This window comes from Panthera leo, chromosome A1, assembly GCF_018350215.1.
Source record: "Panthera leo isolate Ple1 chromosome A1, P.leo_Ple1_pat1.1, whole genome shotgun sequence".
Taxonomy (NCBI): Eukaryota; Metazoa; Chordata; class Mammalia; order Carnivora; family Felidae; genus Panthera; species Panthera leo.
This window is the reverse complement of record NC_056679.1, coordinates 164,102,599-164,246,777: the sequence shown is the minus strand read 5'-3', so window position 1 is coordinate 164,246,777 and position 144,179 is coordinate 164,102,599. Positions and strand designations below refer to the sequence as shown.

General features: G+C 35.7%; 1 long non-coding RNA gene and 2 pseudogenes across 2 annotated transcripts; 2 read left to right on the top strand and 1 right to left on the bottom strand.

The window, feature by feature from the left end:
• Positions 1–23,569: 23,569 nt before the first annotated feature.
• LOC122201160 lies at positions 23,570–27,465 on the bottom strand. 2 transcript variants are annotated; one of them, XR_006194107.1, is made up of 4 exons: positions 27,433–27,465; positions 24,448–24,639; positions 24,007–24,142; positions 23,570–23,650 (listed from the first exon to the last, which is right to left on the bottom strand). It is a non-coding gene; the product is annotated as an uncharacterized LOC122201160 (long non-coding RNA). The 2 variants fall into 2 exon arrangements; XR_006194108.1 differs by lacking the exon at positions 27,433–27,465 and adding an exon at positions 24,953–25,047.
• A 4,647-nt stretch (positions 27,466–32,112) lies between these two features.
• LOC122230312 lies at positions 32,113–45,092 on the top strand (annotated as a pseudogene).
• A 6,745-nt stretch (positions 45,093–51,837) lies between these two features.
• LOC122230305 lies at positions 51,838–118,444 on the top strand (annotated as a pseudogene).
• Positions 118,445–144,179: the final 25,735 nt, after the last annotated feature.

Sequence of the window (144,179 nt, the reverse complement as noted above, 5' to 3'; positions counted from 1 at the left end):
TTGTTTCAATGGGAATATTTTATTCCTCAATTTTTAAAAGTGAAAAAATGCAAAAATACAGCATGTAAAACTCATCTATGTTATTAGAAGTCAGGATACTACTTACCATCATGATGAACTTGTGACTAGAAGAGAACAAGAGTAGGCATCAGCAAAGTTGGAAATTTTCTTTACTTGACAAGTGAAAAGAGTGAGAATAAGTGAATAAGAAATACACACACAAACACAAGACCTCCCTATTTTGATGAAAAGAAGTCAGTTTCTTCAAACCATGCTCCTTAGTCTCACATCAGAACCAGCTAAAATGAGATTGCAAATCTCACTTTCTCTCTCTAATATATGACCCACCTGTGTAGATGAGTGTGTATAAAGACACTTTGGTATTATGTATACATGGTAGGAGCACATTTATTAGTAATTTTAGCACAATGGCAAATTGTAAATCTTCTCTGAACTCAACTCTTTCAGATACTGCTTTTAACACATAGGTTTTAAGAATAATTAGCTAGAAATACTTTTGCTATAAAGTGTTTTTTCAATTATTTTCTTTTACAGATCGTCTTAGAGTCACAAAAATCTTTACGTATTCTTCTTGCCTCAGATGAACTATTGTTTAAAACAAGACTTAAATAGAAATGTAATTCAGTCGCTTCTACTAAAGATGTTCTTAAAAAATTCCTAGGGATTAAAAAAAGCAGTTTCACACATTTTTGCCCAATTTCCCTATAGAGCATTTATGCATGATTTGGACTCTATTTGGTGCACCTATGCTAACAGCAGGAATTCTTAATATAGGTATACGTTTAGCAGCCACATTGTGAACAGCATGAATAGAGGAATAAACATGACCTCAAATCAAAAGATCAGCACAATACCCCTAGCACCAAAAGGCAGGGAGGAAGCCTTTGGCTCTGGTTTCCATGAACAGAATTCAGCAAGATTTCAGTTAATTAATTGCAGCCAAGTCTGTGCTAAGAGCAAACCCATGGGATAAAAAGGTACCAGACTATAAGGAGAAGCAAAAACTTAGGACTCAATCCACCCTACACTACTCCATATCATTTGAATGAGCAGCCTAAGCTCAGTGCTTTCAATTAAAATAATATTTCTCACAAAACTTTTTATATTATTAAAGACTTCAAAGTGCCAAAAATATATTTTAACTAAAAACCTTATTATTTTCTTCTAATTCCCTTTTCCATGTATGATTTATTTTCCAAACACAGATTTCAACAACTTAGAAAGTACTATGTTTGGAGGAAGATTCAAGGGTAGCTTTTCTCTTTCCTAAAAGGGAAAATCTAGAAATACATTAGTCACTGGTGTCAATCCATGACAGTTCAAATCGCCAAAGGTATTTGATAAACTTTAATCACTGTCACAACTGTAAAGGTTACTGAGCAGCTCCAACACAAATCAATTACAATTGTGTTACACAAATCTGAAAATGTGTGTTTGTGTGTGTGTGTGTGTGTGTGTGTGTGTGCACACGCCCTTGACAGTTAAATCTTCGGGTATATCAGTATTAAGTTCACCTACGCATAAAAATAACAACAGTAAAAACAATAACACCAACAAAAAAGGACAAACAAGATTAACATTTATTCTCATTCAGTAATAGATTTAGGCAGCCCAGAGCTGTTTTGCTCTGCCATCTTTAGTGTGCTGCCTCATTTCACAATATGGCTGCTTCTGCTCTGGTCATCATGTCCACATCCCAGGAATAAAAAAGAGACCAAGAATGGAAACCTCACTCCATTTGAGGATATTTCCTGAAAATTGCAAACAACACTTAATTCTCAGTGTTCAAAATTTATTCATAAGGCCACAACTATTTCAAGGGGAAATCCAGTTTTTGAGTGGGCAGCAAGGTAGTCAGCTAAAATTGGGGTTCTTATTAATAAGAAGAGCAGAAGAATTGACATCTGGAATGGATAGAATTTTTTCTCACTTTAAAAACATTAAAAACAGATTACTGGCCTCCTAGGGGAAAAAAAAACCCTACTAGATGATTCAGTCTAATTAAAATGAAAACAGGTCTATTATTCACCATAATGTAAACAAAAGCTAACTAAACTTTCAATTTTAAACTGAATATTCCACTGACATTCATAAATATAAGTAAAAAAATTTCTATATATCAGAGAACATCGAAAACTTAAAAAAAACTGTATAATTATATTTTATTGACTGGGAGAAGGAGAGGGGGCTGATTAATTTCTTTTAAAAGAGAAAAAATAACTTAGAAATAATTTCATCCCACTCCTAAATCAGAATTAATGCTCTCAGTTGGGAGTTACGCTGTCATATTTGAGAACCACTGATTTGAACATACTATTTCTGGAAATGATTTCTTTTAGTAATTACTAACAGTTTATGAAAAGATCTGCAATTCTATTTTTCCAAGTGTTCAAGTAATCTTAACTCATCAAAATGCTAAAATCTTTTATATCAAAGTTGTCTAAGACTTATTCATATAAATGGCCTGCCTGTTCCCTGACAGCTGGAACCTCTTAGTGCAGACCTGTAGCCTCAGCCCCACCCCAAGTGCTGGGACTCATCTGGTCTCTGAGCAGGAATCCATAGCTCATGGTCCATCTTGCAGATCCACTCTAACCTAGCAACCAGGTTTTCGGAGCAGAGCCTCTGCACTCTGCCCGATGCCAGGCTTTCCTTGTACGAGACTCTTAAAAACCCATTCCACAGCACACTGGACAGTCCCTGTCAAAGACTGTGAATGAATCCACCATTAATAGGAATCCATACCTCATCATTTAGCTCTTCATGCTGTTTTTGAACACCTATCAATGGATTTCGTAAACCAACACTGAAGTCGACTGCAAGTCGGGCATGTTGCCAGCCATTGGCAATAAAAAAGATCAAAAGCACAGTCGCCTGCCCTCTGGTGGGAGGGACAGCTGAAATTGTGAAAATGATATTCCTTATACACAGTTAGATCTGGTCTCCTAGAATGTTATTCCATTGTTTTTAAGTCTGAACTCTGTAGTCACATGGAATAGATTCCCATTCAGACTTCCACAAATCCACCCTTCAATGTGGAATATTTCAAATAGGAGTCCATTCCTGTCAGTCTCCCGAAACTTCACTGCAACTTGCACATCCTACAAATAACCTTCCTTCAAAATCATACACACACTCATTTCTTTCTCTTCTCCAAGCTCTTAAAACCGTGTTACTGTAATTCTTAAGTCAAATGAGTTTGTTTCTTCACTTTCTGTGAGATAAATCCCAGTTTGAAAATATCCTTCTTAGAATATAGCATTTAGAGGGGTGCCTGGGTGGCTCAGTCAGTTAAGCATCCGTATTCAACCCAGGTCATGATCTCACAGTTCTTGAGTTTGAGCCCTCGTGGGGCTTTGTGCTGACAGCTCAGAGCCTAGATCCTGCTTCAGATTCTGTGTCTCCCTAACTCTCTGCCCCTCCCCTGGCCACACTCCCCCCCGCCTCAAAAATAAATAAACATTTAAAAAAATTAAAAAAAAACAAGAGTATAGCATTTAGAAATGAATACAAGAAAATGCCCCAGTGTGTCTTAACTCTACTTAACAGAACTTAGTTATTTCATTTAGAATACCATGTCACAATTCTTGCCCCCCCCCAAAAAAAAAAGCTGAAAATGAGTTTAAAGAACTTCTCAGATCACTTTTGAACTGAACTAATAGATGATCTTAAGTTCTGGAAGCTCTGGTTTTCTTACTGTTGGTGCATCCCTTTAGTTGGTGCCATTTGTGAGGCAGTCTGGCAAAATAGTTACAGTTGCGTCAGAACTGGGTCCACGTACCATTCCCCACTTGCTCACTACATGAATTTGGAAAATTACTTTAAGATATTGAACCTCAGTTATTGTAAAACCATGAAAATAAGGGTCCTTACTCCTTAAGGTTTTTGAAGGTGATATCTGCCAATATGTATAAAGCACACTGTTACAGAGTAAGAACTTGACATATGTGAAAGACCAGAATTAACAGTTATTTTTTTAGTTATGAATGATTCACATATAACTTAGGAATCATTAATCAAACACAGACTTTAAGTAACCTAGGATAGTCCTGTCATTCAATTCAAGAACCCTTCACTAATCACTCCATATATGTTATGTTTTATATCAGGTGCTGGTCATCTAAAAATGAATTAAGCTATCTTAAACCTCAAGAAGCCCAATGTTGAATGAAAAACCAGAGATGTATAGAAACAGTTATTCCACAATTGCACAGATAGAGCTTGCTAGGACAGCACTCCTGCCATCTCACTGCATCTCATTCCATTCTAGAATATAATGCTTTCCCAGCATGCAATGAAAATTCAATAAATGTTGGTTGATGTTCCGTACTCAAGATTTCAGAAAAGTAATAATGCTGGCCTTGTTCACACAATACTTTGGTCTGGGGCTTTATAAATTAAGTCCTTTCATCTTGGAGTAGATTTACATACACTGCCATTTCCTAATTCTTGGGACTTAAGGGATGGTGAAAAGGCACCACTACCATCTCCAAGAAGAAACTTCTGGAAAGTTGATGACATGAGGTTCAATACATATTTACAAAATATTATACAAACTTTTAAAAGTGTCTAGGGTAAAAAAATGATTTGGAAGACATACCCCAAAACATTAAAAATATCTATGTAACAGTGAAATCATGAGAGATTTTATTGATATCCTTATACTTCTAAATTTTTAAATAGTTCTCAATGAGTGTGCATATTAAAAGAAATACATGAAAAACTCTAGTAGGAGAAAGGAAACAGGTGAGTGATGGGAGTGCAGGAATACAGACAATGGGAGATCAAGAAGCAGAATGGGGATCCTAGGTATATAAAGGTTGTAAGCTAAAGAATAAAGGCAACAGCAGAAAGGATTAGAATGACAATAAAAATATAGATTTACTGCTCTGATAGTATCTAGTTCTTTTTACATTTTGGGCAGGCCATATCTCCAGTTTTCTTACTGAGTAGGTCCATTGGCCATTGGAATGACTGAAACATAATGATTTTGCCTATCTGCCCAAAACTTAGGTAAAAATATGAAATTGAATCTTGTTGCAACTTAAAAAAAAATGTGTGAATTGTTATTAAACACACTAGTCTTAGTAAATGTGTCACAGCAGGATAAAAACAAAATCAATGAACTGTAAATGCACAGCCTTGACTTATTAACAAAGTAATGCATTTTCTAAATGTAAGACTTTTGCTTTTAAATATAAGGTTCAAGATAGGGGTGGCTGGTTGGCTCATTTGTTTAAGCAACTGATTCTTTTTTGGCTAAGGTAATGATCTCACTGTTCCTGAGTTCCAGCCCCGCATTGACTTCTTTCTGTCTCTCCCCTGCTTGTGGTCTCTCTCTCTCAAAATAAATAATAAATAAACTTTAAAAAATCAGGATAAATATTTGTGAAATTAATGAACCAAAATAATCTCTTTATATTTCTGTTGTTGCCTTAAATATTTCTCTCAAACAATTCACTGGTTAGGTAGGTAGGTAGGTAGGTAGGTAGACAGGTAGATAGATATTGGCAAAACTATAACACTTTAATTAAAAATATTATTTGATTTCCCCTGATGGATGCAATATCTCTTCCTCTGAATTCCCTAAATATGAAATCAATATCTTAATCATGTAACTTCCACATTCTCTTTTGTAGTATATTTACTTAGACATTTTATTATACTTCCTCAACTATTCTGTAAGTTTATTGTTTGTGTCCTATTCATTTTATATCCCTTAAGAGCAATCTTAAATTATTTTTAAGACTGGAATTATATAAATATAATAAATAAAAGTGTTCCTCAAAGTTCTGAGAATATTTTGTGGACTGAATCAACATTTATTACTTTAATAAATAAAAGTATTTTTGCATTTTTAAAAATGATTGTGGACACCGCCCAACTGGATTTCAAAACTACTTCTCATATGAGTGACTGTCAATCTATTATCTGTTCTCAATCTTTGCTTATGAATTCTATGCTTAGTTTTCCCATGCAATTGGTTTCTGTCATCATCCCTCTGTACATTCAGAATGGAGTGGGGAGCCTTCCTGGACAGAGTCTCCCCATTTTGAACATTCACCACCATGCTGGTAAATTCTATAGTGAAGACTATCTCTTCTTAGATTTTGTTGAGTTTTAGTTTTCTTTTTAATAATGATATAGTCAATCCATCAAAATAATGTTATACCAAATCCGATCTCATCTATATTTTTTCTTCCTAAAGTAGAAAACTCTCAAGTTGCTTAGTGAAGTGCTAAATGCTTTATATTGACAGACTACCGCTGTTCAGCAATCTATATTTACAGCCTGCCAAAACGAAAGCCATAGTTGGATCTTCTTTGTTGTTCGCAGTATTTTAAATTACAAATGATGTTGATTTTAATCTTCTTTGCTCTATTCACTCACAAAGCTCGATGCTGCACAAATCAGCTCTCAGATTCAGTATAAAATACTTTTTATTGGGTTTAGCACTTGCATAGCACTTACACCTTCAAAATACTTTGTAAACATTAACTAGTCAATCCTCACCAAGAAAGAAATAAGAAAAATATCTTGATGTACTAAGAGGTGTATGTAAAACAGGTCTTAAAAAAAGAGATGTCCTATAGATTGAATTTGAAGGCAAGATATTTAGTTAGCTGTTTATTTTCAGCCAATAGAGTATATTTCAGGAAGTAATTGTCAGTTCTTCACTTTCCATTGTGAAAGAATGTGTAATTTGTGAACAGAATGTGAATAGAGCACACAATTTCAATTTTAGTGATCATATGAATTACATAAGTATTAATATTATTAATGACCATTAGAATTTTCCACCACATGAGGAAGTCTTAACATACTGAATGGTGCTTTGCACACTATATAAAGCAAATGTTTTGTGCTAAGTCGATAAGACTCAACTAGTCTCGGAGTACTGACATGTATAAGTTACTGCTTTTCCTGCCTGTCCTATAAGTTGCAGCAGCTTCACTTGGTACAGATGCGGGTAAGATTAACTTGGTCCAAACATAAATGAGTCCCCAAGTTCACATTAAATATATGAAATTATATAGCACAGCAGGAGCCAAACTAACATATTATTAAAGAGTACACTATAAATTTTGTTCCTGGTTTTCTAAGTAAAATATGGCTTCTGCCTTCATTGGCTCTACTTTTCTCCCATTATTCTCTTAAGATTCTCTCATTTTAACCTGTGCTTTTAAAGGGAAACATTTGTATATTCCTCTTGGAAAAAGATACACTTATTGTAATCATGAAGAAAACTCAGTGAAGAGCCTAAGATATTATTAATGTTATATGTTGTATTGGATATTATTTTTTTATCCATGCCATAATTCAAAGGAAAACATTTGCCACCAATGTTTTTTTATAGATGCAGAAACTGAAAAAAGAAAGAAAAAGAACATATCAGAAAGAAACTACAAGGCCAGGAGTGATAGATAATTTGATATCCAATTAAGACATGGCCATAGCTCAGAAACTGAAACTTGTACTTGAAGAAATATATGTTACAAAAGGCCTGCACTATATTTTCAACAAGTAAATAATCAAATGCAACATGCTAGAGTTACAATTAAAAGCTGTATGCTTAAAAGTTTAGATTTCAACCAGGAAACGGACTGATTTATGAAATCATATTTCCAAATTCTTTGAGGATTCTTCATCAAGGACACACAAGTTAGGAACTAAAACTTGAAATGAACTACTAAGTATTCCAATTTAAAAGCTGTAGATAAAACCAAAATGATCTCACCATCTTCAAGCTCCTTTCTTTTGCGTAAGAATCATAAGATATACTTCAGATAAATTGATGGAAATATTATGCACATCCATCAGAGTTTATTGACATATCTAGGACAATCTTTAAAAATGCAAAACAAACCTCTTAACCATACAATAAGCAACAGAATTTTTACATTGGATTTTATATTGAATTAAAACTTTCAATATTATTAGCAACATTTTAATCTTGTTCAGATATCGCTGCAAAACACCGATTTCAAAGGTAGGGTCTTTGATCATTCACACATTCAGGAGACTGATGTTTCAACTATTAAAAAGTTGATCCAATAAACATTAATATTGAACTTCAAGAGAACAACATTGGATTTCTGGAAACTAATGTGTTTCTATGAATTCATTATATGACCTCTAAAGGCAAATATTTTAAAACCCCTTTAAACAATATTTTAATATTTCATGTCCACATCAATTCCTTTTCCCCAGAAGGTCATTCCTTATCAGATGTCAGCTCCTTACCATGTATTCAAGAAAGAGGTTAAATGGACCAGGTAATAAACCTGGAAATAAGAAGAAAGTAAGTGACCACATGGGATGTGGTTCCCGTGTCCCTAAAAAGTAAACGGGTAAGATTTTCTTCCCCTGTTCTCAAGGGCCTGAAATTTGACAATTTGTGATTTCTGGATTGATATTTAATTAAGTAAATATTCTTGGAAAGAACAATACTTTAAACTGTAAAATCCTAAAGCCACCAGAAAACATTATTTTTACTTGACAAATTCTTCTAGAGTCAGCCCAGTAGTTATTTAGGCTACAGATAAAAAGCGACCACTAACAAAGGCTGTTTACTCAAAGCCTGGCCATGTTTCATATAACTGGAGGTAGTTATGGCAATTTCTATTTTATAGCTTGCACATCTACTTTGATGAGAGATTGACACTGACATAATAAAATGTGAAACAGCAGGAAAATATTATAAGCCAAAGAGGTAGCCTATTTTAACAACTCACTGTCAGGAAAATTTTCCTCACATCAAACCTAAATCTCTCCATCAAGAGCTAAGTACATTTAAGGACATTCTCAGTTGTTCTACGGTTTGGCTGATTTCCTCTTTTTCTTTTGGTTAGGACTTTATATTTTCACAGTGCTTTTCCACCACATTTACTAGTTTTTCCTCACAAATATGCCTGAAGTTTAATACTTTTTTCCACTCTTTTACAGATCCTGATAATGAAGCACAGAGAGATTCAGAGGCATGTTCAAGGTTACCCAGCAAATTAAAAACCCAGCAGGGGATGGGCTACAGAGCACCTGAGTTTCCAGAGTGCTGCTTAACCAACTGATCCATGGGGACTCTCACTGCACAATGAGTTAAGAAAGAGGAAGAAACTTAAGCTGGAAAATAAAATGATGAAAAAAATTGCAGCTTCTTTTTCCAAAGATAGATATAAATACCACATGATGTAATGCTTGCCATCAAACTTTTAGGTAAATTTACAGACTGAGAAATCTACTCCTATCTGTCTTCATACTTTCTCACCCATTTACATCAGGACATAAAACATTAGGAAGTAGGCTCTTTATCTGATGGCTGAGATGAGCACATTCCATTGCCTCATCTCAAAGAGCCATAAACATGGAAATTTCCAGAGGAATGTCTGAGCTCCTCTGCTCAACTTCTCCTTCCCACATTGTCCTTCCCAATTGGCCTTTATGATGGAACTTGGAGAAAGAGGGAAAATATTAAAGACTTGGAATTTGAGTGTTGATGATTGGGACAATGAATTTGGAGATCAAGAGCTCTTGAACTTACACCTAAACACTAATTTGGAATGGAAGCTTACAGTCACTGGGGTGTGAAGTATGACGAGGTAGTAAAACAGCAAAATTCTCAGTTACTCCCACAAAAAGATGTACTGATACTTAAGAAATATAGTCTGACATACTTCAGAAATCCAAAGCTCCCTCAGTCAATAAGCATTCTTTGAATGCCGTTAATGTGTCAAGATATGAGCTAAGTAATGGAAAAAGCCATGAGAAAGTACTATTTGGGAACAATTACCTAATTCTGTCTGGGGTGATAGAATGACACTCCAGGGTCCAGAGTGACAGAAGAAATTATATTTCAAGATGAGACTTGAAAGATAAGAGTTAGCCAGATTGAAGAGTTCAAGAAGAACTTCAAGGTATGGGAAGCAACACATATAAAGAAACTAAGGCGGGAAAGGGCATGAGATGCTGGAGGAACTGAAAAAAGTCAATAAAGTTGCAGAAGGAGACAAAGAGGTATTAGGTAAAGTTTGAGATGTAGGCAGAGACCAGATCATACTAGGCTTTGTACTTAAAAGTGAGTATTTCCCCCCACTATATTCCTGATGCCACAAGAAGACACAATATGTTTTAAGAGGTAAATAATATATTATGATTCCATTTGCATTTTTAGATAATTCAGGCTTCTGCATGAATTTACCTGTTATCCGTGTTCTTTCCATGTCAACTTGCAAGTATTTTAGCTCTTATTGTACACAAATCCTCTCTCATGAAGAAGATGTGGCTGTTGGAAGAGTCAAGTAATTGAATGATGTCAACTTCCTTGAGTTTCTATAAGTTACCATAAATTTAGCCTCCAACTAAAATAAGCTAACTGGTATTCTCATGAAACTCAAAGTTATGCAATCATCAGCTAAGCTGAATGAAAATAAATTAGACATGGAAGTAAGACAGTCCATTTTAAAATGGCTACCCTCATAATAGGAGATTAAAATCTACATAATAAACCAGAGAGAAAATTCAGAAATATGAAGCATAATTAGTATGCAATTGATAGTCAAACCCATTAAAATGCTAAGACTAAGAAGATGCTACTGTAAATAATTTGTCATCAAAATTATACATTATTTTATCCATTTCTCCTTAGCCATATCATAGTAATCACATGTAAGTAGAATTAAATATTTAATTACAAGTAACTAATAACTTCTTCAGGCCAGCATAAGCAAGAGGTTTTTGTTACTTTGTTTTGTTTTTAATTTTAGTTTCACTTAATTTTTCTACCTTTTAAATTAATACCAAATATGTCAAGCCCAACGACCATGTTGCTAAGGAATCTACTTTAGTCCCAAGGAAAGAAGGCCTTGTTCCTTAACAGGTAAGCCTTCATCTGCTAAATCTAATTTAACAAAAACAACAAAATCTATTTAATAATCTCTATTCCACTCAGTGACAGAAGCATAGTTCCAATCAATCTAGACTTCGTCCTAACTATACTCAGGGTTTTGTTAGGTTTAAGGGGCTTACATTCTGCCAGGGTTGGCAAAGAACCATCTATGCAAGGACTTCACTGTACATAGCACAGGTATACAAATATCAAAACCTATAGGGAAAATTAAACCATCCCTTTTCCCAACTACACAGTCTCTTCAGATACCCCTCTTCACTAATATGTTAATATAAGTTGGCCAGAGGCAAATGAGTTCATTCTGTTATTTGGGAACTTCACGGGAGTGCATGAAACTACTTTGCTCCATCTTTAGTTCTCTGACTAGACATACCTCCTAGCCACTGCCTCTCTAAGTTCTGATGCTATCTGAGCTTTTTACAGAAAGGGAAGGGGAGGTCATATATGCCCTCAAATTCTCCTGAAACATCAGTGCTCTACTCAGGCCCATTCCTGGCAAGTACTGGCTCCGAATGCTTCTTCTTTATGGATCCGTCATCTATGTATCTACCTATTCACTCAATCTTTTGTGAAACACATTATTTCTCTTCCAATTATGCTTTCTTCTTGGAGTGTAGGATGTAAAAATGAACAATTATTCTTGGCTATTAATCTGAATCGGCAATTTGAATATCAGAACTCAAGAGTTAATGGGCTTTATTTGCTCTGCTTTCTATGGTCTCATCTCTTCTTGAATCAAAGACACTAAATGCTTAGCTGTCTGAATGCAAAAAAATTCATTAGGACAAAGAAATAAAAAAAAAAATAGATAGCCATTCAAAAAGCATATACCATCACATCATTATTCTCCTCATCATCCCATATGGGTTTTATGCTTCCCCCATTAAGAAACATATAATTTATTAACTATTCAATTTGATTAGTCCTTTTATTGTCTTTATGGTTTCTAGCTTTGGAGTTTTTCATGAGATCAAACTTTGGTTTACAGAAAACAGTATGAAGTGGATTGGGGAATACTAAACTACATTAGATAATCAGTCTTTATCTCAATCCTTAAACATTATGGAATAAAATGCAACACACCCAATAAAGGCCATACTAAGTGGATAGAGAATGTGCAGGTTTTTATAAATTGCAATCTCTTATATATTATATCATAATTTGAGTTTCTGGAAGGAAGACATCCTCAATCTTAATCATCTAAGAGGCAATATCATCTGAGAAGGGATAGGAAACATTTAATAGTTTGGAGAAAATGAAAAAAAAAGATATATTAAAACACCACCTTTTTGTTCCCATCAACAATGACTTCAAAATCATTCTAAATATCTACTCCTTCAATTTAATGTAAATGTCCTATTTTTCTCAGTATTCAGTACGTAATAAAAGTTATATGTTATTTTTCCTTAGCCAGTGTTGCTCTCCCAACTCTCATAAAATATGTCAGAGTTTTTCCTTTGTATTGACATTGTTGTCCTGTACACCAGTCATGTGGAGTGTCATTCCAGTTGTACTTTTCTAACATTTGGGAAAGTAGAGGGCAGTGACAGGAGAGCTGGATCCCAGAGCCCTGAACAAGCAGGGGTTTTCACCTACATCTGCAACACTATCTGAACTGAGGACCTGACTCATCACTTGCTACTTCAGGATGGAGCCTTTCTTTATTATACTGATAAACATGCAAAGCATGAGAACAGACAGAGCAGACCTTGGATGACAAGCCTATCCCTGCAAATAACAGCAGCAACAACAACAACACAATAGGTTTATAAGTTCAAGGTGTACTTGGCTTTCCAATGGGTATCATTTATCTACTAATCAATCACTAATCCTTAATAAATGCAGGGAAATTGGGATGGCCTTAGCATACATTCTCTTTCACAAGACATGATTAGCAAAACGCATCAGGCAACTGTGGTTTTGACGTGGAAGCACTCAAATTACATTGAAGTATATGGAAATGACAATCTATTTTTGATGAGATATGTATCTTCATCAGATTGATAAAAAAGATTAATATTTTTTTAATCTAAGCCATATAAAAATCTATCCATATTATGTAAGAATACATTTAAATTTCATCCCAAATCTTTGTTCTGTTCATTTTACAGGTTACCATATTTTTCATAAGTTTTATTTAAAAGAACCGAAAAATCAACTTTCTCTTCTCTCTCTCTCTCTTTTTTTTTTTTTCCTTTTTAGGATCTAAGACATCAAAACCTTACCCAAAGGTGTTATTCTTATCAAAGACCAGTAAACAAACCCATCCTTACAGCTGCAAGAAGGGATCTGGCTGGCCCTCAAAGATTGCTTTAAAGCACCTGAGTGAGTAGAGGGTATTCTCTAAGTGTCAAATATAAGGGAAGATTATTTTGAAAGGTTTTAAGGTAAAAATAACTTTTTAGAAACACTAGAATTATGTTGGCACAACTTTTAGCTTTGGAAAAAATCATTGCAATACACTTGTGATACAACTTAAACCAGTATTTTTCAATGTATTTAATATTTAATTTCATTTTTCATCATTAGAAATCAACAGTTCTTTCTAGAGCAAAAATATACTATCTGACACTACCTTTTTTTCCCTCACCTTATGGCATACACCCACATGTGTAAGGTTATTTAAACAAATGCTTACACCAAAATGTGCAGAGTTAGCCTGTAATGAAAACAGTGAAAATATATTTTCAAGAGATTTTAAAATTCCAGGCTAGCCTCAATTTATTCAGTAAAATGTCAAAAAGAGAAAAACTTCAAATCCTTCCATTTGCTCATTCTTTTTCACACATACAGAAAAAGGAAATAAAGTTACTCTAAACCTAATACATATGCAATGCTTGTTTCCTGATGCTGATGGTCAGCCATAACCAGGGACCCAGTTATGTTACTTAATGTGCTACATATCTGGTAATGCTGCCATGTTGTCAATGAGCTTTAGGACTGACAGTAATTTTCTTTTCAGGTTCAGTCTTATGATGCTTTCCTATAGGAATAGGTTCTATCACAGGAGCAAATTATTCAAATCTAATTTAACAGACTCAATAATTCTCCTCAGTTTTATCTTGGGCATTCTGTATTCCTTTCCCTATACCTAGTGGCTATGTAACAATTCAATTACCAAGGTTCTTCATCCAGAAAGTGCAGTTGATTTCCGGTAATTCTTATTCTGTTTGATTTCTTTTTTTCTCCTAGTTTAACACATGCCAGTTGGTGTTGACTGAGTTAAAAATCTTGAAATAAGCCTGGCACTGTGTCAGTATGTAGGCTAAGAAATGAAAAAAGATTTAATAAAATACACACTAGAAATGGAAAATAAGATTAGTGGTGACATTTCTTGTCATGAGGGCATTTTTCGTCTGTGCACACAAAATAAAACAAGCTCAATGTAACTGAAGAAAAGAGGGGAGAGAGAGATGATATAAATTGAGAGATGAAAAGGTAGAGGGTGAGTGTAAAGAAGCATGTTGAGAGCACAAAGAGTCAGCTGGCAAGAAACAGCAGCTCCAAGAACCTCAGAAGGTAAAACTCCAATTAGCAGATCAAGTGCATAAAAAGCAAGTTTCCTAATGAAAGAGCAAGAGCATAAGCAACTTCAAGGAAGATTAAAAGTACAGTAAGGTGATGAAAGTATGGAAGCCCTTAGGGATTATTAGGAGTTTTAGGGAATTACAATAATGAGAAAATTGTAAGGGAAAAGTCCTTATATATTCTTTCATGAAAGAAAACCATCAGTCAGAATCTTGTCTGCATGGATATTAGAATCAGATTCTTGTTCTTCAAGAACAGGGTGTCTTCTGGTCAGATTTAGGGTCATTTTACTGCATTTCTCTAAATAATCCTCTCAGATAAAATATGCAAGTATATATATTTACACCTATACATACATGTAAAAAGTTGAACTCAAAACTCAAAGAGTCCTTGAAAATAGACTTCATGCTGGAACTTCATGAAACTTAGTAGTAAACTGAAATAGTCTAAGAAATTTGTTAATAAATTCACATAAATTTTATAGGTATATTAGTTATGTCTGCAAATAATTCAGTAGTTATCAGCAATTATCTGGTTAAAATATCCAATACAAGAAGTAAATTTAGATGAATCAGAGAGATATATATTTGGAGAGGAAGCCTGAGCAAACTCAATTTATCAGTATTGATTAAATGAATTAGACAGTGAGTTTCTACCTAATATTTGAAAAGTGCCTACAGGTCTTTGAAAAGATTCCCTTTAGGAATCTGAAATTTAGGTAAGAGAAATACATATAATTAACGTTTTTGGAACTTGTCTACCCTATTTTGTGTTCTTGTACTCCATAAGGAGTCTTGATAGACTTCTTGAGAAAGAGCACTGTACACTTAGATATATACTCATAAAAAAATAAAACTAACAGCTATTCAGCCCTTACTATGAGAAAGGGGTCTTTAATGTCCATATTTTGCAGATGATAGAACACAGGGCTGGGAACCCACCTCACTCTTCTATCTTCTTTATGTTTAGATTTCCACTGGATTTATGTCAAGTACTTCTACATGTCAATAAGAAAAAAACTCATTAGAAAAACAGTCAAAACATAAGGATAGACAATACCCAGGAAAAATATAAAGTTGAAAAGCTGATCAGCACTATCAGTAATCAAGGAAGTGGAAATTAAGATAATAATGTAATAATTACTAGAAAATACTTTTAATAGATTGTATCTGGTTTGGCACTGGCAGAGACAAATGACCACTTATATGTTGTTGATAGAGAAAGGCACTGTGGCAAGATGTATCAAACTCAAAAGTGAGAATGATGGTGAACCATTTATTCTTTTTCTAGGAACATATGTTAGAAACAGGTACTTGTGTACACAGACAGATGAAAGAAAATTCACCAGAGTACAGTTTATTAATAGCAAAAATATGAACAAATTGCTCAGTCATGAGGGAATTATAAATAAAATTATATCATATTGCTACTATCGAAAACTCTGAGGTAATTAAAAAGAACAAGATAAATCATATGAAAAGAACTCCAAGACATATTTTAAATGAAGGGGAAAAAAATCAAGTATTAATATATAGATAAGGAAATTGCATTGTTACGTCGCAGAAGGAAATAGAATTTGCTGCTGTGAGCTTAAAAGTAGGCTTGTCTGTTTTAATTCTATATACTTCTGGGTTTCAGAATAACTTACAAAGTGTTTCTGTATTACTCATGTAATTAAAAAGTAATACAAATATAAAATTCTTCATGGGTCCTATATTTCTCTCAAGGAGTTATGGGACTCAAGTATACATCAAAAATTGTGTGAATTTTTATACCTATTTTGTATTTATGTTTTAAAAAGTTTTAATAAAATTAAAAATTCTCCAAAAATATAATAAACCCCTCTATATAGGTAAGAACAGCACATTTGGAATCAAAAAATTTTGCACTTACTTTTTATATAAACTTCTATAAAAATACCTTAAAATCTGAACTTCAGGTTTCCCTATGCAAAATCCTATCTTTCCTGTTTGACTTCTCATCTCCATAATCGCATCTACCTAACTCAACTTTTGGAGCTACTGCAAAATACAAAGGAATTCTATAAAATTCACTTTGCAAACAACACAGCATTTTGTATACTGATTGGGCAGGTGTACATACTTAGTTAAGCTAAGACCACTGGGGAAAAATATATAACAACCAACATTTTTTTGTTGTTGCTTTTAATGTAACTCACTATGCAGCTATACTAGAGTTCATAAACAAAACTCAAGATTCAGCTACTTATACTTAATCTTTTACCTCTAAAAATATTATCATCAAAAAATAGTTATAAACTGAAAAGAAAGCCATCAGAATTATTTCAGAAGTCAATACTGAAGTTTCATTGCATGCCTATAGTTGAAAAAGGCTTTGTAAGACTAAAAGAAGACCATTCAAATGTTTTTACTCTCAAAACACACAAGGTTGATTAGTAGCTTGTTATAATTATTGTACGAATGTTCAGAGACAGGGTAATTAGAAGAAATAGAAACTGTATTTCTGTGTCATTTTAGAAAAATTCAATTAAAATCATTCCCAAAACTGAACAAATGTTTAAATTTAAAACTGCTTAGGTTAAAAAAATTTATGTCAAATAATTAAGATAGAGGACAGACAGAGATATGATAGATACATACATGCAACCAAAGAAATGCACTATAAAGATGGATGCTCATAATTACATTAAATTAAACAATAAAAAACAGATTTGTTTCTCCAACATTTACCCAGATTTTTTTTTACAGAAAATAACTTCACTAATAAGCAACTTAGTGGCTTGAAAGTTAACATGCACAAATACTTCGGATGGTAGAACATGAAATGTTTACTTTAGAAAGTGACAGTTAGCTCATGAAAGAGAAAGAGAAAAGGAAGACACAGTAAGAAAATGATTTAGATTGAAGGTTATAGCAGCTGTGCAAATAAAGAAAATGGTGCAATCAACAGTTCACATCCTCCTGATGGATCATTGAAAAAGCTCTATGTAAATAATTTTGACGTTCAAGCTCCTGTAGAAAATAATACAGTAAAAAAATGCAAGCAAGAAGCTATAAAGTATGAAGAATCTTGCAGTCACTTTTCCTCCAGCAGACACAGGCCACTGATCAGCTGATTTATGTATTGAAAAAAATAACTCTCAGGATTAATGATTTTTTTTAAATGACAAAGAACTACGACCTTTGGTGGAAAACTTAGTAAAGGTGGTATAGACAATATGTTCTGTTGGATCATGGGTAATATGCAAATGACAACATGATGGCTCAGACTTTAGCCTGGATGCTAACTCAAGTCTCCAAATGGAGAAATTTCTCTCACCTCAAGATTTTTTAATAAAATAAAGTAACAAAAGTTAATGGCCTGCCAGATGTTCACCACAGGGAGTTTGCTTCACGGAAATTGAAGAAGGAACTTAATTTTGAATTTATGGGAACATTGCCCCGTTTTTCCTTGTTTGTCCCACATTGCTTTTCAGCTTTGTTGACCAATGCCAGAAGCGCCACAATGGGACTCTTTCAGTGCTATTCATCTGCATTAGAACAAGATGTGTTTGTCTTTCCCTTTAGTTTTTTTTTTTCCTTGCCAAGGTACAGCTAGAAGTAGTAATAACATTATCCTGAAACTGACAATTGCTCTGACAATTTGTGATCAGCTCAACAGAAAGTGAATCAAATGAATCAATCAAAGTATCTTAAAGCACAGTCAGTTACTCAAGCTATAGCATTCTGTGACACAAGGCACTTTATTTTTCAGCTTTTAGATTTAGAGCATTGTATGTGTATTGTTCACTTCTCAAGCATTTTTGAAAAGGAAATGAAATTGAAACGTTGTACTTGGGTGGTCTCCAAGAGTATGTAAAGATAATATTGGAGGAATCAACCTAAGTAGTCTTAGGTTGGGGCCCTATGTGTGGTTGCCATTGGAGAGAGTTGAAGTAAGAACAAGGAGGGGAAGGAAAGGAGGGGAGTTGAGAATGAAGGAATAAAAGTAATCGGCTATTCCTTCAATTATAGAACCATATTTATTAATTATTTAATGTGTGTTTTTGACATCTATCTATATGTAGAATTCTGCACAAAAGCTAGATTCAGTCTCTACTCTTTTTTTCAGCGGCTCCCAATCTTTGAAGTACAAATAGATGCCTTAAGAACTTGTTAGAATTGTGGACTCCCTGACCCCACCTATAGAGAACTTACATTTTAGAAGGTACTTAAGAAGTCGGAAGACTTCTTAAGATGGTGCATGAACTAATACTTGCAAAATGCTCCTTTAGAGTCTTATGAGAAAAATAATAAAATCTATAATTTTACCTAAAAAACCACTGTGGGTGGCTCTTTTACCTGATATCAACAAAAAATAAACTAAATTTTTAAACTGAATATTATAATAAGTATATTATGACTAGCTCAAAGAGAAAATAGAAAATAAATACTTGTTGAATGTACAAGTGAAAGCATAAATGTGCAAACAGATTTACCCAACATGTGTTCTCTGGATACTCAAATTTTCTAACCTGGAATAAGAACCCGACTTAAAACTGATTAGCCTTTGGGGCCCTGGGGTGGTTCAGTCAGTTGAACGCCCGGCTGTTGGTTTCAGCTGACAGTTCAGAGCCTGCTTCGGATTCGCTCTCATTCCCTCTCTCTCTGCCTCTTCTCCACTCGCACTCTCTCTCTCTTTCTCTCTCAAAATGAATAAATAAACTTAAAAAAAACTAATTAGCCTTCCTCACAATGTACAATTTAAATCCAGTTGTTGTGTTACCTTAAAGCACAGTAAGCAAAAGAAATGCATCAGTGGATGGTATATACAAAGTGGCTTATGTGTCTCCATTGGAAGATATTAGTCTAATGCATTCACCCTTGTTCACTGGTGGTGAAAGCAACAAAATGCTCAGTATCCATCACTGAAATAATACAAATATATTTTTTTTATATATAGAAAATATATAACTTTTTTATATATAGAAAATATATAACTTACCTAATTTTTACTTCTTAAGGGCAGTTTTTCCCAAACTTCAATCATTTGTAGAATATCTTCATAATTCTGCCATATCCTTGTAAGACGTGTCAATGTATCATGAAAAGGAACATAGGGGCACCTGGGGGGCTCAGTCAGTTAAGCATCTGACTTAGGCTCAATTCAATATCTCATGGTTTGTGAGTTCAAGCCCCACATCAGGCTCTGTATTGACAGCTCAGAGCATGGAGCCTGCTTTGGATTCTATGTCTCCCTCTCTCTCTGCCCCTCCCTGGCTTGAGTTCTCTCTCTCTCTCTCTCTCTCTCTCTCTCTCTCTCTCTCCCTCTCTCTCTCTCTCCCTCTCCTTCTCTCTCTCTCTCCCAAAAATAAAATAAACATTAAAAAAAAGAAACAGAATGGAGATATTTGCTATAGATGCTACCTATTTTATTTCACACTTATTCCAGTTATCTCATGAAATCTCTGGTTTATCTTGCTAGCTGTTATTTCCCTACCCCAAATTTAAATTTAAAATCTCAGTTATTAAAGTTAAAAAGTGTTTGGTTTACCTAAAATTAGCTTATGTTCTGGTAGTGGTTGATTCACTGCATTTTGAGATTCCATGCTCAGACAGTCCCAATCTAAGAAGTACGCAGTTCCTCAAATAATCTCACGCTCACCTATGAATGAAGGACTAAGTTTTTCCACGTACAGGAAATTCTCAAAATGTTTAAAATACTTAAACTTTAAAGAGCCAAGTATTTACTATCTCTTCCCAATGGTCTCTGACAAGGAGAATATGTTAAGTGGTGACATTAAATGACTTTGTTTCCAACAGGCCCTTCTTCTCCCCTACCCCGAAACACTTCCAAAATTAAGCCTGTGTTGAAGGAGAAAAACCCAGGCAATCCCTAGCATCACTCTCTATGTTATAGAGGGGAAAAAATTAAAAAGATATGATTCAATTTACCAAGGTAACTCAGACTACAATGAGATGGCCATTATTCCTAAATTATCAACATAATCATCTCCATCTATATGTTTGCCTAAGGAGAACTGTCCTTAGCGTGATGGGTCATATTTTCTAATTTGGTTAAGTCTACTTTGTATGTAATTTATTTTATTGTGTTAAGTTTTACATAAGTTATTTTTATTTTATGCCTGATTTGGGGGATTAGAAGAAAATAGATCATTGCTAAAGTGCCATTAACTATAAAAGAAGGTTATGTATGTTGCTATTTTTTATCACAGGGGAGAAACTCAGGGGTCAGAAAGAAAGGATTGCCCTCAACCTTCAAAACTTTCTGAAATTTATCTTGATACTGAAAATATACTTGCATCTATAGGCATTTGAGCATTTGAGAAAAGTTTAAAACAGCAGCATTTTTGCTCCAAATTCATTTATATTTAATTTCAAAATAATAAATTAGGTTCATTGAGAAAACTAAATAATATATTATCAGCACTTTGCCCATACGGTGAATTAGGAAATGAATGCCTAACTGACCATGATCTCTTTGAAACTTTTGCTATTTTTTTATATTCACTCACAATGGAAATTTAATCTCATAAGTGATCTACCCCTTCTACTTGTCTTTCCAGAGGTAACAACTGTTCTGCTTTGTCCACAGTATACCATGAAATAGAGGGATAAAACTTACACATTACTTGTGTGATTAAAACTCAATATAAATAACTTTATCAAGTTAACAAAGTATTTGGTTTTCAGCCAAGATGGAAATACACTAATAAAGTTTGTGATGAAGAGTATTTTAATTTTAGGTTTAGAATGATTTTACATTAACCTCTCTACTTAATGTATACTAACATCCATATCCACTCCCAGAACAAGTAGTCCAGAAGGCCACAGTTTCCTTGGAGGAACAAAAGCAAAAAAATTATTAAATCAAAAATATAATGTAGAGTTGCATGGCGTAATGAAAGAAAGGGCACAAAGTAGACATGGCAGTGAAGAGAAAAATAACTGTCCAACATATGAGATGCCCTAGGAAGGTCACTATATTGAATACATATCTTTTCTTATGATTACCATATAATGCTAATAGCAAGTATAAATTCATACAAGCAACCATATGACAGGCTATACTAAGTATTTTACACACAATATTTTAGTTCATCTCTGTAAATGCACAATATAGTAATACTCTCATATTACAGGCAGTAATACTCTCATATTGTGTAAATGCACAATACAGTAATACTCTCATATTATAAAAGCTAACATTTACAGAAATTAAGTAAATACCAGAGCCTCCCAGCTAGTTAGTAATGCAATCAGAACTTAAACTAGATTTGTCTGATTGTAACACTTGGAACTCTTGGCCACTAAGCTCACATCACTTTGTGAGCAAGTCCTCCAGAAACTGTGAGCAGAGTATAAAGCTGACTGTTCCAAACCTTATATCCCTTTGAAATTTTGAGCTTTATCACTTAAATTCCTGTGAATTCTGCCTGTACACAAAAACAACAATAGTAAATGTTTATGTTAATGCTAAAGCTTTGGAACCCGTCCCAAAAAATTAGAGTAATATTTTCATACTTTCCATAGATATAATGACATGTATCCTCTGGTTTTATGTACCACTATGATACCGCTGCAGTTTGAGACTGTCAGCTAAATGATGTATGAAAATTACAAAAATACATATTATTAAAGAAAATAAAAATTTAAAGACAAGAAACTTTAAAAAGAGGAAAACTTAGGTGAAATATATTTGAAATCATGAATGAAGTTAGTAAAGTGCCTTACCAATTATGGCATTACCAATCATGTTTTTGTTTTTCTATAGAATAGTAATACATGAATAAAATTTTTAAATGGTACACATGCATTTCCACACAGATTAGTCCCAATCCCCTTAAGCAAAAGAGTCTACTGGAATTATTACTCCCCCAGTTTTCTGAACCACTTCAATGAGTCTGGGGGATGCTGCAGGTATAAGGAATCTATTTAACCCCATCCTTTTAATATGTGGATAGAAGAGTAGAAATACATGTCCTTCAGGATCTTGGTAATTTTTGAACATGTGAAGCAGTTACACAAGCACCTGGCTGAAACTTGCTAAAAATGCAAAGGAGAACGTAAGCGTGAGATACATCAACTTTCAAGTCAGTAAGGGGTGGTTTGAAAACTTTACAATGTAATGCACATTGCATAATATAAAAATTCTAAGAGAATCTGCCCTAGCACATTACACCACTTCAGCGGTAATTCTTGAACAACCAACAGCGATCTCAGAGAAAAGTCACCTATGTGTGTATATGTGTGTTTACATGTGTATGTGTGTTTGCTTAACTAGTGTTCTGGTTTTGGTGAGATAGATTTTTTTTTTTTGTTAATTTATTTTGAGAGAGAGAGGGAGAGAGAAAGTATGAGCAGGGGAGGAGCAGAGAGAGCAGGAGAGGGAGAGAGAATCTCAAGCAAGCTCTGCACTGTCAGCATGGAGCCTGAGGTGGAGGTCAAACACACAAACTGAATCGAAACCAAGAGTCGGACACCTAACCAACTGAGCCACCCAGGCGCCCCAATAGATAAATTTAAAACAGATTTCTAACTCAATGATCTAGTTTATTTTGGAAGTTGATTTTTTCCAGAATTTTTATTAAAGTTTAATTTTTAAAACCACATTAAATGAAATTTTTCTGTATTCTCTTGGTCTAGTCAACTATAGTTTTGCCACACGCTATGCTTCTTAGTAGTGTAATAACTATGGCTGGCAATGGATCACTGTACAAAAAATAAATGGCAGGATGACACAGCATGCTTAGTAGATGTGGAACACAGATTTGGACCCAAGATTTTTAGGATGTAATCAATTATATGATTCACAGCATCCAGGAGATAATAATAAACCACGGACAGTCAGGACATTCTTTCCCTTCCATACTTGATTTCTCATCCAGTCTCAAAGTGTCTGGAGTCATCACTGACGTCTCCCTACTTCAGGTCACATATTTAATAATCAAGTCCTGTAGTTCCACTGTCATGGATCTCTCAGATCAATTTCTTCCTTTCTACTCTCATTGCCACCACCATATTTCAGACCTGCATTACCACAATCTGTTCTGTCACAATACAGGCTTCACGCTAATCAATCCTGAAAATGCCATCAGGTTAATCTTCATAAAACGTAATTCTGGACATGTCACTCACCTGTTCAGATAGTCACAACAGCTCCCCGATGCCTAGAGAGTAAAATCCATACTTCTTAGCTCAGAATTCAAAGGGCCTCCTGTATTAAGATTATTGGTGGATGTTTAGTTCCTTCTTAGGTGATAGGACCATTTTTTACTTTTGCGCGTATAAAGTAACAGGCACAGAAATTTACACATAGAAGCCTGTATTCATGCTTATAGGGTCTATCATGGCTCATATATCTACCTTTCTTAACTCTAACATTTCATTATCATAGGATTAAGTTTTCTTATTTTTTAATTTCCTCTGGACTATAATATTCATTACATCAGAAAGTTTCCAACCATAGCTTTTCAGAATTAAGTATCAGAGACAGTTTCTCAAAAGTAGCTATCACTATTTACTCTATATCGCTGATATGAGACATAGAAGAAAAGATATTCCTTTACTTACCTGTAGACCATAAAGCCTGTGGGATCAGAGATTGACTCTAATCTTGAGTCTTCTTCAATCCATCTTTACTTCTTTCTCCAGTTTCTCAGGAATCTTGTATAAATCTGACAAATGTGTTTGCTAATTTCTGAATGCCCTGTCACAGAACAATTAGGTAAAAGAAAAAAAAAAAGGGTCAAATGATGTTTTTAAAGGCCATGTTTGAACTAACTGTGTTCTTTTGCTCTGAGTTAGACTATAGGGCTGCATTAACAGTCCACTTATTCAGGAGTTGTTTATCAATGCTGCCTCTCTCTGCACAGAGAATGATTACAGGTGAATCTCCACATGGGTAATTTAGATGGGAGCTCACTTATCAGACCACTTCTGTTCAATTCAGAACTAAAAATACTTTTGGGGCTCCATAAATGTTAAATAGCACAAAGAATAGTAATAACTAACCTCTTGTTAGTACATATGTTCCTGAGTACACATTCTTAATTTTTTTCCAATTATCATTCAAGAACATTTCAGTTCCCTTTATTCAAGACTGTTATTCAGGCTCTTCTGGAAATGTTTTATTCAGGTTGCACATCTCTCCTCCACAATTTTGATTTAGAATTCAGCTCTCTGATAATGAGCTGAAATTGGGGTCTGAAGGAGAAAAACACCATTTTCTTAAATAATGCTACAGGCATACGTTGTCTTAATCTGGAAAAAAAATGAAACCCTGAAATATTTTTCTGAACTGTTAAAATGCTTGAGTTTTGAAAACAGAGAAGAAAAGCAAATTACAATACAATTCAACTATGTTTTTTAAATATCCATGATCACATCTGCAACATTACAGCATAATGATATGAGTAACATCAAAAACTGGCCTGAGAGCATTTTAGTGGTGTTCTCCAGGCAAACGTGCAATCTGACTAGACATGCATTGTGGGTATAAGTAAAAAACAGAAAATACCTTCTTTTGTGGTGGTGACAGTTGCTGTTATTGTTGTTGCTATTGATAATAAAGAAAAAGGCCTGCTCTCAGTAGGACAGCTGTGATCAACCCTTTCCCTGGACTGTAGTATATTCTCTGGTTCATACCTGAGGACAGTTGGGGCAACCTCTTAAGCACTGTAATGAGATCTGAGCAAAGATGCTTTCACAATGAATCAGCCCTGTTTATTCCGAGCTCAGAGAATTGGGGCAACTCATCGTGAGACCTCCCTGTGTTTCACTGTAGAACAGGCTGTTTTGCTTTGACTCTTTCATAAACCCAAGTCTAACACATATCTACTTGGCCATTCTTGAAATAAAAACAGCTAGTCCTGGAGCATCTGATTACTGTAAGTTCAGAGAGCTTTGAGGTTCCAGCTGAGGCAACAGGGAGCTCACAGCTGAATGACTGCTGGCTAATGGAGAAGTCAAAGGACACGGTGGGCACAGGAGCAAAGTCAAACGAGTGTCTCGGTGGGGAAATGTACCAACCCTACAATGACTTGCCCAGGAAATAAGGATACATCTGGAGCCACCTTCCTTTTAAATGACCACCATGACAAGAGCTGTTAAGTATTAAACAGGTGTGTGCTGTTCGTGATTGCATTTGGATCTCCCAACTTAGTGGTGTCAGTAGAACTAATGACTGAGACAGATAAAGTGGCATACTTCCTGCATGGATTAAGATTCTGTGTGAAAGCCAAAATAAAGTGCTGCACACCTGCCACATTTGAGGAAACATAGTCATAATTCCTAAGATGCTTATCTAAACTTTCTGGTCTTAAATTCTCAAATGGATCAGCTCAAAAAGATTTCAGATATTTGGAAGTTAGAGAAAATCACAAAAACTCTTCAGGCATATATCAGTTCCAAATCTCTCATGCAGGAGAGCTTCAAAATTACATTTGCTCTTATTCCTGCATTTGTGATCTGATAAGAGCACTGACATATATTAATTGCTGCAAAATGAAACAAAACAATGACCAAGAATGAATAAAGCATTGGTTTAAAAATATCCCTCATTCCAATGCTCAGTACTTGAATTTGTTACATTTGAGAATATATACATAAACTGTTATGTGGCTGGTGAAATAAAAACTTGCCAAATATTTTGAAATTTCCCTTTAGAATGTTAAGCTACCTTGTAAACATGATCTTTTCCACTTTTTCCTTCTATAAGCATATGACTGTATTTCAGCTTTTTCTGACATCTTCTCAGTAATTCAAAAAAATCATCTATTCAAGATGTTTTGCTAGGCATTATACAGTATAAAATTATAAAAAAGACATTAGTCCATATCATCTAAAAATGTATTTTATGAATGAGAATTACATGCTTTGAAAACACAAATATAATATATAAAGTGCTAAATGGCATAAGAGAGATACAAAATGATTGGAGGAGTGAAAAAATATTTAAATTAAAATTTCTATTTTGTTGGGTGCCTGGGTGGCTCAGTCGGTTAAGTGTCCAACTTTGGCTCAGGTCATAATTTCACCATTCGTGGGTGCGAGCCCCCCCATGGGGCTCTGTGCTGACAGCTCAGAGCCTGGAGCCTGCTTCGAATTCTGTCTCCCTCTATCTCTTCCCCTCCCTCACTTACACTCTGTCTCTGTCTCTCTCTCTATGTCTCTCAAAAATAAAAAAAAGTATATATATATATATATATATATATATATATATATATATGTATGTATATATATATATTTTTTTTTTAAATAAAAGACTTTATTAAGATACATCTTGGAGAAATAAAAGAATTTCAACAGAAATAAAAGTTAATGGCTTTTCAGAAAAAAGAGAATATTTTAAGCCACATTAAAATGGACATAATAGAATGAAGTCACCTTTGTGGATGGGTTAGGGGCTCAGATTGCCTGGAACAAAGGGTACATAAAGAGAAAGTAGTTGATTAAAATGCAAAGGACAATGGGAGTAAGATCACAGAAACCTTCAGCCATATTAATGAGTATGAAATGTGTTTCCATAAGCTGTGGAGAATTATTAACATGAACTTTTGACTAATTCATTTTATTATTTTATTTGGCAAGTAATACATAACAATGTGACATTAGAAAAAATAAATAATATTACATGATATCTCACCACGGTTAACCTTTTAGTGTACACTGTTTTCAAATATTTGCAAACATGAGACCATACTAAGCATCATGTTAAGTTACCTGCTTTTTAAATTATATATGTATATATATTTAATGCATAATGAAAGTCTTTGCAGAACACATTTCTTTTCATGTCTTTCTTTTAAATAACTGCATAAAAGTGTATTTATTGAATGTATCCTAATTTATATAACCATTTCTATATTTTTATACATTTACATTGCTTTTTATAATCATTACAAACAAGTATAACAAAAATAAATATTTATTGAGTACCTACCATGTGCCAGACACTATTCTAGATAATTTTCATAAAACGGAATAAAATAGAGGCACCTGGGTGGCTTAGTCAGTTAAGCGTCTGACTTGGGCTCAGGTCATGATCTCACAGCTCTTGAGTTCAAGCCCCACGTTGGGCTCTGTGCTGACAGCTCGAAGCCTGGAGCCTGCTTCAGATTCTGTGTCTCCCTCTTTCTCTGCCCCTTCCCCACTTCTTCTCTGTCTCTCTCTCTTTCTCTCTGTCTCTCTCTCTCTCTCTCAAAAATAAACACCTAAAAGAACAAAAAACAGAATAAAATAGACTAATGTGCTCCCATGTAACATAACATTTTGTATTTACAATAACATCTCTGTACATGCATCTTTAGCATTAATTCACTTATATTTTTATAAATTTTTTAATGTTTATTTATTTTTGAGAGAGAGAGACAAAGTGCGAGTGGGGGAAGGGCAGAGAGAGAGAGGGAGACAGAATCTGAAGCAGGTTCCAGGCTCTGAGCTACCAACACAGAGTCTGATGTGGGGCTTGAACTTGTCAACTGCGAGATCATGACCTGAGCTGAAGTCGGACACTCAATTGACTGAGCCGCCCAGGCACCCCAATTCACTTGTATTTTTACAATAATAAATGCTGGATGCAAACTTTCAATGCCAATAGAATTGAATATTTTTAAGAATATCTATATTCTTAAATACAAGCCACAAGCTTGTATTAGAGTATATTTCTGCCTATACCACTGATAAAGTACAGTATTACCAAGATTTTTGTTCTTTGTCCAAAAGGATGCAAATTAAATATCATTTTTATAAGGTATCTTCTTATGTTGCTAGTGATTTTCAATATTTTCAGTTTTGCTGTTACTGGTTATTCTTCTGCATGAATGAAGTGTTTATTTAGCCCTTTAACATAAAAATTTTCATTTTTTCATTTTTATGTCCTCTTTGTGACATTTCATTATAAATTAAGAACTTTGCTAAGTATATATTTATAATATTTATTAATTATATATTTTTCAAATATTTCCTCAAATATATATATGTGACATATGAGAGAAAACTAAATATTTTTTTTTAACTTTTTGTGATAAATTTTACTAGAGAGATTTATGATGACTTTGGCTTTTGGTGTTATGTTTTTAAATGACTTACTAATGTCAATACTTATACAATTTATCTATATTTTGCTCTAGCTCTGTAAAACACTTCTTACACATAAGTCATCAACGAATTTATGCTGTGTGATACAGGAGTCAAATTTGCTTTCCTGAGAGGTGAGCCTCCTATCTCCATACCATTGATCAACTAATCCATCATCTACCTCAATGATTTTTCACAAATAGTAAGTTCTCTATAAAAGCATTCTTTCTCTAAGATATAGGGTGTAAAAACTTTAAAAATAGCTCATTAAGACCATTTTCCCCTTATACATTCCCAATACTTCAGTAAATCCTGTCTAGGATTAAAGCAGTAGCTACCAATTCCTTACTGATATAAGAGAATTTTGAAGTTTCTGAAGCCACCTACTAATCTATCCATAAAAGCTGATGATTCTAGGGGAGGCTGGATGGCTCAGGTCATGATGTCACAGTTTGTGGGTTCAAGCCCTGCATCGGGCTCTGTGCCAACAGCTCAGAGCCTGGAGCCTGCTTTGGATGCTGTCTCCCTCTCTCTCTGTCCCTCCCCCACTCACACTCTGTCTCCGTCTATCAAAAATGAATAAACGTTAAAAAAAATTTTTTTTTAAAGGCTGATGATTCCAAAAGCCATTATGTGGTCTTTTTTTATTTCTAAACATCTTCCTTTCTAATATCCATAAGTTATTTCATTTTCTAGTATGAATACATGGCCCAAATATTTTAATGAACTCTAACTAGAAAAAAGACACTGTAGCTGCTTATCAGTAAGATTTCTGGCTGTAGTTTAAAATTCATGCTATCTGGGTAAACACTAGAACCTAACAAGCACCTCCATTTAGCCCTTAAGAAGAGGGGTCTAGTACAGCTAAGTCATGTTCTTGAAGGAGCCATTAACAATAGTACCCTTAGATCTCACGTTAATGGAAAGTAAAAGAATTCCCAAATGAGGAATGGAACTATTAAAACCAGACTCCGGGAAAATGGAGGCACATTAATTGGTTAGCCATTTTCTTTTTTTGTAACATCCAAATGATAAGGTCTTCTTTTTCCCCTCCCCTCCCAAAAGTTTATGTATAAAGACTTTCAAGTTGTATTTAAAATGTAGCTGATATAGATAGGGGTGTCTGGGTGACTCAGTTAGTTGAGCATCCAACTTCAGCTTAGATCATGATTTCACAGTTCATGAGTTCAAGCCCCACATCCAGCTTGCTGCTGTCAGAGCCCCTGCTTGGTATCCTCTGTCCTGTATCTCTGTCTCTCTCTCTTTCTCTCTCTCTCAAAAATAAATAAAATAAAAATAAATAAAATGTAGCTGACTTAGGAAAAGCTCAAATGTCTGTGCTTAAAAGACTGAATCTAGTTCAGAAGCTAAATTGCTGCAAAGGAACATATCAGAGTTACCTGGGAACTTTCCAAACTAAATACACCCCATACACATGCACCTCGTATAATGAAGAACTTCCTATGCCTCCCATTTGCCATTAAAACCACTACAAAGTAAGCCATTGCTTCTAATGGAAGTGGATCAAATTTCTGGGGTGTGCTGAGAATCATTTCCATATTAACTAAGAGACTAGGAAACACCTTTACATTAACTAAGAGTGTATCATGCAATCATTCAATAAATATTTTTTTGAGCAACTACTGCCTGCTTAATACCTAGCAGGAATAAAATAGTGTGAAAAAAAAATAGGCATATGATTAAATAAAACAGCAAGGTCAACATGGAGAGACCTATGATTGGTGTAAAACAGAGTATTATGGGACTATGCAGAAAGAATACCAATCCATTCTTGGCCAATCAGGGAAAGATGTCCAGTGGAATTGGTATCTATGTTGAAACCTAAATGATGAAATAAGTCAGGCAAAAAGCAGAAGAAAGTCTCTGAAGATGCAACAGCCTATGTTAATGTCCAGAAGTGAGAGATTACATCATGTTTGAAGACATAAAAAGATATCCAGAATGACCAGAGTGTAGAATTCAAGTCGAAGAAAGGGAGAGGAGATTGAGAGAGGTACAGAGAGAAATGAGGCTAGAGAAGCAATAGGGCGATCATGAAGCACCCACTAAGCCATGTAAATGTGTTTGAATTCTACCAAAAGAGCTCAGAAGAACAACGTGAATATTTTAAGCAGAAGAGCAGCCTAATCTTTTCCTTTGGGAAGAAAACACTGACTGCAAAGTGCAAAACATCTAAGAGGAGGGCAAGTCTAAGTCATGGAAACAAGTTAATATGCAAAGGTGTTTTCTGTTCACTTCTGAATAAAAGTTCAAATAAGTATTAAACCACCAGAACTCTCTGACTAACCATTGATTACTCTGTGAATTATCTAGTTAAAGCACAGCGTGTCTTAATTGTTATACTTAATAATGCACTGTTTATAATTTAAGTTGTTTACTATATGAGGTTTAACACTCAGAGAATTGATTAAATTGGGTAACTCCTCTCTTGGATGGAAGCAATAACCTTCAATGGAATGCTAACTACCTCTGAGAATTATGTTTAACTCAGACTTTCTTTGCCATAGGCAGAAGTAATTGATTTTAGGCTGGGTGAACTGGTTCTTAATACATATGCCCACAGGGAGAATGTCATTTTAATAAGATGCTTCTATAAGCCACATCCTACTTAAAACAGACGGTTTTCCCTTTGTCTTCATAAGCAGAAACTGAAGGAGTCCTGTTTGCCCTTAAGTTCATAGTGAACAACTGTGAAGTAATGTAACACTGAGTCGGCAGTCTGCAAAGTCTCTCTTTGCCAACTCAGCTATCTATGTCTGGTTTGGTTTTTAGCTGAAGCTTTCCTAGGAAAATACATCTATGTGTAACATTCTTGAAAACCACTAATTAGTATACCTAAATCTGCTTGTATTGGCTCTGCCGCAGTTGTCTTGATTTCCCAATCTACTGTTTCGTCCTGCTCCCACCATGCCACAACTAAATAAACAACTGTATCTCAAGAGATCAAGGCGAAAAATGGAGAGTCTTCAAAAAATATGAAATCATTGATTCATAAAAGCAGTCAAATTTTGATGTTGATGCACAGATTTTACCTCCTGGAGTATAAGCACTAAGGGTTGTTCAGGGCTATTAACTGAGTTGTAGGGAAAACTGGTTGCATGTCTCCAATTCATGTTTACATATCATCTGTTACATTTTTTAATTTCAATAAATGTTTGCCAGTTCACATAATACATTATGTCATATATTATATATGACATTAAATTTATCTATACATACATCAATGTTCATATATTTAGACCTAAATTATCTATATAGCAATGTTAATACTATCAATCAAATTTACTGCCCATTGTTCTTACTATGTAGCATCTAGTTTACAAAATCCCACATGTAGCCTACTTTTAGGCATTTACAAAATAAAACATTTATTTAAAAAAAACCAATTTCTTTAATCTTTTCAAATTATGGTTGGTATTATAGTTCTTTAACAATAATTTTCACAAACTATTAATCGCAAACTGCTGGTGGTAACCTGGCTTATTTTACATAATACACGAATGGACTTTTAAAAATATTTTATTAGTTATGCATTTATTCTAACATCAGTTGGAATAATAGAGCTAGAACACAAACACTATGGACAGTAAGGTGCTGCGCTATAAGGACTTGACTGCCAACCCCAAGGACACAACCATCCTGGACCTGGAATAGCCTGTCCTCATCATAATCTACAAGCCCCACTGTTCCTATTACCTCCTGGAACACATGGAACTGCTCAGAAGCCAAGAGCTCACTGTCACCCATATCCACATCTCTCCACCATCCCCAGAGGTGTGGGTGGAGAGCCAGACCCCTAGAATCATCTCCCAGGCTTCAGCCACAAGAATCACTGTGATCTCCCTACCCCAGACAGGCTTGGCCCATTTCCATCATCATCCTACTCAGATTCCAACACGTACAAGCAGCCACCCACCCACAAGCAGAGAAAATCCACGAAGGCAGCCCTCAGAGCAAGCCTTTCATTGAGGACCTCATCATCGAGTCATCCAAGCTCCTTGCAGCCCTGCCCCCAACTCCAATGCCCACCAAGACTGAACTGATTATTAGTCAATGCCCTCTGTTGCTGTTCACTGTGGAGAATTAAAGAAACAGAGGCATCACAGAAAGAGGCAGAGGAAGATGATAACTCCAGAGAAGAGATGAAGGCTCCCAGGGATGAACAGAGACAGGAACTCAATAAAGTGACTTTAAAAAAAAAAATCAATGTTTATATTTAAGAAAGAGAGAGACAGATTGTGAGTGGGTGAAGGGCAGAGAGAAAGGGAGACACAGAATTCAAAGCAGGCTCCAGGCTCTGAGCTGTCAGCACAGACCCCAACACAGGGCTCGAACCCAAGAATCATGAGATCGTGACCTGAGCTGAAGTCTCATGCTTAACCGACTGAGCCACCCAGTGCCCCAGTAAGGTGACTTTCTAACTTGAGAAGATAATCTTGAAGGAAGAGATGAAAAAATCATCGCCTACATGAGGAAAACCCAGTCCCTACTCAACCAGACACCATTTGAATCCTCACTGCACCCTGGTACTTCTAAGTGTTTTCTCCCTAACATGGCAAGGCCACCGTGAGCCAACTACAGCCCACAAACTTCAGCCCATGGAAAGTGAGACTGGAAGGCCAAGCCCACAAATCTGTCACTATGAAATGCTGATAGCAATTAATAAGAGGTGAATCAAGTTTCACCCTGTAGGTGTGGATCAGATGAAGTTTGAGAGGTGTCTGTCAAGAGAGGATTTATCAAAAAGTCCTCTCTCTTTTGATTGCCCCATCATGACTCACCATGGCTGACACTCACTAGTGCTGCTTCAAGTCTCTGGAGTTGGGGTCACTGACCCCAAGGCATCCTCATCCCATGGTGAGCAGGGGAATGATCATCTCTTAGGGGATCAGGGAGGTTGGGGCAAAGGAGGATTTGGCTCCACTGCCCAAGTGAAGGGGCAGCCAAGACCTCTGCAGCCCCTAGAGTTGTGAGACATTGACTTTCATCCCCATAACAACAAGTAGGGGTATTCTTTCTCATCCCTGGTATTCACTGCACAAGGTAAACCCAGTCTGGACTCTAGCAGACACAAAGTTGATATTTGTGCCCTCTCTCTGCCTGCACCCCATAAGAAGATTCCCAGAAGAGACTGAGAAAAAATAAACATGGTGCTTCGTGGTCAGACCTCTCAGGTGTGTTGAGTAATGGGTGGATAGAACCCTCAGCCCTGGTAGGAGGAGGGTGAGTGTGGGAAGCAGCCAGGCAGACAAGTGCCCGAGTACTTCTCACCTCACCTTTTACAGCTTGCCCTGTGCCTGGGCCTCCTGTTTCTCTGACTCTAGCTGGAGCAGGCTCCAGCTCAGGGAGAGCTCTAGCAGGGAGGCTGTCCTGCCCTCTAGTTCACCCTGTCTTTTACCTGCCACCCCCAAGCATCAAAGCCCCTTGCTCCAGTGCTATAACTTTCTCAGAAGCCTTGACTTATCTTGGAGATGTCACTTATACAAAACCCCAGCCTCTAGGGCCTGTGCCTCTAGGCACAGTCAACTAGAACTCTACATTCTAACACCAGCCCAAGTCCTGGAAAGAACCCAGGATTTCAGAGTCCTTTGGACAGGATCAAGAGAACAGCTACAAGCACATGTCTCAGTATCTTGGCTACCACGTCCCACTCATACCCATGCATCCTCCAGCATACTCTCTAAAGAATACAATTTGGGGGAGCACTGGCCCCTGCTCTCCTCACCTAACTCTCTGCCCTACCTAAATCACACTATCATTTTTTCTTCTCCACAAATATATATGTGTATATAATTTTACATTATTCTACATATATATACATACATATTCTACACACACACACACACACACACACACACACACACACACACACACAGTAAAACCTTGGTTTGCAAGCATAATTCATTCTGGAAACATGCTTGTAATCCAAAGCACTCATATATCAAAGTGAATTTCAACAACCATTGGCTCAAATGTGATCATGTGACATTCGGCATTACATGCTCCTCACATTGCAAGACATCACTCATTTATCAATTTAAAATTTATTAGAAATGTTTGCTAGTCTTGCGGAACACTGGCAGAGCAAATTACTTGCAGTCCAAGGTTTTACTGTTGTTGTTGTTGTTGTTGTTGTTGTTGTTGTTGTTGTTTTCCATAGATATAGGTATATCTGGGTCTGGGTTTTGTTCCTGCCCAGACCCTGACATCCTGTTTCACCATGTGTATGATAATGCTGGGAAGGGGGACTGTGCTTGGAATAAAGGTTGCAGTGGGTCCCATCCCACCCCAAAAATACATATATATACTACGTGAGCGTTTTATTATTGTCAAAAGTTAAGTAAAACAAAACTCAGTGTATAAAAAGTGGATTTGAAATGTGTGCATGTGTGTGTGTGTGTGTGTGTGTGCGTGTAGAGAGAGAGTGAGAGAGAGAGAGAATCCAATTACAAATGATACCCAGACAAGGAAAAATTATGAAGGTAGTTTTTTTTCCTGCCTTCAGACTTGAACTAAAACATCAACTCTTCCTAGGTCTTGACTCTGCTGGCCTTTGGACTAGAACTACACCACCAGCTATCCCAGGTTTCTAGCTTGCTGAATCACCCTAGGACTTGCCAGTCTCTTAGGACTTGCCGGCCTCCATAATCATGTGGGCCCATTCCTCGCTTCCTTATAATAAATCATTTGATAGCTAGATAGTGATAGAGACATATAGATATAGATACAGATGAAGATATACAAACTAAATGTTGGGAAAATTTTTTATTGTACTGATGTCATTACATGCATACCCACACACACATTCTGTTTCTCTGCAGTACACTGAGTAATATACGGTTACATCAGAAGATTGAAGATAACATGCCCATCCTAACATGAGGACCAGGAGATCAGCTCATGTTTCATATGGTATCCCAGTAATGGAAACAACGTGAAAAGAACAGTTATCTCCCAGAATGACATGATGACTTTGATAACACCTGCACATATTTATAAAATGCATTCTTGAAAAAAAAATATTATTTTGGGGTGGCCAAAAGTGAAGTCCATCTCATTAATTTGCAATTGTATTTTATATTTTCTCCTCACCAATGACTTACTTCCATGTGCTTCTAATCGTGGAAGTGCACTTTAATAGAGCTATAGAATATAGTGTTAAAGAGATGACACATTTACCATTGTGCAGTAACAGAAAATCAATGGCCACTAGTCATAGAGGCTTTTTCAATTTCTATCACACATGGTATGCAGCTCTTGCTTCGGTGGATAATCCAATTGTAAACAGTGACTCACTGTTAACAACTCTAGGAAATAGGATTAGCAATTTCTAATTTCAAAGTAAACCTATTTCATTTTTGTCCTGCAAATAAAAACAATGTTTTCAGAGATTAAGCTTTTCAGCTTTTAGAGCTCCCCAGAAACAAAAATGCTGGAAACGAAATTTTATTGTACTAATGCCATTAATGGAAACCAATGAGTATATGTTCCTAATAGCTTTTTAACAGTATGGTACTCCTCCTCCTCCTACTACTACTAGATTGAATTTCAATGAGGGGAAACTTAAAACTTGAATGGAAAGAAAACTTAATTGTACCTCTGGAAACTAAAAATTTTAGACGTATCCTATCATTGTAATCAGGAGAAGAACTGAAAGTCCATATATGATTACAAAAATTTGTTTCCACATCAAAAGTTTGGTTGGTTTTGAAACACAGTTAAATTGGATCAATGATCTTGTAATTTCTGTGAAATATTTATGGTACCATTCTAAAGCCTATTTTTCCTACTTTATCTGTGAATTCCTTTAGTAAAACATTGCCTTTATAGAAAACTATACCTCCAGAGTTACAGACTCTTCTCAACTCTTAGTCCAAAGAACAGAAGATGTCTTTTGTCCTGCTTTTAGAACACAAAAGTGTCACTGTGTTAAGCCATTGGGTCTCTGTCCATAATACTCCTGTCTGGCTTTTTTAAAAATGCCTATGTTTGAACCCAATATACAGAGATTTCTCTAATTGGTCCAGCCTAGAAACTGCTAATCTATGTTTTTTAAGCTCTCCAGATATTTATAGTATACAGCCATAGTGGGAAACATTGGCCTAGATTAAACAATGAAGGTTTACTCAGAAAGAAGCCCGAGGCTATGTAACTGGGATTTAGAACCACAATATTTATTGTTCAAGTTTGTAGCAAGAAAACTGTACTGAATCCAAAGGGCAAATAAGATCAATCAAAAGACAGAATAAAGTTAGTGGACAGGAAAGTCAATATTGCAAACTGAAGGAGTTTTGTGGAACAGTTTTATGACTAGTGACCATTGGCAGAAAGCAGATTCAGGAGTTAACTTGAATAAGCCATTCCAGGCTGAAAAAACTAAGAATAAATATCTCCCTAGCTCCTTCTGTGGGAAACTTGACTACGTGTCCAAACAAGAAATTATATTATCTGGACATGGGAAGTTACCTTTTTTTTTTCCCATTGAACTCATTAATAGTCAACAAACTTGTTCACATCATTCTGATATGAGTACATACTATCTAACATGAAATTAGAGAAAGTTTGTGTCATTTATAAGTTTATGGCACAGAGCAGATAAGAATCAGAGCCCCAGGTCCATGACTGGCCAGTCCCACTCACCTTTAAAATCCCACTCACCTTACAAATTTGTAAAGTACTTTTATGAACTCATTGGATTTGGAAGCCACTAGAATTAATTCATGTATTAATCATTTATTTTGTATTAGCTATATCTTATAGGCACTATGCAAGATGTTAGGCAGTCAGGAAAAGATATAGCCCCTGTCCTCAAAGATCTTACATTCTCATAAACTAAATAGAAAGTTATCCAACTATCAAAACTACTATATAATTAGTGATATGCTAGCAGGTAAGAACAAGGTGTGAGAAGGACAGCACAAAAGAATTCAATAGGTATGGTTGGGAGTGGACTGCTAAGGCCTATCAAAATGCTTTTGAGAGATTATATTTCTAGTGATTCCTGAAGCAAAGAAAGGAAGCATTAAGTGACTATAGTGCAAAGCCACAGAAAATTCAAAGATCATGCATTAAGGAATGGTCCAAAAAGGGGCTGCATGTAAAGAGTGACATAGGAAAGATAGAATAAGACATGGGTTTTTCTTAATACCCAAGACTGTTTAAATTATATCTTAAGAGTAATAAAGAACATTTGAAGATTTCACACAAGAGTGTGAACAATCAGATATTTAAGAATTAAAAGAAGCTAAATGAGAGACAGAAACATTAGTTATAAGACTATTGAAATAATACAGTTGATACTTAGCTAAACAAAGCTACGATGGCTAAGATAGAGTCTGAATATAGAGCGGACAAAGTTCATTGAAGAGGCAGTTAGAAATTGATGAGGTTTAGTGAAACAGTAGGAATGAGGAAAGCTGGAATAATATAAAATCACTCCCAACCAATTTTTAGCTTATGAAATCAAGTGAAACTGAAGTGCCATTTATTAAAGGGGATAAAATGAAACAATTGATTTAGGACAGAGGAATTATAAGTTCAGTCCTACACAGTTGAATTTGAGGTGCCACTGGGCAGTTAACGGGAGCAATCTTAGAACAGTTGGAGATATGCTATGATGCATAAGAGCAAGTTTGTGTTTGAGTCAGGTATTGTGAGTCATCAATTCGTATCTCCTTGTTATAGCCCTGGGTCTTCTCAGGAACATGATTCCAAGCTTTGCCTTCCTGATGCAGAAGAGACCACAGAACCAGTTGATGGTAATAATGAGGTGATGGAAAAGGTGGTAAAATCTGCACCTTTGTCATCCAGTATATTTTTTGAGAAGACAGTGGGCTTCAGATGAAGCCATGGAAAACAAAGAAATAGAGAGTACAGTGAGGATACAGGTCCAAAAAGTAAGATAAGAAACAGAATTCAAAAACTAAAAAAAAAAAAAAAAAAAAAAAAAAAAAAAAAAAAAAAAAAGAGGCCAAGAGAGAAATGCAATTTAATGTGAAGAAAATGAAATAGTCAACTATACTATCAAATACTACTCAGAAATTAATTATATACGAACCATAGGGGTACCTTGGTTGCCCAGTCAGTTAAGAATTTGATTCGATTTCAGCTCAGGTCATGATCTCAAGGTTCAACAGTTCGAGCCTTGCATTGGGTTCTGCACTGACAGTGTGGAGCCTGCTTGGGATTCCTCTCTTTCTCCTTCTCTTTCTGCCACTCCCCTGCTCTCTAAATACATAAATACATAAACTTAAAAAACAGAACCATAAATTACTCAATCTTACAATTAGAGGTTTGGGGCAATATTGGCAAAAGCAGTTTCAGTAATTTCCAAGAATGGGATTCTAAACACAGTGAGTTACATGTACATGGCATGAACAGGAGGTGAGAGATAGTCTTTGAATAAACTTGACTGTTAATGGACAGAATTGTATGGTGTGATGCCTAGTAAAATATATAAGATTGAAGTGAGTTCTGGGTTTATTAACAGTTTTAGGTTGGAGAGATGGAAATTTGTTGAAAGGAGTGGCATAGAAGTCTTCCAGTTATGAGATTCAGCCATGATATTTGATGGACTGAAGTCCCTAAGGAAATGGGAATGATGGGATCCATAGCAAAGTATGAGGGATTTTTTTTTAACAGAAAGAATGATCGCTTCCTGTGAGAAGAGAAGGAAAAGGCAGAGTGGATACAGTTAGGTTGAGAAATGAGAAAAATCCTCCTAGTTTAGTCTGTTTTCTCTATGAATTCTAACGCACAGTCAACTTCTGTGAGTCAAAGGATAGGAGTAGGGAATCTGAGAAGAGTTATGGGAGTCTAGAATAATAATGCATACAAGAGAGACTGATGAAAAGCTTAAAGGATTTCGAGGAAGATTTAAGTACCTGCCTGAAGCTAGAAACTATAAATCTGTTCTCTCCCTTCCTTCCATAGTTATATGATTCCCTTTAGCAGTGGCCGTTTGCCTGAACGTAGTCAGAGATAATCCAGGTTGACGACTAGGCTTCAAAGTACAGGTATTGAGAAAGACACGGAAACAAAGCTGTTGAGGTTATTGGAGAGAGGGAGATGAAAACGTGGTTCACAGTTTCAAGATTAAATGCAGAAGAAAACGAAGCTAAGATAGAGAACCAGAACATCGAAAAATCAAGGATCGAACAGTTTCTTTGAAGTTAATGTACAGGTAGAGTGAAAAAAAGGAGTTGAAATTTGGAAAAGAATAGTCAGTAAGTAGACAGTTGCAGCTTACTATCGCATAATACAGCAATTATTTTATTTTGTACCATTATCTTCCACAATCATCCCTGGCACACAATAAATGTTTGTGGAATTAAACTTATTCTGAGATTGATAGAAAAAATATTTCCTTAATTGAGAGATAAACCACATAGTACTCTACACTATAAAATACTTCTCTCACACAGGCAGAGCATAAAGGTCTTATATTCAGGCTAGTAAACCACTCAAAAGCAATACCGAGCACTAAGCTTCCAATTTCAAACTAAAATTCAGAGGATCTGATTCAAATACCATGTTTTGGCCAGTATGATTTAATTTTAAAACTAGATGAGTCATCCTGTCCATGAGGTATTTTAAGCATAGATTGCATTGCATGAAGAGACACCCTACCTAAAGCCTAAAACTGAGGAAACATAGCAAATTATACACAATCTTTGTGGTTGACTTTTTTCCCCACAGAAAAGTAGATTAGTTACCAGAATTTGACTTCACTCAGCTGAAGAAATTGATCCTAGAGATGCATATGTTGACAATCACTTGTAATAATATCACTTTTCTCATTTTCGAGGAAAAAAAGTCCTTAGAGATCACTTAATCCAAGTACTTCATTGTGCAGCATGAAGACGAAGTCCTAAAAAAGGTTAAACAATGTTTCCAAGGTCATACAGAAATTAGGCGGCTGCACTGTAACAGGACCAAACTCTTCCACCGCAGTGAAAATCACTGGAATATTTAAGAAGCTCTCTAGCTTATTTATATAAGTATGTATATCAGGGAAATTGAGTGAAACGGGCATGATTTCAATAGAAGCGATTGCTTTCCATCTACCTCTTACGAGAGCACTGTGGGCTAAAATCTTGCTCATGCATTCTCTTTTGTTGCAAATGAGCAAAAGAAAGGTTCAAATAGGTGATAACCACCCCCAGCACACACACACACACACACACACACACACAGAGGAACAGACAAGAATAATAGGAAGAAGATCTATGAAAACATAATTCACAAACTGAAGTTTCTCTCCCCAGGTAATTAGAAATAGGCTATATTTGCCTATCTCTTTTTTTGTAATCCCTGATGTGTTTGACTAAAATGATAATTAGCTATATTTTCCACTTTGGTTGAGACATATTGTATATCATGTATAGTGTGGTTCTGGTCTCAAGAGGGAAATGGATCATCAGGAGAGTATTTTTCAAAGTCTCCTCTCTGTAAAGATTTACTGAGTTGTCTCTAATGTACACTGACAGCTTCTGCATTAAAATTAGAGGAAAGTAGACATCGATATTGTCAAGCTAAAAAAAAAAAAAACCTCTCCCCTTTCATTTTCATTCTACTAAAATAAATCAGGTCCATATCTTTTAATATTTTATTAGAATTGTTCATTTCTGAAGGTCAAGAGCAAAATGACTTTTCAAAGTTTAAAAAAGATTAAAAAAAGGTGGCAGTTAATTGATAGTCTCCAGACACCAACAACAGTCTGGACCAGAAGCTGAAAATCTGTATTAATTTCCTTGCTCAAAGTTACTAGTGTTACTTAACAACGTAACTGAACTTTGGTGCGCCCTATATGAATTTGTTTAAAGTAACAGAAACCCATCCTAGATAACTTAAATAAAAAGAAAGTGATTAGAAGAATATCAGGGCATTACCAAGTAGGTGGAATTGTGGACACCCAGGTTTCAAATCAGAGCAAGAACCCAGACGAGAACTACTTTTCCGGAAGGAAAAGAAAACAACAACAACAACAACAACAAAACTGATGGAATGAGTTCTAGCTATTTATTTTGCCCTGTTTGATTCTACTCAAGATTTATAACCCTAAAACAGAGACTCTATTTGCCTAAACTTGGGGTTCACAGGTACAGCCTTGATTACACAGGAGTATTGAGATGGGGAGGACCTGCCGGCTTCAGTAAGCCAATATGGCTAACTCCCCATGCTACATACAATGGGAGAGAGAGTTTTTCAAAAGAAAATCAGGGTATTGCTAAGAAATGGAAATTCATGCTGGGCAGTCAGCATTTTAAAGAATATCCACTTCAAGCCAAAAATCTTAGTGTTGATTTTGAAGGAAATAATAATAATAATAATAATAATAATAATAATAATAATAACAGCAGCTACACTTAATGCAAATATTCCTGTTAACATATATTACAATGTATATGCTATACAAAGTCCCCAAAATCAAAGCAGCAGAGAGTACACTGGAAATCTGGGACATGTGCCCTTCTCAAGTGATAGTGTTTATAAAAATCTTTTGCTTACCAGCAGCAGTCTGAATTCCTGAAGTGGCCAATAATTTATTTTTCCTTTCTAGAGCCACAGATCAGGCTTCACATTTATAGGTCTGGTAAGTCACTATAAGTCTAACATGGAGGTAGCAGTTAGTCCAGCCCAAAGGAAAAGAAGTAGAATCACTTCAGAAATGACTTAATCTATGCTTCAAACTAGCATATCCATCCTGAAAATCATTCCTGACTACATGAGCACCTGAGAGATATTTGCATTGGAGAGTTCTGATCTGACAACCGCAGACATTAACCCTTAATAACATGTAATGCTGCAGTAATTTCACCTATTTGCAATTCATAAGCACGATCTGTTTGGAGCAAAAATAAACTACCAAAAGCAGATTCAAATGGTTTCAGTTTAAGGTGATGACTAATAAAATAACGCTTAACGCTGGGCAGAACTCTAAATCCCACCTCAGTGGTTCTGATAACTTTTCTATTTCCTGAATTAATAATTAATATAGGAACCTCTTCTATAATACGAACGTTTTCTTTTGTGTGTATCGTGTGCTGCTCGAGAAATACATTCTTAGATGAGATAGTGAAAATCAATGAACAAGTTGGAATAATTCCAAAAATTTTGAAATAATTTCATGAACCAAAATGGTATTTTAGCACAATTTTAAAGGATGTTACATAGAGTTATAAGACATATGTCTTAGAAGGTAATCGAGAAACATTTTAGTCTAAATGCTTTATTTTGTGAAATTTCCAATGCCCTAATAGCACATGCTGCATAATTAAAATCAAAGACAAGTCACTCAATACAGAACACAGGATTGAGTATGGAAAAATATCCAACATGCTCCTGAATATAAGCAATATATGGTTCAAAAAAATGATATGAAAGCTGATACATTGTCTACCTCTGACATTTACCTTTGTGGTCAGAAAAAAAATTGTCATAACTCATGCCCTTTTTCCCAGAGTCACTAATTTTCAAATTTCTAATGGAAAACATACTACTGTGTATTGCGTCTCAAATAACTTATTGACAGTCTTCTTCTTCCTTCTTCAGTATTACCAAAGGCATTCATGGAGAGCAAACAAGCATCTCAGAACTGGAATATATCAAATAACTTCCCAAAGAAATATGGCAATACATTCTCACAAATTGGGAGTGCAGAGAGGAAGAGAGGTTTTCATAAAATATTATCTTAAAAATAGAGCAAATCTATTTATATAGAGCAAATCATATGTTTAATGTATTTTGTGAGCAAAACATGCACACACAGAGGATCAGACTTTTAGAATTAGATAAAACTGTACAGATAAATTAGACTGCTGTTTCATAATTGCAGTAAGGTTATTTTGATAGGGTGATATTAATTTTTAAGGGCATATTATTTATGCATCAACATAAGTATAATTAGAACTCCAAATGCCATATTTCCCTGATAGTTGCATTAAGAAGAAGCTAAAGGTTTGTTGTTTGGTTAGGGTTTGGTTTTGGTTCTTTTTTTTTTTTTTTTTTTCAAAAGGCTATTTTAGAATGTTAACAATTTTGAGATATAGGTAAAGGTAAATGTGTATTCACTATACAACTCTCAGAATTTTTCTATGTACTAGAAGACTATTATAATATTAGTTATTTCACGCCTCTGGGCACTTTGCATACAATTGAGCTTCTCTATCTTCTCTACCTATCTGATTCCAATCATCTTTAAGCTCAAATATCATTTTCTCAGTCAGGTGACCTGTCCACACAGAGTTAGAGACCCACCCAACTGCAAGTGCGCTATATGTTGTCCCCAGAAAATGATATTTGTTGTATTCTTTAACACCTAATTTGTTGTCAACGCCATCTCTTACACTTCCAAGGGACATGCAGACATGCAATAAAATCACATGGAGAAAAATTTTAAGGTACTGATATAATTCTGCACTCAGACTTGGTGAGGAATAAGCAACCGCATTTTTTTTAAAAGTTCTCAGTTGAGTCTAATGTTCATCTATTGTCAAGAGTAACTGCACTCGCCTGTAAACTCTTCAATGTTAAAGAGCTTTTATTACTCATTTACTTACAGCTTATTGATTCAAGTACAGCACATGGTGGGCACAGAGCCCATATCTCAACGTTTAGGGATTCATATAATATAGTAGTAAATAGCAAATCAGTAATGATGATGCAGATAGCAATATGTGGAGAAGTATAGACTGAGCTGGAAGCAAGCCTGCATAGACCTGACCTTTAAACGAAGCTTAGCTGAAAAGACAAGAAGAGTAGGAGGATCATTAGTTCTGGCAGCACAAACTGCTTCTTGTATTTAGGCATAAATCTGTAATATTAAAGAAAAAATATTTCCTGCCATGGGAATCAGAGCTCCTGGTTAAGTGGTCCCTGTAAGAGTGAAAGCTTCTATGCTCCGGTCTCTGGCCACCACTCAGCCCACTGTGAATGCAGAGGACCTCCTGAAAGTGAAGAAATTCTCAGAGGACTTTGGACAGGAGAGTTAAAAATTTCTTCACTCGGTGATGGTGAAGGTGGGAGGAATTGATTGGGGTAAAAAAAATCCATGGCACCCCCCACGTCAGCAGCCAGACAGGGCCCCGGGGCTCATCTTCACATCACTCTGGCGTCCCCTCTGCTGTCTGGCCACCAGCCGGGGAGTGGGAAGGAAGGGCCTCCGGGGCCGCAGAGACAGAAGCACATTCGGCACTGGGTGGAATACTGGTTCTTCCTACTTCTTCCTACTGGTTCTCCTCCTCTTCTGGATGCTCATCAATTCCTTGTCCTGCCCTCCATGTTTTGTTTTGTTTTTTGAACTCTTCTTTGTTCCCCTAAATTAATGCTGCTTGGATTTTTGTCTTCTTTATAAAAAAGTTAAAATCTCCCAGAAGCGTCAAGGAGTAGGAGCAGCCCACACTGTGGGGTTGGTGCAGACCATCAGAATGGCTTGCCAGCTCCCTCCGCCCTTTCCTTCTAACCTAAGTTTTACTCCTTGTGCACACAATGGCGAATGCCCTGGGTCTGTGCACACGATGGCGAATGCCCTGGTCTGCCAGCCCAAGTCCTGCCTGTAAAGGCTGAGAGTAAAGCCAAGCCATTCCCAACCCCTACGTCAGCATCCTGGGCCCTGTGTCCTCCCTGCAGGAGGAGAGGATGGTTTTTGTGAGCACAAAGCTATGTAGATCAGAATGAGTGAGGGCAGTCAGGTAGGGTTTCACTGCTGCCTTCTCTTCCCTCTGAATGTGAGAACGAACCCAGCCACTGCCCCTGGCACCCCGCCCTGGAAATGGGCTAATAAATCCTTTTCCCCCTTGAAAAAAAAAAAAAAAGAGTGAAAGCTTCTAACACTCCAAAAAACTGTAAACTTTCTATTAATAAAGAACTTAGTTGCATTCAGATATTTTCAGGAGGTTATGAGAATATGTTCATGCAATTTTATTACAGATCATTTTTTTTTTCTTTCCTAAATATAATCTATTGTCAGGTTAGCTAACATACAGTGTGCACAGTGCGCTCTTGGCTTCAGGAGTAGATTCCCGTGATTCATCGTGTACATACAATACCCAGTGCTCATCCCAACAAGTGCCCTCCTCAGTGTCCATCACCCCCTCCTCCCTCCCATCAACCCTCAGTTTGTTCTCATCATCAGGGAAATATAAATCAGGTCATTTTTTTTAATGAAGTCCCATGTCTCTTTCTTCAGTAAAACCATATAATTCTGTCTTTAAAATAGTTTCCATTTTGAGTTGCCATGCTCAAAGTGAGCATTCTGAATACTATAAAGAGATGCCTTATTTCACATAATTTCACATAATTCAGATAAATATATCAGGCATGCAGGAAGCACTTGGTTTACTGAGGAATGAGTCACTATCTGCGCTAAAATATAAGTGTCCTTGTATCAAGGAAAGGCCATTCCTGATGAATGAAGCATGACTGAGGGCCTCACCATCACCGCCTCCTGCAGAACTTTTCCCTCCCTTTCAACCCCCATTATGCATACATAAAACTATTGTTTCTCTCCTAATATTCCCTTCTTTTTCTGGGTAAGTAATTGTGAGATTTTTATTAGATAATAAAATCCTAAGTGTTCTGAGTTAATTTCAATATATAATACTAATAACATTAATTCATTGGTGAAAAATTAGCACTGTAAAGGCATTGATATTGTTATAATATCTCTGTATCCTCAGTTTCTCAAACAATATCTGGTGGACAACAGGCACATGACAAACATTTGTTAAGTAAATCAATGAATTAGTGATACTACACCCACTCTTTCATACAGTACATAGAATGAGGTAAAGCAAATGTAAGTTAGTGTTCCTGTGTTATAAAATACATTTCTTTTTACACTCAAAAACCTAGACTTAAGAAAATCCAGAGTAGCATATCTTCAGGCTCAAAAATTTACAGTCAACCACAGTGTTAAGATTTGGGACTATTAGTCGACACTCTTCCTCTCCTTGTAAAGCCTGAATTCAAGAGCTCTTGAAAATCACCCAGAGTAGATTGAAAGAGGATGCAGAGGGGTGTGAAGTTTCTATCCAGTCAGCCATAATAAAGAAAATCACAATACCATCCAGAAAGGGAAATAGTACATTTTAGCAGGTAGAAGAAAACGCATTCTCTTATACTATTGATAGGTGTATAAAATTTGGGATCCAGTTTCCTATCATCAAAGACCCAGAAACCTGAAAATGTGTTTCCAAATTATTCATAACATAAAAAAAAAAACCTAGTGATGGATATCATAGAACCTCAAATCTGGTGCTTTTTAAATTTTTTGCCAGGTACAAAATCATTAGCAGAGAAATATACCGTGACTAGCATGTCATACAGAGGTCTCCATGCCTTTAATGTTGCTATTAATAGCTAGGGAAATTCAGAGCTTCTTACTTATTCTCTCATTGTTTGCACCTGATGTCAACTTAGTCAGAATGATTTGTTTAAAATATGTAATTCAGAAGGCATCTCAAGAAGTAATGTGGAATGTATAAACCTGGCCTGCCTAATTTCAAGTGAAATACAAGAGAGAAATGCATATTAATGTAAAATGACTATAAATCAAAAGCTATTTCATTTTCTAGGGTAGTATAAAAGCCAAACCTGTTTGAAACCATAATTCAGCTGTCATAATCTCTTAGATATACCACTGACCTTCCTTGGAAGTTTCTGTCACATAGAAGTGAATGGATCAGGAGGAGCAACATTAAATCACATGGCATTACGGAGAGCCAGGCACTTGAAAGTAATTTAGCTCACTTGAGCAAGTCCTTTAACCACAAGTCACACTTTCCTAGATAGAGATTCCTTTTGCTGTACATGCACATACACTGACATAAAACACATTCACTGTGTAGACTATACAAAGAGATTCATTGTGTATTCCATGTCTGTGCTTACGGATTTTTTTTCCATCAATATTGAACTCGGGTGCTCCTGTGTTTTCAAGAAACAGCTACAAGATTTTGTGTTGTAACTCCTGAAGCCACTTGTCTGATTAACTTAAGGATGTAGATTTTCTCTGGGTATTTTACATTTATTATTAATAAACAGCCAGTATCTAACATGATTACTTGGCTGCCTACCTCTCCAAAATGAATCATTCTATTAAAACTGTGACTTTCAACGTTAAGCCTGAGGTAGGAAACGGGTTTGAATTTAGAATCATGCTATTCACCAATGCCAAGGATTGTTGTTAGGGATTTTAAAAAAACTTTTGGGGAGGAGGGTTTAAGAAAAATCTGCCTTTGGAACTTATGGGGGCTTTTAAACTGGAAGAAAATGGATGATGTTTATTTGACTCCATGTGCAATTGTTACTAGATTTTCATTGGAGTGCTGCTGTTTTTTCCATGGACAATGATTATTTTACCATTACCTCTTCCCCCAAAGATAGAAGATTAACAAGATTATTCTTGTTAATTTAAAAGCTTTTTAACAATTTCAGAATTTCTTTTTTTTTTAATGATTATATAATTTTGAGAGAGAGAAAAAGAGACAGAGCATGAATGAAGGAGGTTACAGAGAGAGATAGAGAGGGAGACACAGAATCCGAAGTAGGCTCCAGGCTCTGGGCTATCAGCACAGAGCCTGACACAGGGCTCGAACTCACAATGAGAGCAATGAGATCATAACTTGAGCTGAAGTTGGATGCTGAACTGACTGAGCCACCCAGGTGCCCCCACAATTTCAGAAGTTCTTGTGATTGTGGATGAAAGAGGGTAAGGTGTGGAATACAGACAGACCTCTGCTCAGAGCTTCAAGCAACTATCTCAGAACTGTACTACAAATGGGTTGATCCATGTTTCACCCTCAAACCTTTCACTTAATGAATATCTGATGATCTCCAAGAGTTTGTTGTTTTGTTTTGTTTCATTTTTTGTCTTTTTTTTTGAGATAAGGAGAAAACTATTCATTTCACAGTTGAGGAATAATTGATTCCCAAAGACTTGCTCTATCCACAAGGAAAAAAACACTTTAAGAATCATTTCTGTTATCTAATACAAAGACTAAGAATATAAAGTCCTTGGTTCCATTTAAAACTCTACTGATAAACTTTTGGGTAAATTACTCTGTACCTAAAATTTGTATTTAAAGACTTCCAAACTAGGGCATTAAAAGCTAAAAATGAATATCCTGCATATAGCAAACACTGAGCTTTAAAAAAATGTATTAAAGCATGATTTCAAATTACTTGTGTAATTAATAAATGATCAGTAAATACTTGTTTAGCTGCATTTTTGTGGATGCGGGAGGCTTTGAAATATAATGAATAGTATTTTTAAAAAATAATGCATAGTCCCTGACTTCACAAATTTTACAATTTATATGGCAAAGCCAAGTTTTCAGTGGTTTCATTCTTACTTCCAGAATCATTTATAGATTGACTGCAAACAATTTTATAACAACCTATAGCCAGCCATCCCTTATACTTGGTGAACACAAACTTACCACAAGGGGCTGGATGACTTCTAAGGAATCTCAGCATAACTTGGCATAATTTCTTGAGAAAGATGATATTAGGCAGATAGTTCCCTTTTTCACATCTCTATCCCTCAAACTCTTTTAAGCTCTTACATAGAAACTGTATTGGTTAACTAAAAGCTATAAGAAAACTATTACTCTAATTGTAATATAAAACCTGGAAATATTTCTTATCACTAAAGTCAGTCAATGTATCCCCCAACTCATGAATCTATCTTGAGTCTCCTGAGACCACTGTGGTGTACCTTATTGCCAGGAATGAAAATAACACACTAGTGATGCCTGGACCCCATCAGTTCCTCAGCCACATTACATTTCCAGCTATGTTTATAAGCATCAACACTTTTTCATCTGAGGACTCCTTTCATATTTACTGTAAAAACAAAGCATATATATATATATATATATATATATATATATATATATACATATATACATATATATACACATATATATGTATATATGTGTATAAAATCATTCCCAAAGCAACTACTACAAAGAGACACCATTAAATTCTACCTTCTAGAACTCATTCATGAAATTTGGCTCTGTATCTGACTAGTGGGTAGAATTTTGAATTCCCTATTATTACAATTGGTGGCAAATTAGAAACTAACTCCACCTAAAAAGAGGGGGGGGAAGCAAATATCTGTCTGATGTCTTAAACTTTTTCTCCTGAGAAAAATCATTTAGGTGTGGGTCATTTAAAAAATGTAAAAAGGAATAATTAGAAAGAAAATGGGAGGTGTTAGTAAAATACTTAGGTGAATATAACATTTTCCAAGAGCATTTTTTTCCCAAGAGCATTTATATAAGACTGGAAGGAGTGCCAGATAAGTAGCCTTTGTTTTTGGCAACTTCTTCATTATCAATCACCAAATCTTATAAAGTCCCTATGTATCTAAGTAACCTAAGCCATGAGATAGAACATGATACATAAGATATAATAGGAAATATAAGAATTTGTACATCTCAATGAAGGGATTATATTCCCTGTGAAGAAGAGACTGATAGAGTGTGGGAAAGGTGCCTTCACAGAGGAGTCTTACGGTCTTGATGAAGAAAGGAAATTTCTATCAGGTTTAACAGTAGCTGCAAAGAAGAATGCTACTTGATTGGATATTCTCTTTAACCAAAAGCTGAACCACAGGACAGACATCTCATTCACTCTCATTATTTCAAAGGCCATCTATATTTTGAGGTTCAAAGTTCTATTTTTACACCAATTCATCATCTGAGCTTCATAAAATATCTAATAAGGTCTACTAGACATCCCCAAAAGAATATCAAAAGGCGACTCACACACAGAGGCTCTAAAGACTGAACGTTATTTATTTTACTATTGACCCATTCTTACTCATTTAGGCAGTCAATCAGTCACCCAACCATTTATCCAATATTTATTCAGTAGCCACGATGTGTTTGGCATTGTTCTAGAAGTCAGGGATACAACAGAGAACAAAACTCTCACAAATACTTTCTCGCAAGGAGTTTACATGGTAGTGGCAATGTAAAAAGTCAGAAAAAATAAAATATAACACGTATTTTTAAGTTCTAAAAACAAATAGAGCAGGAAATGGGAGGGATTTGTAGATAAGGGAGCTGCCTCATAGAATGTGATCCTCCTTCTGTGTTTTATTATGTCAGAGAATGTCACTAACACACATTCAACTGCCAATCCAAAGACAAAGGTTGATTCGTGAAGTTAGTAATTATGCTATGTCCATAATAACCCTCCAATTCATTCAATTATTTTCTTTCCAGTGCTATCACATGAGGTCAACCTGACATTGTCTCTTACCAAAATAATTACAACAGATCTCTATAAGGTCTCCCTAGCTGTTGTACAGCTACAATCCATTTTTCAAATCGTAGCCAGAGAGCTATTACTAACGTATAATCTTTACAGCCGCTTGGTTTCCACATTGATAAAATCCAAAAGAGCTTTTCCCGTCTTGCCCCTTCTCCATCACCATCCCTTTCTATTTCACATTGTACTCTCAAGCCATGGATTGAATTACTGAATCCTTTGACTCCTTCATACTTTTCACTTGTTTCTACATGTGCCATTTCCTTTCTCTGGAAAGGAATATTTCTTTCTCTCCCTTCTTCGGCCTCTCCCTCCCTCTTTTATTTTCAACCAGATAGATTCAACTAACTTCTCAGTTTAGACATCACCTTTTGCAGGAAGTTACCACTGAGACCCCCCTGGAACCAATTCTTAGGACCTCCCATAGCACACTGTGCATATACATATCAGAAACCTTACAACATTATATTGAAAACCAATCACTTATGTGGCAGTATGACACTGTGAATGTAACTTGTATTTTCTTCTCCCTCTCTTCTGTTCAAATAGGGAATTGGTGCTGTAAATGTTGCCTTATGGAGAGGTGCATCAGAAAAAATAGTCCATAAATCTTTCTGCTTCCAAAGGATGGAGAGGATTTTTAGACATAGGCAAAATGACGAGGTTTACAACATGAAAGAAAGCCAATTTCCTTGCTTTTAGAAAGAATGTATGAGAACAGCAGTCTGTGGGTCCAGGAGCAATGGGAACCTGGGCTTGACTCCCAGAGCTGAGACCAGTGGGGAGAATGACTGTGTGGTGCATCAGTGCAGATGGACCCAACAGCAGTTTATAAGAAAAGATGTCCCAGCCTCCAAAGTCACATGTGAGAAGTAGATTGCCACTAGACATGAAGCAGCTGTGTGAACCAGGGTGGGTACCACAGTGATATTCTGGAGCACTGGGGACTGATTCCATACCTTTGCAGCATGTGAGAGTTCATGTTCTTGGCATAATTGAGGGGGAGAGATCCTCAAAAAAATGAAGGTAAGTATAGGAGACATGCTTAGCTCCCAGTTAATATCTATCTGCTCTTCCACCTTATTAAGAACCACCGGGGCGCCTGGGTGGCTTGGTCGGTTGAGTGTCTGACTTCGGCTCAGGTCATGATCTCACAGTCCGTGAGTTCAAGCCCCGCGTCGGGCTCTGTGCTGACAGCTCAGAGCCTGGAGCCTGTTTCAGATTCTGTGTCTCCCTCTCTCTCTGCCTCTCCCCTGTTCATGCTCTGTCTCTCTCTGTCTCAAAAATAAATAAACGTTAAAAAAAAAAATTAAAAAAAAAAAAAAAGAACCACCAATTTTCTTCAGAGTATCAATATACCTAACAGTAACAACAACAACAACAAAAAAAACAAACAAACTGTGATTTCCAGCCTTCCTCATAACTAAGAGTGGTAAATAAGATGTAAGCCTAAGGCCTTACAGGAACATCCTGGAAAGCGCTGGAAAATGTGCCAACTTAGTTGACATACATACTTTGCCCTTGGCTATTCCTCAAATTCATGCCTTAAAGTTAAATCATGACATTGAAGACTGTCTTTGTCACTGTATTATCCCCAACTAAGTGCATATTGCATAGTAATCATTCAAAGAGCTAAGACAAAGAAAAGTGTAACTTTTCTTTCAAAGAAACTATCATTCAAAGAGCTAAGACAAAGAAAAGTGTTATTTTCTGTAGATGTAAATGATCATTACATTTGAGCTCTGGATTTCCCAAAGCACCCAAAATAAAAAGGTAGCATTTAGGTCACATGTTCCTAAAGAGCGAGGACCTACCTATTACCTGTATTAGGTACATTGGGTACACAGAGCCTGATGTCATTTTTTAAATTACCTCTAAAGCATTAAAAAACAATAAGTGAGAATTTTGAAAAAGTATTCTGAATCATCTTTTATTCTAATAGCATGGGGACTTTCCCTTAGCTCTCAGTGTAATGAGCCCCTAAAATTGTCTGCCCATGCCAGTATAAACCAGGACAGGTTAGTTTATGCAAGAGTAGTAACCAGCCTTTAAGTCTCACGGATTTATCACTAAAAAAAAAAAAAAAAAAAAAAAAAAAAAAAAAAAAAAACCTTTTTCCTAGTTCATGCCAGGTCTACAGCCAGCCCAGGTGGTCTTCCAGAGCTGCTCTTCCTCCTAAGGTTGGCTCAGTATCCCAGGCTGCTTTAATCTTTGGCACATTCATGTCAACACATGCCTCCATGGTCACAATGGCAGGAAAACAGAGTTCTGAAAAATATCGTATCAACCATCAAATGTTCTGACAGACAGTGACACATAGATATCGCTGCTACCACAATGCATTCTAGAACTAGTCACATAGGTCTGCTTAGTCATAGGGATGTGAAGAAAGATACTCCTCCTATGTTTCCAAAAGAAGAGAAATGAACATTAATGATCATGCCAAATCTCCACCATACATAAGCAGTTTTTAGAAGAAACATTCTCATATCCCTAAAGACAAAGGTCCTGAAACATTTTGGATTTAAAATCTCTCTATACTTTAAAAACATATGGAGGGTGCTAAGGGGTTTTGTGGATGTTTATTTTATCTACAAGTATTTATCATATCTGAAATTAAAGCTAAGAAATTTAAAAAATATTTACTAATTTATTTTAGGAGAATAGTAACATATCCATCATACACTAACATAAATAATATTTTTAGTAAAAATAACTGGATTTCTAAATGAAATAAAAAAAATAGAGGAGTGGCACTCTATTATATTTTTTGGAAATCTCTTTAGTATCTCTCCTAAATAGAAGACATCTATATTCAAAAATCTGCATTCAATCTGTTGTGATATCACACTTTATGTAGCCTCTGGAAAAATTTTATTGTGTATCCATGGGAGAATAAAAGTGGTAAAGGCAAATAACACCTTAGTATTACTATGAAGATAGTTTTGACTTCACAGAACAGTGAAAGGGTCTCACAACACCGCTAGACACCTTAAGAAATGCTGTCTTAAGATGGCTAATGTCATTGCTCAATGACATTGCAAACTATACAAAGGTAAAATGCTTGCTGCCTCTAATGTCTTCTATTTTGCTTTACTTTTGCTCTGAAAACTTTTATTGGGTCAACTCATTGTGCTCTGATTGAAAAGTATTCAGTGCCTCAATCAGGGGATAAACTTGCCTGCTGGTTTTCCCAGAAACGATCTGTGAAGGATGTCTCCATTATCTTAAATAATAGTACTGTTTTCTTCTTCTGGTGTGCCTTTTCAACTTTCTCAGTGAATCCATCTGTCATTTTCTGATCAGCAGCTGAATAGGCACATTTGCTTTCACATCCTCTTAAATCCACTTTCTTTATCCATCAGGACCCTAAATCTTATAATATGAGGGTCGTTATCCTTAGCACACTCTTTCCTTCTACCTGTGGGGCTTATTATCTTACTCTTTCTTGAAGAGCCCTTTGGTTGAAATCCCTTTATCAATAGGACTCATGGATTGTCTAAAATGGTACGAAGATACTCCTTTCCATTTGCCTTCTAATTAAAATATTCAAATAAACAGTCACTGAATAGCTACCACATATAAAAGACTCCTAGTACATATAGAAGATTTCTGCATTTATTCAAATAAAAAAACTATAGATTCTTAATAGTGATTTAAAAGTTACCAAAACAAACAATATGTTGGAGTAGAAAATAAGACATAAAATATTAGAGGACAAAAATATAAATGTTTTGGGTCCCTTCCCCTTTTTTGAATCTCAGTTTGCATATCTGTAAAACAGGACTAAGAGAGAAGTTTCAGAGGTCTGAGAATTGTTTGTTCAGTCAGTCAGGCCGGACAGTATATACCCCCGCCTTATTCTCCCTCGGCTTCCAGAAAGCTGAAGGGTTGTGGGTGTCCTGGGGCCAATTACTTGGTGCTAGTGGGACAAAGTGGGACCACCCCTCAGATACAGGTTTCTGACCCAGGACTTCAGTGTCACCTCTCCTTTCCCTCAACCCCCATAGAACATTCTTGGAACCCCTGGGACAGCGCTGGGAGGGCACACACAGAAACCCACCAAGAGTGGGGATCCTGGCTCAGGTATAGGGAGGGTATCGGGAGATGGCATTCTTCTATCCGGAGTGAAACTCAAGAGGCTAGAGATGCAGGGCCACCCCCTTTCACACTCTCTGCTGGTGGTTGTTCTCTGCCATTTTGCCCCTGCTCAGAGATCCCCTGGCCTCTTTGTCTCTGCACCCATCTTTGTCATTGTCTTTGGGGCCCAACCCCCTGATGTCCTGTCTGATGTCAGCAGGGAGTCAGTAGCAGGCCTGCATCTTGGGCCACTGAGCTGCACCAAGGGAGATGTTCTTGGCGTGGAGTCTATGCTGTCACGAAGTGACTAACACTGTAGGTCAGGATGCTACCCTGCAAATGCCCACACTGCCAGGAAGCCCTCCAAGTAGAAGATGTCCTACAAGTTGAAGTGCCTCAGTGTTCAGCAACTTCCCCTCCCACAGTAGGAACTACATATCTGGAGATCTGAACTCAAATCCCAATCTGCCACTCCTGGGCCTGTGGTCTTGCACAAGCCCCTTAACTCTCTAAGCCACAGAACATGCTATAATACTCGGCATATAGTAAGTGCTCAACACATGTTACTTCAGTTTTATTAGTATTATTATTACTATTTTTATATTTCCACTTATTAACTGTATGACCTTCATCAAATAACTGTTCTAAGCCCCATTTTCCTCAGAATGAAGATAATTGCACCTGTTCTCCCAGTAAAGATGTGAGAATTAAACAGCAAGGCAATCCATAATGGTTAGCTCCTTTTACTTCCATTCCTACTTAGCAGCCATGTGGCTTCCACATGTTACCTTGCTTTCCTGGGCCTCAGTTTCCTCATCGGCAAAATTGGGAAATAGTATCTACTTTCTTGGGGAGCCTGGTTGGCTCAGTTGGTTAAGTGTCTGACTTTGGCCCAGGTCATGATCCACACTTTGTGGGTTTGAACCCTACATCAGGCTCTGTGCTAACATCTAAGAGCTCAGAGCCTAGAGCCTGCTTCAGATTCTATGTCTGCCTCTCTCTTTCTGCCCCTCCCCTGCTTGCATTCTGTCTGCCTCCCAAAAATAAATGAATATTTTTTAAAAATAGTATCTACTTTCCTAGAACTGTGAGCATTCAGTGAGATTATTTTTGACATATAGAACCTATCGAACATGTTACCTTATTAGTATTATTATTCCTGTTGGTATTATAAGCCCTCCTTACCAGCTGTGTGACCCTGAACAAGTTCCTTAGGCTCTCTGAGTCTCAGCTTCCTCATGGGGTAAGATGGGAAAAATCAATCGTTCTACTAGTTTTGCTGTGAAGAAGAAGCATCTACATCAGTACTTTGTTCTCACCAGCTCTGTTTCCTGGCTCTGTGATGCAGGCAAGTCCCTTCCCCTCTATTTACCTCAGTCTTCTCAACTGCCCTGTGAATCTAGCAATCTCCACCTTATCCAAAGTTGTGGGATAAGGAGGAAATACTCCCACAAGCCTGATTAGGAATGGTATGGATGATGTTGGGGCCTTGGTAACTCCTAGGGCTCACCAGGGAGGAGGAATTTGCATCTGTCTGTGTAGAGCTTCAGAAGGCTTGTACAATAATCCTGGACTGGCTGCCCCACCCAGAAATCCTGCAGCAGCAACACAAACTGCTTCATAGGGCGGGGGCAGGGGCAGAGTGGCAGCAGCTTACTCTGCAACTGTGGGGACATCAATCCCAGAGAGCAACCCACACTCAACCTCACCTAAAAGACTCAGAACTCACTGGAAGGAAATATATGACCCAGTTCTCCTCTAAAAACCCTTCTATGGCCTACCCAGGGAACATCCAGTGCTCTTGGACCACATGGAAGGATAGGATGGGAACTCAAGCAGCTGGACTTTAAATCATGCTCCTTCATTGATCAGCTCTATGAAGGAACAGGTTTTTGTCTTGGCTTTACTATCGATTAATTATTCCTTTAGACTTCATTCACCTCAACTAAAAGAAGAATATGTTACCTTTTACACTCATTGACCTCTATCATTCTATGATACAAGTGAGGGTTTGATTAAGCCACCTATGTATTAGCAAATCTCTTGATGTATGTTCTTTTTCATCATTTGTATTACATACCCTGTGGAAATACTACAAATATTAATGTTTATTTCACTGTCAATTATCACCTGAAATTCAGAACAAATTCTAGACCAACAGGATTACATGGGTCCCTGAGAGAAAGAGCAAAGTGACCAAGGCATCCAACAAAACAAAAACAAAAACAACAACAACAAAAGCTAATTACTTTTACTCCTTACAAGTGGTAGAATTGTTGGTTAGAAACTTCCTCTGGAACTTTCTGATGTAATCTGAAACCAGCCCCCATACATGGAGGATAGAGAGACTGATGAGGCAGATGACTCCAGATTGGTAGATGGCAGGTTTAATAATCAAGGGAACAGACATAAGAGGCTTGTCTTGGGCAGCCTCAAAACAGGTAGATTACACTCACCAGCCAACTCTTAGAAGTTTATATAGAGGCCCTAACTGGGTTTAGTCTCATACTCAGTCAAGATAGCCTCAACACATTACTATCTCAAGTCTAAATATCCTTAGAGTAGCTTCTGGGAACACAGAAAGCAAACAGAACACACATTACAAGGACAGGGGAGGGGGTGGGGAGCCTCCATTTGCTCAGATCCAGCTCATGGGTCAACCGCCAGTTATATCTTCTTGATGACCTCCTCCAACAGAAGTAAATTGAATAGTTACATTGTTAGTAAAATGTTTAAAATATTAATAACCACATAAGATATGATTGATACCTGAGAATCTAAGGTTCTCTCATTACTCTCTCCAAATACCATGAGAGAGAGTTGCACATGACGGAGGAAAAGCTTGAATTTTAAAATGCATGAATGTTGAGTCTCTTATCTCAAATTCTGAGTTTCATCCAAACTAGTTCTATTACTGAATTATTAAAAAATTCAGTTGAAGGGAAGGAAAAATTTTGACAATGGAAACCTTAAAATCTAAGATTCAGCTTGTATCCCTAGTTTTACTACCAAAGAGTCTAAGAGAACCCCTTTAGCATTAGAGGTAAGGAAAACAAACATGAAAGAAACTAATCAAATAATTCAGTAGATCATGGTCTTTGGAATCAGAGACACAAATTTGACTCACACTTCTGTCACTCATAAGTCAAGTTATTATATAGACAATAACTACTCATGTTATTCAACCTTGCTAAGCATCAGTATCCTCAACTGCTCGGAATTGTCCTCATCTGTATGAGTGAAATGACAAAGTGCTTGTACCTAGCATACTGTAGGAATCCAAAGTAATTGCTGGACAACATCTTTCTCTTGACCAAATTATAAGATTTGGATCTGAGGTCTAAATTACATGAATAGGAAATTTAAAAATACCCAAACTTTCTGGAACATATACTTTGGCATATTCATTTTCAGGTGATTCACTGTAATCACTATAGAGCAACCTGTATCATTCAAATAAGGAGACTTTTTTTTTAGTTGATTTATTTTGAGGGTGGGGGGCGGTGGCAGAGAGAGGAGAAGAGAGAGAATCCCAAGATGTGCTGACAGCGCAAAGCCTGATGCTGGGCTTGATCTCCCTGTGAGATCATGACCTGAGCCAAAATCAAGAGTTAAACGCTTGGGGCACCTGGGTGGCTCAGTCGGTTAAGCATCTGACTTCGGCTAAGGTCATGATCTCGCTGTCCAGGAGTTCAAGCCCTGTATCGGGCTCTGTGCTGACAACTCAGAGCCTGGAGCCTGTTTCAGATTCTGTCTCCTTCTCTCTCTCTGCCCCTACCCTGCTCATTCTCTGTCTCTGAGAAATGAATAAACCTTTAAAAAAATTAAGAAGAGTTAGATGCTTAACTAAGCCCATCACCTGCCCCAAATAAAGGGGCATCTAAGAAGAGAATCAAAGCCCTGACTTTCACTTTGCTTACTGAACTGGTTTGACATAAAGGAAAGGGGACCTTGAAACACTTTTTTTTTTTTTTTGAGAGAGAGAGAGAGAGAGAGAGAGAGAGAGAGAGTGTGTGCACGCAGAAGGCAGAGGGAGAGAGACTCCTCACCCACCACCAAGCCTGATGCAGAGCTTCATCTCATGACTCTAAGATCATGACCTGAGCCAAAATCAGGAGTAGGATACTTAACCAGTCGAGCTTCCCAGGTGCCCTGAAACACTCTTTTATTATAGTATTAATCACAAGATTTAGAAATATGATTCCTAAAGGATACAGTTAATATAAACTGAATATAATTTTTAATCAGCTTTACAAATTAAGTTCTTGAGAAAAAAAGTCATAGCTAAATGCCTGCAATATTAATACCAATAGTGGTAGTAGTAGTAGTAGTAATAATAATAAGAAGAAGAATTTGCCTATCATGTCATTTACTATTTCAACAAAATAGTACTTTTCTATCTTAATTTCATGTTGGAGAAGCAAAGTGTACTGCTAATAACAACACAAGACTGGGTTAGGCATGCAAATTAGAATCCAGTGCCTTTTGAGTCCTTTTGAAAGGTAAAATGAATAAAGACTGACAGCTTTTATCAAAATGATTGAAAATGATTTATGAAGGATTGAAGAAAAAAAGTACAATGATCTGCTTAATACAATGGCTCATATGGTCAGAGAGGGTAAGCATGGATAAGGCAGATGTGACCAGAACGCATGTCTTTAACTGGGTTGCCAAAATGCATAAGGTGTATTTTTACATTAGAAACAACCTCATATATGAATGGAAAATAAATCCAGAGGAATGAACTCAGTATGTAGTTCAAGAAATAAATCTAACCTTTCAAATATGTGAAAACTTGAAGAAATCTGCACATGAAGAATGATAGGAAGTTCTCAAATAAAAAATAAAATAGATTTGAATATTCCCCCATTCCTAAGTAAATGGAATAATCAATAAATCTTTACCAACCACCTGATAACAAACACACAGTTACAATAAAAATCCCCACTGTGATAATTCCCCTGAGTAAATATTTGTGTAATCAAAACTCTAACATATTTCTAAGTCTACATTTATAGATATAGAAATTATTCTGGTAATATCTCTATCCAGTATGCTATATAATTTATACGCTATTTTCAAGCTGTCACATACTTGTCTCTAGGCACTTCCATATTTACATTTATGGGAGTAGAAATTGTTTTGTTAATATCTGTATCTGGTAAATATTACTATGTCATTTTCCAGTCTTACATATATCCTACAAATGAGGCAATGCCCAGGAAAGCTTTACTGAACATATTACATTTTGCCCATGAAGGTGGCCCATCCCCCCCCCAAAAAAAGTCATTTGGGGCGTGGTGACAAGGTGTGATTGTGTTCCTTGTTTGACTTAAATCAAATCATTTCTGACACAGTTCAAATCCTTTAGGAACCTATCTATGGCCAATTCAAACAAATAAACACTTGAATAAGAAAAGTAGAATGAAGTCCTGCTGTCATACATTTCACTTAATAGTTGTTTTCCTGATGTATCCGAGAGGAGTATTTGAAAGGACAGTATGTATTTTCCTGTGATGTCAAAATGTCAATTCAAAATCCATCTGTTTTAGCAGAAAAATAATACTTTGTCATAAATGCGAGCTAACAGCCAGTTCTCTACCTGGAACCCAGAGGAGATTGAGAAAATCCTCTATTGTCCTAGCACAATGTTAGTTATTATTTATAAGGCCTTATAGAAAAAAACAGTTGCCTGACATTCATATAGTTTTCTTAGGAGAAATGTTCCCTTTCCTCAGCAGTGTTTAAAACACACCCAGGCAGCCAGGGATATGGTTATTTACCTTGATACTGAATTATTTTTCTAAAGCTTGTCATTTTAAAGAAGAGATGCTAAATATTGATAAGGTTTGGTTAGTTCCACAGCTTCGACACCAAGAAGCCTAGCGAAAACCAGGGAAAAAATAAAATGTTTCTCCCACTGTGCTGTAAATACATTTCATTCAAACCTGGTGTGAATGCCCTTCAAGTCTCAAGTCCTTAGAATTTTAAGACTGAGAGCATATCAAAGCTAAGATTGCCAAATTAGTACCAATTTAGTGCAATTTAAAATTGTGTGATTTTGTATAAGAGAATACAAGCTGAGACTCTTATTTGTCTAGTGATATGTATGGTTGTCTCAGTGGTCTTTACTGCTTCACTATTGATGGTATAGCAAACATATTTCCAAAATATCATGTAGCTTTCTGTCTAACATGGGGAAAAAATACCTATAGAGGCCAATTGTTGGTTTGATGGGAGTTCATCTTTCAAAAAACAACCCACAAAATTTAAGAAGGTAGCCAAGGAGACCAACTTGCTGTTGATAAATAAAAGTGTGATATTCTAGCCATAACACCTTATATGAGATGCAAAACAGGTATAACCTATGATTCTTTTAAGAGCGTGTTTTGCCAATAAGCATAAACATAATATACACAAAAAAGGATGGGACAGTATAAGGTGGGGTAATGATTTCTTAAGCTAGATGATATTCTTAAATTTATTTTGAGTATCTTGAAGGATTGGAGAAAATTTTGCTCCCCTTCTCTTCCCAAGTTACAATAAAACACCTTTGGTTATAGTTCAGCATATCTGGAAAATTCAGACTCATCACTCTTTACATCTTCATGTAAAATGAGAGTATTGGATCATACCATTCACTCATTCACTTGCTCACTCCTTGAATATTAATGAGTTCCATGCCAGGCCTGTGCTATATACTGGGATGTCAGCAAAAGATAGGCATGGTCTCTGAACCACTCGAGTCTACATCCTGTAAGGGAAGTCCTACGTTATCCATGACAAAACAAAAACCTATTTCAGTTACGATAACTTCTATAAAGGAGCAACACAAAGTGATATGGAAGCCATTAACAAAGAAACGACCTGTGGTTGGAGGGGGGAAATCTTCTAAGCAGAGAGAATTATATCTGAAAAGGCCTGAAGTGGGAAAGTTCAGGTCAAGTTTAAAAAGCCAAAAAGAATGTGTGGTTGGAACAAGGAGAGTGATGGGGCCAACAGAACAAGATGGGGCTATGGAGCTGGCAAGGAGCAAGATCTCATGGGTCTCTCAGGCTTCATAAAGGATGTGGGGCTTTATGCAGAAAACAAGGAAAAGTGTTCAAAGACTGTAAGAAGAGAGATGACATGACTTGATTATCCCTGAAGCTGATTTCTACTCTGAATTTCAATGGGAATATATTTGTTTCTACTAATTAAAATTGAAATAAGTAGGGCTGGCATTATTATTATCATTGTGTTACTATAGATGTTATGAATTGACATAGGCACAGAACTCAAGCTAATAAATTGTAACTTAATTATTATATTGTTAAACTTAATTTAACTCATTTAGCCTTGATTCCTCAATTCCCAGTGATTAGATGATAACTCAGTCTTTGCAATTCAAGTTAAGCAGAATCACTTCTACTCTAAACTTTGATCTCTGTTACTACCACTCAGCCAAGTGCAGTCATTCCTTAGGATTCTTTCTCCACTCCCATCCATTCTGACTTTCCTTTCTTCATTTTCTTGAGGTAATCTAAGTTCTCAAAGGACATTTGTATTGTTGGGCATCTGGCCCGGTACTCTTCACTGTGTTGTGTATAAGTCATTCCATCTAGTCTCCTTCATAAGATGATTATTTTCTTTTTTTTTTTAATTTTTTTTCAATGTTTATTTATTTTTGAGAGACAGAGAGAGACAGAGCATGAGCAGGGGAGGGGCAGAGAGAGAGGGAGACACAGAATCTGAAGCAGGCTCCAGGCTCTGAGCCGTCAGCACAGAGCCAGACACGGGGCTCGAACTCATGGACTGTGAGATCATGACCTGACCTGAAGTCGGACACTTAACCAACTGAGCCACCCAGGTGCCCCAGATGCTGATTATTTTCTACTGATGGTCTCCATCCTACCTTTTCAATTCCCTCCCCAAACCTAATGAAGTACAATCTGCATTTTAACAAAATAGGTCCCCGTGCTGTGTCTATACAAAGTTTGAGAAACCCCAGGTCTGAAGTATTTTTCTGTTGAGTTATTTTCAAAAAAAAAAGAAAAAGAATGGAACATTTTATTAAAGATGAAGATGCAACCAATGTAGCAATTAAGAGCTCCTTTCTGAAAATAAAAGGTAACTTTACGGTTATTTGCATAGCATTCAAGGCTGATGTATGTAGTTACCTAACAAGGTACACTAATGTTGCTAATGAGCCAAGCACAATATATGAGTGAGTCCAAACTGTCCATTCTTAATCTATTCTTTCCATGCTGACATGAATTATATCAAGTCCACTGGCAAAACAGACTTTAGAGTTTCACTTGGTAGATTACTCATTAGTACTCACTCTATCTATTCTAAGCTATCTTGCCGTAGCCCGAAATAAATTTGGGATCTTTACATATTTTTCTGAGGGAATTCCCCCAACGTTTTGTGTGTGTGTGTGTGTGTGTGTGTGTGTGTGTGTGTGTGTATGTGTGCGTGTGCGCGGTGTGTGAGCGGTGTAGTTGCAAAGCTAACTAAAAACTGAATAGTGTCAACTGATACGAAAACAACATCAAATAAATGTTGTTTTCAAGTCTTTTTATTTTTTAAAGTTTATTTACTTATTTTGAGGGGGTGCAGTGAGGGGGAAGAGAAAGAGAATCCCAAGCAGGCTCCGCACTGACAGGGCAGAGCCTGATGTGAGGCTTGAACTCACAAACTGCAAGATCATGACCCGAGCTGAAATAAAGAGCTGGACACTTAACCAACTAAGACACTCAGGTGTCCCTTGTTTTCAAGTCTTTTAAAAATTTCATTAGAACAGCTCGCACATTAAATAAAGTCATATTGATGAATATGTCATATTTGAACATAGTCATAGTTTCAGTTGCTCCAACAAAATTCTGAAACCATGTGTGGCATGTTTTTCAGTAGTCATTATAAAATCTTACTGTGATCATTTCTCATCATGAATACTCCCTTATGCACCAATGTAAGACCATGTCTCCATTACTAAAGTGAAAGTTGGAGTTAAGCAATTATTCAGTAATTTCTAGTGCCAGGTAAGGCCTTGGCCCTCCTGGATGCTTACAAATGTTTATTGATGAAAACTGTATTATAAAGCCACCCCTATTTGCTATGAATTACCTACATTGCCTTTTTAGAATTGTGAGTGTTCTCTAAATAACTCCATGCTCCACTTGTATTCTTCAACCTTGGCATGTATGTCTATCTTGAATAAGTTCTTCCAAAATGCCCTGGAATACCAAATTTTGAAGACTTAGCCATTCCTCTTTCAGCCTTCTAATTTTGCCTATTGAAATGATAGAATATTGATGAATTGTGAAGACTGAACCCCAAAATTCATTCTAAATTATTCTCAGGCAGAAGGAATGACTCATTCCAGACCATCTGTAATCTCTTTGCTCTTCTGGCCCACAGCACATAATGGTGAGGCAGCTGGTTGGGCTGGAAATAAAATAGATGGCACTTCTACCACCATCACCACCCCTTTCATGAAGTTTACTGATCTAGAAAGAATTACAGCAATAATAATCTACTGGCTATTTATGGTTTAGTGTGTTTCAAGTCGTGTGCTAGGTACTTTTCATTTGTTATCTCACTTAATCTTAAAAACATCCTATGAGGCAGGTGCTATTATCATCACTATTCACCTTTTACAAGTGAAGAAACTAGTAAGCATTATAAATAGGATTCAAGTCCAAGTTGTCCTGTTCCAAAGACCTCCTCTCCTGTAAGATTTTCATTACCATGATGTTCACCTAATATAGTTGCCTGACTTAAGCCATCCCATCCAAAGGAGAATACCACTGTTCAGGTGAATATAATTAACTTTTATATTCTTAAAATAGAAACCTACAAACACATATATACTCACAAATACAGGCTTGAAATAGAGCTGTTTCTGGGTCATAAGTGAACACATGAAGTGACACACACCTGGTACAAACCTATAAAATGTAAATGAAATGACCATCACTATGCTATTTCTACTAAGTAATACCCAGTCTCACAGACATCAACACAAATAGCCAAATGTACATAAGAATGAGAATTTGTATTTTCTAAATACGGCATACATGTGCATTCCAATTTGCACATATAAATGAACCTACATATATGGACCTCCACTGGCAAGAAGCACAAAGGACCACTTTTACTTAAGAAAATCCTGAGAACCTACTGAATTCAGAAGTCCACTTCAGGAATTTGTTCATTTCATGTGCATGGACATCATTACAGGCTGAAAGCTTATTAAGTATAATCAAGAAGGTCCTTTTGGAATTATCTTCCTTAGCCTACTTCCAAGGGAAATCATTTGTAGGTTTCTTCAGGGCAATGGTTATCAACCAAGTGCTCAGGCTCATTTTCAAATGTTCCAAACCAAATTTACTGTAATAATGATAACTGCTCTTTCAGTATCCTGATCTTTTTAACTGCTATACATCTTTTCATCTATTTCCATTTCCCTTAGGTAGAGTGCAGACTAAGAAATCATCAGACCCATTTTTCAATACTATACATCATCAGAAACAATTTTGATAATCATATTATTAGTGTGCATAACCCCATCCTTCAAAACTCTACTAAAAGAGTCACCTAAATGTCCTGCTCTTGTTCAGATACTCTATTTATATCTACAAATGTCAAAAATTCTAAATGAAGTGTATGAGCCTTGATTGATAAAGAGATATGGTTCTCTTTCCTAGCCAAGTAAAAAATAGTTAATAAAATCCTAGCACCTGCCTAAAATTGATTTTTAAATTCTTCAAAATTGTTCTTTAGTTAATTCAGGTGACACACATTTCTATCCCAGTTCAGGAATAGTTTTTTAATGCATGATTATTTGGGAGAGAATATTAGATTTATTACCTTTGCTAATGAACACTTAGATAAAAGAGGTATTCTCAAGATAAGTATTCTCATGACATGAACTCTGATTACCATATATTAATTTTCATTTCAAGTCTGAATTATATAAAGAGTGAACCCAGTGGCTTTTACATATAGAAAATGGGACCTCTCCAAAGTACACTCTGCTATAATTCTCAAGTGTCCCCTGTCACATTTGTAATGTTGCATATCAGTAGTACCAGAATTCATCATCATGAAGCACTTCCAAAAGTTTAAAGAAGCAGTGGATAAACCTTAAAGACACAGAGTTTAACCTCACACTTTAAAATAATGTGTTAGCTCTGTTTCAGAGGGACTGAGGGGACTGACTTCAAGAATGGCCAGTGAATTGGTTGAGATGCCCCTTCCCCTATGCTCTACACCCAAGAGAGTCCCTTACTTATGTGCTCCTTTTTCACAGCAGCATTTATCACGGAGTCACTAAGAAAATGCAACTCCTTAGTAACAGCAAGGTGCATCTGCATCTCCACACTTGATCTTAGCCAAAAGGCCGAGAAGCGATTGCATCTCCAATATTTGAGACAATGCTGCAACTTTTCAGGACCAAACAGTGCCACCAGGGCCACGGAACTCACATTCCCTGCAGGATATGCCCTTGTCCTGGGGAATCTTAGGCTGATGAATATATCATGAAACCAATGTAACTAGAATTTTAAGAAAACAATGACTTTATCTTCTCCCTGGAATTGAGCAAGGGAAAAAATTAATGGCCTCATGAAATCTAAGAACTAGAAGTGACTTATGAGGCCAGTATCACCCGGATACCAAAACCAGATAAAAACACCACAAAAAGGAGAAGTACAGGTCAATATCTCTCATGAATATAAAAAATCCTCAACAAAATATCAGCAAACTGAATGCAACAATATATTTTTAAAAAAATCATACACCACAATCAAGTGGAATTTACAGGATGCAAGGGCAGTTTAACATTCACAAAACAATCAACATGATACGTCACATCAATAAAAGAAAGGATAAAAACCACATAATCGTTTCAATAGATGTAGAAAAAAAGCATTTGACAAAGTATAGCATCCATTCATGATAAAAACCCTCCGTAAAGTAGGTGTAGAGGGAACATACCTCAACATAATAAAAGCCTTATATCAATATATAAGCCATAGCCGACATTATACTGAATGGTGAAAAACTGAGAACTTTTACCCTAAGGTCAGGAACAAGACAAGGATGTCCACTCTCACCACTTTTATTCAACATAGTACAAGAATTCCTAGCCACAGCATTTAGACAACATAAGTAAATAAAAGGCATTCAAATTAGTAAGGAAGAAGTAAAACTTTCACTACTTGCAGATGATATGATACTATAAATAGAAAACCCTGAGGACTCCACCAAAAAACTAGTACACTGATAAATGAATTCAGTAAAGTCATAGGATAAAAAAATCAATGTATAAAAATCTGTGGCATCCCTATACACTAATAATGAAGCAGCAGAAAGTGAAAGTAAGAAAACGATCCCATTTACAATTGCACCAAAGAGAATAAAATATCTAGGAATAAACTTAACCAAAGAAGTGAAAGACCTGCATTCTGAAAACTACAAAACACTGATGAATAAAATTCAAGACGGCACAAAGAAATGGAAAGATATTCCATGCTCGTGGATTGGAAGAATATTGTTAAAATGTCTATACTATCCAAAGCAATCTACACATTTAATGCAATTCCTGTCAAAATACTGCCAGCATTTTTCACAGAAGTAGAACAAACAATCCTAAAATTTGTATGAAACTACAAAAGACCCAAAATAGTCAAAGCAATCTTGAAAAAGAAAAACAAAACTGGAGGTATCACAATTCCACAATTCAAGTTATATTACAAGGTGGTAGTAATTAAAACAATATGGTAATGGCATAAAAATAAACAGATAGATCAATGGAATAGAAGAGAAAACCCAGAAATAAAACCACAATTATATGGTCAATTAATCTTTAATAAAGGAGAAATGAATACACAATACAAAAAAGTCTCTTCGACAATAGTGTTGAAAAACAGTACAGCCAAATGCAAATGAATGAAACTGGACCACTTTCTTTTACCATACACAAAAAATAAACTCAAAATGGATTAAAGACCTGAATGTGAGACCTGAAACCATAAAAATCCTAGAAGAGAGCACAGGTAGTCATCTCTGATGTCGGCTCTAGCAACAGTTTGCTAGATATGTCTCCTGAGGCAAGAGAAATAAAAGCAAAAATAGAATATTTTGACAACATCAAAATAAAAAGCTTTTGCACAGTGAAGGGAACCATCAACAGAACTAAAAGGCAACCATGTAATGGGAGAAGACATTTGAAAATGACATATCTGATAAAGGGTTAGTATCCAAAATATACAAAGAACTGATACAACTTAACACCCAAAAAACAAATAATCCATTTAAAAATGGCAGAACCATGAACAGACATTTCTGCAAAGAAGACATACACATGGCCAACAGATACATGCAAAGATGCTCAACATCACTCATCATGAGGGAAATGCAAATCAAAACTACAATACCAGGTATTTACCCAAAAAATGCAAAAATGCTAATTCAAAGAGACACATGCATCCTTACGTTTATTGCAGCATTATTCACAATAGCCAAACTATGGAAGCAGTTCAAATATCCATCCACAGATAAGTGGATAAAGAAGAGTAGTATATATATATATATATATATATATATATATACATATATATATATGTATATATATATATATATATATATATATATATATATATATATATAATGGAATATTATTCAGCCATAAAAAAGAATAAAATCTTGCCATTTGCAACAACATGGAAAGAGCTAGAGAGTATAATGCTGTTAAGTCAGAGAAAGACAAATATGATATGATTTCACTCACATGTGAAATTTAAGAAACAAAACAAATGAGCAAAGGAAAAAGACAGAGAGAGAGAGACAATCCAAGAAACAGATGCTTAACTATAGAGAACAAACTGATGGTTACCAGAGGGGAGTTGGGTGGGAGGATGGGAGAAATAGGAGATGAGAATTAAAGAGTACACTTACCATGACGAAAAATAAAATGCTAAAAAAAAGCGTTTTGAACAGTCTCTTGAACCATCATATATTGTGATATGTCAGGATATTTTAGTGTCCTAGTAGACATAGGAAATATCAATTTATGGTACAACATTTGCTAAAACAGAAAAAGGGATCATCTACATGATTAATTACCCTGTTTATACTTCCAATATTTTTTATTATGTGTATTTATTAAAAGCATTTCTTCAAATAGCTACTCGTTTTAGTGAAAAATAAACTTAGCATTAAACATTTTAACTCTTCAATTGTAACAACAGCATGCAATCAGAAAAATTCACGAAGTCTAGAGCACAGTGAATTACCACAAAGGAAACATACCAATGTAAGCAATACTTAATTAAGAAAGAGTATCCTACAAGTTCCTCACTTCATGTTCCCTCCCAGTAACTACCTCCTCCCTTCTCTCCAAAGGTAATTAGTTCTAAAATATGTCTATAAATGCTTTATAATCCTACCTTCAAAAGATAGATCCCAATTCTCTTCCCCTTGATGTGAACTAAAGTAAATGACTTGATTCTAACAAATGGAATAGACTTGAATTGGCAGTGTGTGCTTTGGGAAATAGATTATAGAAGGCATCATGCTTCCTCCTTACAAGGACTCTTAAATCACTCACTCAGGAGGAAGCCAACTGCCATGTCATTTGAACACTTAAACAGTGCAACAGAGAGTCCCATATGGGGAAGAATGAAGGGACTGTTAGTAAAGTCAATAAGGAACAAAGGTATCTTAACAAATGCATGTGACTGAGCCATTTTTTAAGTTTATTTATTTTGATAGAGAGACAGATATATAGAGAGATAGTGCGAGCAGGGGTGGGGCAGAAAGAAAGGAAGAGAGAATCCCAAGCAGGCTCCACACACTCAGCACAGAGCATGAAGTGGGGCTCGATCTCATGAACCATGAGATCATGACCTGAGCCGAGATCAAGAGTCTGACGCTTAACCTGAGACACCCAGATGCCCCATGAGTGAGCCATTTTGGGGTGTGTAGACCAGTACCAGTCAAGTATTCAGATTACCAAAACTCTGGCATTTAGACTGACACTTCATGAGAGTTCTTAAGCCAAAACCACCCAAACTGCTCCAGAATTCTTGACTCACATCCAGTATGAGATAATAAATGTTTATTATTGTTTTAAGGCTCTAAGTTTTAAGGTATTTTGTTTTGCAGCAATACAAAAAATTAACCACTCTCTTTACTACTAATACCATAGTTTAGCTTAGCATGTTTTTAATCTTCTAGTAGTAGAATCATTATTATTTATTATTCTGTATTCAGTTTATTTCACTCAACATTATGTTTGTTAAATTCATTCATATTGTCATGTGTAGCTATGATTCATTTCTTTTCATTGTTGTATAATGTTCCAATGTATGAATGTACCACAATTTCTTTATCCTTTCTAGTAATGATGTTTGGTCTGTATTTAATTTTTTACTTCTATAAGTAATATTTCTATAAACATTATTGAACATGTCTTTTGCTGCATGAGCAAGCATATTTTTATTAAATGTATACCTAAAACTAAAATGCCAGGTCATACAATTTGCAAATAGTCAAATTTAGTCCTCTGTAACAATATATTTCCAAAGTGGTTGGAGAAATTTACACTTCCATTAACTGTAAATGAGAATTTCTATTGCTATATATCCTTGACAACAATTGGTATAATCAGGGATAACATTTCATTACTTTTTCTAACTTAAAACTGATCTAATAAAGACATATGCAGACTGTAAGGAGATATATGCAACTCAGATATCTGACAAAGGAATTGTATCATGAGCATATAAAGAATTCCTTTAGATCAGTGTAGGAATATAAATGAAAACAACTCAATTTTTTAAATGGGCAAAAGACTTAAAAAGGCATTTTAAAAAAGAGCGTATCAAATAACCAGAGACAATATGGAAAAATGCTCAACATCAATAATATCAGGAGGGGAATGCAAATTCAAATCACAATGATACACCTACCTATAAATACACAGCCACCAGATATGCTAAAATTCAAAAGACTGATAAGACCACACTTTGGCAAGAATGTGGAAAAACTAGAATTCTTACACATTGTCAGTGAGTGTGAGGTGGTACAACTTTGAAAAATTGATTATCAATCTATTTGAAGGTAAAACACATACTTACCTTAGGTATTCTATACCTATATGTTTACAATATAGAAATAAAAACATGTCCATGAGAAATATATATTCATATTATCTTTCATTGCAGATTTATTTATAATTGTCCAAAACTTAAAAAAAAAAATAATTCCAAATTTACATTGCAAGAGAGATGATAAATAAATTGTGGCTTATTTATTTAGTGAAATATTACTCAAACATCAAAATGGCCATATGACAAATATTAAGAATCTACTATGTGTTACATATTGGGATATAAATATAAAAAGCAGTTTCAACAAGTTTTGCATATTTCATCTTGAAGGATTTAGAACTTCAGAAATATTTTATTTCCATTCTTCCAAAGCCACACTACTCTAACCTCTTAAATGAGAAACAAAAATAATACAAATTCATCAAACAGAAAACAATAGTTTATGTCTTTTAATAAATTTGGAGGGTTGCCTGGGTGGCTCAATCAGTTAAACGTCTAGCTTCAGCTTAGGTCATGATCTCGTGGTCCATGGATTCAAGCCCTGCATCCAGCTCCATGCTGACAGCTCGGAGCCTGGAGCCTGCTTCAGATTCTGTGTCTCCCTCTCTCTCTGCACCACTCCCACTCATGCTCTGTCTCTCCCTCCCTTTTTCTCCCTCTCTCAAAAATAAATAAATATTAAAAAAAACATCTGTCATCATTCCAAAGAGTAAGTGTTCCCAAAACAAGAAGAGAAATATTACATAAACCTTTTTTTTTAAATAATGTATTTATTTGTTTACATAATAATTTAATCTTTCTGGATTTAAAGAAATAATGTCATGTTTTAAACACACTTTGGAATCTATGTAATTAATGGTGTCCATGCAAGTTTTTATTCTAATGACAGGTTGAAAGGATCCCCAAATCTGGTTTGCCTACAGTTATCATTTCTGATATTTTAATAAATAGGACCCAATAAGGTACTAGCAAATTATAACATAAAAAATACATGGTATATAATAAAGCCTTCTTATGATGCTTTCCCACACATATATTCCTGTTTCAAAGGCACAAGACAAGTCCAACAGACTCCAGTCATGTTTAACATCTTAGCAAACAGGAAAGGCAAAATAGCTTAAGTCCAAAATGCATTAGCCCACTACTTGTTACATAAAAACACAGATATCCAGAAAAAAATAATAAATTAGCATGACTGTGAACTCTAGGACTTCAAGACACATGATTTGGGCAGACTCTATCTCTGCTCTGTAAATATTACTTCACCAAAACAAGAACAAGGATCCATATTTAACAGAATAGATAATTAATTAATCATTACAAGTAATCTCCTTAATACATAATTTCTTGTTTTCATCTACTCATTAATGGTTCCTATGCACCAGTAAAACTGCTAAAGGCAAGCCCTTCACACACACACACACACACACACACACACACACACACACACACGAAAAGAAAAGACAAGACAAGCAAGAAGGAATGAATAGCAGAACCCAGAATGGGTAACAATCCTTTTAGTTAAATACTCACAGAAAATGAGCTTATTACTTTTGAGGAACTGCCAGAAAGATAGAAGACTGGAACAGAAATTACAAGTGAGGAAACAATGAAGGCAGTAAGATATCAAAGGGGCAGATTATGAAGGATTTTTTTGGAATTTATTCTCAGTGTGATGGGAGGCCATTAGTGTTTCTGACAAAATTTGACTAATGCTTTTAAAATATAACTCTGTTTATAGTGAGTAGAGTAGAAGAAAGAAGTGGGAGTTGGAGCCTCAAGTTAAGTAGGATGTTATTATAGAAATGAGGTGCTGGTAGCTTTATGAGAGGAAGAGTAGTGGAGGGAGGAGAAGACAGGAGACATAATGAATATTGAGCCAAACAAATTTGAAGTGGGAGGAAAAGCAAGCACTCAAGGATGACTTCAAAATGTTTATGCCCAGCAACTGGGTGAAATTTTACTGGTAGGAAAGAGTAGAAGTGAAAACAGTGGACAGGGAATGGAAATCAAGAGTGTGATTTAAGACATGCTACGTTGTAAGGGCCTATTAGACATCCAAGTAGAGGTGTTGCGTACACAAACTCAACAAACTGCACAAATAAAAATGGAGCTAAGAGGAATGTCCCAAACTGGAAATTACACACACACACACACACACACACACACACACACACACACATATATATGTATATATATATATATATATATATATATATATATATATATATGTATACACACACACATATACATACATATGTATATATACATCCAGAGAGAGAAAGAAGGGGAGGGAACTGGTCTAATTGGTGATTATACATTATGTAAAATAACATATATAATAGAGTCACTGCTGTCTGATTAAATTCAAAGACCCAGGACAATGGAGGATCGACTAGAAATTGAGTATAGCGTGCAGATTCCTTTTAGTGAATCATATCTCCTCCATTTGGGGCCAGGCATTTGGGGTAGTATTGAACCCTAACTGAAATTCCTTGGCTTAAGCAAATCAGAAAGAAATTCCATCTGCTTGGCTAAACACTGATTTCAGGTTTGGGTCAAGTCTAATTTGGGCTGTGAGAAAATATGAGCTTCTAGGAAAACGTTTTTCCTGATCTCCCATGAAAGCTATCAGAAAAGAGGTGGTCTTTAGAGGAAATCCTGAGTTAAGATGAAGCTGTCCTTGTAGAAGGTAAAGTACACAAGTGGAAAGAAACTAACTACTTGGGGCACTCTCTGATCAACTATCAGTTGAAGCCAGCCTATCTCTGAACTTCTAATTTAAGAAAACCAATAAGCATCTTAACTCAGGCAAATGTTTTGGCTGTTTCTATTGATTTTAATAAGCATCTGAGACCAAAAATGGAAGTAAAGGTAAAAAGGAAGCACTGAAGGGAGGGAGAAAAGGACAGAAAAAATTCTTTAGTCTGAGAAGTACAAAAGAAAAATGAACCAGAGAAATTTATTCGTTCACTCCCTAAAAGGAGCTTTTACAGCGATTTTCTTGCAAAATCTACAAATATTACCAGATTTAGAGTAAGATTGAACCGTCAGAGATTTGGTCCTCTCAGGTGGTTAAGATACCTGCCAAAAAGGACCTTACTCCTCTCTGTTTTACAAACTGAAATTGACACCAGAGAAAGCTGGATGCTGGATCAATGTTACATTACCCTACTGCTATCAGGTACCACACTGTTAGAAAGAGAATACTCTTGCTCCTGAAAATTTGCGTCCTCAAGGCACTCTGAAAAGAGTCATCAAGGAACCCTGATGCTTCTGAGAACCCCATAGCCCACTTGAGGGAAGATTTGTCACCACAGTGTTCTTAAATCTCAATGGATAAGATCGGGATTTTATGGTGTATGTGTGGGGTGGGGGCGGTGCTTAGGGCATTGTACTCAGCTGTTACTTTGAAGAGATCAATAACAATACCATTTAAAGTATTTTTAAAACCCAGTTTCACCCAAAACATAACAACTGACATTTTCTATTGCCTGAATTTTCAAGAAATACTCTGAACAAAATGAAACCACTTCAATTAGCATGGCATTAATTCTGCTTTGCAGGAACAGGGAAGGGGATGCAGGGCTCTTTTCCCCTTGGTTCTCTATGCTATTCACCTGGACTTGGCCTGAGTGCTTGGCAGATGCAAGGGGAGTAATTGAGGATTATGTTTATCCTTTCTGTTGACATCTGGAAAAAACCCCAGGCAAAAGTCAGCAGCCGTTAATTCAAATAAGTATAGTTCCTTTGACAATGCAATTGAACATCTTTCTTTTTTAAAGATGTAAAGCCTCTTTCTAATCCATCATGTTTTTACCACATCTAAGCTTTGCCACATAACTTACATGTTGGGAAGCTGTTCAAATAACAATGTAAGTACTTCCTGCATTTCTAATAAAGATGTAGTCATAAAAGAATAATATGTTTCAACAGCCCAATTTTGGTAGCTTCATACATACCAGAAACACCTGCCAACTACCTCTACAGACACCTTGCTTCCTAACATTGTATAGTTTAAATATTCATATGAATTATTCATGAAGTATTCCTAATTGATATTTGTTATTCAGATGAACTGCAAAGCTATGGATCTTCCCATCCTTAAATAGCATGTAGTCTGGCTTATATGAGATTAGAAACAAATTTAAATATTTTATTTATTCATTCATTCATTCATTCATTTATTGTTATTTAGTTTGTTAGTTTTGGCAAGCAATGTTCACTTGTGTTTGTGACTGGCAACTTACAATTTCTGTCTCCTAAAAAGGTGAAAAAGATGCTAGCCACCAAGACTGTCATAACATATTCAAAGTGCTTTTGACAAAGTTCTTGTATCTCAGCTGCCGGCTGTGTCAAAGAGCAGAGTATTCCGAAGAGAGAGAGAATATAAAATATAGATGAAATAATTACCACAGTAGCTACTTAATTGCATTTGAGTAGTTACACTCTGCTAGGACTATTCAAAACACTATTTTAAGTCATTATTCCTTTGTCTTAAGTGTTTAAACTCCAGTCATTTTTAATGAAAATATCCTGTTTTTAATCTTCTAATGGGAGGGGTAGTCAAACACAAACCACTTCTATGGTACCGACAGCATTTGCAAAACTTGCTCATATGCCTTCATTGCAATGTTTTAATGTAGGGCAAATGGCTGCAAGCTCTCAGCATGCTTGAGAAATCTCTGGTGACATAATTAAACATGCCATGACCAAGATTTCTTGAGAAACTCCAGACTGGTAAACCCAGTCCCACCAAAAAATATTAACTAGAGCACCATCACTAAATCCCAAATAACAACTGAGAAAAGCTATCCACGGCTCCCAGGAGCTTCACAGCTCAGTGTAAATGTTCACTCATCGTATATTACATACATGTATATATATTTTAAGTCATCTTGAAATGTTCCTAACTAGATATGCTGGCAAGTAACTTAATCAACCAGTTTTCTCTTCATTGTCATTTTGGCACAGGTGGTGTCTTTCTGTTTTAAAGTAGATTTTTTTAAAAGGCGTCAACACCCAGTAGTCTATCAGTGGTACTCTATCGTACCACATCAAAGACATTTTTTCCATAAACAGAGAGGAAAATGCCTTGGAGGTAAAAAAAAAAAAAAAAAAAAAAAAAAGAGCACCATCCTAGAATCATGGTTTGACACTGATTCTGTTAAATGTATAAAATTGCCGAAGTTTAGAGTTAGGAGTCCTCGGATACCTAAAGGGGTCCTCATTAACCTGAATGATGAGACAGACACAGTAACAACCGATGTCATTTACCTATTTGCCATGTTCTCATCATTACTGAAGGCACTGCATCCTGAGGTGGAATAAAGGAAAACAAAATAAATCTGAATTTCAAGTGAAGAAAAATAATAAAACCTTATGATAGTAAGGCTTCAGTCATAAAGTTCACATGAACAAAACTAAATGCCTGATATTAATTTAAAAGCAAATTCATATTAGAAAAAGAAGAGTAAATTTTAGGGTACACATTGTAGTAATGAAAGTTATTTCTTCAGAAGAGTTATTATGAAAAAATGTACCTGAAAGACTTTGATCCTGAAGCACTATGGAGAATTTGGCAAATTAGCTTCACTTATTGTGTCTTATTCCTTCAAAAATGTTGATGTTATGTTTTATGTTATATTTAAAATATCATGATATCTATTTTTAAAACAAAATGATATATCTTTGTTTTCTCTATTCCATGAAGGTTATTATTTTCCTAAAGGATTTGAACAACATAGCTACAGGTTTTGATTTAGATTTGACACATTTAGAGGATGTTATATTTAATTCCTAGAGGGAAGTGCCATGTGATGAACAGGACTAGAAAGCTGAAACCTTAAACTCTGGTGCTGGCAAGGCCTAGACTGATAATGCATTTTCCTTTAGAAGTTTCCTCTGTCTCAAGTAAAATCCAAATAACGATTTTGATTTTAATTCACTGTTTTTTTAATGGGAAAATACTCTTAAGGGCTAAGTATATTACACATACACATGCGCACAAATGTGGCAAATAATGAGTCTATATTTAGAACTACTTTCCAAATCACCCATTCCCAATCACAAAAAAATATTTTGAAATGGCTTAAATTCAACATATAAAAAATACAACATATAAAAAACCAGATGCAGTAATTTTTAACAATTTAACTCTGAAATCAGACTGCTTAAATGCAAATCCCATCTCTGGGATTTTTTATTATTATATGGTGACCTTGGACAAATTACTTAACTTTTCTGCACTTTCATTTCCATATATGAAAATAATCTATCTCCCTCATAATGTGTTTTGATGACAATTGTTATAATGTATGTGAAAATACTAGAACAATTCCCAGCTTGTATGAAAAACTAGGTAGAAATTTTAGCATGATTATCATTGCACTAATGTAAACAGAACAACGTAGTTTATACCACTAGAATAAAAACTTAAGCAATCAGGCAATCAAAATGAAAAATGAAAATTTAAACAGCAAAAGAAGTAAGATTTTATGCTTGTCTTTACCTAAAAAAAAAAAACAGAATGTAAACTTCTGTTTATTATTTTCATTATTCTAATATCTTCTATAAATGCCCTTAAGTCCATCAAATTATACCATTTCATGCTTTCCCTACTGTTTTACTTCAATCAAGCTCCCTCCTTCTGAAAAATTTAAAACAAAATCAAGTGCTAAGAAGCTTAGTCATTATTATCTAAATGGTTTTTTTGTTAATGTTGATGTATTTATTCTGAGAGAGAGACAGAGAGCATGAGCGAAGGAGGGGCTCTGTGCTGACAGGTCAGAGCCCGGAACCTGCTTCAGATTCTCTGCCTCCCTCTTTCTGCCCTTCCCCTCTTTGTGCCTCTGTCTCTCTCTTTCTCTCTCTCGAAAATAAACATTAAAAAAAAATCTAACCCCAGAAAAAGCACATTTGGACATTTGAAACTTTACTTCAACAGAGTGTCTTTCAGAGTTTTGCCTTATATTCTAATGACAGTGTTACACATGTGCTTACTGGTTTATTAGGACTTCTCTGGGAAGCCCTTCTCAGTGTGCTTATGAATTCTGTTTGATTATTATTATTTTGGACCAGAGCCTACATCTGCAAGGATGGAAAGATAAGACCAACTTTTTTTTCCTAAATAAGGTTAAAAAAACTTTTTTAAAGAGATTTCTCCGGCATCTTAGCATTTAGTTTAAATTCAAATTAGATTTTTATGTTAACATATATATTGGAATTAGAATGTTTAGTTATTTGTCTGGATAACTTTAAAAATAAGAAATTTATTGGGGCGCCTGGGTGGCTTGGTCGGTTAAGCGTCCGACTTCGGCTCAGGTCATGATCTCACGGTCCTTGAGTTCGAGCCCCGCGTCGGGCTCTGTGCTGACAGCTCAGAGCCTGGAGCCTGTTTCAGATTCTGTGTCTCCCTCTCTCTCTGCCCCTCCCCTGTTCATGCTCTGTCTCTCTCTGTCTCAAAAATAAATAAATGTTAAAAAAAATTTTTTTTAATAAAAAAAAAATAAGAAATTTATTGACCCATTTCTTAAATACTTCCTTAGTTATAAATATTGTGTTTATTTTTTTCTTTTGGAATAAATATGTTTACCACATCTAAATAGAGAACAGCTGTTTATTTTTCCTAATTTTTTAAATTTATATTCATCACCATGTCTATTTTCACTAATTACTTAGTACCAAGAAAATATATACCCATATCTTTCTACTCCCAGTTAATCTGCTCCAAAGGAATGTATCATGTGTTGAAGGTCCACCTGGTGATGAGGGGACCAAATTTCCCTAAAAAACTCAATGCCTGATGTACAACGATATGACCTCTACAATATAAACTATCAAGGGATACCAAACGCAAATACACTGAAATCATAAGCAGAAGCCTGACTTTATTGGCAAAACATTCTTTTTAATTATACTAGCTATCTCCTACTTTATGATAAAATTCAGTGTCAACATCATCTTCCAATCCAAATTCATAATAATAAATACCCCAAAACTTGGATTAATATCCTGCCTTTCATTTGAGTAGCTCAGAAAACTTTTACATTTACAACTCTTTCCTCTCTTTATAAATTTTAATCTGGAGAAATTATGTTCCTCAATGACAATGCAGGAAATAGGTTACTCTTAACAAACTTAAGAGGTGTTAAGGTAGAGATGCCTGGGTGGCTCAGTCAGTTAAGCAATCTGGCTCTTGATTTCAGCTCAGGTCATGACCTCACAGTTCATGGAATCGAGCCCCACACTGCTGTCAGCACAGAGACTGCTTGGAATTCTCTCTCTCTCTGTCTCTCTCTTTCTCCCTCTGCCCCTATTCTGCTCATGAGCTCTCTCTCTCTCTCTCTTAAAATTCATACCATACATAAACATTAAACAAACCTAAATGTATGTTATATCCTTTATTGTGTTTGTCATAGTTTTTAATCCATTTACCTTAAACTAGTCAGATATAAAAAAACTTGTTACAAAAATATATATTTCCATGATACCATGGAAATAAAAGCATCTTCCCACATAAAAAGTTGGACAAGAATGTTCATAGCAGCATTATTCATAATAGTAAAAAAAACTAGAAACTACCCAAACATCTGACAACTGAAGAATGAATAAACAAAATGCGTCATATCGATATAAAAAGGAATGATGTACTGATACATGCTTAAAAAATGGGTGAACACTGAAAATATTTTGCTAGGTGAAAGAAGCTGGTAACAAAAGGCCATTTATCATAAGATTCTATTTATATGAAATGTCCAAAATAAGCAAATCAATAGATAATAGTGGTGGCCCAGGGATGGCCTTGAAATGAAGGTTACTGGTAAATGGGGATCATTGTTAATAGGTATGGTGTTTCTTTTTGTAAAATGTTCTAAAACTGAATGTGGGGATGGTCGCCTAAATCTGTGACTATACTAAAATTATCAAATTATATCATTTAAATTGGTGAATTGTACGATGTATGGATTATTTCTTAACAAAACTGTTTTTAAGATGTAACAGCGAACTTTAGCAGTACTTCTGCTATATTTTCCGCCTGTCCTCCCTCCTTTGGGAGGCCATTCTTTCAATATGAAGCTTTCTAAACAAATATTTGCAGTTAGTGATCCTCTTGCCCTCTCCCCCTTAGGGATGACTCAAAGGGATGAAGGGACTTGCTCATGATTACACAGCTAGGTGGCAATAACCAGAACAAAAATATTCCCTCCCCTCATCAGGCTTTAGCCAATACCAGGAAGGTTTCTTGTTTGCTTCTTATGAAACGGATTTGTACCTACTGTAAGTACCTCTGACAATACTTTTGTTATGATGATCTTCTCTTTAAAATATGTATTACTTATGTTTTAAATACTTTGTCTCAAGATAGAAAGTAACTATCTTCCTCCTTGGTCCTTTTCTTTTAGAATGGAATAGTCTCACTCTCTATGTGGTAGTTAAGTCCTACACGTTCCAAACCTGACCATTTAAAAAAAAAATTAGACAACTTTTAAAATTTTAATATCTTTATAACAACTGAAGGATGACTAGAAATTATTTAATGAACATATGTAACATTTTTTATTTCCTTCTTGGCTTACATAGGAGTAGTCCTTCTGATCACTGGTGCTTAAAAACATGTTTCTAGGTATCGATTTGAAAGTAATAATTCATGTCATCTTGAGTAAAGCGATGGTTGGCATGGTATGGTGTTTGGTATTTAGATCATTGAAAACAATTCCTCCAAGGTCATCCTCTTGACTTCATAATCAAAATTCCAAAACATAACACTTATATGGGAATTCATAGATCCCTCATTGGTGATATCCTGATGAATTGCCCATTGAAAGATGGGACCTGTTCTCTGCCCCTAAGAAACTCTAAGTTTTCACTTTCCTCTTTAATTCTTCTGGGAAGACCTCTCTCTGTGTCTATTCCATCCCTTTGTTTTAATCATCTTATTTCCCTTCCACCCATTTCCTGAACAATCTCCCTTGGCAGACTTGCTCTCCATGTGAATAATCATGTTAGCTTTTACTTAGAGAGTGTCACAATTTTGTCTCTGAAGTATTGAGGACTAACTGTATCCCACATTTAGAAATAAAATAACTGAGCCATAAGATCATTATCAAAGTTATCATGATTAGTTAACATCAAGTATAAACATAGAACCCAGTTCTTATTTGTGGACCTCCAAATTTCATTGATTAATATACACTTAAAAAAACAGGCTCAGATTTCATGAAATCAGACAGAAACACTGAAAAGCACCTGAAGAGACAACTACAGTTTTTGAAATCTATTATAATATCATATACTATGTACAATATTTTTTCTGTTAAGCCTACCCATAATTAGGGTGCACATATTTTATTTTATTTTATTTTGAATTTTATTGTCAAATTGGTTTCCATACAACACCCAGTGCTCATCCCAAAAGGTGCCCTCCTCAATACCCATCACCCACCCTCCCCTCCCTCCCACCCCCCATCAACCCTGTTTGTTCTCAGTTTTTAACAGTCTCTTATGCTTTGGTTCTCTCCCACTCTAACCTCTTTTTTTTTTTTTTCTTCCCCTCCCCCATGGGTTTCTGTTAAGTTTCTCAGGATCCACATAAGAGTGAAACCATATGGTATCTGTCTTTCTCTGTATGGCTTATTTCACTTAGCATCACACTCTCCAGTTCCATCCACGTTGCTACAAAAGGCCATATTTCATTCTTTCTCATTGCCACGTAGTATTCCATTCTGTATATAAACCACAATTTCTTTATCCATTCATCAGTTGATGGACATTTAGGCTCTTTCCATAATTTGGCTATTGTTGAGAGTGCTGCTATAAAAATTGGGGTACAAGTAGGGTGCACATATTTTAAATATTTATTGAAGGCTGTCCACTAACCGAGGTATATTTTGCAAAATCATCTCAGGTAGAAGACATGTCTTCTTCCTCTGACACAGTAGTATGTTATCTATAATGGCGCCTAGCAATTTTCTGCCTCATATTCAGATCCACATCTGAATCTCCTTTTTCCAACAAATGATAATAAGAATTCATTTTCACCCAGTAAAGCTCAGTATTTGTTGCAGGAGGATATGTTCCTAGCCTCTTTATAGCCTATGGAGTTGTTGCAGAGCTGTGAAGTAGGTTTCAAAGTTGTCATTAGTTTTGGAGCTATGAGCACTTGAGTTATTTTCCCTCTTAACTAAACTGTATAAGAATAATTGTTATTGTCAGAATTAGGGGAGAAACACTCCCTGCAGTCTTTAGATGAAACCCAATTACTACAGAGGGTATATTTTAAAAATGCATAAATTACCACATGCTACCGTTTTTCAATGCTTTCCATATCAAACTTGTCCTTTGGAGACCACATTGAACAAAATGGATCCATGCATTTCTCTTGAATGACAGACAGCAAGCATCACAAGTGAAAGGTGAACAAACTGTCTGATAGGAGCTCCACTAATTTAAATGAAATCTAGATCCCTGAAAAACTCAGAAATCCATGAGAAAAAATAACTTTGTCAACATAATACTAGCCTTTCCTTAAAGACATATTTTTGCTTTAAGAACTCCATAGACATTTCATACCAAATAGTTCCATTGAAAATGTGTGAGAGATGAGACTATGTAAGGGCCTGACTACCAGCATAGAAAGAGCAAATACATATTTCAAGCAAATAAATTAACAAAGCTCATTTTTCATAATTTTTAATTTTCTTAATTTTTTCACAGAAATACATTTAAAGATATTTAAGTGAAGGATTATTAGCTATTATTAGCTGTTCTAATTCTTACAAACATTTGGCTAAAGTAGAGCAAGGATGTATTACATTGATTAATAGAATGACCTCTGATATCAAACCTACATTTTAATTCATGCCCTCCTACCTATCAGTTGTGAGACAGCAGGCAAGGTGGGCAACCTCTCTCTGTTATAGTTTTCTCATGTGAAAAACAGAATAATTAACTGTACCCACCTAATATGGTTATGTGACTTAAAGGAGATAGAGCTTCTAAAGGGTTTAGTAAAATACTGGTACACACTTAAAAGTGCTAGATATCTTTATTATAGAAATATCATACAAGAACATAGATAACTAAAGTTTTTAAGTTTTCCTTATTTCAATTTCCTTTTGAAGTTTCTTTTTTTTTTCCTTTTGAAGTTTCAAAACAAAAATATATTATTTACAAAAGTAATCTCAAGAACCCTTAGTAATTTAGAAAATAAGCTCATTGTAAAAACACATTTAAGTTTTCATTTTTAGGAAACATGACTCAAATAAGATCAAAAGTTTTAATGTTATCATAGGAAAGGGGGCTATTTCCATAACCTTGGGCAAAGAACAATTTCCTATATCAAAGGACATTATCTTCATCTATTTTACTCTATTAAATAGGTTGGTGGAGGGAGGCAGAAGTAAGGGGTCCTTAAGAAAGGAAAGGGACACTCTCCCAGCTAGCCAGATTAACATATGAAACCCTTGTAGTTGGTTTGGTCACCAAAGTGAAGCTATATTGTCCATCCATCTGAACTAACTTTGGATGTACTCATAGAACTTGTATTTTAACCAACAGAAGATTCAGAGGGTTATCAACCACTGGAAGGCAGGCAATTGCTTTGCCAAGTTGTCAAAATAAAGTTGAAAAATAAAACTCTAGTCTTCTGGAGTTGAAGGTAGAAGGGAAAATGGAGACTGCCAAGAATCTAACCCTTCAGGGAAACTATGAGGTCCAAAGCAGAAATGCAGGCATGGAGGAAACACAGAATTTGGGTAAAAACTGGGTCTTGGAAGGCGCACCTGGGTGGCTCAGTTGGTTAAACGTCTGACTCTTGGTTTCAGCTCAGGTCTTGAGATCATGATTTCATGAGTTTGAGCCCCGCATCAGCTCTGTGCTGTCGGCATGGAGCCTGCTTGGGATTCTCTTTCTCTCTCTCTCTCTCTCTCTCTCTCTGCCCCTTCCCCACTCACACTGTCTCCGTCTCTCTCAAAATAAATAAATAAACTTTAAAAGAATTAAAAAAAAAATGCATCTTGGGATAATATCCTATAAGGTCATTCGACAATAAGTCTCAAAAATTGGACCTTCTTAAATTCCTCCTGCCTAAACTAAGGAATAGTTTGAAGATAGCAACCAAGCTACTCCTAGAGGCAGGAAGCTAAATGGCTCCAATTTGAGAAGACAGACTTCAATGTCTGATGACTCTCATCCTAGAAGGGAGAGTCTTTCACAGAATACAGAGCAATGGAAAGGATACTAGCAGCATCTAGTGGCCTACCTATGTAAGTGTCCCCATACTAGGTCCTAGGGTTGAAAAAGTGAGATCCTAAATAAACATGGTGAACTCCTGATGGACTTTAATGGACTTCTCATTTCTGGGAGAATAACAGTGGAAATAAGGGAAACTGTCTGGACTACCATGTTCAAAGCATTGTGGGGGGAACCTAAAGAAGCGTAAGATATCCAAATAGCTTAGTTTAAATGTATTCTTCCTGCACCATTCCCAGTTAAACCAAAATCAGTAAAATACCACTGAATATATAGACCTTTTCATATTTTTGATCAATCAACATATAGAGCATTAAAGTAATTAAGAATTAGTTTCAAGAGAACACATGACATATTTCCTGCCCACAAGGTAGATAAGGTTATAGAGACTGCTTAGACTCTACTTCGACATCTATATCTGGAATTTTTAACCATCTTCTTGCAGGAGACTTCTATATTGTAACATTAAATGGAAAGACAATTTTCTACTACTTCCTATTTATCGACCTGTCTAAATCATTTACCCTATGTCTGATCAAAATATAGTTTATTCTAAATATATCTGAGGAGCTGTTGAAATAAATCATTTGGAAGAATTATCTATTGAGGAGACAACTCTATTTACAATTTTGCCAAATATCTGTGCATTATAGGCCATCAGTGTATTTTTTTAAAGGAATGCACATTTAACAAAATTGTCAAAATCATCTTAAAGAGATGGAAGCAGCTTTCTAGAAAAATAAGTGTCTGATAACCAAAAAAAAAAAAAATCAATTAACTAAGCTCCTCTTTAAAGGTAGAAAAGAAATGGACATTACCTGAATTCTCATTCACGTGACTGCTTTTCAAATATTAAGGAGTTAGCTAAATCTTGCCTGTAACTGCTATATTAGAATTTAGCTTTGATAACTAAAGATCATCCCTTTTTTGAATGCAGCACAGTTTCAAGTTTCTCTTTAAAGCCTTTTAAAAGGCAGTTCTTTTTATTCACAGCTCACTTCTCTTCTTTTTCTAATTAGTAGCTTGAATGCAATTTTCCTTTTTTTTTTTTTTTTTTTTAAATTGAGCAGGCTGTGTAGCTAAATGGTGTTTTTAACATCCCTGCACTGGGGACAGATTCAAAACGAAGGCAGAAGACAATAGAGATTGACTACATACTTCATGGACACAAATCAAGGGAAATGCTGGTAATTACAGGAATTCGGCAACACTTTGTCTCTTGGCATCTGTACTTGGAAAAACAATGAAATAATCATGGACAAATATGATGTGAAATGTGTTTATGGAGCAGCATGTTTTATTAACACTGAGCACTGCAGAGAGATAAGCACCACTTGCTAATTTTAAAATTTCTATGAACTGTGGCAATTAAGCCTAATAATTATTTAAAGACTATAATAAAGATGAGTCCATTTTGTACTGCATTTTAAAGAAAAAAATAAGTACACTGCTAAAGTTCAGTTTAAATGATGTACCACCTGTACAATATTGTACTTTTCCTACCTCATATGATTTGAAACTGGAAACATCTCTTGACACATTAGTCACAAACTTAAGGATTTCCTCAGTTCACATTTTGCCTCTGCTAATTTGGGGGGTTTTGTTGTTGTCGTGAAAACTATTTGTTGGCTGTCTTTTGTGCTTTAGATGTTAAATTTATAGAGTGTTGCTGAAAACCATGGTGGCCATCAAGAAAGAGTAGGTCTACTCGAACAAAGCACTGAATATATTAACTGTTTCTTCCAGAATAGTCATTTTTCCCACTACAGATTCTTTCTAAATAACAACAAAAAAAGCTGCTGATTGTTTTTAGTCCTTTGCTGGAAAACTAGGGAGGCTTGTTAGATCCTTAGGCAGAATGCAACTTCTCCCACTGAATTAGCTCAGTGATAACAGATTCAGACTGGGTATCAAACCATTGGAACTTGCATTGACTAGTGAAAACAGAAACACTGAATTATTGGACATTAATACAGATTTATGTTATGGAAAAATCTATTATATTTTAGCTTGATTTCCTACCAGGGAGACAAGACATTTCTATTAATTAGTATATCCTCTATTTTCTCTCCTCCATACTCTTGTGCTATCTTTTGCAATTCATTGTCATTTCCTGAGTAATTTTATTTTTTCCCTGAGTAATTTTAAGAGATAAACTTGCATATTTTACTTTGTAGCATGAGAATAAAACACAATGAATAGCTAGTCTCTGAGTATAAACCAGGGAACACCAAGCTTCATTCATCTCTGTTCTTTCCTAACAGAGCAAGTTTATTATGGCATTTACACTGAAAAAATATTCATTGTATTTGGTATAGAAAAGAGATGTTGCCAGTATTTATTTCTGAGCCAGAGTTCTGTCAGCAGGAATAGAGTATGATTGCCTCCCCCGCCATAACAAAAAATTCGGATGGGTTGATTTGCAACACTCAGTACATTGCTTGTGTTCTTCCTGCATCCTCAGCAAGATTATTCCAAAACATTGGTACACATTCCACACTTGCAAAGAGGCAATTTCTCATTAGAACTGTAACTTGATAGAGAACCATATTACAAAGGATTATGAAAAAGTAGATTGTGCCAGTAGCATATTTTCAGTGCCTCTCTTTTTTTATTTGCATCCACATAGTTGAAGAGGAACAGAGCTGGCCTTGAGCAAAAAGAAGTTGGAAATCTAAGCCAGCTTCCTTCTGAGGTCTCTAATCCTCCTGAGTTGTGAATTCCCACCCCCCCAGCTTCCAAGACCTTACCCCACTCCACCCCCCACACACAGACACATGTACCTCAAACTTCCTCTCCTGTTTGTTTCAGGTCAAAGACTTAAAGCAACTTTTGACTTTCAGAACAAATGATTTTAAGTCAAAGAGCTGACTTTCCATGAGATATCTGCATTTTCTGAATTTTTGTTTGTGAGATAGAAAAACTATCCCCACTTAGAAAGAAAGATAAAAGGTATTGTTCAGGGGCAAAAGGTAAGGCTGGGGGGTAGAACAAGATAGATTTTATGGAAGAAAGTCAGTCAAATGTTTTTGTTTTGCCAAAATTGTACCAGCCACCTCTCATAACCAGTTCCGAAGGCAAGCTTGATTCAGTGCATCACAGGAATGGAAGGAAAATGTATATAGAAATAATCAACCTGAGAAGGTCCCACACTTATTCTCAGGGTCCACAACCCTGATGCAGCCCTTTCCATCTAAAAAAGAAAAGAAAAAGAAGTAAGGAATGGGGTCAGGGAGGGAAGAAGGGAGACAGGGAGGGAGAGAGGCAGGAAGGGGAAAAGACATTTCGTACTAGGGATAATTGGGCGTAAGGAAGCAATATGCAAGCATTATCTGTTACTTCTGATCCCAGGGGACCAGAACTCCCCACATCTTACTCAGAACATGGGTTCTAAAGTCTGTTTATATGGCAAAAATCATGTAGAATCAACCATCAACAATTTTGCTTGATAATATCTTTTCAGTAAGTTCAGCACTGCCCCAGGGTCATTTTTCCCCCTTCAGACTTAGAAGCAGACCACTGTCTCTTAGTTAAGTACTAGAGGAAGTATGGGAGGTATGTTGTGTGAACAATAAATATTTTCTTGGCTCCTTCTCAGTGTTGTGACATGCCTGCGCTGTGAGAGGCATGCAGCCACAGGACCTGACAGAAGTGGAATCTCATCTCACGTCATGCTGTGCTCAACACCACTGGCAGATGGAGTGGCCGGCACAATCATTTGGATTTAGAGCCATGCAGTCCGGAAGCTGCCCTGCTAAGAACAGGTTTATCAGCACCAAACTAGCACGATTGAACTATTACCCCAACAGGAGTATCCATAGGTTCTTGACCCAGAGACTTGACTTTAAGTTGATTCTAAACCTCAGTCCTCTAAAACTGTTACTTCTGGGAAAGGATCCCCTGGTTATAACCCTTAAAGAATCTCTGAGATGAAAAGCAGGGAATAAACGAGACTGGCAGGAAGAGATGAGCGTGAAGAAAGCATTGGCGTTGGGTTTTAGCTAACGCATTGAAGACAAATGCATGGGGGCCTGGGGTATGGCGATGGTCAAATGTAGGACATTTTCTTTTAAAATGTGTTCGTTCACATCTCCGTGTGGAATATATGTAATTAAACAGCAGGTGGTATTAGGAGGAACTGTGAATATTACCACAGTCTTGAGACACTGGTGAAATGATAAAAAAAGAAACCACAAATTTGATTCCAGCGTGAAGAGAAATAGTAGTTATAGAAATTCACATAAATTTCATAGTGTTGTGATTTTTTGCTGTGCAGAATAAAAAGTATTACACTTATTACAAATTACACTACATTACTGTTACTTCGCTTAACTTCCTGCGTTCTTGCATACTTAATATGTGCTATTCTGTGTGCTCAGCTCACTATTATTTTTAGTCCAAATAATTTGAAATGTAATTTGTTTTGCTTTCCATGAAAAAATATTATTTGAGAAGAATGTAGATTTATATTTCATCATTTCTCAAAGTATTATATGAATGCCTTACCAAATAACTACAAGAAGCCTCTTTAAATAGTAAGTACTGGGGCGCCTGGGTGGCTCAGTCGGTTGAATGTCTGACCTCGGCTCAGGTCATGATCTCACCGCTCTGACTTCGGCTCAGGTCATGATCTCACAGCTCGTGAGTTTGAGCCCCGCGTGGAGCTCTGTGCTGACAGCTCAGACAGAGCCTGGAGCCTGCTTCCGATTCTGTGTCTCCCTCTCTCTCTGCCCCTAACCACTCACATTCTATCTGTCTCTCTTTAAATGTTTAAATAAAAACATTTTTAAAAATTTAAAATAAATAAATAGTAAGTACTTATGCCAAACTGAATTTTCTTTTTATAAGAAAATAGAAACACATGTACATAAGAATTATGGTTCAGAGATTGCCATTTTATAGCATGTAATGTAACAAATTAGTGTAGATATCATTTGGAGTACTACTACCATACCCTCCAATTGCCATTAGCTTATGATGGAGGTTTCACATTTACACTGTTGTTCAATGCAGATATTCCAGAAAGCTGTTTTCCTCCATGTAGTGATTCAGGGACCCAGGACCTATCTATCTGGTAGGACTTCTATCCCCTCAGCCTGCCTAGTCTTCTGCACCCTGCTGATAAAACATGAAAGAAGATGGAAAGGGCATATCTGTTTTCTAAAGGGCCTGCCTCAGAAGTGACACACATTACTTCCACCACTATTCCACTGCATTTTGCTGTACTACTAACAACTAAGGATTTGCTGCCATCATCATTTCTCCCAGGTCTCTTAGTTTTACAAGTTATTCTTTTGTCCCATTTCCAATCAGGAAATTAAGAAAACAAGCAATGAGGTTGGAGCAGAAGAGTGAGTAAAAGGCAAATGGAGGTCACTTCTTAAATCCAGGAATTAAATTACTGGAGATCTAACATCAGTACAATTGTGAAACAGAGGGTAAGTTAGGAGCCACTCATCTTAATTCCACTGGCATCTCTGCCCTTGTTGGGTGAACTGAGAAAAATAATTCTACTCTCTGGGCCTGTGTTTTTGCAGTTATAAAATAAGGGAGTTGCACTAAGGAAAACCTCATAAAGCCGTAATCTGAGATTAAATTACCACATAATTAATTAATATAATTAATAACCTACACAGCTTTTCCACAGGTACATGTATGGCTTTATTTATTATTCTTAAACTATTAAAAGAATCAAAGACTTCATTAGCAGCAGTACTAAGGCCACCACACCTGTTATTACTACAATTAGAATTAAGCTGACCCTTTATTGAGTGCTTACTACATTCCATACATTCTGCTAAATGAAATGAATTTATATATCAAGCTCAACCAGCCAGACATTGCACAAATGAAGACAAAACCTATGCCAACTCTCCTCAAAACTCCTCATGGCTGTATTACACTAGATTCACTGACCACTGTAGGGAACCCCTGGACGAGATGAACTATCGGTAGGCAGTTCTATCGCATCTGTGTACTATGAACTCAGACCAAAGAGTGAAAAATTGCTCTAACCCATGATCCCACCAAGCGCCCTTTTCCAGTTTGAATATTCTGTGTCTCTGATTCCATATTTGAAAAGTGAAGTTTATGTAGCTTACCCATAGCTCCCTCAAATGCCTTAAGTATCCATTAAGTCACTGCTCCAAAGCAATAAAAAACCCAACTTCTGAGAATTAACTATATGAACATAAGGTAATGAAGCCAACTCAATTATCCATGGTAAAAGATGACAAGGCAAAGCAAGACTAAATTGAATATGCAGGTGTCCCAAAACCATATTTTTGCCATTCACCTAAGCTCTTAACTAGCGCTAATAAGCTGCAGAAGAGATAGATTTGAATTTTATCACTTTCTCTCTCCACCCCCTACTTTGGTCTGGTTCAAGTCCTAACGGGCAGTCAACCACCCTTTAAAAGGCAGGAAAAGCAAAGGCTGGACTTTGCAATCAATAGAGTGGATAATTACCCCCTGAGTAATTGAGAGTTAACGGTCTTATATTAACTTCACCCCATTACTCCCAGAATATGAACAAGCCAGAGCAAGTTGTACATGAATACGAGAGAGTACACGAAAAAAAGAAGGGTGGCAAAAGAACTGGGATATTTGCCTTGGGGTTATCATATGATGTGAACTGTAATGACACAAAGCCAGATAACAACGGCAGCCTAGCAGAGTGACTCCAAACATGACAAGATGGTCCACAAGAGCTGTAAGAGAGTTGTTTCCCCTTAGCACCAAATTATTTTTCTCTTTTCTTCCTACAACAAAAGACTCACTCTAGGCTTTGGCTGTGTTCCCAAAAGATTGGGTAATTAAGCAGGTAAGATTTCCAAGGAGAAATAAATATTTTTCAGTTACTAGACACTGTCATTGGGCTTTGATTCAAATGTGCATAATTTTTGAACAGGAAACATAATGAAAGGAATGTTTCACAAATTAATATAAAGCCCAAAGGCATACCTGGCACTCTCTTACATGAAATCATTGTCTTTCATAAGCCAGGAATGTCGACCAAGTATCTTTCTTGGAAAACGCTTTCTCCTTGTAATATTAGCACTGGTTTTACAGAAGGAAAGCTCAACTTCAAGAAAACTGCTCATAAAATACGACCTGAGCCTGTTTTTTCTAGGTTTGATGGCATTTTAAATTAGAAGGACATTGGTTTCAGCATTATCAGGAAAAACAGTGCCTCTTCCTCAGAAGTTGAAAAGCTAAAGAGAAGGGTTAAATGACCTGCATAATTTTACAGAGTGACTAATTCAAATTAGAGGTTTGGATGTAGAGCACTGGGCTCTAGGCCCAGAACCCCAAACTACTATTTTCTAAAAATAATGTGAAACTCTGAAAGGTAAAATGGCTTAAGAAGCTGAAGAAATTTCCCCAAAGTATAATTTCAACCGTGTAAGTGGGAAATAGTCAAGCACAGGTTGAATGACAATTTTAGAGTGTTGAAAAATGCCCGAGTCATCACTGGGGGAAATGGAACAACTTGTTTCCCTTATAGTGATGAGAGGTTTAGGATAATCATTCCACACTCTGTCTGTTCTTCCAACAGCAACGAGTAAGATAATGGTTTAACAATGTGATGGAGAATATCCTTAACTAAATCACATTTTCTATGAACGTGACCTTGGAAATTTAAAGTATTATGCTAAAATATATTTATGAATCTCATTTTATGCAAAACATAAAATAACACAAATATCGAAAAATTAAACATATCAAGAATTGCCTAATATCTAAAACGATGGTGACTGAAATTTAAATTACAAATTCCATTGAATTGGTAAATATTCCTATTATCTGAGCAACACATTTTGTGTGCTTAAACACTTCTATGAATGATTTGTCTGCATATCATACCATTATTTTAATGTTCACCCTCAATGTAATATAAAGTTTTTTATAGTCTTTTTATTTTTCAAGCGATTAAGTCATATTATTCGCTTTCAAGCGAAAGTCACCATTTTTCAAGCCATAATGGTGCTTGGTGGTAGGGGAAAAAATCTGGAAATCAATAATTTGGTGGTAAAATTTAGAGGCAATCAAATGTTAAGATAAAGACTGTGACTGTTATCAACTCATTGTCTGTTGGCTCCAAATACATTTTTCATTGCCTGCGCAATAAAAAAAAAAAAAAAATAGAAGAACACTTAAAGTGTTTTTTTTTTTCCTTTCCTTGCTGGAATGATGTTAAGCTTTGTCAAGAGGGTGCTAGAAGGACATTGCATGAGAAAAGCGTTTTCCTGGCTGGTTGAGGTGTGCTTCTGGACAGGCTCCCACACTGCAGGCGGCTTCTTTTAGTACCAAGCACCAGCACCCAGAGCACAGCAGTTTCCAAAGCACCTGGCTCAGGCAGTCTCATAGTTGAGGACCTTCTGAAGAGCCACCTCATGGTGAAGAGATTTCCCTAGCACTCTCACAGGTGGGTTTCTGGCAAGCTCTAGAGGGCAGATTGCTAGCAAGTTCTAGCAGTGCAACAGTGCAATGATTTTTCTGCCATCTAGTCAGCCTCAGCTCTGCCATCTCCTTCAAAGGCTGCCTCTCAGTCATAGACAGGCAACTCCTCCTTGTGTGCTGTGTTTCAGCCCTAAGTATTGGTGCCACTCTGTCTCTAGTAATACTAGAATCTTTAGAATCCTAGCTACCAAATCCTACTAACTACAATCTGTACTGAGTAATTCTTTAACACAACTTTCCTTGTTCAAATCATTTCACAGGTTCTGTCTTCTGAATGGACACTGACTGATACAAACTAAGACTGAGTGACTCTCATTCTCCATAACGTTACTATCAGAGAGATTACTGTGAATATTTTAGAGAAAATAAAAAGAATATTTGAAATATGCTAGTAACTTGAATATTTATGCATTCAAAGGAGGCAGCCACTGTTTACATTTATTCTTCTAAGAAAATTTTCTTGAAATACGATAACTTTGAATTATGCTTAATTTTGGGGAACTCATCCCTTATATGTGGCCGTCTTACGTACAAACACATAAGCTCTCTAAAATGTTGTCAATGTTTTATGCCAGCCAATAGTTCACTAAATGTTGAGTCTGCAATTTATGTGTAAATATAATTCTTTGTAACTGCAAATATGAAACCACACACTGACCACAATTACAGAATGTTTAAAAATATTTTGAAACTGAAATGAGGTATGACTTTGTTCTCCAAGCGACATTCTTTTATGCATCTTCTACCAGTACTTGCATCATGCTGATCCTGTCTGCTCAGTCAAGTATCTTTTCCCTTACACTGAAAAGCAGTCACAGGGGGAATAAACTCCTAGGCAGAATGGATCAGCATCCAGCTTGAAAACCATTGTGAATATTTATAGAGCATTTGAGCATTATTAGCTGAATCTTTTCCTCAAAGCACTGTTTTTTTAATATGTGACCAGAATGATAACTGAGAAAAGAAAATTCTGTGTGTGTACGTGGTATGTGTGTATATGCGCACATATGATCAAGTGCTCACATTTGTGTAACTTTCCCACTGACATTTTTCCTGTGGCATTTTTATCATCCTCCTCAAACCCAATTCTGTCTCAGTATCTTTCCTTTTACGTATCTTGCAAAGTCTATGACCAGACCTTCTTTCTCTTGAAACAATGAAAAACAGAAGCAAAGTTCACTTTATCAAAGCAATGCAGGCTCATTCAACAGAAATCAAGATATAAAAGTCTATAACTAATACCCATAATTCTTCTAACTTATCCAGAGTCAACTTCTGTTACCACCTTGTATACACATACATATGTATGGACATTCACATATACAAGTCATGTTCTTCAGGATATTTTTCTAAATATGCAATATATGTATTGATTGTTTTCTAACAGATTTTTTCAACTAGTACACTTATATAATATATTACATTTCAGTACTACAACATTTTAATATTGAAAGAGCACAAGGTAAAATTAAATGACTAATAAGAAGAATATGAAACAACAAAGAATAAGAAAAGTCTGAAAAAACCCTGGAAGTAGGAATATTTATTTTCTAACAAAGCATTGTGTTGACCAAACAAATTGATTTTGTCTAAGTCCCCTTTAATGGGAGAAAAATAGCATTGTTTATAATAATTAGAATTATTGAAATGCAACCAAGAATGCATGAAGTATGTTTGGAGATATCAGAAATAGCAGTCAGGTCAAAGGTTTAAGGTTCAAAGGACTGAGATCTACAGTAGGAAACATCAAAGCAGATAGGTCCAGTTGACTCTCACTGAATTTTATATCTTACTTCAATGCCAGAAAAGAAAGAGTTGATAAAGCTCTCTCAAAGTCAGTTAAGAAACATCACTTTCCTTCGTTCACAGAGTGGTCATAATGAACTTTACCAAAAAAGTAACTTAGTGAATTATAAGTTTGTCATAGGATCAATATATATTTTCTGAGGTTGTATGTGTGTGTATGTCTAACTTTTAGGAAAAAGGCACTGTCTCAAATATCTCAAGTAAAGGCTGTTCCTTATTATACAATCTTATCTCAGAAAAGTACCTTAACTAATGTGTAAATTCCAGGATAGATTTTTTTCCCTTCTGCCAAGAAAACTAAAAGGATCAGATTTGTGTCAGCATTATTTAGCAATGAGATGACATTCTACATTATTCCAACCTCACAGAATAAAGAATTTCTTAGTTTGTAATGGTTTATTTTTGATGTTGAACAAGTCACTTCTAGACATATGTAACTCAATTTAATAAATGTTCTTAAAACATTATGTTGCCATCAATAAATAGAACCTTCTATCAAAATTAAATTATTGACTTAAGAGCAATAAATCAACTTTATACTAAAGAAAAAAAAAATTTACCTTACTAAAACTTTAGCCAGAAATAAAAAAACACAACACTTTTCATATCTTTCACTCACAAGAAATTTCCAATATGATTCCAAAAGGATTTCAATATAAAAGAATTTTCATTCTATCTTTTAGTACTAATGTATTGCTACTGGTTGTATTTCCAATCTAAGAAGATGACCTAAAGAATCACATATGGGGAAGTTCAGTTCTTTAAAGATGAAGCTAGAAAAGTTCCCAGATGATAGTAAGTTATTCTGAGGTTTAGAATGATCAAGTAGACAAAGAAGAACCAATAATTAAACTTATTCCCCATGGATAGACTGTTCCCCTAGGCATGTATATATACATACGGTTACTACTGCCTGGCTACTTTAGAAGGCATGAGGTCATTACAAGTAATCTTACAATATCCTGACATTTATACTTGGCAATTTCAAATGCCCTACCAAAATATACGTATCATGATTTAGGAAATCTTCAGAGTCAATAGAAAAATGGAGTTTTACTTTGGCAATTGAATACCTACTACTGTGTATACATTAAACATGCACAAATAAGATCTCTACTCTTTAGGAATTAACATGTAATACAGAGGAGAAGACATAAATATGAAAATTACAAAAGAGACAGCATTCACAAAGTAAAATCCCTAACCATGTATATTTACTCAACTATGGTTTCAACTCTAGCCATTAATGTATTCTTGAATTGCCAGATCCAAAATTCTTCATATTCAATGAACTTTCTCAGTAACCAAGTACAATGTTTTGCTGGTTTAGGCAGAAAAAGTTCATCAGTAATTTCAGACTGTTTTCCTACTGTAACCAAAATGTTGACTGTTATAAAACCCAAACCTTAGATATTATAATATCTCCTTCATCTACCTTACAAACTATTGTTGAGATTAAATTATTAAACAAGATGAACACTACAGATCATCACACACTCAATTATAAATAACTGAAATTGTGAATCCTGTGAACAAATGTGGGAACTTACACAAGAGGTTAAATATCTGATGTATAAACTCAAGAGAACAGCTTCAGTAAATACTTACAGAGTATATTCAGTAAATACTTACAGAGTAATATTACAGAGTAATACTTACAGAGTACTTACATATACAGAGTATATATGTAAGTCCTTATAGAGGACTTACAAGTCTTCCAGAGCTATTTTAAATGGTGGGAGGTAGATTACTTCATTTTTATACTTCACAAAGACACAAAAAAAATCATAGAGTCACAATGATTCTCAAGTCTCACTGATATTAAAAATAGAGCTAATTGAGGGTTAAATATTAATAGTTATTCATCTATTTCTCTAGTATGTAGTCAAATCTTTTTTCAACATAAACAAAAGTTATAGACTACATACCATATTGGCTCTAAAAGTTGAAGACAATAGTTTATAAGCACCCTTAAAATGTGCTTTGTAATTAGGAAAAGTTGGATTCCAAACTTTCCAAAGTTTGGGAAATTTCTATTTGGTTCTTAAGTGTCCTGTGAGTTTACCTTCACTGCTTCTCAAAGAAAAGCACCAGACTTTTCCCACTTCAGAAGCCTGACTTCCCCATGATACATTTTGAATTGAACCATGGTTGACAGTTTTATTACAAATATGTTGCACTTGTAATTGTTACACCAAAGGAAATGATTGAAAAAATTTGCAAAGTTATAAAATTGGACTTCGGTTCTGCGGAGAATGAAGAAATAAATGTTAGTTTTAAAAAATAATATCCTCAGAGATGTATATATCAAGACAAAAGGATTCAAATTTGATTTATTATTCACTTTGGGCATAGCACTTTCTGATCCGGAAAAAAAAAAAGACTGTCTGAAATTATTCCACTTTACATAAGTGGTGACAAATCACTACTTATAGATTTCTTTCCAAAAGCCTCACTGTCCATGGCATAAAAATTGCTCGAAAGGGTTCCGTGTGTTGCTATTTTAACATCTCCTACCACACTATACAAATGCCAGTCTGACCAGTCTGCCTTTAGGGCTTTCAGAAGCAGCTTTCTTTAAAGGTTACAGGGGATGTTATGTCTTCTAAGAATGTCAGCTCTCTTGACAGTTCTCCATGATATCAACATGGTTGATACTAAAATTTAGGTAAACGGATGTAATTTAAAAGGGGATTCTATTCATGAGTCCATTTTTATGTTTGCTAATTATTTCACACATCAGTTTTATTTTTAACAAAAGACATCCTGTTATATTTTCATAGCTTTTAGCTTTAATTATTTCATTTTTACTTTTAATTAGGTAAACCCATACTTTTAGACCTTTTCAGACCTCTAGACCCTTAGACGCTGGAGGGGAGGTGTTTTCTTTTAGAAACAGTACTTCGTTCCACCTAGGGAAATCAACTTTGTCACGCTCTTCATTAAAAATCCTCATGTACAAAAGGATAAAACTATAAAATGTCTATAATACACTTACAGGCAGAATGGATTTGAGCTTATAACATTTAAAAATTATTTTGGTGTTATTTCAACTTTAAAAAGCTAAAAAATATATCATAGACTTTAGTGTCTTCTTCCACAACTCAAAAATTAACTCACTTAAGAAAAATACGTGTGACAAACGTCTAGATCATCAGCTGAGCTAATTACTACATCTTTCTGAATTAAAAGAAAAGTTGCATATAAATTCAGTTTGCACAAAAACAGAATTCTAATGCAAATATTCACCATTCTATTCTATGAAAGGTTTACTTTCAATACCTGAGTAACAGCTCACAGACTAAGCTAATTAATGTTCTAAATTTCATCAAATATGCATTAATATGTTCTCCCTCCTGACTTCCTCAATTTGGAGATTATTACAAATTAGTTATTTTTTTTCCTATTAGGAAAACAAACTGAATTGTTACTACCTTGAACATTTTGAGTAAGAACTGGATGGCAGTTTGGTAATGCATTTGACAATGATTTAATGTGAACCAACAGTATACCTTACGAACTCAAAATGTAACCTGCAAAGATGCAGAGAAAATACATCATGTAAAAGTTGACAATGTTGCTAAAAATAAATATCTAGCAGAAGTAGTATTAACATCACAAAAAAATCAAATGATCCTATAACCAAAGTTTACTTCAGGCAAAACTGAAGGCAAAATAATAAAATACCAAGGTTTCAAAGATTTATAAACCAAATTGAAATAAAAGCATAACTTAAGCTTATTAATTCTATCACATGAGCTCTGTGTCAAATTACACTTATGGTTCATAAGAATCGGGAAATAAAGTTGGATTGTTCCTGTCCAACACTACTGTAGGGTAGTAGCCTCACTGGATCCCCGCACTTCCCCCCAAAAAACACATCCTGGGCTTACCACTGTGCCTCATACTGAGCAATTCTTAAAGCATTTTCGAACCATTTCAGGAATGAATTTCCGAGACCTGTAGTCATTCATCTCTGCTATTGGGCAAAGTTTAAGAACCAACATGGATTCTGAGTTGCTGTTTACATAATGGTCTATGTTAATATAGGACTGTTGTTAGACTACATTCCTAATAGCTATGACCTTCCATCCTTAAGTTTATGCAGACAGCTCTGCTAACCTCCTTCAGACTGAGGTGTGATAACCATGGCATATTGCCATCTCACATGCTACCATCACTGTATGTTTACCATCAATACATAATGTTGTCTGAATTGTACATTTCTTTGTAATTTTTGTAATGTTTATTTATTTTTGAGAGAGAGAGAAAGACAGAGCATGAGTGGAGGGAGTGGCAGACAGAGAAGGAGACACAGAATCTGAAGCAGGCTCCAGGCTCTAAGTGGTCAACACAGAACCTGAGGTGGGGCTTGAACCCACAAACCGTGAGATCATGACCTGAGCCAAAGTCAGACACTTAACCAACTAAGACACCTACACTGAACATTTCTAATCAAGGATCTGTTTTATCTTCCACTACTGAGTGCCAGGATTCCATCTGAGTTTATTTGACACTCGTCTTACTGGAGGTGTGCAGCTGGAAGCCATATAGTGACCCTTTCCCACCCTCAGATCCCCACCTCTGCCTATCTGTGACCAAGCTCCAAATCATGTTGCTATTTCTATGGGTTCACCAAACTTGTAGCAATTTCATTAAGGGTTCATTAAAGTAGGTGTTCAGATTTTAATGTTAAAGGTAGCCTATTTCCCTGTTGCAAGTATAAGCCATCCCAACATACTCTACGTTCTAAAAGAAAAAGACAGAAGGAGTGAGGGAGAGAAATAATGAAGGAAGGAAGGAAGGAAGGAAGGAAGGAAGGAAGGAAGGAAGGAAGGAAGGAAGAAGGAAGGAAGGAAAGGAGGTAGGGACGGAAGTGGAGAGGAAGATGAAGGAAAGTTCTGCTTTTCACTAACTGATTGATTATGGGGAAAAAACTTAACCAGCCTGGGTGTCATTTTTTTTTAGTTGTAATGTATAAATCACTGTTTTGTACAATTTTAATTTTTGCAACCATAAATTTAATTAAGTCTGAGGTCAAAGTCCAAAATACTAAACAAAGGCTTGGCTCTTCAGCCCTCTGCTCTCTAACCCCAAAAGAACATAGTACCAATATCCCTGGAATAAGAAAATAATTATATTTAATGACAGCTTACCACATGTGAGACATTCTACTAGGATAGTCACATATACTATCATTTTTCTAGCAAACAAGCTAGGAGTATGGACAGGGAACAGTATGGCGTGTTGGTTTAAAGGCTTGGATGCAAAGTCTGTCTGTAGGGGTTGAAATGTCAAGGCTAACACTTGTTTATATCATTTGGACAAGTTACTTAATTTATCTGTGCCTCAGTTTCTTTATCTGTAAGACAGAAATAATATTACTTTCTTTATGGGCTTAATGATGTAGGCTTTAAATAAGATAAAGTATTCAAGCACATAATAAGCTCTTAAGGCACATCAACCATTCTCACTATCTTCAATTTATCTATTAGGAAAGTGGGGCTCAGAGAATTTAAGTAATAATCTAAATTATACGGCAATCAAAAGAAATAGCTAAAAATCAGTCCTATCTACAGTCCCTAAGTCACACTCCGATGTGCTACATTATGCAGAGGTCAAGGGCAGGCTGCCCCCAAATATGCCACTTTGGCATATTGTTTTAGATAAAAGTTAATTAAGAAACAGCCTGTGCAAGAAGGTCACTGAGACCCTTCTCTGTCCTCATGGAAGCAGGAAATAAATTTCTCAAGTGAAAAGTACCCTCTCTGTGCCAGGAGGCAAAGAGGCATCCTCATCATCAAAGAGAAGAAATTTGGAGCCAAGAATGCTGCATACAAAACCCTTATTACTTTTTACTAATACACTACCTCAGCCCAATTCTGTTTAGAATTCCTTACTAAGTGAATCTTCCAAAGGTAAATTTTCTTTGCCCTGTCAATTCCTCACAGATTTATTGCCTCCTGGTCTTAAAAGTATTAAAGCTACCCTCCTTGGTCATTTCTTTTTTTTTTTTTTTTATAAAGCTTATTTATTTATTTATTTTAAGAGAGAGACAGCTACAATGAGCAGGGGAGGGGCAGAGAGAGAGGGAGAGAGAGAATCCCAAGCAGGCTCTGTGCTGTCAGCACAGAGCCCGACATGGGGCTTGATCTCATGAGCCTCTCACTAACCATGAGATCATGACCTGAGCTACAATCCAGAGTAGGACACTTAACCAATTGACGACCCAGGCACCCTTGTCTTGGTCATTTCTTTAGGACTCAATTTCATTATTGAGCCTCCAAATGCACATAATAAAACTGTTTTTTACTCTTGTTAATCTTTCTCATGTTAATTCAATTCTTTTTCTGTCTGGAAGAACCTTGGACTGAGGAAAATTTCTTCCTCTCCTTCAACTAAATGATTTCTTAGATCCTAACCTGGAGAATATTTGTGATCCTGTGATATAAGCATCAAAAGTTAAGTCATCACACTGCTGGTTCTTAATAACCTTAAAATACAAAATGTAACTTCTTTAGTAGTCCTACTAGCATTTTTTAAATCGTTGTTATGTACATATGAAAATAAAAACCTGTTTTTAAAGTTTATTTGTTTTTTTGGGGGGGAGGGAGGGAGGGAGCAGAGAAAGGACAGAAAGAATCCCAAGCAGCTCCACACTGTCCACTCAAACTCATGAACCATGAAATCATGACCTGAGTCAAAGTCAAGAGTCGGATGCTTAACTCACTGAGCCACCCAGGTGCCCCCACAATAAAAACCTTTTAAAAGTAAAACTATACTACCTTATTGTTGTGCAACTTGTTTATTTGTGTCTTAAGCACCTTTTCATGTCAGAACTTACAGAACTACTTCTTTTCTTTTTTCTTAACTGATTCATATTCTTAAATCATATCATGCCCCATAATAATTTTTAATTATTCTTGGTCATTAGATTTTCTTCCAGATTTGGGGTGGGCTTGTTTTGTTTTGTCTGTTACTAAAATCATCTTGAAATAAATACTCATTTACAAAAATCCTTGTGCACTGGCACAACTATAGTTATAAAAATTTCTAACATTGACTTCTGTTAAGTTTCTCATGATCCACATAAGAGTGAAAACATATGGTATCTGTCTTTCTCTGTATGATTTATTTCACTTACCATAACACTCTCCAGTTCCATCCGTGTTGCTACAAAAGGCCATATTTCATTCTTTCTCATGGCCAAGCAGTATTCCATTGTATATATAAACCACAACTTTTTTATCCGTTCATCAGTTGATGGACATTTAGGCTCTTTCTATAATTTGGCTATTGTTGAAAATGCTGCTATAAATATTGGGGTACCCCTATGCATTAGCACTCCTATCCCTTGGGGAAATTCCTAACAGAAGACCATGGGGGAGGGGAAGGAGAAAAAAAAAGTTACAGAGAGGGAAGGAGGCAAACCATAAGAGACTCTTAAAAACTGAGAATAAACTGAGGGTTGATGGGGGTGGGAGAGAGGGGAAAGTGGGTGATGGGCACTGAGGAGGACACCTGTTGGGATGAGCACTGGGTGTTGTATGGAAACCAATTTGACAATAAATTTCGTATTAAATAAATAAATAAATAAATAAATAAATAAATAAATAAATAAAACAAAAGAATTTCTAACATTGATATCATGACATCACTATGTAAAAAGATGTGTGCATTTTATATTGTGTTAGAAACTGCCAAATTGCCCTTCATAAAGTTATACCAATTCACATGTTCACCAACAATGCATGAGTATCTATTCCCTGTCTTTCTTGATGCATTTTTTTAAAAAAAAAAACAACATAATTTAAGAAAATTCTAACCAGGGGCACCTGGGTGGCTCAGTCTGTTAAGAATCCAACTCTTGATTTCAGCTCAGGTCATGATTTCATGGGTTTGTGAGTCTGAGACCCATATCAGGCTCTGTGTAGACAGTGCAGAGATTGCTTGGGATTCTCTCTCTCCCCCTTTCCCTCTGTTCCCCCCTACCCGCTTATGCATGCTCTTTCTCTCTCAAAATAAATAAATAAACTTTAAAAAATTTTTTAAAAAGACAGTTCAAACCATATCTACAAGTACATTATACTGATTGGTTTCTTATTTATTTGTACTGTACATTTAAACAGATATGAAGTAGCTTATAATATTAACATACATATAAATGAGACTGTTCAACTTAAAATATAAATATTTATCCACACCAATAAAAAGAAGGCCAAATATATCAGAAAGTTTGGAAGGATTTAATACTGAATTCCTGGAACTATTCTAGACAACAGCAACATGATAGAGAATAAAACAGACAAGTCCCTGTTTTGCTTATATTTTCATAGAATAAATACAAATAAATAAATTAAAATATAAAATAGGATTTCAGCTAGTAAGTAAGGCTATCATTAAATAAAACAGTATAACAGTGGGTAGGTTTACTTTAACACAGATCAATTTTAAACAGAGAGATCAGAGGACTACACTTCTATACCATAAGATGATTCTAGTGAAAGCAATCAGGTTTTTAATTACCAACTGGAAGAAAAACTATTCCATTCCCAATGGAGAGATGAGCTGCTTGGCAGACCCATGTCTTTGGTAAAAGGGGAAACAGGCAGAGGGATGTAGTTGGCTTACGGTAAATCAATCATTACATGTAAAAAAAATGTTCACACCTCCAGATGATGTTTGTCCTGTCATTTTCCACAATTGATGAGAATCACTGATGCCTAATCATTTACCATATGCTGTGAGGAAACAGAGGGAATTAAATCTCATATCCAACAAAGGTCAATAGAAAGTCAAAAGAGTAGAAAACAACCAGATATACTTTACTTCTATAACTGGCTAATACAAAGAATTCCCCCATCTTTCAATGAAATTGTTTTCCAGCTTCTCAGAAGACCTCCACGTTTTCATTCCAAAGTAAAGATATGAAAGTTAAGTATGATTTCCTGAAAGTCAGTGATGAGTCAAGACAACCAGGGTATTTATGAGTCTCTTATACTGTCATACTTGAAACTGTAGAATGTTAAGCAGACTATTCATTCACTAGAGAAATACTCCCAGTCATCCCAGGTTTGTTTACAACAACAGACAAAGAAGAGACATCGCTCATAGATCAGCATGTCATAAAACAGAGACAGCTCACTGCCAAGGGCAAATTGAGAACTCTGAATGAAGAAAAGACTCTGTGCCCACAGAGCACCCAGACACAGAAATTCAAGTGACATGATAAGGGTGTCAAAGTTATAACTGCCATCTATAGTACAAGAAAGCTTATAAAAAGAAATTTAATTCCACTGTTGTAATTAGAAATTAATGGAAAAATCTCAGCAAAACCTTCAGAGTGAACTACAGCTCAGGGGGATCCACCTGAAATAGTTTACCAAATTAATGATCAATTGTCACAGGACCTATGAAAGCAACAACAGACAAGATTTTTAAATTATGTATGTACAATTCCGTGATGATAAATTTAAAAATGTCAATGAGACATACACCTTTCTGGGAAAACAGTTACAAAATCTAGCTCAAATAGAAGTAGAAAACCTAAAAAAAAAACTAAAGGCCATAGGGGGGAAAAATGGAATTATGAAAAAAATTACAAAATGTCTCAAAAGAAAGTTTAATCAGTAACTTCTTTCATGTTCCCAAGGAAAAGATAATTGGTATATACATCATTAAAGAAAGAAGCTAGGAAAAAGCGACTTTGGATGGAAGAATCTTAAGAGAGTTTACTGATGGTCTGATAAAACTCCCTCATCAGAATCAGTGTGAAGGAATGCCTTTCCTTAAAACTTTGTTGCCAGCAATATTGCCTTTTTCCTGGTTCCTTCTTGATTCCTTTCTAATCAGAATGGACATTAACGGAAGGAGTGGTGGGAGGAGAAGTTTTTGATGTTATGTTTCTTCAGAGACTTGGGCCTTGCTCTTTGATGTTCCAGGATGTATACTAACAGTATCAAGTCCCTGATTCTAACTTTGAAGAGCCTTATTTACCTAAATGTTACCTGTGGGAAGAATTTGGGAAATAACTTTCTAAAGCAATTAGTTTGGTACAACTCAAAGAACAAAGGAACAACAGCAAAGACATTATGCAAATGTGTGGCTTTTCAAAACTATACTGCCTGGAAAAAAGCATGGTCAGATGCCTCACAGAGAGTGGCTTAAAAAGTTTGAACGTGTCCTGCTATTCTATATTCACTTACATTCTGTGTTAATATTAAACTTCACTTTGATTAATATTATACATTTGACCCATAAAACTAACCTTAAAGGAAATTCACTTATGAATACAGATATGAATATTTCTAAATGAGATACAAGCATATTGAATTCAACAGTACATCTACCATGACCAAGTCTGTTTTAATTCAGGAATCCAAATCATAGGAAATATTTTTTAACAGCAATATGTTCAAATAAGAAAACACTTTTCATAACCTCAATAGACTCCACAAAGATATGTGATAATATTCAGTACTAAATTTTGAGACATATTTTAAGAAATGAACAAGTCACCACTATATCTCTTAAAGTCAGACCAAAATCATTTTAGTGATCAAAATACTGAATTTCCTAACATTATTTAACATTTTTCTAAATGTTCTAACAAATACACAAAGATGTGAAACAGGAAGAAAAATAGAGCAGTTAGAAAGGAGGAAAACAATATTCTCATTGGTATAATTCTGTATTGAGAAAACTCCAAATAATCTACCATAATATTTTATAGTTAATAATGGCATTAAGTAGTGTAGCCTCTTATAAGAAAAAATAATAAAAGCAAATAATTTAAATTAGCTTCTATGAAATATAATAAAAAATTCCTTTCAGATAGCAAGCAAAATTTAGGTAGGATCTTCATGAAAGACCTATAAAATTTTAAGATTTGAGTAATTCATAAACCATTTCATTATTATAAATCAGAAAATTGATATATTTAGGAGAACACATTCTTTCAAACTCATATAGAGATTTAATGCTATTGCCTATAAGATTTAGATGGACTGTTTTCGAAGTTAGCATAGTGATTCTCAAGCTTACATATAGGAATTAACATGGTCAATAGTTAATATATCTTTGACAAAGAAAAATAATGGAGAAAAATTTGTTATGCTAAACATAAAAGTGAATTAAAAATCTACAATAATAAGATAGTGTGATAGTGGCAAGAAAATTTACAGACATAAAGAAAACCACAGATACCCTGAAATAGACCTCCATATACAAAAGAATTTAATATGTGATATAAAGGATCATGGATACCAATAACAAAGGAGTAAATTATTCAATAGATGATATGAAATAATTATTTCTTTAAGAAGTCAGGTTTATACTTCCTAGCATACTTCAATACAAATCTCAGATGATTCTAATTAAAGAAAAAAAGTGTATCAAAAAAATAAAGATATTATTATAGAACTGATTCAGAAATAGCAAGAACTTAAAAAATAGTAAATAGCTCAGAAAAGTGTTACAGCAAATTCTCGGCGCCCAGGAAGAGACAAGCAACACACACTCGAGGAATCAGAAGACACTGTTTATTGGCGGAGCAGCGAGCCTTGGCACTGGCCTTATTTAATGCCTGGATAGCTTCTGGGTACTTGGAAACTTTCTATTGGCCGCATGGTGGTGGGGCGGGGGAATATTGGTTGTGCTGCGCAGGCAGTTGGCTGATGCAAGAGGCAAGCAAGATTATAGAAGCCAAAGGCATGCAACGGAGGTATCCGGCCTTGGACATCTGGCTGGCCGTTTTTTATATATGCTTTTGCTGGCTTTGCTTCTCAAAGGAATAGAAATATATTTATGTGTATGTGTCTTTAACAGCATGTGTGTCAAAAATTGAAAATGAATTAGAAAGCCAAATAAAATTTGGAAAAATGTGTCACACATAGTAACTTTTATGTGATTTAGAAACATCAAACTAATGTCATTCCAACAGGGCTTTTCATGTATAGGGAGAAGAGCAAAAGGGACACCTGGGTGGCTTGGTCAGTTAACCGTCCTACTTCAGTTCAGGTCATGATCTCATGGTTTGTGGGTTCAAGCGCTATATTGGGCTCTCTGCTCTGTCTCCCTCTCTCTGCCCCTCACCCCCCTCTCTCTCAAAAATAAATACACATTAAAAACCAAAAAGGAAGAAGAGCAAAAACACAAGTCGGTTTTCTGCCATTATGCTTAGAAGCATAAGAAACAGCCCAGAAACCAGAAATTCATGTTCATTAGGCTCAACTGTCTGACTCCTGATGTGGCCAGTTTCATATTTACCTACCTTCCATATGCGAATCTTTTTTCAGAAAAACACCTAAAGAGGCAACAAATAACCAAAATGAAGGGAATTTAAAAATGCAAATGGAAGAATTACTATTTTTGTTAATGATATTAATTATTTTGGTTATTCTGCTTCCAGATTAAGAAAAGCAAAACAATGTGGTGACTCATCAGAGAGAGAGAGACAGAGAGAGACAGAGAGAGACAGAGAGAGAGAGAGGTGATAGACTTTGAATTTCCAATGCAATTAATGAAAAATACATTGAGAGGAAGGAAAAATAATTCTTCCTCTACCCTTCTAGATTCTTGGCTGACACCCCTCTGTATTACAAGAGAGATTAACATGAGAAAAACAAACAGAAGTTTAATATCATATGTATCTCCTATATATATCAGAAATACGCAGGAAAACTGAGTAACTCCCCAAAATGGCCAAAGCTACCACCTTACATACCCTTTCCAGCTAAAGACAAAAGAAGATGTGTGTGGGAGGGAAACCAATTGTGGGAGGTTATCAGGCAAAGCAGAGTAAATAAAGGTCAGGTTGTTTGCAGATTTAAGCCAGTTGCCTGCTCCACTGATGACGGTAGATTTAGCCATCCTCCTCCTTCTGATAGAGAGAGACACCCTTACAAATGGAGATTTAAATGTCTCTTACAAAAGGTTAACTTCTACTCGGTTTTCAGAGCTTCTACACTGTGTCTGCTGTTTCTTAAAAATAACCCTCTCACGATAATCCTTATGCCAAAGAAACATTTTGGAGTGGCAAATTCTGCTCCCTTTCCATATTAAGGATAGATGACTAACAGCAAGAGACCATTTAATGCTACATATAATTTTTAGGAGTTGAGTTTCCCAAATTCTATTCCCACCTCCCACGATGTCATCTCTCAGGTCATATAAGCACTACCTCCAAGTAAGACACATTCCTTACCATCCTTTTCTCTCCTTTCTTTCACCAATGTATCATCCCCTGCCTCTTGTTCACTCAAGTCCTTGCTCATAACTGGCTGTCTTACGTAATAAACTAAATTCCCCCAAAGTGCAAATAGACACAATAGGGCCATGTACCCTATTTTAGAGGATAAAACATGACTGTGCCTTTACTACCTGTATAGGCTGAAAATGTGGTCACCAAAAACAATTTCAATAAATAAACATCCTTTTAAACATATGTGTGTAGATGTGTGTGTGCGTGGACAGTTGCATTTTTGTTTTGCACAGAAGCACAACGTGCAAAATAATTCTCTTTGGGGATAATGCATGCCACAGTCATGGGCAACTTTAAATTTCTGTGGTTAAATGAAATTTCAAAAATTCTGTCCAAGTTTGATGTAAAGGGCTTACTGATCTAGGTCCTTTGAGAAGTAAAACTTTTCAAAAATACAAAGCAGGAAATTGTGATCACTAAGCAGAGTTACCACTGTGATGTTCCCTGTGTATGGCTTATTCAGAGCCCTACAAAAAAGAACACAAGGTAAGCTAGGGGCTTCTGAAGCTCCAGCCCCATGCTTCTTCAAGGCTGCAATCCTGTGAGCTATTCTTGCAATGGCGTTTGATGTAAAATAGTGAAAACATCAGATTATCCTAAGAATACCGGTTTAAAAGGAGGAATTTCTGGGATTGCTTTTTTTCTGCTGTGACCCAGAAAGACCCACCAATCCATGGGCAAGCAAATTGCGAGTGTGACAGGACCAGCACAAATTGCTCAGTTATAATGAAGGACTGGAGCCACCTGTTCCACAGCAGGGATAAATCACAGTCCCTGTTTCTATAAGGCAGGGATCTGCTAGGGAAGGGAAACTGAATATGGGGAAGATTCTAGAGCCAATTTGCTATTCCAGTACTCTTGGGTTCCTTTTTTTTTACTAAAGAACAGGGAAAGAATTCTTTTCTACCACTAATTACTCATAACTACCCATAAAAAAATGTGTCCATAAATACCATTTTTGAAATATAGATGTTCTGATGAAAGGTCTGGCCTACATTAGCTCAATTAATTTACACATGTGTTCTCTCCTAGCGCTGTGGGCAACATAACGTCTTCATCATCACCCCTGAAAGTTTTCCAATTTAATCTCACTCAATTACAATCACTGCCTTGGGTTATTCATTCTAATGTAGTTTGCATTCTGTCCACAATGCTCCCAGTCACCTGGTCTCCACTCACCCATAATATGCTGGTTTCATTACTCCAACAGCCATCTCCTGGACTTTTCTTTAATAGTCACAGCAAACAAAGTGAAAACTGAGTATTGCTTTCTGTCCGCCCTTGGGATGTGACCGCTGAATGCTGCTTCACATCTCTGGGAGGCAACCAAGCTGCTTGAACTGATTTTTCTAGTCAGCCCTTTGCCCCATGTGGTCTATTTTGATTCTATCAGCTTATGCCGAGGACGGAGGATACATGCCCTTGAGTGAACACCCAATGCCAATTTGAGTCCATTTTCTTCCCTTGTTTTAGCCAAGCGTGGCTCCTGTCTCAGACTCTCATTGCCTTTCCTTCTGCCACCACAGCTGGTTGCTGTCCTAGAGTTTTATCTCCCCCACTGACTAAAGTACAGGATTGATTTCTGCACTGGGAGGAAAGAATTTAATTGGTGAATAACAGTCACTTTTATTCCCTTGCATTCAGCGAATTTACAAGCTATCTCAGTATTTCAAAAAATAGGGCCTTCAGGCAGGAGTAGCATTGGAATCTGAGTATCAGCCATCTATCTACCTCAAGCACTCAGAGCCCAGTGAAGTTCAGTTGTTACTTAGAAAACCTTAATAGGCACCATGGGACCCTAACACAATCTCTCTTTCACACACAGAAGCAGTCTGCCAACTTTCTAAAGAACAAAGACCCAGTACAGCAGCTCAGCTCTCCACTTTCCTTTCAAGCTCTGTTCCTGTTCATCTAATTTTTGTGTATCCCAAATTAAATTACTTAAGGCATATTCCCCACTAAAATTACAACTAAACTAATGCTATAGAAAAGAGAAATATTTGTCGGTCTTTCTCAGAAATTTAGGAATTGAATTAAGTATCAATACTTCTTTTTAAAAGAATATATTGGGGCCCATTGTATCCCAAGATTCAAATAGCAAGCGCAGCCCCTACACTAAGGGGAACAGAGGGAGCACCTAAAGGCTGTGCCTTCCTGCATGAAAATCCACAAGTTATCACCAGGTCATTCGATATGTTGGCTTAGCCACAGGGCCACCTCAGTTCTGTGCTAGAGAACCAAACAATATCAAACTGCCCTGCATGCTGGTATTGAAAAAAGCCAGCTGTGAATACTAACATACAAAAATAAATACAATGTCATAGGACATGGATCCACTGAATGAAGTAACAGAAGGATTTATTTTGTTCCTTTGATATAAGACAGAGAAAACTCACACTGAAAATCACATAGGAGAGAAGGTGAGTAGTATGAATGTGACATAAACTGAATGGGAATCTTGGAACCTGTGAATGGGAATCAAGGATGAATTAATATCTTTATAAACCTAACGGTCTCATTCCTACCCCTCACTTCCACTCTCACCCCCATTCGTATGTAATTTACAAATAATACTAAATTATACATTTGGTATAAAAATTATCCAGAGATGGATTTCCCCCCATAATGACAACTTATATTACTTCTTGAAATTTCAGTTAATAAATTTTCTCTAATATGTTCTTCTGCTGGTGTGCGAGGCATCTGCTAAAAATGCCAACAGGCTATTTGTTATTTCCACATCAACAGAAATAATATTTAAGAGTATGTGAAGATAAGAACGAAGTCACGCAAAGGTGGTAATTTTTATTGTGGTGGCACTCACGTTGTTGTTGTTGCTGTTGTTGTTGTTGTTGCTGTTGTTGTTGTTGTTTTGAGATGTTGTTAAGGATGAAACAGTAAGACAAAATTTGTGGAAGACACTAAGGCTACTCTTAAAAGACAGAAAAGAGACTTTTATAAATAACTAATAATTAATCAACTATGAACGGTTAAGGACAGCCCCCCCCACCCCAAGAATGTGCACTTTGGCATGTAGATTATTTTGAGCTGAAGGCACTTGAGACCCTGCAGGCTCAAGAGAAACTTTTGTCCCTCACTTAACCACACACAAGAATCTAAATTGAGGATCTTTCTCAGAATTAGGGTTTTTAGCAGAGATAAACTTTATCTGGGTGACCCATCTATACGACAGGGCAAACATCTAATTACCAAATACTGTTCTTCTTATTGCCTAGTTGAGTGCATTCCTCTTAAATCCCAGACCCCTACCCCATCTCCTTAATTCAGAATGACATATACACCTCATTTTGCCTGTCATTGGAATTTCCATGTTTATGTAGATTCCCCATATGTACACCTATTAAATTCTATTTTCTCCTGTTTAGTTGCCTCATGTTCATGTGATTCTTAGTCCAGTTAGAAGGACCTTTGAGGGGACAGGAATTATTGCTTCTCAACAACTGTAATTTAGAACTGTGCTATATGAGCCAAGAGACATGTTACAGGAAAACAGAAACTAGATTCTTGCTTTATTTTGGGGAAGGAGGAAAGGTATTAGGGAAAGCTTGGGAAAAAGGAAGCATTTGAACCATGTCTTTGGTGTTGAGTGGTTTTTTGACAATTGAGTGGTTAGAGTAGGAGGACAGGGCCAGGATTAAATTCTAGTAGGATTAGTAAAGCAGAAAATGGAGAAAGCAGGCAGCATACAGGCTGTATCTGTTTGCTATCAATGTTATTAAGACAACTACTGAATTCTTTTTTTCTGATTTTCTTATAACATAAACTTCTGATAAATAATTTATTCTTCAAAAAGGACCTTTTCACTATAGATTAGCCAGTAGAATATAAAGTTACATTTTTCTAATGAAGATGACAAAACCGAACCAAAAACAAACAAACAAACAAAACCATTAATAGCATTGAGCCACTTCAAATATCCTGAGACAAGTTTAAACCTTTATCAACTTACAATGGAACTTCCTTTTAAAATTTTGCCAGAGTGGGGCACCTGGGTGGTTCAGTTGGTTGAACTTCAGACTTTGGCTCAGGTCATGATCTCACAGTTCATGGGTTTGAGCCCCATGTTGGGCTCTGTGCTGACAGTTCAGAGCCTGGAGTCTGCTTCCCTCTCTCTGCTCCTTTCCTGCTCATACTCGCTCTATCTCTCTCTCAAAAATAAAGAAACATTAAAAAAATTTTTAAATAAAATACAATTTTGCCAGAGTACAAATAATTTTATCTGTTAAGCAGAAGACACAACAAGAACTAACATTCTAAATTTTATGACATAATTCTGACCAACAGAAATGACAGAATAGTAGAAAAAGAGCAGACTTGTTATGAAGATATAGTTTGGGGCCTGCCAATTAAAAATATGTACTTATGGGCAAAGATTCTACATCTCTGTTTTACCATATGTACAATGAAATAAAAATGATCTATGTAGGGGAAGAAAAATAATTTTTCCTCTACCCTTCAAGTTTCTTCACTGAGATGCCCCCCCCCCCCAATAATATAAGATACATTAACAGGAGAAAAACAAATAGAAGTTTAGTAACACATGTACCTCCAGTATACATGAGAGATACCCTGGAAAACTGAGTAACTACCCAAAATGGCCCAAGTTACCACCTTAAATTCCATCTCCAGCTAAAGACAAAAGAAGATGTTGGGGTGGTAGGGGCCAGTTATGGGAGATTATCAAGAAAAGCACAGTAAACAAGGGTAAGGTTGCTATGGAGATTTAAGTCCTTGCCTTCTTCATTAATAGCAGTTGCTAGAGATTTGGAGTCATCCTTCACTTCCTGTTACAGAGAGGGATTTCCCCTATATGTATAAACGTCTCTTACGAAAGGGTAACTTCTACTGTTTTCAGTTTTTCCTGTCTGCTGTTCCCTAAAAATAATCAGCCTAAAATAACTCACGTGCCAAAAAGAAATATTTTGAGGTAGATTCTGCACACCTTCATCTACTTTTCAACGGTGTGCATTGTTCAAAGTACATATCTCATATATTGTTGGCATTATTATTATTGAATATATAAAGTCACTAAGCCACCTAAAGTTCATAATAAACACCTAAAGTTAGTCCAGACTTCAGAAAAACAATTCAAACCATTCAGAGAAAAGATGCATATGTCTTTACAGCCATAGATTCTGAACAGAAATAAACATTTAGAGAAATAGAATACAGCAAAAAATAAATAAATAAATAAATTCTAAGTTTACAATCTTGACTCAATTTGGTCCATATGCCCATGCTATTTTCTTTTGCTGAATTTTCCTTTTTACTTATTCAAATTATATTATTTAACAAATCAGGCAGGAATTGCTTCCGTATGGCTAATCTAATCTTTGCTTTCTTCCCGCATGGAACTGTTATTTTCCTTTATTCATTTTTGCATTGTCTCTCTTTCCTCTTTTTTTTTCTTTTCCTCTTTTATTATTAGAAACCAGTGGTTTGCTGAAACATTGGAGAAAGCACAGAATGCTGGTAACTAATACTGCACCCTGCTCCTGAAAGATACCCACTTACAGATGTCACTGAGCCACACAAACATGGATAAGGGTAAGAAAAGTGCATCACAAATACCTCATTTGAGTTTCTCCACTCCAAGTAAAGCTAACACTAAGACCTATATGTCATGAAGCTACATCAGCAGCAGTTTCAACTCCCTGAGGACAAGGACCAAAATATCCATTATTGAAGTAAGAAGTCTATTTCCATTTTGCACTTCAGCTCTCTATTTCTGTATAAAAAATACATTAAGAATCATGCAAGTATATACTCTGCTTTTCATTCAGATAATTTTGCATGAATTATCTCAGGGCAAAAATATAAGTTAAATCCAAATGCATAAAAACAACTGCAGTGAATAATAAAATGGCACTTAAAGTATAGACTTAAGCTGTCAACATATCCCTCAGTAGTTTACTTTACTATCAACCTAGTAAAGCGTATATAAAAAAAAGTGGTACACTATTTTGCCCTTAAAGGTTAGATTATGACATATACTAAAAGCATGACTGTTCTCGAAGCATAAAGTTGCATGCCAACGTATGTATTCTCTGCCTTCAGTTCTATAAAATGTATATTTAGAGTGGTTATCAGAAATACCAACTGATTGCAATATTCGTAACAATAAAAGAATCATTTTCTAAAATAAGGCCCATATCATGGAAACACTAATTTTAGTATTTCCTAAAATTAATGTGGGAGGAAGGGTGTGTCTGTGTGTGTATCTTTAAAGGGTATTACCGCGAAAGAGAAAATGTATATACCAAAGTAACAATAAGAAAATGTCTGTATTCAAAAAGAGGTAAAGGTAAAGTAAAAAGGCTCTGTTCTTAGAAAATCATTGACCCCCTTACCCTCCTCACATATGCTCTGATTAGCTCAATAGCAATCTTTAATCCAAAGTCTTCAACCTTGAAAAAGCACTCATCTCTATGCAAAGCAATTAGGGAAAAAGTGTTCCCTGCACAAAGTAGTTTCTCAATAATGATGCTTTGGCTATCCAGAACAACATGGATAGGAGACAGGCATTAATGAGTCAGGTCTGCTGGAAATAGCACACATTTTAGAAATCAAAGGTTTTGCTAGAAAGGGCATAATTCCATCTCTGAAGGTCACAGAGTCCTTCACATTCACTTCATTTCTGGATATTGTATGCTGAAATTACAATCATCCTCCTAAGCCTGGTTAGCATCTGCTGAACCAGGTCAGCAAAAGGAATCCAACTTTAACACAACTGAAATTCTAATTATTTGTACATGGTCATTATTTCTGGGGAAATTATTGCAGGGGCACATATCTGTCTAAATATGTCCATTGAATTTTTATTTTCTGCTCTTTTGCTCTCAAGCATATTGCCGTTGCTGGAACAACTTACCAAGAAAAACTAAAAAAAATTCTAAATCCTTCAAAAAAAAATAGTAAAGCCGGAATACTAGTCTGAAATAGACCTACACTCCCAAACCAAGCATTAGTACTAAAATTTATGTTAAATTTTATAACCTTATACTATAGTTTAAGTTGAAAGTTCAAGACATGCACTGTAGTTTCTTCCAAAAATGGCCACGATAAGATTTCTGGTCCCATATGCTTTTCCAGAACTTTGCCACTCTCTCACCAAGAGGTGTGGTCTATTTCCCCTCCCTTTGAAATTGAGCAGGACTCTGCCACTGCCTTGACAAAGAGAATATAGGAAGAGGTGTTGTGTGACTTCTGAGAGTAGGTAAAAAAAAAAAAAAAAAAGAAGGCAATTCAGCCTTTGCTGGTTTCCCTCTCTTTCTCTGGGTATGAGCCTTGGGAGCCTTCTGCCAATTTGTAAGAAGTCCTGCTACCCTAAAGCCACCAAGTTGGCAAGATCACATAGAGTGACAAGAGACAGAGATGCCCAGAGAAACCTTCAAATAATTCCAGTCTCTAGTCTTCGAATCTTCCAGCTGGGTCCTACACATTATGGAGCAGAGACAAACCAGCCCACCATGCATTGAAAATATTTCTGACCCACAGAATCGCTGAAAATGATAAATGATGTTTTGTGTTACTAAAGTTTTAGGAAGTTTTATTATACCATTATAATAATTAGAACACTTCCATAAAAGAAATAAAGAGCAGGGGTGCCTGGATGACTCAGTTAGCGTCCCACTCCACTCAGGTCATGATCTCGTGGTTCGTGGGTTTGAGCCCGTGTCAGGCTTCATGCTAACAGCTCAGAGTCTACAGCCTGCTTTGGATTCTGTGTCTCCCCCTCTCTCTGCCCCTCCCTCACTCGCTCTCTCTCTCTCTCTCTCAAAAACAAATAAACATTTAAAAAATTTAATAAGAAAATGTATTAATTATTGAAAAATAAATATAGAGCAAACTTGGGGCAAATGTTCCATTTACTGCATCTGTCTCTTGCCTTCATTTTTACTGCCTTTGAAGAATAGTGTAAACTTTCCAAATCAGTATTAAATTCCTTAATGAAATGGAACTGCATGTCCTATCAAATATACAAATATGAATGATATAATGCCCATTAAATACTTTGAACTATCAGTAAGATCAAAGTATATGTAAAATCTTCCCAAAGGAGACCGAAAGATCTGCCATTTGCCCACATTTTCTGGGACAACACCCATCACACCTCTTCCCATACATATACACACTACCTTTAATATGGCCAACAGATAAAACAAAAGACAAGATAGATACATGTCTCTCTTATTCTTCATTCTTACATCCAAATGTAGGAGCCAAAAGTAGGCTGCCTCTAAATGGGCCACTTTGACATATTGATTATTTCAAATAAAAGTTACTTAAGAGACAGTCTAGGCAAGAAAGACACTCAGGCCCTTCTCTGTACCCCTGGAAACAGGAAATAAAACTCTCATGTGAAAGGTACCCTCCCTGAAGCAAGAAATAAAGAGACATCTTTATCATCAGAGATGGGAAATTTAGAGCTGAGAAGGCTGTATAAACAACCTTTATTTACTTCTTACCAATTTATGCCACAACCCAAATTCTGTTTAAAATTCCTTACTAATTGGAGCTGCCAAAGTTAAGTTTTCTTTGTTTTGTCAAGTCCTCACAGAAGTATTGTCTCTTTGTCTAAAAAGTACAAAACTTCCAGCCTTGGTCATTTCTTTAGGATTCAATTTCATTATTGAGCCCCTGTGCACATGTAATAAAACTTTGGTTCTCTGTTAATCTCTCCCTCCAAAAGATGCTGAGGGTAAAGAAAAAGCTTTCCCTGCCTTCACAACATTCCAGCTTCTTGTCCCTGAGAGTAAAGTCCAAGCAAGAGAAATTAGTAACTTGAGGGGACTGTCAGAAGAAATTGATAACCTTCAATGACAAATCTCTAAACAGAGAGAAGTAATAGTTTAATGAAAGATTTGCTCATTACCTAACTTCCAATTAAAAAATGAAGGTTGACACCAAAGTTTTGCAATTCTTACATATTTGCAATCATCATCATAGTGACAGATTTTTTTAAGGATGTATTAAGCACAGACACTTCCTCAAAGAATTTCAGGGAATAAGAAAAATGATAGTCTTAATTTCTCTGAAACTAATGTTTTATTAATCTTGTAAGTCTGAAAAACTGTTCATCTGAAAACAATCTCATTTATAATAGCATTAAAAAAGAACAAAATACTTAGGAATAAATTTGACCAAGGAGGTAAAAGATCTATCCACTGAAAATTATAAGATCAGTGAAATAAGTTGAAGAAGAAGCAAATAAATAGAAAGATATGCTATGCTCTAAATTAGAAAAATTCATGTTGTTAAAATGTACACACTATATAAAGTGATCTACAGATTTAATTCAATTCCTATCAAAATTCTAAAGTCATTTTTCACAGAAATAAAAAAAAAATCCTAAAATTTGTAAGAATCACAAAAGACCCTGAAGAGCCAAAGCAATCTTGAGAAGAGCAAAGCTGTAGGCATCACACTTCCTGACTTCAAACAATATTACAAACTACCGTAATCAAAACAGTATGGTAGCGGCATAGGGGTACACACATAGACCAACAGAACAGAATCAGAACCTAGAAATAAATCCACACATACATGGTTAATTAATTTATGACAAATGAGCCAAGAATATTCAGTAGGGAAAGGATAGTCTTTTTAATAAATGGTGTTAGAAAAACTGGATTGCCACATGCAAAAGAGTGAAACTGGACATTTTTGTGAAATCACACACACATATATATATTATATATGTATGTCATATATATATATATATATATATATATATATATATATATATACACACACACAAAGATACATATAATGGGATATTATTTAGCCTTAAAAAGAAAGAAATCATGTTATTTGTGGCAATATTGATGAAAATGGAGAGCATTATGCTAAGTGAAATAAGGCAAACAAAGAAAGATGAATACTGCATGGTATCACTCATAAGTGGAATTTTTAAACAAAAGGTCAAATTCATAGAAACAAAGTGGAAAAGTAATTGCTAGGGGCTGGAGGAGGTTGGTAGAAGGGTACAAACTTTCAATTATAAGATGTATAAGGTTTGAGTATCTAATGTGTGACTATAGTTGATAATATTATATTGTATAATTGAAATTTGCTAAGAGAGTAGAACCTAAATATTCTCACACACACAAACTCACACAGACTCACCCTATGGCACATCAACAAGTCCCCAGAACATGTGCTGAGGCATCCCCAGGGCCAGCGGTACCAGAGAGCTCTGCGTGAACATGAAGAGTGTCAGAAGCAGGGTGTGGAGTGTGTGTCTGCCTGCCTCCTTCACAAAAGGAGACCGAGGGAAGACCAGACGGACAGCTCCAGGCCACCTCGCCTGAGAGAAGCCTTCTGGGAACCTGCATCCAGCAATGACAATGCAACTGTAAGTGACAGTGATGACAGCATGACAGACCTCTAACCACCGGAATTGTTCACCAGAAAGGACCTGGGAGGGACTGAGCATAGCGACAGCACCAATGACTTTTTGACAGAAGAGGAGGACAAGAAGCCATGACACCCAACAGAGAAAGGCCCTGGGGACAGAGAAGAGATGGAAATGGACTGGGAACTGGCCCTCAAGCATGGGAGGAGATAGTTGGGTTCACTGAAAAAGTTCAAAAGTCATCACCATACACCTAAGAGCTTCAGCTCTTTTAAACAGTCATGTTAATAAACGGCTGCTGGAGAAAAACAAAAATTAAATAAATAAATAAATAAATAAATAAATAAATAAATAAAATAATTGTTATAATGTATATGTATATCAAGTCACCACATTGTACATATTGAATATCTTACTACTTTTCAATTATAAATCAAAAACTGAGAAGTTATTTAAAGAAAAACAATAAACTATCTTATGGTTATTCTGCAAACATTATAGAGCGACTAAAATGTGCAGTGGGAAATTCTAGGTATTTTGGGGTATGAGGAATCTTTCAGAGAAGTATAGTACAGGAGATAAGGTCTTCCCATAAATAACATAGAAAATGATGAAATAAAGAAAAACAGATAGGGTTTTTCAGATATTAGAGAGATTGCTTCCCTATGTAGGAGAACAGTCATGAAAGGTCTCATCAATGGATAGCAAACTGAATATTTGGGGAAGAAAATTCCGTGAAGAAAAATTAACATGTATAAAAGCTCAGAATTTGGAAAACATCATCGAGATCAAGAGTGGATAAAATGGAAATGGGATTGGAAAGGTAAAATAGGATTAATATTAAGGGGAAATATTAAGGTGGGAGATTGGAGTCTTTGAATGATAGGAAAAGTCTGAATTGATTATTTAAGAAACAGAAAACAATTGAAGATTTCTGAACAAGGGAATGACATAATATGGGTTGTACTTCAAGAACAGTGATGCTTTTTGCTTATATGGCACTTTATCATTAAAAAGCATCCCAATGTATTTTACCTCATGTTTGTATCACAAACCTCTATGAGGCATGTAGAGAAGAGATTATTATCAAATAATCCACCCCAAGTCATAGTGTTATTTGGTGGCATAAGCCAGACTCAGAGCCAAGCTGTTACTAAGGTACAGCAGCAGGCTCTCTACTAAAATGCAAAGTGAGCTAGTTGGTGGTGTATGAAGACGAACTGACAAGTCAGGGAGGCTGTGAAATAATCCCTGTGAAAGATGATCAAAGTGGGGACAAGATGAGACTTGTCTCCGTGATACAGGAAGCAAAATTATCCAGGTAGAAGAATTTAAACGGCATTCTTCACTGGAAAGCAGCAATTGTAAAACCGTTGAATTTTGTTTCATATGTACTGCCTTCAGTAAATCATCCTATGACTCTCCAGTTTATAAAAAGAGACTTTATGAAGCTCTTAGTAACTAAATTACCAGCATAGAGAATTAAATGGAAAATATACACATTCCTTCCTACAAAATAAAATCTTAACAAATTCTTATTTCAGGAAGTTTATTTTAACACTGGATTATGAAAATATCATGCTCTGACACTTACAGTGGAATGATATCAAAGCACAGTATTACAAAGGTTTTAAAATATTCAAAACATTCTAACAAGAGTAAAATTCTCCTTTGTATTCACTTCAATCACCATAAGGAAAATCACCACAAAGTAAAAGGATAAAGTGCTTCTTTTTCTTTCTCCTAAACCTTAAAACAATTCAAAAAAGTCCCATCAACAGTTTGGACTTATACATACAGATCTAATTAAAAAGCCTAGAAGTGCAGGCCAAGCTAAGTCTTAAGCATTTGAAATTGCTAAAAATCGATACGAAATTAACATGGTAAACTATGGTTAGTCTTGAAGATCTTTGCAAATTTACAAAATGCTTCCAAATCATGGCAGCTCATCTCAAATGTTCCAAGGAAGCAAGACAGTTTTGCCATATTTCTATTTTCCCATGAATGGTAATGATAATTATTCCCCCTTCCTCCTGAGTGGCTTGTGCTGTGCCTTATTACAAAGGGGGAAAACAATGATTTATAAACATTGGGCCAAAGAGAAACAGGGCCAAATGGATATACCTGAGCACCAAGAGTCCCCAGGGCAGAATAAATGTCCAGGATTTCCACAGAGTATGGGCAGAGTTTCAAGAGCTATTTGAACAGAAAATGAACTAAAACAATTAAAATGTTGATGCATTTTAACTGACACAAAATCACCTTCTCTCCTTCTTAACAACTCTGCCAAAGCTATCTTCACAAGCAAATGTCAGGAGGCACAGTTCACAGTTAAGTCGACAATCAAACAAGAACAGCTGCATGTGTCTGGCACATTGGAGACTCCGAGAGCATTTACTAAACAGACAACCGGGGAGCCACATTTGGTAAGTAAGGACAGTACCCACCTTGAAGTTCATGAGAAGATATTCTACCAAAGTCCAAGAGAAAGGGGAAAGAATGTTTACTCCCAGGAATGAAAGCATTCACACTGGCACGCGTGTGAGCCTCATCCTGTGACACTCAGAGCTCTTAGGGCATTCATTTTCAATCTCTCCCAGATGCAACTTTATAGGTCAGAAATACCTAATGCTGGATATGCTAAGTGGGCCCTTCTGTCTTAACAAGACCACCAACTGTACTGAAGGAAGTGCCTCAAATAATGAGGGAGAGAAGTGCCATCAGTGTTTCTCCCTTTATTGTAATACTATCACAGTCACTTTATCACTCAGATACCATTTTTTAAAAAGAACTCATTGAACACCGCAGAAAATACTCTTCTGCCTACTGAAAAGTATGCTGATTGGAACTCAATTGGCTTAATCTTTTTAGTGTTTTGATCTTAAGGGTTTTTATTCATCTCAGGCTTTTCTATCAAGAAAGATATTCTTGTATGATCCCTGTTCATCAACTAATTGGCTTGACTTGAAAGTCACTACATCTCTGTGTAAGTTCTTCTATTTGCAAGATGTTAAAAGGATTATAAAATCTATAATGTAAACTGCTAAAAAAAATTTTAAACTTCATTGTTAAGACTGTGGTTCATATACATTTTATTTTTTTAATTCCTATTAATTTTCAATACATCCATCATATTCTTTCCCAAGTATATATCAAATATCAACGAAAGCTTCATGTGTTCAGAGTCAAGAAAGGATTGCAACTTTCCTCCTGAATTCCCTGTCTAGGATGTTGGTTATTTTCACTTATACTTTGACCTTGATAAACTGTCTCAGCACACTAATAATAAACATAATCTCTTCAAAGAGGCATAAATCAGCTGATCAACATGCCAACTACAGTGAATAACAAGGGATAAATGAGCCTGTTGAAAAAATACCCAGAATGATGCCACTAGTGATAAGGAATTGGAGTAAGTGTATTAAAATGAGATGACCACTGTAGGGGGGAACGTGGCTGGCTCAGTCAGGTGGAGCAAGCTCTTGATCTTAGAGTCGTGAGTTCAAACCCTATGTTGGGTGTAAAGATTAAATACAAAATTCTTAAAAACAAATAAAAAATAAAATGACCACTATAGTGTTTATATCTCATAGCTCTCCCATGTTGATAGGGCGCAGATATCTGTCAATATCAATATCACACGCCCCAGTGTTTTGCTGGAGGGTTTCCATACAATAAGTTAAGGTACAACTTCAGCCCAAACTCTCCCCAACCATACTTCTTCTCTTTCCCTTCACCTATTTTCACAGGTAGAATGCTGATGGTAGCTGGCCTCAGAAGCAGTTCCTGAGTATAAATATCAAATATTACACAGAAGGAATCCCTGTTTGATGTGATGTAGGTACATCAGATCTGATGACTTCCCTGATGAAAACACTAGCAGATTCCACAGTTAGTTTTCACAATAAAATCCTGGCTCCTTCCAATGGCCCTGAGTGGTTTGACTCGGGCCACACCAGCCTTCCTCCTGTACCCCTAGTGGCCATTTATAACTTTGAAATAAAAATAATAGCTACCTCAAAGGATGCTTTAAACATTAATGGAAGTTCATATTCATAAAGGACTGGGAAGTATGTCTGATACATACTAAGTGTTTTGCTGATTGTTCCTCCCTCTAGGTTTGTGTATTTTCTGTCTGCTTTATTAGGAATGTAATTATGCTAGCTCTCAGCTAAACTGGCCACTCCTCAGAGCAGCCTTCCCAAACGTCTCATCCAAAGAAGCAAAACCACTCACCTTGACAGGTTACCCTTTCCCTCAATGCCTTCATTGCTTTCTGTCATTATCTCCTTCTTATATTTCTTCCTTTCATTCTGTCATTTCTTATTATGACACAAGCTCCATGAGGGCAGAGACCCTGCTTCCTTTTGAATCTCTCGTTCTTGACATAGAACTTGAACATATATTGGGTATTTGTCTAAATATGTGTTTAGTTAATTAGTTAATGGGATCATGAGATCTGGATCCCAATTTCATTATTTGGAAAGTCTCCTAATTCCTCAGAGTTTCAATTATCTCATTTATAATTAAAGATAATTACTACTTCTCTACCTGTGCTTCAGTTGGAAATGCAAATTGGCTAATCTACATGAAAGTGCTATAGAAACTGTAAATATTACTCAAATATTAGTTGTTACTTTGAAGAAACAAGCTAAAACAGTAGAATAAGTATTAGATCACAAGTCAAAAGCCTAAATGCAACTTCCTTCCAGTCTTTATTCTGAGACTCTGAGTAAACGTACTTCCCTGAGCATCTGATTCTTCATTAAAGAAGGATGGTAATTTGGTTTTATGAGAATTACATGACTCATCTAGACAATCATAAAAGTCGTGTGAATATGTATAAAAGGTTACTTACAAAATAGTGGAATCATACCAAGACAGCCTTCCCATTCCCCTCACCTTGATTATACTTTAGACAGGCATCTCTTTGACTATAAACCTTGATTTCCCTTTCTTAGGGCATTTTTTTTAGAAAACTTGCAATTGTAAATTCTTTCTCTGAGCCTCTTGTAACCCAAAGATATTTTCCTCTAAGACTTGGGAACCATCCACTTGAGAAGTAATCATCAACAAAGATACTACTCCTAACTCTGAGTTCCATAGGAAGGTAGGAGCCTAATTTTGATGAGCAACAATTAGCAAACACAGATTGTCTAATCACACTGACCAGTGTCCTCAGGTATGTTTCCATGAATTCACTCCAGTGCTTAAAAACTCTTCTACATTTTATTTCAACAGAATTGAGTTCACTGTCACCTTTATTCCAATAACCTCAATTCCTATTACAATAGAATAAAGACTTCCTTGACAGTTTAAACTGTCTGGTGAAATTTTTCTTTAAACAAATTATAGGAGTGTAAACAATGGCTCCTTTGGATTAGATTGAGTTTATCACAAACTCCACCAAAACAATCTGGATCAGACTGAGTCGTGACCATCTCTCTCAAACTTTTCTATCCTCAGGAGTATATTTTTAGAGCAGTTTTAGGTTCACAGTAAAATGGAGAGAAATATATAGAGATTTCTCAAATAATGTCCTGCCCCCACACATGCATAGCATCCCCTGTTATCAACATCCTCTACTAGGGTGATACATTTGTTACAACTGATGAACCTACATGGATACATCATAATCACCCAAAGTCCATAGTTTATCTTAGGATTCACTCTTGGTGTTGTACATTCTATAGACTTGGGCAAATGTATAATGACATGTATACAGCATTATAGAATCATACAGAGTATTGTCATTGCCCTAAAAATTCACTGTGCTCTGCCTATTGATTCCTCCTTCCTCCACTCCCTGCCCTAACCCCTGGCAACTTGGGTTTTCCTGTTTCCACAGTTTTGCCTTTTCCAGAATGTCATATAATTGGAATCATATAGTGTGTAGCCTTTTCAGATTGGCTCCTTTTACTTAGTAATATGCATTTATGCTTCTCTGTGTCTTTTCATGACTTGATAGTTCACTTCTTCTTAGTGTTAAATAATATTCTATTGTGTAAGATATACCAGTTTATTTATCCATTTGCCTAATGAAGGACTTGTGGTTGCTTCCATGTTTTGGCAATTCATGTGCACGTTTTTGTATGGACATAAATTTTAACTCCTTAGGGAAAACACCAAGGAGTGAAATTGCTAATCACATGATAAGTGTATGATTAGTGGACTGGAAACTTTCAGAGGCACCTGAGTGGCTCAGTCGGGTAAGCATCTGACTCTTGATTTCGGCTCAGGTCACGATCTCATGGTTCATGAGATCGAGCCCCACATTGGGTTATGCTCTGAGAGTGCAGGGCCTGCTTGGGCTCCTCTCTCTTCCTCTCTCTCTGTCCCTCCCTCATTTTCTCTGTCTCCCAAAATAAATAACTAAACTTTAAAAAAAAAGAAAGAAACTGTCAAACTGTCTTCCAAAATGGCTGTACCATTTTGCATTCCCATCAGCAATAAATGAGAGTCTTTGTTGCTCCCTCTTCTTGCCAGCATTTGGTGGTGTTAGTGTCCTGAATTTTGGGCATTCTCACTGTAAACTGATAATTCACTGTTGTTTTAATTTGTATTCTTCTGATGACATACAATGTGAAGCATCTTTTCACATGCTTATCTGTCATATTTGGTCATCCTTCAATCTTTTCTCATCTTCTCATTTCTATGTCAAATACATCTAAAAGACCATCACCTCCAAGTTTCTCCTTAAAATTTATGTTCACATGCAAATAATTTGATGACAGTGATTGTTCAGTTTGATTGTAAAATCTTTGTAACACTTGTCATTGTTGTCATTCAACATAACTCATTTCAGTGCCTCAGTCTCTACTCCTGTGAAACGAGTAAGCTGGATCAAACAATTCCTTTCTAGTCGTGTTATTTGGGGAATCTAAAATGTTTTTCAGAGGCTTTCTCAATATCTTGATACTGCATCTATAATCCCTTTGGATGCTTAAGGGAAGATACAGGGATGATAAGCCCTCTATCCAGAACATGCAATGTAACTGCCCTGCATAATTTTTTAAGGTTTGAAATGTATGGATTTTTACAATTTTCTTCCCATAATCACTACTATCCTGAAACTATATTTACTAGCAATCTACTTAAACCTCTCTGGGATAAATTCAGCTCTGAATGACACATGGTGAAACCAATTTTAAATACTGGATGTCAAAATTAAATCGACACTTATTTAGCAGGAAATTATGACACTGCTTTAAATTTCCAAAGATTTCTGTTGCTCTTTTTAGAAGTTATCAGTCCTATGAAAAATATCACATTGCTGTCCTGGATTTGTTCTGAATTTAGACTTACTCATCTCATACCTTGCCTGTGGGTCTCCCCAGTTCCTGAACTTCTCTGCTCAGAGTATCCCTAAGTTTAGAACCATTAAAGCATCTGCTTTCAGGAGATACATTCAGAATTTCCAGACAGAAATACCCATGAAAATCAAACCAAAGGTGAGTATCAGAGTAAATCAGATTTATATTTGACTCAGTGACTGATTTTCATTTGATCAACTGCCTGATTTCTTTATCATCGTTTTGCAGGTGAGTCACCGTTAAATGTCATGGTTGCTTTATGTCAAAACAAAGTGAAAATCTGTTACTATCAATCTGTGAACATAAATTCAAATATAGTAAAAACTTCCTTGAGAACCTATGATAAAATCTTAGCTTTTCAAAGAACTAATCAGTACAAACAGAACACAAAGAATGCCCTCCATGTTTCATTTGATTTTCCATTTTGCAACCATTTGATAGTGACTGTCTTTTTGATATCATAAACAGTTAGCAGACGAGTATAGAAGAAACAGTTATTCCTTAGATATAAATATTATGGGTTAAGCTCACTGCAAATCAATGTAATACAAGAATCTTAAAGAAACAAACTACAAAGAGCTCCAAAAGAAGCAGACACTTGATATTGAACCATATAATATAAAGTAACATTTAAATGGTTTCAAATGACTTATTCCTTTTTAAAAAATAATTCTAAGTAATCTTTTAGATTTCCAGGATATATTCCCAAAAAAAAATCTTAATAATTACTTACACTTATTCATTAGTAATCAGAAAAAAGAAAACATATCTAGCATTTACTGAACATATACATTGCTCATTTATTCTTCAAAACAGCCTTACAAGGGAAGAACTGCTACTTTCATTTTATAGATGAGAAAACTAAGGCTTGGAGTGCCTAAATAGAACTTATCCAAGGACATAAAATAGAAATGTTAGAGCCACATTTGAAATTAGTTCCGTTTAACTCGAAACCTATCCTTTTTTCTTTATACTACACTGCCTCTGGCATTAAAAGAATGTTCTACTATCAGGAGAATAGAGGCAATGTTAAAAAGAAAACATCCAATCTTGGTGATACATGTGATCTGTCCTTCAGTTTCAGCAAAATGGGAGGACTGAAGTGAAGCCTAGGTTTGATTTAGAGGCTTTGCTATGTTGTTTCATTAGACAGGGGAACTACCAAGCAGTACGTTTTATATGGTTTCTATGAAAAAGGATTTGGGGACTTGATAATGGAGGTAATTGTGCTTAAAAACATTTTGAAATAGATTAAAGAGATAACAGTGAGAAATCAAACATCTCCGTGCAAATATAATGGCAGCCCATGTTCCTGGCACAGATTTTTCTTAGGAGTTTGCAAAGACATAACTACAATTCAGGGCCAGAGATAACTCTTTAGTTACAGATGCCATAGAGAAATTTTTTTTCTGTAGCCACATTTATGAAACCCAATTGCCACTTTGTCCATACCCCTGGAAGAAAGACCTTCGACAATATTTGGTTGTTTTTCCTAAAGCAATGTTCTAAATTTATTGCTCGCAAACTCAATGACCTTAAAAAGAAACTCTCAGTGCTGCCTGAAATTAGTCAACATTGGAATTAGATGTTGTTACTTTAAAACTCATCTTGTATTTCCAGACTCATTGCCTACGACTCTCTCATGTGGACTCTTGTCTAGCAAATGGAGGTTAATAACTATCCTAAACCCAATCCATCCTTGAATTTGTTCATGCTGCTCTCCCTACCTGAAAGAGTCATTTCCCACTGTAATACTACCACCAGTACTGCCTAAAGAATCCCTAGATTATCACTATTACTTGCAAATAATAGAAAATCCAAATGGGGTGCCTGGGTGGCTCAGTTGGTTGAGTGTCCCACTCTTGATTTTGACTCAGGTCATAATCCCAGGGTTGTGAGATGGAGCCTGGTATCGGGCTCCACACTGAGCATGGAGCCTACTTAAGATTCATTCTCTCTCTCTCTCTCTCTCTCTCTCTCTCTCTTTCTCTCTCTCTCTCCCTCTGCCCCTCTCCCCCACTTGTGTGCCCTATGTCTAAACTTAAATATATATAATATTTACTTGTCTTAAAAAATTTAAAAAGAAAAACCATGAGTTAAATAATAAAGATCTTAAAAATACCTAAATTATACAAATGCAGAGGAACTCAGTTGCATGTTTTGGTTAATTTTCTGTCACAACAGTTTTCAAAGAACGAGTGTTTTCCTTCTTTCATTTGTATTGTCACCAGTCTGCTGGGATTCATTACATAGCTAACAGTCAAGACCACAGCTGCTGGAATTAGACTACTTAAGTTCAAACTCTCCTGCTTTATAACCTTCAGAATACATATATAAGTTCTCTGAGCTTTAGTTTTTTCATCTATAACACAGAGATAAAAATAATTTCTAGGATTTAATGACTTAGTACATATAAAGTGAGGATTTAATATTCTAACAGGAAAAACTAAAAACCTTAAAATAGCACGGGGCACATAGTATTTAGCAACATTTTCTATATGTTTGTGCTCATGGGAAAACGTAGTGTCTGTCTGTCTCTCTCCTTTCTCTTATAATTAGAGACTAAAGATCTCCTAGAAGCTACCAAGTAGCCATATCTTACAGGTCATGTCTATGCCTAGCTACAAGGAAAGCTGGGAAAGGGAGCTTCTGGTCTGTTGTGGAGTCAGGGCTCTACCATCAAGGACATAGAGAAAAGCCATTGCAGGGAAAGGAGTGACTGTTGTATATTCAACCAAAGATGGCTGTCAAAATCACTCGTTAGCCCTCAAAAAATCACTAGTTATTCAAAGGTCTATCTAAAACGCTCCTCCTTTTATGAGGCCCTTCCTGATTTCCAAACCAGGAATCATTTTTTTTTCCTTTTTCAAGACCTCTAAATAGTTATGCAAAGTGTCAAAATCAATCATGTATTATACTTTAAAAATATTTAAGAGAATTTAAGGCTGAATGAAACTATATAACCTAGTTCGATCAACTTTGTGATGATCAAATTACATCTGTAACATACAAATCAATTAAAATAACCAAAAAGAGTTAACCATTTAAATGTTTATCCTCCATCAGGTATGATAATAAGTGATTTATCGAAGTATTTTATTTACTCTGCACAACACTCTTACAACATTGGAGTTGCAAATAGACTTGCTTTACAACATATTCCCAGTAAACCTCCTCTCTCTTGACCCCTTAACAAATATAGCTATTTTGCTACCCAATTTAATTCTCACAATGAAATCGAAACTATAAGCATACACACACAATTAAAAAGATTTATTATGGAGAAAATGCCTTAAGAAAGCTGAAACTAATAATTCTCTAACTCCCCATTTTTCACTGGGGATTGATAGCCATTTTGAAAGAAAAATGGTTGAATGCTCAGATATTTGTTTACAGATTTGCTTTTTATTCTTTCATTTAGTACTATTTAGAGTTTGCCAAATGTTAGTATAGAAGAGGTACCGTGAAGCTCTGTATATACAAAACAGTGGTTGCAGTATTTCGTAAGTGATAGGACATTTTCAAGCATAACATTGATTATATGGAATTACCATTTTACCCTTTATTTTAGAAAGTAACTCAAGTATAACATGTGAATCCATTGTACTACTACCATTTTACAGATCAGAAAATAGTTTCAAAGAGAAAACATTAGTTACTCAAGGACATAGAGCTAGTAATTAGTTTAAGTGTGTAATTATAACCCCTATTTGGTCTGACCCAGGGTCAAAGTGGCTAATAACTACAGTTCCTGCTTATTGACCTCCACCTACAGTGTTAATACCTTCAATGCAGAAATTATCTCTTGGTGTTGCCCTAAGTACATAGCCTAGTGTTTTATGAACAGAAGATACTTAAGGTATATTTGTTGTAATGAGAACTCTGAAAATTAATCACAAAAAAATTCTGATAGTGGTCTTTGCCTTTCAAATGCTCCAAGTCTTGGAGGAGAAACAGGAACCAAAGTTGACTAGAGTTAGCAATAAGAGAGACATTCTACCCTAATACTGGCAGTATAAATAATAGAGGCTTTACCTATGCCTCTTTTCTTTTTGAGAGAGAGAGAGAGAGAGAGAGAGCAAGAAGGTGAGGGGCAGAGAGATAGGGAGAGAGAGAGAATCCCAGGCAGACTCCACACTCTTGTTGCAAAGCCCATGCAGCGCACCATCCCACAAACCCTGAGATCATGACCTGAGCCAAAATCAAGAGTTGGATGCTTAACTGACTGAGTCACCCAGCCTCCCCTGTGTATTTTTAATTTTTTTAATGTTTGTTTATTTTTAAAAGAGAGAGAGCACACACATGCACGCCGTGGGGGGTGGGGAGGAGCGGGGGGAGGGATCCGAAGAGGGCTCTGCGCTGACAGCAAATAGGTGTCTTCTCATAAAACTAAAACCTAACTTATGACCTACTCTCATCCTCTTTGGCATTCTATATCATGTTTAACACTTAATCCACAACTCTGAGTATGAAAAGCAAACTACATTCATTCTGTTTATTTGAATCAACTTAAATCTAACTCTAAGCCTTCATCTCTCCAGTTGATAAATCTAATCTTAATTATTATTTCCAAGGCTCTACTCACACTCTCAACAATAGTCATGACAAAACTCGTGCAGCACCAAAGTTAAGATGTGTCCCTCTGGTCATTAGGCATCTGGCTTTCCCTATTACTGCTGAGATTCCTAGGCTTTGGCCTACGTGGTCTCTTCAGGGCTATGGTATCTAGAATCCAAATCCCTAGGAATGTTTAATTTTATGTGTCAATTTAGCTAGGCCATGGTACACAGATATTTGATCAAACACATCTGGATGCATTTTTTTTTAATTTATTTTAACGTTTATTTATTTTTGAGACAGAGAGAGACAGAGCATGAACAGAGGAGGGGCAGAGAGAGAGGGAAACACAGAATCTGAAATGGGCACCAGGCTCTGAGCTGTCAGCACAGAGCCCAACGTGGGGCTCGAACTCACAGACCGTGAGATCATGACCTGAGCCTAAGTCGGAAGCTTAACCGACTGAGCCACCCAGGCGCCCCTGGATGCATTTTTTAAGGAGATTAACATTTAAATTGGTAGACTTTGAGTAAAGCACTTACCCTCTATAACGCAAGTGGGCTTCATCCAATTAGTTGAAGACCTTACGACAATGACTGACCTCCCTTGAGAAGAGGCAATTCTACCTCTTCTTATATGCAGTTTAGCTGCAACATCAACTCTTCCCTGCATTTCCAACCTGTCAGCCTGCTTACCTGCAGATTTCAAACTTGCCATCCTCCACAACTGTGTAAACCAATTCCTTAAAATAAATCAACCTCTGTCCCTCTCTTTCTTTCTCTCTACTTCTTTCTCTCTCATACACACACACATATATACACATATATGTATGTATCTTCTGTTTCTATGGAGAGCCCTGACTACTGTAACACACTAGGTGTATCACATGTCAAACTATTCTGGAAGTGATCTTTAATATTGAACGATAACATGGGCCTTCCTCTCCTTCCAATTTCCCAGAATACTCAGCCATCAACTGATCAAATTACCAAGGTGATAAGACTCCATTATTCATGTTCTTGTTCCCATGGAGACCTTTTGAAATAATTAACCACTTTTAATGTTTCCCTTCCTTTATTAACTTAACATGCACTTTTAATTAATTCAATTTAAGGAGACATAGGCAGACAGACATCATCATCATCTTGCCCAGATTAGTACAAGAATAACTTTACTAATTTCTTTGCTTTAACTTTTCCATTCTCCATTAAGTAGCCAACATGATCTTTTAAAAACATAAGGCAACTCATGTTATTCCTCTGCTCACAATATTCCTATGGATTTTCTCCATTTATGGTAAAATTTAAACTTATTGTCATCATGGCTAATTGGGCCCCAGCTGATCTGACCTCTGCTACCTCTTCAAATTTGTCTCATACACTACCCCCTGCACAACAGCCACAATGCTCACATTTCTGTAGCTCAAACAATCTAAGCTTTATAAGAAAATGGCATTTTAGGTCTTTGGTAATTGCTATTAAAAAGGCTTGGGATGCTTTTCCCCAATATATTCTCTTACTGGCTCTACATGTCCATAGGGGCAGAGTGAAACAGTTCCCTCCTCAGATAGAACATCATTGCCTGCCTAGTGAAGCCGAACCACCTATAGCACCCCTCACTATCTTCTCACAATGGTTTATTTTCTTCATGACACTTTTTTATTTTCTAAAATTATCTTGTTTATTTGTTTACTTGTATGTTATCTGTGTCTCCTACTAGAATTTAAGTTACATGAGAGTGAAAACTGTCTGCCTTGTTGATGCCAAATTTCTAGGGTCTGGCATAAAAATCATTTAATAAGTACTTACTGAATGAAGAAATCCAAACAAGGCACTATCCTCTTTCAGCAACAAATATTCTTGAGGCAGCCAAATAGTAGTCACCTATTAGAAATGGAATCCAATTTTTTTTGTGTGTTTTATTCATTTTTTTTTTGAGAGAGAGAGAGACAGAATGTGAGCAGAGAATGGACAAAGAGAAGGGGAGACATAGAATCCAAAGCAGGCTCCAACCTCCAAGCTGAGCTGTCAGCACAGAGCCCAACGTGGGGCTCAAACTCACAGGCTAAGAGGTCATGACCTGAGCTGAAGTCAGATGCTCAACCAACTGAGCTAGCCAGGCACCCCAGGAACGGGATACAATTTAAAGACTTGTCCTCAGGAATAAAGCAAAAGATGAATTTCCAGGGCAACACTAATCAAGAGAGCAAAAGTGCATTATATTCTCAGCCTGAAAACAAGATCAGCTGAGAAGTACAGGGCAGGACTGAGCCACCAAGAAAATGGTAAAGTCTGGCCAAAAACAGGCAGCTGCTGAAGCAGAGATGAGAGAAATTCATCAAATAGATCAGGGTTCAGCAAACAGTTTCTATAAGGACCCAGATAATAAATATTTTAGACTTTATAGGCCATAAGGTCTCTGTCACAATTAATCAACTGTTTCCATACAAAAGAACATATAGGTAATATATATACAAATGAATGTGACTGTGTACCAATAAAAAGTTAATTATGGACACTGAAATTCTGAAATTTGAATTTACTGAAACTTTTAATTGTTTTATTTAGAGATAATTATAGATTAACTCAAGTTGTAAACAATACCACAGAGAGGTCCCACACACCCTAAACCCTATTTTCCCAATGGTAACATCTGACAAAACTATAGCATATTGATAATAATATAATCAATGTACAGAATATCTACAGCACCACAAAGAACCCTCATGTTGTACTTTTATAGCTACACACATTTCTGTCCCTCAATCCTCATTCTTAATTCCTAGCAACCATTAATCTATTCTCCATCCTATAATTTTGTGATTTCAAGAATCCCATAATACAACTCTTTTATAGAGCATAATTTTCTGGGGAATCATCCAAATTGTTGCATGTATCACATTTGTACTCTTTACTTCTCAGTAGTATATCATGGTATGGATATAATTCTATAGTTGTTCTTTCTTTCTAATTGCTTTTGGTTTTATTATCTAGGTACTCCTAGCTTCCTAAGTTAAGAAATGTTCTCCCTCTTCTATTTTCTGAAAAAGATTGTGTAGAAATGGCATTAATTTTTTAAACTTTTGGTAGAATTCTCCAGTGAAAGTATCTGGGCTTAGATATTTTCTTTCAGAAATTTTTACATTACAAATTTGTTTCCTTAATATTCATAGGAATATTCAAATGTCCCATTTCATATTGGATAAGTTGTGGAAACTTATACTTTTTGAGGAAATCAGAAATCATCTAAGTTGTCAAATTGATGTATATATAATTGTAGTAGTCCCTCATTATCTTCTTGATATTTAAAGTCTCTATAGTGATAGGACCTATTTCATTCCTGGTAGTGGTAATGTTTTATCTTTTCCTTCTTTTGTCAGTATTGCTAGATGTCTGTCAATTTTATTGATCTTTACTAACAGCCAGTTTTGGTTTCATTGATATTCTCCATTGTTTTTTCTGTTTTCAATTTTCTTAATTTATGCTCTTTATTGTTTCTTTTTCTTCTTTTGGTTTTAATTTGGTCTTCTTATTATAGGCTCTTTACATGGGATCTTAGATTACTGATTTGAGACTTTTCTGCTTATTTAAGCAGTGTTATAAATGTCCTTTTCAAATCTGCTTTGTGTCCCACAAATTTGCTTTAATATTCATTTAATTAAATTATTTCTTTTTTACTTTCTCTTGAGACTTTCTCCTTGACCCATAAATTATATAGAAGTATGTTGTTTAGAACTGTGTGTATTTCCAAGTGGTTTGGAGACTTTCCTGTTATCTTCCTGTTATTTGTGTCTAGTTTAATTATATAGTGGTAAAAGAACAAATTCTTTCTGATTTCAATCCTTCTAAATTTTTTGAGATTTGTTTTACACTCAGAAAAAGTGGTCTATCTTGGTATATGTTCTGTGGACATTTGAAAAGAACGTGTATTCTTCTGGTTGGTATAATGATCTACAAATGTTGATCATATCTTATTGGTTGATAGCAGTGTTATTATTTTATTCTTCCCAATTTTCTGTTTATTTTCTCTGTCAGTTGCTGATATAAGAGTTGTAATAAGTTAAATGGTGACCTCAGAAAATATCTCTTCACTCAGAAGGAGTGAGTGTGACCTATTTGAAAAGAGGGTTCTTTACAGATGTAATTAAGTTAACAATCTTGGGATGAGATCATCCTGAATATAGGGTGGGCCTTAAATTCAATGACAGGGGTCCTTATTAGAGAAAGGGACAGATAGATTTCAGACACAGAGATACACACACTAGAAGATCATGAGAAAATGGAAACAGAAATTGATTTTATGTGTCTATAAGCTAAGGAATGCCAAGAATTTCTGGCAACTACCAGAAGCTAAAAGAGATGCATAAAACAGATTCTCCTTAGAGACTCCAGGAGAAAAAAGAATTTGCCAACACTTTGATTTGAGACTTCTGACTTCCAGAATTGAAAGAAGATAAGTTTTTATTATTTTAAACTACCAAGTTTCTGGTACTTTGTTAAGAACTCTAGGAAGCTAATAGAAGGGTGTCAAAGTCTCCAACTATAATTATGAATTTGTTTATGTCTTTCTTAAGTTCAATCGGTTTTTGCTTCATACACTTTGTAGCTCTGTTGTTTGGTGCATACATATTTAGGATTTTAATATATATGCTATTAATATACTAATGTTCACATGATCTTTAAATATCAACCTAACTGTTTTGTTATATTTAAAGTGAGCTTTTGTAGACAGCATAAAAGCAAGGTCAAGTTTTTATATGTGTGTCTTTTAAAAATCCACTGTGCAAATCTCTCTCTTAACTGGTATATTCAGACCAGTTATATTTAGTGTAATTTTTGATATGGTACAGCTTAAGTCTGCCATTTTATTTTTTGGTTTCTTTTTGTTCATTCTTTTTCCTGTTTTACTCTGGATTACTTGAACATTCTTTTAGAATTCCATTTTGATTTTTCTACAGTTTTTCAGTATGCTGTTTACATTGTTTATATAGTAGTACTTCTATCTATTACAGTAAATATAAATAACTCATCACAGTCTACTGCTGTTAACATTTTACCAGTTAATACAATTTATAATTTATAAATATAGTTGCATATTTTATAATTGCCTTAAATATTTCCTATACATATTTGTAGAACCTTATCAAGACAGTACTATAATGTTAGCTTTAATTACGAAACATAATTTAGAAATCTCAAGAGGAGAAGAAAATTTTATAGTGTCATCCATATTTTTGCTATTATCATGTTGTTTATTTCTTCCTGATGTTCCAAGATCTTTCTTTTACCATTTCTTTTCCGTTTAGAGAGTGTTATTCAGTCATACTTTTCAAGTAAATCTGCTGGTGACAAATTATCCTAATTTTCTTTCACCTGGAAATGTATTGATTTCCCTAACATTTGGAAGGATATTTCCACAAGGTAGATAAATCTACATTAATAGCCCTTTTCTCTGAGGGTTTGAAAAATGTGTGCTACTTCCTTCTAACCTACATGATTTGTGATGAGAAATACACTGTCATTTGAACTGTTTGTCCCTATTAGTAAGTAGTCTTTTCTCTCTCATTGCTTTCAAGAATCTTTTTTTATCTTTAATTTTCAGAAGTTTGATTATAATGTGTGTGTGAATTTCTTCGTGTTCTGGGCTTAAACAACTTCTTGGCTGAGTTTTAACATATTTAGGAAGATTTTAGCCATTATTTCTCGAATACCTTTTTAGTCCCACCCTCTTTCTCCTCTCCTTTCTGAAGAGAGTGTAATGATGCATTAGATCTTTTGCTATACTCCACATGTCCTGAGGTTGTTTTTTTTTTTTCCAATCAATTTTCCCCTTATTTTTCAGACTATGTAAATTTTATTGTTCTATCTTCAAGTTCAGTGAATCTTTCCTCTGATCTTTCTATTCTGGTGTTGAGTCCTCTCATTGAGTTTTTATCTCAGTTATTGTATTTTTAGTCCTAAAATTATCATTTGTTTTTTTTCTTTATATCTTCTATTTCTTTGATGAGAATTTTGATTTCATTGTTGAGACTATTTTCATTTATTTCAACTGTGTTTGTAATTTCTCATGAAAGCATTTTTATGAGGCTGCTTTAAAATCTTTGTCAGATAATTCTAAGATTTTTGTCATCATGATATTGGTACCTATTGATTTTTTTTTCATTGAAATTGGGATTTTCAACTGGAAATAGGGCATATTCAGTATTATGTTATGAGATTCTGGGTGTTATTTAAACCCTCTATTTTTAGCTGACTTTTTTCTGCCTCTACTCCAAAAGAAAAATGTGGAGTACTACCCACTTATTACTTTAAGGTGACGGTAGAAATCCAGGTTCCTCACTTGAGATCCACTCACTCTCAAGGGCAGAAGGGCCTCCTTGATACTGCTGGCAGGATGGGAGTTCTGTATCCCCATGAGGCCTCCACAAATACTATCCTGGTTGAGTGGAACAGGAGTACCTCCACTGACACCATGGGTTGGTAGGGAGTGGCCTTATCATACCTGGGTACTGGTGAAAGTCCCAAATCACCACTAAGCCTCCTCTGACACAATCACAGTGGGATGGTGGAGACTCACCTCATTACTACTAGATAACAGTCTAGACTCCCCACATGGTTTCCACAGATACTAGGGAGATGGAAGTAGGGACACACACATGGTCCCTGGTAGAAAAACCAGGGAGTTTGGAATGCCTCATTACAGCCTTGCAAGGGTTTCATTCTCAGCCTTTGTCAGAAGGGTTGGGAGTTGGACTAGTCTTCTCTGTGGTGCCTGGCTGAGTATAGTGGTTATTGTCAGAAAATTTTCTGTCTTGCTAAGCTGTTCCTTTCCTAGTGTATGGATACAGAGATGAGGCTTTTGATGTTGTTGTGTGACCATTGACATTTCCAGTTCCTTCAGCTCCAAGTATAGGCTATAAGAGGTGAAAAGAAAAGAAACTCATCACAGCATCATAGTGTTATTGTTTGGATCCTGTGGACCCTAACTGGTCTGTCTTTTTCTATTTTTCAAGGTCTTTTTTTTGTTTCAAATGTAATGTGTTTAGATAAATTTAGCAAGAGGAGGACTACTTAAAAGTTCATTTAGTCCATCTTCTTGAAAATAAAGTCTCCCAACTCCATATAATTTTATTTATTTTTTTTTAATTTTTTTTTCAACGTTTTTTATTTATTTTTGGGACAGAGAGAGACAGAGCATGAACGGGGGAGGGGCAGAGAGAGAGGGAGACACAGAATCGGAAACAGGCTCCAGGCTCCGAGCCATCAGCCCAGAGCCTGACGCGGGGCTCGAACTCACGGACCGCAAGATCGTGACCTGGCTGAAGTCGGACGCTTAACCAACTGCGCCACCCAGGCGCCCCTCAACTCCATATAATTTTAATCTATCATGAAATATTATTCATCTTTTCAATTTTTTCCTACCATTAAAAAATGTAAAACCCTTCTTAGGAGGTAGGCCGTACAGCAATTAGTGGCAAACTGGATTTAGTTCATGTGCTATCAATGTCAGTCCCTAAAATAGATCAAGATTGGAACTATGACTCTTTTTGCTCAGTGGACACAATAGCCTGTACATTAAAAGGGTAAGGTAGACAATCAAAAAATTTTTTTAAAAAAATAGCTTTCTCTTTTCTAATATCTAGAGACTACAGAAAAAGAGAAAATAATGGTTGAGAGAATGCATGAGTAGGATCAGATTAAAATTATTAAAGATCCTAAGGGTCACAAGACATTTCATGGTCTCCTGGACATAATTCCAAATAAAAGCAACATTAGGTCATAAAATAAGAGTAAGAAATTCCAACAAAATCCTGATTTTTCTAATTGTGACTACTTTTATGTTCATTGAGAAATATCCATGACTTCAAATGAAATTTTCAATAATTTTCCTCCTTTGTTTTCACTCTAATCATACATCTAATCTGCTTGTTGAGTAATCCAATTTGACAAATTGAATACATAAAAGCAACAATTTCCCTTTATATACAGACATTAATTGTATTAAGTAGGTAGCAAAACACATCCAAGAATACGATAGATTGTATCGTATTGTAAAATATGTAAAACAAAGTCATAGATAGGAGAGAGAGTTTGAATGTAACTAAGAGTAATAAGATAAAAATGAAAAGAAGATTAAACATTTGGGAGGCTGAAAAATATCCAGCAAACTAAAAGTTCCAAGAACTATCTCGGCTTTACAAGAGAAATTCAGACTTATTCTTACAATGTGAAAGTCACACAGCTGCAAAATATTTCCAGTGAGGGCTGGGCAGGGGGTGGGGTGGGGTAGGGGAAGACAATGTTGAACTCATATGGCAAATGAATGCACTGCCACATCCTAATTGTTCAGCTGAGCCAGCCTGAAAATTCATGCAAAGTGCAAAGTTAGTATACATAATTTTATTCTAAAGCTTTCTTCCTTGAATTGCTATTAAATTTTAAATAAACTGAGACATGAGCATTTACTAAAGTCATTATGATTCCATTACCCATGGCATGGAGATCTGTACCCATCATGCCAGAAGCTCTTTGCATTGAATTCTGTTCAAAGTTTCTCTTCTGACTTTTTATTTATTTAGTTTGCAGACCTACAGTAAGAAACACCCAGTGTCATCTGAAAGGACACATATTGCAAGAAACTAATTTCCTCCCTTACTGGAGCTATGTGATGTGTGACTTCCCATTGAGTACAATTGCCAACAAGGCACAGGTGTGCACTGCGTGAGGAGGTGAAAATGTGATTATAGGAAGAGAGATGTTATGATTTTGTCCCTGTATCCATAATGTAATCAGCCTCAAATGAGTGCCTGCTTTTCTTTCTCATAGTAAACACCAAGCCTGGGAAGCAAGAAAACCAAAAACTGCCATATCCAGATCCAAATTCATACTGTAATTGGCTTTAGAAATAAGAAGGAAAGCAGGTTTATCCCCTTTCATTGATTCTTTGGCATACTACAGAAAAGCATCCTAGAAATCCTTTTACTTCTAATATTTTCATGCTCTACTAGTTGAATAAGTAAAACCCAACACTGAATAGGTTGTCCTTTTTCTTGAATCTAATAAAATCAATCATTCAATACTGCATTCTTTAAGAGATAATTCACACAAAAAAGGTATAACATTCTTTTATTTTCAGTTACAAAAAATGTTTTAATTGGAAATGCTTATAAATTTAAGTCAATAAAAGGAAAACTGAACTTCCACAAACTGAATAAGGCAAAGCACTAAATATTATTAAATCAGACTCAAATACTAATTTGAGTCTAATTCAAATGTGGGTACAAATGTGATTCAACTCAGATGGGTACAAATAATTTATGTACAGAGTTATTCAATACAGAATTGTTTGTACTTGAGTAAGTTTGGGAAAAAAATACATAATCTGTTAATAGGGGATTAAATAAACTGTGGGATATCTATATATTACAACCATAGTAAAAGGATAACTAACATCTTTATGTACTAATATGAAAAATTATCTCTGATATGTATGATTATAATATTCTACCATTTGGCTTAAATAAGATAAATAAGGATGTGTGCATATTTATGTGCTTACTTATATATACATACAATATTCTCATAAGGATATAAATGAAAGGATAACTGTGGTTGCCTATATGAGGAAAAGTCAAGTAGCTGAGAAACATTGGTTTTAGGGAAACTTTTATTATCATTTTATATTTTTTTGAGTGCTTGAGCCATGTAAATGATTACCTATTCAAAAATATATTAAATTTTAAATTTTAAAATTTTTGAAATATTGAATTGCTAGTATATTAAAATGTGAGAAATGCAATCAATATAGTTACAATAACTATATTGTTCTCCATAGATAGATTGTCACTAATTTGGGGCTGAATGCATAATGCATCATACTTATATCAAACCAATTAAAATCTCATGAGATAAACATGATCAGGTTCAGTTAACCCAGATGAGCCCCTAACACTGAAGTCTACTCAACAGAACTGATTTTACTTATGGGAAAAATAGGCAGATAAAGATGCCTTACAAAGTGGGAGATACAATATATATCAACATGATCAAATTTACCACTTCTGTTAAGTTACACCTTTTGAAGTTCTCCCTATTGATAAGATACAGGAAAAATTATTTGGGCAGAAGTTTAAAACATATTGGATAGTTTGTACAGCAACATAAATTAGATCATATAATTTAACAGAATCTATTATGGCCAGGCTCAGGAAATCAAAGAAAGATAACACAGGAAAATTTTATTCTTGCAGAGAAGAAAATTTTGGAACCATCTGGAGTCTTTGCCAGATCTACTGGATATAAGAAATAGACACTCCCATTACCTGGTTACTAAGCTGTTAAACATTCAAAAGGGAATGATTTAAACAGAAGTTAGGAGCCTTAAAGAAAATTAGGTTTAATTTTAAATTTTGAATAAGATTAGCCCTGAGCAGTGAATATAGAAGGTTTATTAAATATAGTCAAATGCTCACTATGTTGTACACCTGAAACTAATGTAACAGTGTGTGTCAACCATAATCAAAATGCTTTTAAAAAGTTAAATATATAGTCAAAGGCCCATTTACATCAAGGAATTAAGAAATTCAAAATAATCTCTGATTATAAATCTGTATAAATAGCTGTATGTATTATTAAAGATCACAATATCCTGAAAGTGCTTTACTTCTTAGAAAACATTTCCTTAAATTGGTGCCAAAAGAAGCCACATGAAAAAATAATTAATAATGACAAAGAGAATTAGTAATTAGAATCCCTATGCAGTAATTAAAATAACAAATAAATTTTAGTTACCACCTTTATATTTAAATCAATTCTGCGTATACTCCCCTCCCAGGTATTTTCTTTTCCAGCAGAGATTTCTGGAATAGGGAGCAGACCCCAAAGTACCTTAAGTTGGAATTTTACAACTACTCTTAAGTGAATACATTAAGGCTGAGGGAGGGATGCCAGTTTCAGATGGCAACACATGTATTTTTTTTAAGTGCCAGTAAGAAAGTAATAAAAAGGAGCTGTTTTAGGCAAAATTATTCCAAATGGTTAGCCAAAATATGTGACTGCAGGTGCAACTAAAATTTTAATGCTGGAAATAAATTTACTCTGGCCCTTAGGTATTTTGAAAATGCATCTTTTTCCTCAGACAAAAAGAAAAAAAAATGACCCAGAGAGAAAAATTAGGTCATGAGATCAATAATAAACACTAAATAATCTATTTATATGAATATGAGAAAACTTTAGAAATAAATCTCATCAAAGTTACAAAAAGTTCAGTAATTAGAAATACTGTTTCTAAATTACACAAGGTTATTTTAGAGTCCCAAAAGTATAGGGATTTCTCTCTTATGGTAAAGTACTTATAAAAATCAACCAAATAAATTTTTCTCAAGAAAGATGCTATTAAAAATACTGCCCAAAAGTGAAGTAAAGCAAATAGCCAGGCTAATGCTGTCCATACTTTCTAGTTCACAAACTTTTTCCATTCTTGAATGAGCAAATAAAAAGCAAAATAAAAATTGAAAAGATACTAAAAAATTAATACAAAGCAACATTGGTCCATTATAAGAGAATACACACACACATACACACACACACACACACACGCGCGCGCACACAGAAAGATTGAGAAAGAAAAGAAAGTGCCATAGACATAACGTATTCCAATTCTGTTAAAATTTTATGTATCATAAAATTTTCAAAATTCCATAAAATATTCAAAAATTTAAATTGACCTTCATAAAAATATTATAATAGAGAATGAAAACTATTTTAAGGGCTACAAATAAAGGTAAATAATAATGAAAATAGGGCCCACCGGGGAAGTGATTAAAGGACAGAAATGAAACCGTCTCATTTTAACAGAAATAGGAATAGTTTTGAAGAAAGAACATTAAGTGTTCAGTTCGTGATAAATTGGATGATGTTGCAGATTTCGTAAGGGCAGTAAATCTAGACAAATGAACCTGAGTGAAGAAAAGTGTGGACAAGAAATAAAATTAAATTAAATTTAGGAAAATTGAAGTTAATTTTATACATCATCAGAAATGTAAATCATCAGTGGGAAATGTAGGAAAGAAATGTCAAGATGAACCACAAGAATCAGATAAAAATTTAAAATGATAGCCTAATCATAGCCAGATATAGTTTCAAATTCACAGTTTTGAGTTTCTGGAGAATTTACTTTGTCAGTCAAAAGAATGTATTATGGGTATACTGCTTCTGTTTGTCAAGCTAAAGAAGGATTGAAGTAATGAAATATTATTTTTTTGTCTGAAGTGTTATAAAATTGAATTATATGCCTATACCACTTTATAAACCACTATATTAAAGTTTTAAATTGCTTTTTATCTCTGGATAAAGGTGTTATGCTTTTGAAAAATAAAGTAAGCAGTAAGGAATAAAAGGAAGGAGCAAGGAAGAGAAGTCAGGAAACTGAAACAAAAGAACCATATTTAGTAGCCCCCAAATGATCATTCAATTCACTAAATAATTCTTGTTATCTTCCACTTTCTCAAATACTTCTAAGTAGCACCACAGTGATCAAACAGAACATCTTCATTTAGGATTGCCATATAAATTTTTATGACCCAAACAAAAAATCAGGATCATCACAAAGTCAAATGAGTAAAATAAAGATAGGAAGAGATAGGACATGGCTGGATGCATTCTTTACATCAAACAGGTTGCATACATTACCAAGTTTAATTTTCACAATGACATTAACAGGTATATCATTTTACAGTGGCCACTGAAAAATAAAGAGAAGAAACTAGCCAAAGATCAAAGAACTAGTAGGTGGCAGAAAATTAATTAAAAGCTAAGCCTGTTCGACTCCAGCTGTACCACCTATTCCCCAAACTATATCAAGCATCTTAAATAGAAAACATGATCAACTCTATCAATGGGCCAGCAAGCAAATGAAATAAAGGAAGAAGGAAAAAAAAGGAGAAGAAAGACGAAAAGGAGAAAAAGGAAGAGGAAGAAAAACCACTGTGGTGCTTGCCCCCTAGTTACTGAAAATCCTACTCAAGAATCAAAGAACTAAATTTTAGAAATATGATATATAAATATAAAGTCTCCCAGATTTAATACAAGAAGAGATTTCTCAGTGTAAATTCTTACAGGGTAGGTTTCCTGGAGAAGAAAACCCTCATTATGGATAAGATTTGGGTAATAAAATCAGGGAGGGAAAAATTCTAAGAAGGGAATCAACATAATTTCTAGAAGGAAATGATGAGCAGCATAGAGAACGGAAAGATCATCAATTCCAGATATTTTCTGGAACTTCACATTTGCTCATATCCTCAAGTGAACTTTCATTTGTTAACATCTTTTTATACTCCAACAAGCTTAGTTTTCCGGTTTTTTTGTTTGTTTTTTTTTTTTGGGGGGGGGTGGTTATTTACTAAACTCTAAAATTCACAGAAGGTTGCAATACTTAACTTTTGAGATGAAATCATGACTCATAATCTAAAATCATTCAAGTGAGGCTGAATGTTCCATTTGACCAACTATTACTAAACAGCTGACATTTTTTGTTGCATTTTAAATTGCCATACTTACATTCACCCTGATTGAGCAATGATCTCTCTTTTGTGGTGATAGTTCTTTTTCACAAGTGGTCATGTTATTTATTTCCACAACAGAAAGGCTGCATGGGACCCAACACCAGGAGGCAGTTTCTACTGGGATTATGGTGAAAGAACTGCTAAATTTTCCAAATATTACATTATCCAGGTCATAATCCATTTATATTTATGCCTAAATAGTAGTTATGCTGTTGAACAATAAAAATGAATAGCTTAGTTCAGCACCCAGAATAAAGTAAAAACTATTACATAGAAACTTATTACCTATGTTACCTAACATTACTCTCCAAAAGGACATCATTCTTAGGTAGACATCAGTTTTCACCTTCCACTTTTTCTTGTTTCTTTGTAACACAGATAATATCAATTTATGCAGATTTAAATTATCAAAAGGCACCAATGGGTAAAACATGAAACTATTAAGCTAAAATAATTATAACATTTTCTAAATATCAAGAATGCATTTTGGTCTCTCATTTTTTTATCTTCCTCAAAGACCCACAAATCTCATTGTCAATGAATTGTTACTAATTGCAGAGATGAGACTGTGATTAGGCTCTTAACCCTCAAA